A 125,484-nucleotide genomic window follows, 5' to 3' on the forward strand; every position below is an offset into this window, starting at 1 on the left:
TCTTTGCAGATAATTGAAATAAATGTTTCTGAGGGATTGTTTGTGACATTCATTAACAAACTATCCAAATAGCAACTGAGGAATCGTATGGCTTTCTCGACTTAGCTATACAGACCGTATAATTTCAAAGATGGAACGTAATTTTTCTCACCTCTGTTTTCTTCTCGCATACACATATGACTGTGGCTATTGCACTCCTTGTGCTCACCAAATATATGACTAGGAATACTTCAAATGTCCTTCTGAAGTTCTCTAGCTTTGATATGCTGAGGTCCTTTTTCTTGTTTTCGCGCATTGACTGCTAAAACGACAGCTCTACGAATATTTAAAATATTTTTTTTAACGATATTTCGATGCGCAACAAAGCCACGATCTCTGTTCGCTTGCGTTTTTTCCGCAACGTGTCTCAACTTTGTACCTAAATTACGAAGTAAGTGATTGGTATACTCAATTTTTCTAACGGGTACTTTTTGCTCTCGGTAAGGTCTGTTATTCACAATAGTATGATAGACGTTACTATCACCATCGGCAACAACCGTTCTATATATCAAGCCATGCATTTGAATGCTGCATTTGAAACCTTCAGCAATAGCATCACTTCCCATGCTACTAGAACTGGCATAACGATCATAGTTTTTATAACATTTATGATGTTTTGGGGATGTATGCCGATAAACAGAACTTTTCCTGTGCGGAAACCTACAACGGCACCGACACCGAAAAGTGAATTATAATTCGTTCCATACGATCTGTTCATCCAGCTATCATCCGCTATGACAGTTATATATGGGATACCGTCAACGACTTTATTGTTTTCAAAAGCTAATCGTCTTTCTTCTTCACCTGCTTGCCTGCATGGTATGCATTGCGCTTTTCATAAACTCATCTACAAGTTTTTCACGGTACCTCCGGTATGTCGTTTCAGCCATGCAGGACATGTCCAGGGCTGCGCATAATTCTTCTAATTGTGCATAGCCGATTCCGACTGTAACAGTCGCGGTCATCATGGCCTCATTTACATTCATTTTATCTGAACGCATAGGTTCCGACCAAACCGTAGCTTCGTAATTGCATATTTGACACTTGAAGAAAACCTGTGTGAGACGCTCATGCTGGCGACTACCGATCATTTTCCAATCGTGAAAATGACATTCAATACCTCGCGCATGATTGTTGAACTTTCTATATATTTCATTCCAAAAGAACTGAACTTCAACCATGCGGCGGTCATCTGGCACATTTTCCGAAATACGTCCCATATCTACGTCTCCAATGTCTACGACGAGATTGTCGTCACTATCGTCCAGGACGTTTTGCACAGTCGGTCTCACACTTGTAGATTTGCATTGTACAACGACGTTTTTTGATGAAATGCGCCCCACATCTTTATTTTCGCGAAGGGCGTTTTCTGATGAGATGCGCCCCACATCTTTATTTTCACGAAGGACGTTTTGTAATGAGATGCGCCTGACATCTTTAGGATCATTTGGGAGGAATGAAGAATCTTTATTATAAAGTTTACATATTAGTAGGTGGTCAGACATACCTGTCTGACCAACCTCCTTTCCTTTTTTTGATACAAGTTCTCCCGGGAGAGAATTTATTTCGTCGAAAACTGCAGTAGCTTGAATCGTCGTTGCCGACGATTGCCATTCTTTCCGGCGCCTGCAAAGTAGAACGAATGAAGTTAGAAATATTTTTAGGACAATTCACACAAATTACTAAAATGTATAAATTGTGAGCACTTACAGTTTTTTATATGCTTTTTTGAGGGAGAGTCTTCTTCTTACCAGTAATCCGTGACGACTGCTATCTTTTTTTCAGCCAGGGCTTCAGGTCCCCAATCAGCGCGCGCTAGACTCGCGGCTTCTGTCCTGCCCGCCTCCAAGCTCAGCTCAGAGATTTCCCTCCTCTCTTTGGCGGGAAGGTCGATGGGGGGGATTCCGGCGATCGCGAGCACTGCGAGTTCAGATACCGTGCGGTAACAGCTGGCAACCCGCAGCGCCCCTCGACGCTGGACGGAGGCGATGCGCGCTCTGTACTTCCTGACATACATGGCCCCGACCCAGATTTCAGCTCCATAGAGAAGCAACTCCGATTTTTATGAAACTTTGCATAAATATTTATTAGACCTATTTATGAAGATAACTGTTGGAATAATATTATAATCTTTGGATATAAAAACGAATCTCCATGTTGAGGGACACTGACCATTAAACAAAGGCCTAGCTCTGTCACCAGAGTCGATGGGTTTCGAGCCGTACTAAACCTAAGGGTCTGACTTGGTAATAAACACATTGAAAGGCCCGAGGCCGTTATTTTTCTTTCTGAAAGTGGGCGCCAGTTTTCTGCATGCATTTGCAGGAGGTTTCATTCCTTGCTCGTTCACAGAACAGTAAAGACGTTCTTCCAAGCTTTTAAAATAAATATCGAGTTTAATAGAATTGCTGAGTTTTATTAATATTATCCCATATTCCATTAGGGTATGGGCCAAGTTACGTTATAACCTAAGTGACTGTGTATATAGTTTTTTGTGTGATTTAATAGATATTTTTTTTTTGTGTGATTTAGTGAGTAAATATCTAGTTCTTAAACCTTAGTGATTGTAAAAATAGTGTAAGGGTAATTCTAGTGTTATAGTAATCTAAGAGTAACTCGGAGTGCCCCAACCCCCGAAAGGGGCGCGGGGAACCAGGACGACCTCCGGTCGATCCAGGCTGAGCCCCAACCGAGCGCGTCTCCGGGTGGCGGATAGGAGGACGACTGGGTGCGTGAAGTGGACCCCGAGTACCGCAGAACGGCTCGCCTCAGGTGACCGGGACACGGGAAAGGGTGTCCATGGAGTGCCCTGGTCAGCGGGTGCCATAAAGGACCCCTGAGGGCCGAAAAACCCTCGGCGGCGAACAAAATCCCCGTCGCGGACCAGCTCCCCAAGCTAAGGTGTAAGCTATCGTGCCGAGAGCTGGATGGCACCGGGGTAATAGTGTCTCGAACGATGCCCTTGGGGTACCAGGCGCCCCCTCATTGTATCTAGCCTTACCCCTGTAAGCGGGCTCTGCAGGGGCGGACCTTTATTTCCCGACTACTCGTGGGATCTACATGGACGGTAACAAACAAATAACTTTAAAACAAACAGACGGAGACGTAACGGAGACGAAAACGGACTCCAACGAATACGCGCCCGGAAGCGGTGCAACGGAAGGGTTAAGGGGCCCAATTTTGGGAACCACCCCCGAGGTACCGCTGACAAGCGACCTAAGGGAGAGCGAGGTTATCGCCTTGCCGGCCCTGGACTCGCTCACGCTCAATGAAGAGCTCTCTTCTGAGGCAACCGGGGCCGTGCAGGGAGAAATCCCTAATCAGGACCCGGAAGCTTGGAAGAAGGTCAAACGCTGTGGGGCGGCCAAGAAGAAGGCCCGGAGGGAGCGTCAAGCTCGCGAAGGGAACTCCGGCGGGACTGTCCCCACGGACAAGAGATATGAGGCTGGAAAGACCCTAACGACGGTGACTGCGAAGGGAGGCCCGGCAATCGGGCAACCCAACGCAGGAACGTCGAAGACAGACTATAAGGGAGGGGACGGTAAGGGGCTCAAAAGGTCCCGGCCGTCCATATCCCCAAACACCCAGCCTCTAGCGAAACGGCGACAGAAGGTTTTTCCGTCGCCGGTTAGCTATAAGGAGGCGTTGACGACGGAGAGGAGGCTGGCCATAGCGCCGGCCAACTACCCAGAGTCAACACTCTCAGAAGAGCAGGGCTCCAACGTCGAGCGGGCGATCGTGGAGGCGATGTGTGGGATCCCCAAAGGGGACACCATGCCGCGTTTTGACGAGTGCCGGCTGGGCGGGGGCATTCTGCTGGTCACCTGCGCGGATGCCAGCTCGATAGAGTGGCTTAAATCAACTGTCGCCGCAATCAAGCCCTGGGAGGGAGCAAACCAGGTCATTGATAGTCAGCGGCTTCCTAAATTAAGGAGGATGCTAACCGTCATCCCCGGCCCTCCGACAAAAACGGAGGCTATTATGAGGCTTATAGAGGGTTAAAACCCGGGCCTCCGCACCGGGCTCCGGAGGGTCTGGAGCAGTAGGGAGGGGCCGAATTCGGTCACCTTGGTACTGGGTGTTGACCCGGCCTCACATAGCCTCATAGTAAGGCAAGGTTTCGAGGTCCACGTGGGAATGCGGAGGGCCCTCTTCAGAGAAGGACCTGCCGGGCCCGCGGAGGAACCGAAACAGCAAGAGGAAGGCGCTGGTACGGGTGCGGTGGTAACTGCCCCGGGCACTGAAGGCGGAACAGAATGCGAAACGGGAGGAGAGGAGGGGGAACGTGTGGGTTCGCAAGAGACACCCTAGAAAACCCTTCCCACCCACGCCGCAGCCGATCCACCCCTTGAGGTGGTAAGAAAGAGTGAGGAAGCCGGACCCTCGCAGCGACCTAGGGAAACCGGCACAACCGTCCCGCTTGTAGATACATACCCAGGGCTGGGCCGGCGAGGGGAAGGCCGACCTTGGCAGAAGCCACGAAAAAGACCGGGCTGATGGGAGTACAAAGGGGCGTTCAACGCACCCTACCCCACTCCCTGAAGGCTGGTATGAGGGATAAAAGAGGGAGAGGCTCCGGGAGGGGCCCCCCTCAAAGGTAAATTTGATGGGCCCCTCTGGGGAACACAAAATTGCCGTGAGCACTAAGCGAGACCGGACCAGTGCTGACACCAACAGGGTGTCAGACGGCACCAGGTTCTCGCAGATTAATCTGCAACATTGCAAAGCAGCGACGGATACCCTCCATCACCGCCTTGTGACAAGGCAGACAGATATAGCCCTCATACAAGAACCTTGGATCTCCAAGGAACGCGTAGGAGGGCTCGATACGAGGTGCGGCTCACTCTACTACGACGCTACATCTACAAGGCCCAGGGCCTGCATCTTCGTCAAGAAGGAGATAACGGCCCTGAAATTAAATGAATTCTGCACTGCTGATCTTTCAGCGGTTAAGGTCAAACTTAACCTAGGCGGGAATACGTCTGAGCTAGTGATCTGCTCGGCGTACCTCCCATACGGGAGGTTATACGACTCAGATGGCCCTCCACCTATAAGGGAACTCAGAATAGACCACTGTGCAAACAATGGTATGCACCTGGTGATCGGCTGCGACGCCAACTCGCACCACACCGTATGGGGCAGTACCAATACTAATGGAAGAGGCACAGAACTGCTAGAGTACCTCGCCACCACGGGTTTGGAGATCCTTAACAAAGGCTCCGCCCCCACTTTCGTCACCTCACGCAGACAGGAGGTAATCGACCTGACCCTGGGCTCCGCAAAGGTGGACGTCCCAGGACCGTAGGTGAAATCGAGCAAGCGGTGAAGCACTTAAGCTCCGCCGTTACTCAAGCCTACGAAGCTGCCTGCCTTGTCAGAATCGGAAGCAGTAGCAAAAGGGTCCCCTGGTGGAACAAGAAATTGGACCAAGCCAGGAAGGATACCCGAAAACTACTGAATAAAGCCATGAAGGCAGACACGAAGCTAGCCTGGGACAGCAAGCCCCAGCAAGCTTACAAAAAGTTAATAAGAATCAGCAAGAGGACAGCCTGGAAGACCTTCTGCAAAGAAACCGAGGCTCTACCTGTAGTTGCCAGGTTAAGGAAGGTCTTCTCAACAGGCCCCTCACCGAGGTTGGATCGTCTCAGACTCCCAAATGGAAGTCTGACGAACAACCACAGAGAAACATCAGGACACCTTATCCAGACACATTTCCCAGGCTCAGTAGCGGAGGGTCGGGAGCGGCGACGTAGTGATATCGCGCGCACCGACCCCGCTCCAGCGGACTGGGGAACAGCTGAGAAGGTGATAAACACAGACAGGGTGAAGTGGGCCATCGGCTCCTTCAAAAGACTCAAGAGCCCAGGTACTGACGGGATCTTCCCGGCACTCCTTCAGGAGGGCGGAGAGGACCTGTACAGACGCCTGGGCCAGATCTTCAAATCCTGCCTACCGAAGGGCTACGTACCCAAAGCCTGGAGATACTCCAAGGTAGTGTTCATCCCGTAACCAGGGAGGGACAGCTACGACCTTGCTAAGTCATACAGACCTATCAGCCTCACCTCTTTCATGCTTAAAACGCTGGAGAGACTGGTTGACAGGTACATCAGAGACGAGGTTTTGGCCGGCAAACCGCTGCACCCATCTCAACTCGCCTATCAGAACGGCAAATCCACCGAGACGGCACTACATAAACTGGTAGGTTCAATTGAAGGCGCACTGTCGATCGGTGAATCCGCCCTCTGCATTTTCCTAGACATCGAGGGGGCGTTTGACAACACCCCTCATGATGCTATACAGGAAGCCGCGAGGAGGTACGATATAAACGACTCCGTCGTAAGATGGATCCATAATATGCTGACGAACAGGACAGCCATAGCAAGCCTGGGAGAGGAGACGACGAGGGCTGACGTCGTGAGGGGCTGCCCGCCGGGAGGAGTCCTGTCCCCCCTGCTGTGGACCCTCGTGGTTGACGAACTCTTACGCATACTCGCCACGGAAGGCTTTGAAGTTCAGGGATACGCTGACGACCTTTCTATTACGGTCAGAGGCAGACACCCGTTGGATCTAGCGAGGAGATTGCAAAAGGCCATCACACTCGTAGAATCCTGGTGTCGATCACACTCGCTCTCGGTTAACTCGAGCAAAACGGAGTTGGTCCTATTCACAAGAAGACGACGCTTTTACTTTAAGGCTCCTCACCTTTTTGGGACGCAACTACAACTCACAGATGAGGTTAAATATCTAGGTGTAATACTAGACAAAAAACTCACCTGGAAGAACCATGTGAACAGGCAGACCCAGAAAGCAGTTAGCACATACTGGGCCTGCCGCAGAATGTTTGGCCCTACATGGGGACTCAAACCAAGGGTGGTCAGGTGGATATACCAGGCCATCCTTGAACCTATCATAACATACGCCTCGATTGTGTGGTGGACCTCCATGAAGAGGGGAGCACACAGGAAGGCTATAGATAGAATATACCGAATAGCGCTGCTGGGGATAACAGGTGCGCTCCCCACCACGCCCACTATGGCTTTGGGTGCGCTGCTCGACATCAAGCCACCCCACTTAACAGTGATGGCAACGGCTTGGAGAGCGGCCATCCGCCTACACCAAGCTGAAGAATGGTGCTCGGCGAGCGGCGGGCACACCGAAATCCTCAGGGATCTGGGATCGGAGTTAGTTCTGACTCACGGAGGAGACCGCTGCAAGACGGAGTACCTCTTCAGACGAGAATATAATCTAATCCTCCCAGAGAGGGAGAAACGGCTGGAGGACCCAAACGGCATTCTGACTCCGGGGGGGCTGGTCTGGTTCACAGACGGTTCCAAGACCGGATCCGGCACAGGAGTCGGGATTGCGGGAGAGAGCCCGAGGGTTGAAATAACCCACAAGCTGGGCCACCACGTTACGGTCTTCCAAGCAGAAGTGTTTGCCATCTGGGCCTGCGCCAAATACAATTTGGAAAGGGCCCACTCAGGCAAACACATCTACATTTGCAGTGTTAGCCTGGCCGCGCTCAGAGCCCTCCACAAAGTGGAAATTGGGTCGAAGCTAGTCAGGGACTGTACACTGACTTTAAGACAGCTAACTCTGAACAACAGAGTTAAGCTGGTATGGGTACCAGGTCACGCTGGTATCCCAGGCAACGAGAGGGCTAACGAACTGGCATGACTGGAGGCGACAAGCTCCCAGCCATACCATGAGTACCCCATTGGTGTCTCAACCTACGCGTTGAAAGGCCTGGCTAAGGACTGGTTAAATCAGGAATTCACCAGGATCTGGCACAACGCAAACGGCATGAGACACACGAGGGCCCTACTTGAGGGACCGTCACAGAAGCTGGGTGATACCTTAATTCACCTGGACAGGGCGCAACTGCGCATGCTCGTAGGCCTAGTGACAGGACACTGGTATACGAGGAAACACCTCGTGCGCATGGGACTCATTGAGGAGTCGACATGCCCGAGGTGCGAGGAGGAGGACGAAACACCTCTCCACGTACTCCTAAGATGCAGGGAACTAAGGGCTCTAAGAGGATCAATCCTGGGGACTTTGGAACCCTCATCTTTAAGCATCTCGGCTGGCCTGGTGCCGACGCTTCTAAAGCTTGCAACAGACGCCCAGCTGCCAAGGCGCAGCCAGTAATGGAGGCTGCCTAGCGGCCCGGGTACAATGGTCCCCAAGGACTGAGTGCCCGGCTAGCCTCGACTTGGCATAATAATACTAATAATAATCTAAGAGTAATAATTATCTTATTTTATTAGTGACTAGAGACATCACTTTTACAAAATCAAAAACAATGGCTAGTGTATTAACCATGAAAAGGAATATTAAAGCCTTTGATGGTGAAAAATATAGCATCTGGAAATTCAGGATCCGAAGACTCTTAATCGAGATATATACGTGATCGACAATCCGATTCCAGATGAATTAAGTGCGGAGTGGGTTCAAGCCGACAGAATCGCTAGAAACAATATAATCGAGTATTTATCTGACTCATGCCTGAGCTTCGCTCAAACGGACAATAGTGCGCGACAAATTTTAAAAAGTTTAGACGCGATTTATGAGCGGAAAAGTATTGCTACCCAGTTAGCACTAAAGAAAAAATTATTAGGGCTCAAATTACACGGTGACTTAACATTAATAAAACATTTTAAAGTTTTCGATGAGTTAATCACGGAATTAACAGCTGCGGGTGCCAAATTAGAGGAGAGCGATAAAATGGCACATTTGCTATTAACATTACCTTCCTCTTATGACGGGGTAATAACCGCGATCGAAACGCTTACCGAGGACAATTTGACGTTAGCATTCGTGAAAACAAGACTATTAAATCACGAAGTAAAGCTTACAAGTGAAGGTCGCGATACAAACTTGAAAGTGCTGAGTGTCGAAAATAAGAATAAAGAAACAAAGAAGCATAATTCAAAAGCTTCGAAGCAAGGAGGCCAACGATATTATCATAAAAATAAGGGACATTCATCAAAGGTCAGTGGACCATATATCAAAAGGTGCCACCATTGTGGCAAGACAAATCATTTGCAAAAGGACTGCTACTATTACAAAAGGCAGCAGAAGAATTCAATTGCTGAAAATAGAACAGTTCAAACGGATGAAGTTGCACAACCCTCTACGTCTGCTGGCAATTATAATACGTCCAGCTTTGCATTTATGGTGGCAGAATATCAGCAGAAGGAAATTAATCACCAAGACAAGATAATGTTAGTCTTGGATTCTGGTGCATCGGATCATCTGACAAATAGGAAAGATGTAGCAGAAAATTTCCAGGCATTATCCGTACCTGTAAAACTTGCCGTGGCGAAGAGCGGTACATTCATCCAGGCGACAAAGAAAGGAGACCTAAGGATTCTTACAAATATGGGAGTTCTTGAAAACGTTTACTACTGCCCAGATGTTTCATACAATTTGCTGTCTGTCCGATTCAACAGGCAGGAATGACCGTGACATTCGATGACCAAGGGGTAAAGATAAATAGAAACGAACAAACTATAATGACAGGTAAGGTCATAAATAATTTAACTGGCATGGAATTTAGAATAAATTCAAATTTAAAAGATCACGTTGTTCAAGCAGTTAGTGCTGAACAAGGTGACTATGATTTATGGCATCAGCGATTAGGGCATATTGGTAAAAATAAATTTTTAGAATTAAAAAGTAAAGAAATGTTTGTGGAGACAAAACAAATAGAAAATGTAGAAGCAAACAATAATTTATGTGAATCTTGTATTAATGGAAAACAAGCGCGACTACCATTTAGAAAAGCGAAAGATAAAAGTCACGTAAGACGACCACTATTTATAGCGCATACAGATGTTTGTGGTCCAATCACTCCTACTACAATTAATGATAAAAATTACTTTGTACTCTTTGTTGATGAGTACACCCATTATTGCGTAACTTATTTAATTGCCCGTAAATCGGATGTTTTTAATGTCTTCCGAGACTATGTCGCAAAATGCGAAACTCATTTTAATTTAAAATTGGTAAATTTATACTGCGATAATGGTAGGGAGTATTTGTCTAATGAAATGAAAGATTATTGTGTTGAGAAAGGTATAAGCTACCACTTAACAGTTCCACGCACTCCACAACTAAATGGTGTGTCCGAACGTATGGTAAGGACAATAACAGAAAGGGCTCGGGCTATGGTAGCTGGAGCTAGTTTAGAAAAAGTTTTCTGGGGGGAAGCTGTTCTAACAGCTACATATTTAATTAATTTAACCCCAACAAAAGCTTTGAAGAAATCAAAAATACCATTTGAAATGTGGCACAATAAAAAGCCTCAATTGAAATATTTAAGAGTTTTCGGATCAACTGTATATGTTCATAATAAAACCAGAGAATCGAAATTTGAAATTAAATCCTGGAAGGGCATACTAGTTGGATACGAAATGAACGGTTACAAGGTGTGGAATGCTAGAACTGGTAAGTTTGATGTGGTGAGAGACGTAATAACAGATGAAACTAATTTTTTAGTTTCAAGACCAGTTATGGTACGATCTGAAACTGATATATCTAAATCAGTAAGCTCTCAGAAATCTAATAGTAATAAATTAGATACAACCGCATTAAAGGTAATCGAAATTAATGAAAATACTGAATTAAGTTCTGAACTTAATAAATCTGTGATAGAAACAGATACACATGTTACGTTGCGCGACGCGAGGCGAGCGCGCAATGTAAAAGAAGAAAAGATTAAAAGATCTTTCTTTAATTCTGGGCAATGAGAAAGGTATCGCTGCCACCAGTTCTGACCGCGTATGACGCGTTAGCGTCCTCTACGGTAAGAACAAATTAAAAGACGGAAATTTAGATGTTAGTTTATTTCTGTTGGGTTCGTCAGTGTTCTGGATCCCATACGGGTCCCTCCTTGAAACGCTATGTTGGTGTGCGTAGATTTGAAATGATAAAGGTGATTGAAAGAAACGATTAAACTGGTTAGTGTGCAAAAGAAAATAAATTTAATTTGAAGAAACTATTGAAGCTAACACAAAGTGAATTCCAAATGTCTATTGAAATAATATTGATAACTTCTGTTAAATACTGATAAGTACTGTTAAATGAATTCAAATTGGAACAATACTGATTAACAAGGGCAAAGATGCTTAAGGGGCTATACCAGTGTAACACTTTTGAAAAATCGATTTTTTTCTTTTGCATTTTGTGAAAGTCTATACTCCCTAGAATATCATATTAAAATTTTAAGGTCGAATCTCAAATAGTTTAGGAATGGCAACGTTCTAAAGAGTAACTGCTGGCATGTCAGAAACGCACTTACCGCCGATGGATGGCGTTCTTCTCAAAACGGTATTTCTCAAATTTGCTGCAGCTCTAACTCGAATACAAATTATTGCATCGATTCGAAACTTTTTCAGCGTGTTCAGTACATGTTTTGCCATGCCATGAACTAGGATTTTTTTGATTGGATGAAAAATGCCAATTTGGCATTAAAAAAACTACGATCTTTTTAGGCTAAATTCCAAACTTTTCTTCAAAACTTCGCCATTTCGTCAGATTTTGATATTTTTCAAAAATCCTAGTTCATGGTACGGAGAATACCTTCTAGTTTAACAGCGTCTTTGTCATTTTTCATTTTAAGCACACAGACGGCGGCAATCACTGCAGCAGTGGAGCAACTTTTTTTTTTGGAGCCCTGGAAGATAGCGTATAAGTCGCTTGTTATTTATTATTTTTGTACTAAAAAGTTATTATAGATATGCGACTTGTAACTAAATACATCCCTAAAGTTTAAAAACATTTGATGTAATATTTCTTTTAAAAAAAATTCTCGAAAATCACCTAATTTTAGAGCAGTCACACTGGTATAGCCCCTTAACCTACTTTATAAATGTGATTTGATCACAAAAGTATTTTTCCTTTGATTCCCAAGAAGCTTTGCAATATAATTTTAATCGGATTGTAGTTTGAAGTTTTACATTAGACGACTGGCTCGATCAAATAGAAATATGAAAAGTTGGCGGTGTCTATCCGCGAGGAAACGACCTGAATGAAGAGACTCTTACAACCCCCGAAAAGGCTTTACAGGTCGTCCCTGATAAAATCTTAAAATCGAAGCAATCGTCTCACAAAAAACTCGCGATAGTTGAAAACGGAAAAATATGTAAAATGTATAATATACGATTCGGTACCTGAACGTGAAACAAGACGATCTAAAATGAACAGACTCTCATAACCCGTAGGCATAATAGATCGCCCGTTTTCCCTTGTTGAAAATCGATTATAATGCCGTGCTCGACAAATTAGTACTGAACAGGCTTACCGTGAGAATGTAGAGTGCAATATAGGATAAGAATCGCTTTGAGAGTTCGTTGTGAGATCATTAAATATCGCTGTGAGACCTGGAACACCAAGAGAGATGATAGGAATGTTGTTGCACTTCCACTTGTCGCGCGCGCGTTGGCCGATTGTACTGCGATTACCAAGACGTTCACAAAGACGATTACAATATTTGAAAAATTGAATAGTTAAACGCGATGAATTTAGTACGAGAAATTATACGCGATCAAACGGATTAAAAGAAAGAGAAAAGATAGAGGTTTAATAGTATGAAAAGATTTAACGTGCGCGTCTCTGAGTCCTTGCCGTGTATCCGGAATTTCACCCTCGCGACACTCTGCCTATGATTAGGTCTTGCCGCGCAGCTAAATTACACGAAGTACAAATCAGCAACTCTATCTCTAGACGCACGGGCTCCCGTCACGACTTACTCGATTGTTCGACGAAGAGTGATCAGAATCGATCGCGATCCTAGCCAAAAGGGCCCGTCGCGAGGACGATGTCCTGCGTGGGGACATCTCGACAAATCATAGCGCGTGACGACGGCCCGTCGCGTGCGTCGCTATTGGCTAAGGGCGCGTGCTAGCCAAATTCCTCTAGATCATACTTTCTCTCTCTTCTGGTGTTCCATCTCTGTCTAACGGCTTTTCGGTGTTTCTACGCCGTAGAATTTCTGGAATGTTCTATTCTCATCAATAATTTCATTATTAGATATAAAATGATACAATTATCAATCTAATAGTTTAAATCTGAACTATTGAACTATAAATATGTAAATAATTATAAATATGAATTATAATGTTGTACTATTATGCTTGAGTAATGAACCAGCAATCACGAGATTTCCTAATTAACAATTGGCTTTTTCATAATCATTTATATGATGCAATACGAATTGCGCTGGTACACACGTTGTGAGAATTACAATAGCAACCGCTGTTTAAATGCAGTCTTCAGTTATTTAATATTTCCGTAGTCTTTACTTATTAATCGAATATTCGTTGTTACGTTTGTAGCGAAATTCGTTCGAGAACATTCTTGCTATTTGAAATTTACCATTGGGTCTTAGTTTCAGGCAAATTCTCGGAATTCGATACAAAGACTTTTATTGCCCCGTTGGACCCTTCGCCTCTAAACAGTCCTCGAACGCTTGCTAACGCTCGCTTGTGAGGGTTCTCATTCCTCACTTTTTCATTCAAACAAATATTCAAATCGCTAGGTTATCTCGCGCTTTCATTTCAGCATTCAATTTCATACGTACGATCGGGTTAGGGGCCGACTGGCGCCTACGCGTGAAAAAAGAGGAGAGTATTGAATGAAAATCTATAAGATAATTGATCTTTACGCTTTTGCGCAGTTAACCTGAGGAGACCCCTATAATGCGAAGCACTGGCTAACTGCGCAGCGAACGCTGTTTACTATACCTCTCCTTGGTCGAAACCGAGTTTTTCTATCTCGAATTCTGTTACTACGCAGTTGAGCACGACGATAGTTTCAAGGAGGGGTAATAACTAAAGAAAAGAACTGAGAAATGAAAAGAGAATTAAAGGATAGAAAAGACACAAGTAGAATAATTATAAACTCAAACTCTTTCCTGTGCATTTCCCACATGAAGAAGACTCTCACAACCCGAAGGCTTGATGGGAAAGCACAGAGTCGAGAAGAAAATTGAAATAATGTAGAAGTGATTTATCCCCCTCACGCCCCTTACATGAGGAGACCCCTACAACCCGAAGGCTTGATAAGGGAACGTGAGGTGGACAAATTTGTAAAATTTTCCAGACGTGACACACACAATGAATCTTATAATAATAGTAGTAATAACAATAATAATAATGGAAAAAGACAAATGTCTCCCGAATTAAGGAGGAGTGAGAGGATCAAACATCGTCCATCTGTTTCTTACGATGAAAGTGAAATGCCAGATGATTATCTTTTGTCTGCCCAATCCATAGTTTGTGAAATTCCTAAGTCATATCATGAAATTGAAAATAGGGATGATAAAATTAAATGACAACAGGTTATTCTCTTTTGATTAACAGTACATGGACTGTAGTACCAAAGCCTGATAATAAAAATATTGTTGATTGTAAGTGGATGTTTGCACTAAAAAATGATGAATATGAAAATCCATTAAAATATAAAGCTCGTCTTGTTGCACGAGGTTTCAGTCAACAATATCTAATAGACTATAATGAAACATTTGCACCTGTTGCAAGAATTTCAAGCTTTAGATTTATTCTGGCATTTGCTAATCAGTTTGATTTATTAGTACATCATATGGATGTAAAGACAGCCTTTCTAAATGGTACGTTGAAAGAAGAAATTTATATGAGAATTCCTGAAGGAATTAAAAGTAGCAAAAATAAAGTATGTAGATTAAATAAAGCATTGTATGGACTCAAACAAGCAGCAAGTTTGAAGTTTTTGAACAAGCGCTTAAAGAAAAAGGATTTAAAAATTCTTCTGTTGACAGATGCATTTACATGTTAGACAATGGATGTATCTCGAAACATACATGTTGTACTTTATGTAGACGATTTAGTAATAGCTACTGCTGATATTGAAGTAATGAATAGTTTCAAAAATTATATGAAAAGTAAATTTTGCATGAAAGATTTAAAAGATATAAGACTTTTCTTAGGAATTAAAATTGAAAGAAAAGGAAATGAAATATGCATGGATCAAAGCGCATATATTAAAACAATTTTAGAAAAGTTTAATATGTCAGATTGTAAGGCAGTTAGTGCGCCCCTCGAAAATAAATTAGATTATACGGCATTGAATTCCGATGAGGAATATGAGGCTCCTTGCCGAAACCTTATTGGATGTTTGATGTACGTGATGCTGTGCACCAGACCTGATCTGACCACAGCTGTAAATATATTGAGTAGATATCTAACAAAGAATAATAAAGAACTTTGGCAATGTTTAAAGCGGGTACTTAGATATCTTAAAGGATCCATGCATATAAAATTGACCTATATCAGAGGTGATTATAATGATCTTCTATGTGGTTATGTTGATTCTGATTGAGGAGGAAGTGATAGTAATGATAGAAAGAATACCACAGGCTATTTGTTTAAATTATTTGAACGATGTACAATATGCTGGTCTACTAAGAGACAAACATCGGTAGCTGCTTCATCTACGGAAGCTGAGTACAGGGCTCTCTTTGAAGCAGTTAGAGAGGCATTGTGGTTACGCTCATTGGCCAAAACTATTCAAATAAATATTTCCGAACCAATCACAATATATGAGGATAATAATGGATGTATCAGTATTGCAAATAATCCAACAAACCACAAAAGATCAAAACATATTGATATTAAATATCATTTTTCCAGGGAACAAGTGGAAAATAATATAATTAAATTGAAATATGTTCCAACAGGTCACTAACTGGCTGACATGTTAACCAAACCGCTACCGGCCATAAGATTTCTACAGCTCAGCGATGGGATGGGCTTAAAATAAAACTATTATAAAAAATATATAAAAATTTTCTTAGATTTAAATATATATAACCTAGTATTATTAATGGTCTAATCAGGTTTTCCTGGGTTTCCCTGATTCTTTGCAACAAATGTTGGGCCATATGTAGTTCCCAGGGAAAACGAAGAAGGATAGTCTTTATTGTTGTTTAAATACAGCCGATTCATTTTTGAGGAGGCGTGTTGGAATAATATTATAATCTTTGGATACAAAAACAAATCTCTATGTTGAGGGACACTGACCATTAGACAAAGGCCTAGCTCTGTCACCAGAGTCGATGGGTTTCGAGCCGTACTAAACCTAAGGGTCTGACTTGGTAATAAACACATTGAAAGGCCCGAGGCCGTTATTTTTCTTTCTGAAAGTGGGCGCCAGTTTTCTGCATGCATTTGCAGGAGGTTTCATTCCTTGCTCGTTCACAGAACAGTAAAGACGTTCTTCCAAGCTTTTAAAATAAATATCGAGTTTAATAGAATTGCTGAGTTTTATTAATATTATCCTATATTCCATTAATAACTGTAATTCGTTGGTGCCCGTTTTTCACTTTGAGGGAGACATCAACCCTTTTATCCGAACCGCCCTTTCTATATACGTGTTTATAAATCGTAAACAACAAAAGATATAAAAAAATAGTTGAAATAAAAGTTATACCGTTTCTTGAGGTCTATAAAGCTGCGTGTAAGTTTTTTTTTTAAATCATCCTTTTTGCAAAATTGAATTCCTCCTTTCCCCTCCGTTTTGAAAAACTTTACTTTTTTTTCAATGAATAAAAGCGCCTATTTATTATGAATTCAACGATGTATTACAGTGTATAGTTGTTTTAATTATTCCGATGGAATTTTTGATTTAAGTTGTTTGATTTGTCTGTATTGACCGCTAACTCGACTTATAGTACTTGCGACGTTGATAAAACCTATATACGTTTTACAAGATATTTGCGTTTAGATAAAATCGCAATAGCAAGCTATTTATTGTAGGCGTATGATATTTTTTAATAAGATAAACATGTTATTCCCGAAACAGGTTCGAAAATTCGGATTTTACTCTTTCGATGTTTCGTGATGCTCTTGAAAGAGGATCCATAGTCCATGATATTGATATTCGAAAATGGGCGTTAGAAGCAAAAGAACATTGATTTGCCAACATTTAAATCAGGAAAGTGGTGGATATTTAAATTTAAAAAACTGCATGGAATAGTTTCGCGTAAAATAACAAAATTTGTAACTTACCGGGAACGTAAAAATTCTCAAGAAATAGGTACAGTTATCGATAATGTTATTCAAGTTGTGAAACCGAATATTAATAGTTATAGTATAGAAAATGTATTTAATTCGGACGAAAGTGGTTTTAATTTAGATCTTCATTCTAGCCAAACGCTAGCTGCAAAGGGATCAAAAACCATTGAAGCTGTCGTACAGTCCATATCATCAATCACTCATAGTTATACCATACAACCTACTGTATCTGCAAATGGAAAATTGCTTTCACCCCTTTACATAATTTTAAAAGAACCAAGCGGACAGTTCGAACCAAGAGTAAAAGAAAGTTTATTCAATGCTCCAAATGTTCATGTTTCTGCTTCAAAATCTGGCAAATTAACTTCAGTGCACTTTAAAACTTGGCTTACTGAAATATTTTTAACAAACGTGGAATCATAACTTTTATTTCATTTCTTTTTTTATATCTTTTGTTGTTTACTATTTATAAGCACGTATATAGAAAGGGCGGTTCGGATCAAAGGGTTGATATCTCCCTCAAAGTGAAAAACGGTCACCAACGAATTACAGTTATCTTCATAAACAGGTCTAATAAATATTTATGCAAAGTTTCATCAAAATCGGAGTGTATCGGTCCCCGATGTTCCCTTGTAAGTACGTGCCGTCGGGCATTTCGATGCTAAGCAGGCTGTTGTACAAGACGTTCCAGAGATCAGGACCCAGCACGGACCCTTGCACTGCCCCGGCTGAGACCGCGCACTTTCTCGGAACCTTTTCTGTTTCGTACGTAAGCCAGCGATCGCGGAGATAATCGCTGAATATGGCCAACAAATAGCAGGGACCTCGAAAACGCTATTGTTATTGTTATTGTTATTGTTGTTATTGTTGTCGTTGTTACCGTTTACCGTTTACCGTTTACCGTTTACCGTTTACCGTTTACCGTTTACCGTTTACCGTTTACCGTTTACCGTTTACCGTTTACCGTTTACCGTTTACCGTTTACCGTTTACCGTTTACCGTTTACCGTTTACCGTTTACCGTTTACCGTTTACCGTTTACCGTTTACCGTTTACCGTTTACCGTTTACCGTTTACCGTTTACCGTTTACCGTTTACCGTTTACCGTTTACCGTTTACCGTTTACCGTTTACCGTTTACCGTTTACCGTTTACCGTTTACCGTTTACCGTTTACCGTTTACCGTTTACCGTTTACCGTTTACCGTTTACCGTTTACCGTTTACCGTTTACCGTTTACCGTTTACCGTTTACCGTTTACCGTTTACCGTTTACCGTTTACCGTTTACCGTTTACCGTTTACCGTTTACCGTTTACCGTTTACCGTTTACCGTTTACCGTTTACCGTTTACCGTTTACCGTTTACCGTTTACCGTTTACCGTTTACCGTTTACCGTTTACCGTTTACCGTTTACCGTTTACCGTTTACCGTTTACCGTTTACCGTTTACCGTTTACCGTTTACCGTTTACCGTTTACCGTTTACCGTTTACCGTTTACCGTTTACCGTTTACCGTTTACCGTTTACCGTTTACCGTTTACCGTTTACCGTTTACCGTTTACCGTTTACCGTTTACCGTTTACCGTTTACCGTTTACCGTTTACCGTTTACCGTTTACCGTTTACCGTTTACCGTTTACCGTTTACCGTTTACCGTTTACCGTTTACCGTTTACCGTTTACCGTTTACCGTTTACCGTTTACCGTTTACCGTTTACCGTTTACCGTTTACCGTTTACCGTTTACCGTTTACCGTTTACCGTTTACCGTTTACCGTTTACCGTTTACCGTTTACCGTTTACCGTTTACCGTTTACCGTTTACCGTTTACCGTTTACCGTTTACCGTTTACCGTTTACCGTTTACCGTTTACCGTTTACCGTTTACCGTTTACCGTTTACCGTTTACCGTTTACCGTTTACCGTTTACCGTTTACCGTTTACCGTTTACCGTTTACCGTTTACCGTTTACCGTTTACCGTTTACCGTTTACCGTTTACCGTTTACCGTTTACCGTTTACCGTTTACCGTTTACCGTTTACCGTTTACCGTTTACCGTTTACCGTTTACCGTTTACCGTTTACCGTTTACCGTTTACCGTTTACCGTTTACCGTTTACCGTTTACCGTTTACCGTTTACCGTTTACCGTTTACCGTTTACCGTTTACCGTTTACCGTTTACCGTTTACCGTTTACCGTTTACCGTTTACCGTTTACCGTTTACCGTTTACCGTTTACCGTTTACCGTTTACCGTTTACCGTTTACCGTTTACCGTTTACCGTTTACCGTTTACCGTTTACCGTTTACCGTTTACCGTTTACCGTTTACCGTTTACCGTTTACCGTTTACCGTTTACCGTTTACCGTTTACCGTTTACCGTTTACCGTTTACCGTTTACCGTTTACCGTTTACCGTTTACCGTTTACCGTTTACCGTTTACCGTTTACCGTTTACCGTTTACCGTTTACCGTTTACCGTTTACCGTTTACCGTTTACCGTTTACCGTTTACCGTTTACCGTTTACCGTTTACCGTTTACCGTTTACCGTTTACCGTTTACCGTTTACCGTTTACCGTTTACCGTTTACCGTTTACCGTTTACCGTTTACCGTTTACCGTTTACCGTTTACCGTTTACCGTTTACCGTTTACCGTTTACCGTTTACCGTTTACCGTTTACCGTTTACCGTTTACCGTTTACCGTTTACCGTTTACCGTTTACCGTTTACCGTTTACCGTTTACCGTTTACCGTTTACCGTTTACCGTTTACCGTTTACCGTTTACCGTTTACCGTTTACCGTTTACCGTTTACCGTTTACCGTTTACCGTTTACCGTTTACCGTTTACCGTTTACCGTTTACCGTTTACCGTTTACCGTTTACCGTTTACCGTTTACCGTTTACCGTTTACCGTTTACCGTTTACCGTTTACCGTTTACCGTTTACCGTTTACCGTTTACCGTTTACCGTTTACCGTTTACCGTTTACCGTTTACCGTTTACCGTTTACCGTTTACCGTTTACCGTTTACCGTTTACCGTTTACCGTTTACCGTTTACCGTTTACCGTTTACCGTTTACCGTTTACCGTTTACCGTTTACCGTTTACCGTTTACCGTTTACCGTTTACCGTTTACCGTTTACCGTTTACCGTTTACCGTTTACCGTTTACCGTTTACCGTTTACCGTTTACCGTTTACCGTTTACCGTTTACCGTTTACCGTTTACCGTTTACCGTTTACCGTTTACCGTTTACCGTTTACCGTTTACCGTTTACCGTTTACCGTTTACCGTTTACCGTTTACCGTTTACCGTTTACCGTTTACCGTTTACCGTTTACCGTTTACCGTTTACCGTTTACCGTTTACCGTTTACCGTTTACCGTTTACCGTTTACCGTTTACCGTTTACCGTTTACCGTTTACCGTTTACCGTTTACCGTTTACCGTTTACCGTTTACCGTTTACCGTTTACCGTTTACCGTTTACCGTTTACCGTTTACCGTTTACCGTTTACCGTTTACCGTTTACCGTTTACCGTTTACCGTTTACCGTTTACCGTTTACCGTTTACCGTTTACCGTTTACCGTTTACCGTTTACCGTTTACCGTTTACCGTTTACCGTTTACCGTTTACCGTTTACCGTTTACCGTTTACCGTTTATGGCCTTGTCGCAGACCCTGCAAATATGCTCCCAGAAGGGGCCGGTTGCCCAGCATCACCCCCAGGTTCCTCGCAGAGCTGCAGGTCTGTACAGGCTGAGTCCCGACCATCATCGTGATGGAGGTGGGAATTCTTCTCTTCGTGAGAATCACAATCTCCGTCTTGGCAGCAGCCAACTGGAGACCGTGATCTTCCATCCACCCGTTGACCCTGCGCATAATTTGGTTAAGTGTAAGTTGGGCCAACTCGGGATTCCGTGCTGTAATGATGGCGGCGACGTCGTCGGCGAATGCGACGAGGAACACGTTATCGGGCATGTCCAGGCGGAGCAAGCTATCATATATGACATTCCAGAGGTCAGGTCCCAGCACTGACCCCTGTGCCGCTCCGGCGGTGACCTCCTTCATCCTGATGCCCTGTGCTGTCACGTACGACAGCCTGCGGTCCCTCAGATAATCTCTCATCATCGCCGCGAGATGCGCAGGTACCCTGAAGGACCGCTCGAGCATATCGCTCCACCTAGCCGAGTTAAACGCGTTTCTCACGTCAAGGGTCACAAGGAGTACTATGGGCCTAGCCTTATAACAGGCAGTTTCGACCTGGCGTACTGCCCCGATCACCTCGGCGATCGCATCAATCGTGGAGTGCGCTTTTCTGAAGCCGTGCTGCCGGTGGGAGAGACCCCCGGCTTGCTCAATAGCGACCGCCAATCGCGGCTTAATCAAGCGCTCCATCATCTTCCCCGCTGTGTTTAACATGCACAGGGGGCGATAATATGACGGAGAGTCGGAATCGCCTTTACCCTTGGGGATCAAGGCACGGCGTGCCAACTTCCACAGGGCTGGGAAGACTCCTGCTCTCAGGCATCCGTTGTACATACCGAGCAAGAGGCCAGGGCAATTGCGCGCAGCTGCCTTAATCGCCTCTGCCGATATGCCGTCGGGGCCCGGAGCCTTACCGGACTTCACACTGCATTCCGCAATGAGCTCCTCGGCGCAAAACGGCAGGATATCCTTCACCTCACCGGTCAGTCGGAGCCAACAGTGACCGGATGGGTCGGAAAAAGGGCATCCACAACGTTTCGCGCCTTCCTCTCGTCCATGACCTGGGTGGGTGGACGGAGCTTGACCATCACGAGCTTGTAGCCCCTCCCCCAAGGATTCTGGTCCACTTCGTCGCAGAACTGCTTCCAGCTACGTTCCTTGCTCGTCCGGATGGCTTTGCCCAAGGCCTTCTTGGCGGCTTTGTAAGCCATGGCCTTTTCCGCCGCCTCGGTCGGCCAGCGGCGCGTTGTGCCAACCTGCGCAATCCATAGCAAAGCCTCCGGAGCTCGGCGATCTTGTTATTCCACCAGTACGCCTGCGTCCTGCCTTTCCAAGGTCTCTTGCGAGGCATGGACGGATCGCATGCGCGGTGGATGAGCTCCATGATAGCGTCCACTAGAGCGTCCACCGCGCCGACATCATTGGCGTCCTCGGGCACTGGTGGAATGTGCCAGCGCCGTCGAGCAAGGTTGCGACGAATTTTTCACCGTCCAACTTGGCTGCGTTCCAGCCAGATGGTCGGCACGCGCTAGCAGCTGACTGCTTTCGCGTCGCGTCGATGAGCTGGAAGGTGATGTACTGATGATCACTACCGGTGAAGTCATCCATCACCTTCCAACCAACAGCTTTGCGGATCAGGTCCTCCGACACCAGCGTGATATGAGGGATCGAATACCCGAAGTCCGGTCGCCGGTACGTTGGTGTTGTACCGACGTTGAGGACGACAAGGCCGAGTCAGGCAGCCATCTCCAACACCAGTTTACCTCTGCTGTTGGGTTGCGGCATGCCCCACTCTATGCCTCGCGCGTTAAAGTCCCCAGCGACAACAAGTCCGAGATCGTCCTCAAGAGCCTCGAGCTTGTCCCTGAATCTCTGACTACTGTCGTTGGGGGAGAGGTAACAGCTCACGAATGTGGCTTGCTCCGTCGTCACCCACGCGTAGCAGCATCCAGCTCTGCGATTCGCGACCCTTACAAGGGGGTCGATGACCCAAATCGCCGCAGAGCCGGAGCTGTCTACGTGCCAGTTAGCTCTGGTTCGGTAGGGTTCGCTGATGATAGCTACGCTAGCGCGGTGCTCATGAACGAGCTGCGTAAGCAGATCAACAGCGACCCTACTCCTGTTTAGGTTGCCCTGGAGGACGAAGAAGGTCCTTTCCGACCCTTCGCCTTGTCCAGGGCAACCCGGAAGGCCTTGCATGCCCCGGAGCCTGGAATGTGCTCCGGGGGCTGTGCACCTTCTGCTCCATCGGAGCAGAGGAAGCAGCGCGGTTTGGCAGTGCAGGCGACCGCCTTGTGCCCCTGTTAGCCGCACTTCCAACAGAGGCCGCTGCGGTCCGGCCCTTGCACTCCTGCTTCCGGTGCCTGAATCCAAGGCATCGGAAACAGTGCTGCACCTCCGTCCGCTGCCGTACACGGCAACGGATCCAGCCGACGCGCAGCTTACCCTTTTCCAGGAGCTTTCGGGCCGGCATATCGTCGAGCTCGACGACCGCCTCTCACGCGCGTTCGACGCGAAGACGGCGACCTTGAGCTGACCGCTCATGTCGTCGCCGAGTTCGCACCGCACCGCTTTTTCCATTTCCGTGGAAGTGGTGAGGCAGTCCATGTCCAGGACCTTTAGCCAAACACGGCTGGTGAGGATCCTGGCCTCCCCGGACTACCCCACGGCCTCCTGGATCGTCCTTTGGAGGGCGGCCTGATTTCCGCAACGTTCCAGCTCGAGGAGAATTGCTCCCTCCCTCGTTTTCCGGACCGTGTGGATTTCCATCTCGGATTCCTCGGGGCGCACTTTCGTGCGGTTTACCCTGAGGACTTCCGCGTAGCTTTTGCCCTCCGTGGGCTTAACTACCACCGCACTCCTATTGGATCAGAACATTACATATATCCAAGCGAGGTGGCGAAGTTTGACCGGACGTCTTGCATATATCCACGTTTTACTGTACTGTAAATTGTTAGGGAACCGTCTCTTGTGGAAGAAATACATCGTAGAAAGGAAATAGATGAACAGCGATCACCTTTATTATACTATTCATTGTTGGTCATTTATGTCATGTCAATCGCCCTTAACATGTAAAAAGCGGCACAGAATATCCTAGATTTTTAATATTTTTCGATCGGTTCTGTATTCTACATAATATCAAAAATATGTTGAGTTTGCTACAAACTGCTACACACGATTTGTACAGGAGAATGGTGAAAGTCTGATAGTAGTTGTTCTATGCGGATTCTAAGTCACTGGCGTCAGCATTTTTTTTGCTGACTCAGCAGTAATTTGACACCATCAGCAGAAATATGATACCCCCCTCCCCGCCCCCTCTCCCCACCCCATGACCTTGAACTGAAATTTGACACCACCGTCAGCAGAAATATGATACGTCCTCGACAACCCCCACCCCCCTCTCCCCACCCCATGACCTTGAACTGAAATTTGACACCACCGTCAGCAGAAATATGATACGTCCTCGACAACCCCCACCCCATAACCACCCCTCCCCACCTCCCTCTCCCCACCCCATGACCTTGAACTGAAATTTGATACCACCGTCAGCAGAAATATGATACGTCCTCGATAACCCCCACCCCATAACCACCCCTCCCCCCACTCGCACCCACCCCACAACCGGCCCCTCAGACCCACCCCTCCGCCCCACCCCATGGCCTTGAACTAAAATTAGACGCCACCGTCAGCAGAAATATAATACGTCCTGACCTTGAACTGAAATTTGACACCCCACCCCATGACAACCCCCACCCCCACCCCATGACCTTGAACTGAAATTTGACACCACCGTCGGCAGAAATATAACACCCTACCCCCACCCTCCATGACCTTGAACTGTTTGTTCTTATCGGAAGACCACTTTTTTCTACGTCTTGGAAATGAGTTTTTTGTTGACGCAGCAAATCTGACACTGCAATTCGTAACTATAGATATGCGTACGCAAAACCAAATTGACCATCACCGCAAGTGCATCGTTCGCGAGATTGTATTGTGAAAAGTGAAATATGTATTCTCAAAGTTTCAAAGAGTTTTTTTGCCAAAGGAAGCGCCCCGCAAGTTCTACTCAAGAAGAAGAGGCACGCAAAAAAATGACGAAATATCAGAATGACGTGAAGTAAGTGTTCGAAACACATTTCATTTAACGCTGTCGGTATTTGTTCTAATAACATACTTAAACGGTATTTATTTGTTCTAGAATCGCACCACAATTATCATGTAGAATTTTGGGCCGAAAATATCCATTGACGGATTCCTGTACAAAGCATTTGGAAATCGGCATAAATATACTTGGCGACAATTTCTACCCGCAACTCGTATTATCAGACAGCCGAAACAACCACCTGGAGCTGAGCATAGTCACATGGTCGCTGATTGTAGCCGAAGCAGACAACGTATGCAGCTTCTTTGACGATTCAAAAGATACACGCGACAATATTAATTTTAATGATATAAGTGTTGAATTTGAAGTGCTATATAGTGAAAAAGTAATTAAATTGATTAGCAACGATATATGTATGTGCATGATGAAAAAAACATTTGAGAAAATGGTAATTTTAAATGATTGTATAGTTGAAATGCATTGTAAAGTCGCGGAGTTCTCTCTCTCACTGAGTCCTCGGCGTACTTTATGTAATTTGATCTACGTTGTCAGATAGATAGGGGTTCTCACTTACCTTTCGCTGGATGAGTAGAACCTATCTATGGACGGAACCTGTGGTGGTGTGTCGTCCAAGTGTTGGAGCGGTAGGGTAGATGTTCGAGTGAAGATCACGCACTTTCGATCACAATGAATGTTTATTCGTTACTGGTACAGTCTTTCGATTCGTTAGCGTTTTTATAATTGAAGGTTACGGAGCCTTGCTCTGTCGAAGTACTGTGCTTCGTAGCAGAGTTATATAGGTTTAGACTTATTTAATTAATCGAGTTACCGGAATCTTGCTCTGTCGAAGCACTGAGCTTTCGTAGCAGAGTTATATAGGTTTAGACTTATTTAATTAATCGAGTTACCGGAATCTTGCTCTGTCGAAGCACTGAGCTTTCGTAGCAGAGTCGTGTAGATTTTTGAGGATCAAACTCGGAACGGTACTTCGCGGATTATATTCGCGGATTTTAGTACTTGTACTTGAATTGAATTTCGAACTGCGCCTATGAGAACTTCTTACGAGAACTATTGGTAAAATTGACTGCGTGCGGGCGGGCCCGGTCGCGTTATTTTATATTGATAAATGAGGTCGGCATTTGATTTGGCAATTCGGGTGAACCACCTCGTTCGGATCGTCAGCGTTCTCGCCGAACGACGACCCGGCTGAGTTGCTCACTCAGAATTTGCGGAACGATGAATTTGGATGGTGCAATAGAAGTTTAAAGAATTTGGGTGATGAAATAGAAGTTTCAAGAATGCGTCGCAGGACGTGACAATACATATATTGTACTAATTTTAATTGTGAAATCAATCACAAAATTAGGGAAACTTATGTTTATTTATATGTATATAGAATGCGTCACAGGACGTGACAGCATAATGCATTATATGATAAACTGTATTGGGTGGAACAAAAATTTAAAGAATTTGTTGCATTAGTTCGGGGATACGGGGATGTAAAAGTGCTTGCAGAGGTTGTGCGGCATATTAAAGAAACTGATATTTATGATCCAAATTCAATTATTGATTGCGAATTAGTAGCTTTAGGTATTCAGGCAATAATAACAGCTGCATCAGCAGCATCTTAACAGAGAAAAAGGATTATGTTACAAATTATGTTAGAAATTATACTTTAATAAATCATAATGTATTGCATCATTTACAACTTTTCTCTCTACCTATATAAACCCAAACATCCCAGGAAAAAATTTCATTTCCTATACGATAGTCGTACGATGTGCATATGTACATTTGATCTTCGAATTAGCACAAAAAGAATTCGCACCAGATTGGAAAACACTTTTGTCTGCGCGCGTTGCTAGAATATTGTTAGCCAAAGAGTTAGCCAAAGAAGAAAGTAATGGCACCGCGGAAAAGTAACAAGAAGAAGAAGACGAAATTGCGCAAACTTGCAGTTGCAAAACGTGGGGGATTTCTTCCAGCACTTGTACCTATCTTTACAGGCCTTTCAGCTTTGGGCACGGTGGCTGGCGGTGCAGCAGGTATCGCCAAGGCAGTCAACGATGCATCTGCAGCACGGAAAACACTGGAGGAAGTGAAACGGCACAATCGTGTTATGGAAGGACATGGACTTTACCTTGCACCATATAAACGGGGAAAAGGAATTAAAGAAAAAAAAAAAAAAGAAGCGCTTCGGCAAATTGTAACGCTTCCAAAGGACGCAATGACAAATGTACAGTTATATAACTTTGCACGAAAGTTGAACTTTCCATATTTTCGAGGCGTTTTCATGCGTACAAATTTGCCCTCTAAATCGTTCTTAAACGAATGCGGTATCGTGAATTTAGATAAATCGAAAGGTCCTGGTACACACTGAGTAGCTTACGTAAAGCGAGGTAATTGTGTTAAATATTTCGATTCTTTTGTAAATCTGAGGCCACTGACAGAGTTAATAAACTACTTCGGAAACCATGTAACGATTTTATACAATCACGCGCAGTATCAAAAATTCAATACGAGTGTATGCGGACAACTCTGCTTGCATTTTTTTGCTGGAAATGTATAAAATAGTTTCGATGCACATAGTCTTCACAGTTGCAAAGATGTCGTTGACGTTTACGTTAAGCGGAAAAAATTCTGTGCTTAGCACTGATTACTTTCCACCTATATGGAAAGTTCGTATGGTTCGTACGAACTCGAAGCGCTAAATAAATACATGCAAGAGAAAATAATGGACAAGACAAAAATCATTTTATTTCGTACAAATAACAGCACTTTGAAAAGTGAAATATATAGTGATTATACAATCGATTTTACCAAACCAAATAATATAGGATCGCTTCTCGGGTTTTCTACATATCGCATATTACCGCCGCGCCGGGGCAATGGCACGAGTTGGATATACCCGTAAATATTATGAAAGTAAATGTGCTGAGGATCGAATGTAATATTACAACTGGTGCGTATAGCAACGGTCAATGTGTTCATACCATTCATGAGTTTTCACCGCGCGTGCCGCCAGGATATAAAATTTCGGAAAGTCCTACGAACGTCATTTATCTTCCAGTTATCGTGAGAGCCATTGATCACCTTAGTATACGCATTACCGATCAAAACAATAATCTGATAAATTTCCGTGGAGAAGAAGTGACAGTGAGGCTTCATATTAGGCGGTGTAAAAAATAACATGAATATAAACATAATCGATGGCCTGTTGAACGGCTCGAACGGCTCGAACGGCCCGCGAACGGCTCGTTGAACGGCTCAAACGGCTTGCCGTTGCACGGCTCGAACGGCTTGAACGGCTCGAACGGCTTTCCGTTGAACGGCTCGAACGGCCCGTTGAACGGCTTGAACGGCTCGAACGGCTCGTTGAACGGCTCGAACGGCCCGCTGAACGGCTCGAACAGCCCACTGAACGGCTCGAACGGCTCGTTGAACGGCTCGAACGGTTCGAACGGCATGCTGAACATTTTACGGCAGCTGCAGTAAGGATAATGATGTAAAAACGATGACAATTATACAATCATTCAGTAGAGAAAATATATCCAAATCGGACACATCGCAAGAGCACATCGTCGAACGCTCCGACGACGCGGCCGTTTAATATACGTTAAATATCCATTCATTTAATAGCCTTTCAAGAGAACAAGCAGCACTTATGCCAAACATTACTAGAAATAATGCTGTTGTACACAGATGTTAAAACTCAACCGATCAACAATCCGCCGAATGCATTATTGGGCACCCCGTTGAACGAGTTGCTAAAAGGATCGTTAGAAAATGGATGGAACCAGAACTTCAATCACAAACGCACAAATTGTACTTGCAGCAGCAATTACCACGGTTGCAGGAATGATAATCATGTATTAAACGGTGATGACTCTTTACAATCATTTAGTAAGGACAATATCCCCAAACTGAACACATCGCAAGATTTGAGCGACAAAAACGCGCAATTTCTGCAATCGTTGGGTTTTGTGATTAAGAAACGAAAATGATGGATCCATTGAACATTGCCAGTTTACCGATTTCTGATGATCGAATTACAAAGATCGAATTACATAGTTACAGCCCATACGCCAACACAAAGTTCGGAAACAATGATCAAATACGAATTCCCATTCAACAAGATTTGTACACGTTTCCTAGTGAGAGTTATCTTTACGTCGAAGGAAAACTCCTTCTCAACGATGACAATGTTGCAGGAACTTCAGTTGGACTAGACATGAATTGCGCAGCATTTATGTTTGATGAAATTCGATATGAATTAAACGGCGTGGAGATTGATCGTTGTAAAAACGTTGGAATAACAACTATGATAAAAAATGGAGTATCGTTGACAACGACAAGATCAAAAATGCTTAAAAACGCTGGCTGGATAGACATACCCAATACAGGAGGCTACGTTGACTTTTGTGTTCCTCTAAATATGCTGCTTGGTTTCTGCGAAGATTACAAACGAATAGTGATTAATGCGCATCATGAATTGATTCTGATTCGGTCGCGAGACGACAAAAACGCTGTTTTTGGAACAGATGGTGCAAAATACACGCTGCAACTATACAAAGTACAGTGGAGGATGCCACATGTCACGCTCGAAGAAAGGCACAAACTTTCATTGTTGCGCATCCTTGAAAACGGTCAAACGATAATTATGAGTTACCGTTCCTGGGACTTATACGAGTATCCAATGTTACAAGCAACCACTAAACATACATGGAGCATTAAAGCAGCTACGCAATTAGAAAAACCACGATATGTAATATTTGCATTACAAACGAATAAAAAAAATAGGCTCAATAGACATATCACCAAATTTGATGACTGCAAACTCACCAATTTTCGATTGTATTTAAATTCGGATTCATATCCGTATGACAATTTGAATCTTGAATTTAATAAAAATAGATACTCTGTCCTTTACGACATGTATGCAAAATTCAGAAAGTCATATTACGGAGCAATGTGCAGTAATGGTGATGACGGAGCTCTATACGATAAGATACTCTTTTTTGGCTACGGCCCATTTGTTGTCATTGATTGCTCGCATCAGAACGAATCGATAAAAAGCGCTACAATCGATGTAAGAATCGATTTTGAGTGTAGTGAAAACGTTCCTGAAAATACTAGCGCATACTGTTTGATCATTCACGATCGTATCGTGCAGTACAATCCACTGACCAATGTAGTGCGCAAACTCTCTTAAGTGGAAGAAGGTTTATATGAGATCATTCCACAGCAAAACCAGTCATTTTTCGCCACAAATTCAACTAATCAAAATGAACGTACCAACATTCGTGGACATTCAAGGCTTCAAAAGCGATACGAACGAGTTATTCGTAAAGGAACTTGCCATCTTCCAGAATGGGAATCGTGTACAATGTTTCATCTTTGCGCCTCCATTTGCTAAGAGAAAATTGTCGAAAGCAGAATTAAGACAAATAAAATGGTTGACGCAAAATCATTATGGTTTTGAGTGGGACGATGGTACCGTGCCGTATTAACGCCTTCAAGAGTGTGCCGCTTCGTGTTTGAAAGATAGTATTCATGGATCTGTATACGTCAAGGGCATTGAGAAAGAAAAATGGCTGAAGAAACTTTATCCTTCAGTCAGTCCAATCAATATAGAGGTTTTGAACAAAGATGACGATCTACCGAATTTGCCAACCAAGAGCTGGCATATTCAGGATGGATGGATGGATAAACATATGGCATGCATCGCGCACAACGGAGCATGTGCTATGAGAAACGTATCGATATTAAAAGAATGGTGGTTAAAAAAAGGAAGGAGGAAGATGAAGAACTGTGTATGGAACATTATAACCGGCCGGGGGATGACACGCACATAGATGGACCTCCACCGAAAAAGAAAAATTGTTACATTTGTCTTAAAACACGAAACATTTAATATCATTTATTAATTTTGTTCATTACTGTAAAATAATAAAATCTATTTAGTAAAAATATACTTTATGCGTCTTAATGTTGTTTTACCTAGAACGATTGTATGTGTAACGTTTGTGTTTCATATTCCAATGTAGGAGATACAAAGGGATGTTCTTCTATTTCAAAGACACGAGGGAGTAGGGCGAAATCCATGTTTACATGCAGACACGTGTCGATGTGCAATCTGGTACAGATAGAGAGAGCATCGTCGAGACAGACTTTTGGTCACGTTTTGCTTGGATGCCTCTTTAACGGCTTGCTGACACGGTTAACATGAGGGGGGTAGGGTGAAATCCATGTTTACAGGTAGACACGTGTCGATGTGCAATCTGATACAGATTGAGCGAGCATCGTCGAGACAGACTTTCGGTCACGTTGTTGCTTGGATGCGTATTTGATGGCTCGGCCACGAATTGCATTCCGCGTGCCCGCCACCACCACCGCGTGCCCGCCAACGCCGCGCGCCGCCGCTGCCCCGCCGCCGCCGCCGCGGAGAAAAAGGGTTAATCGCGGTTAAAGCGCGTTCACGACGCGGGCAAGCAGCTTTTCCGCAACCTATAAAGAGGCTGAATCATTAAATATATGGTTATTATATAGACGATATGCGTTTCGCAAAGCAGCCCCTGTCTATCCTTATTCTCGATGTAGACGAGAGGACAACACGCATGGACGATCGTCGGCGACGACACGGACCCCTCTTGCCGAATACGATACGTGGTATAATTTGCGGTCCATCGAACTGCGGTAAAACGAACGTCGTAATCAGTCTGATCAAGAGCCCGAACGGTGTAAGATTCAATAACGTATATGTATACTCAAAATCATTGCAACAACCAAAGTACAAATATCTCGAACGAATTTTAACAAACGTTCCTGAAATAGAATACTTTTCATTTTCAAATAATACCGAAGTCGTGCCACCGAACGAGGCGCTGCCCGATTCGGTGTTTATATTCGATGACGTTACATGCGACAAGCAAGACGTGTTAAGAGAATATTTCGCTATGGGCAGGCACTCGCGCGTGGACTGTTTTTATCTCTGTCAGACTTACGCGAGAATACCGAAACACCTAATTCGCGACAATGCCAACATTTTGATCGTGTTCAAACAAGATGGCACGAATCTACGCCACATTTATAATGATCATGTAAATACAGATATGTCGTACGAAAATTTTTGTGAATTGTGCGCACAGTGTTGGGAACAGAAATATGGTTTCGTAATAATCGACAAAGATAGCTCGATGGAACGTGGTCGTTACAGAAATGGATTTAACGAATTTGCCGTTTTCTGAAACATTTAGTCCTTCGATAGAACGCTTAGCGAGTAGACGTCTTCTCTTTGCAATGGATAATAGTAATATTAAAGAATCGAGTAAAGTTGCGAATGCTATAGCTAAAACAAGCGATGCTATACGCAAAAAACGCAGAGCTCTCAAATCGGAGAGCATCGACGAAGAGAGAGTCATCGAAAAACGATTGAGACCCGTGGTAGAACCGCTGGAACGAATTATCGAGAATATGTCCGCGGAATCGCCATATTCAAACACGATCGATATAAAATCCGAGTCGACATTCCCAACTTTGAATATTAAAGAACCGCAAAAATTGACGTCAACTCCTTTTCTTAACCCTCAAAGCACACAAACTGCAAGAGCACGCATTTATGCCGAACCTGGTACATCTTCGAGTGACCGGTCGGTGGATATGACGAAAGATCGCCCCGATTTTCATCGTGAAGAATCGATACATGCCGTTGAAACGTACGGCGACAGCGACGAGAATCTTAATGTTTCTATGCAGCGAATTTTGGACAAGCCTAGCGAAAACATACGTAGCCATTTCACGGAAAATTTGGGGCCGTTGGCAGCTAAATACATTCAATTACTCTTTACCGATCGTGAGAAGAAGATAGATGACGTGTATGGAGTATACGTACAACGCAACAAATTAATGCTTGGAAGTTCAGTTTTCGACGTAAACAAAAACGACGATGTGATTATTAATGGAGTGAGGTACAGAGGAACAACTGGTTTGTACGAATTACTATTTATGAGAATGCCCGATGACACCTTGTTCAACGATGCTGATTTACACAAATACGCGGAAATATTAAAGTCGTCGAACGCTCATAGACGTAGCCATATCTCGTCGGGGCTTGTGAAAAGTAACAAGGGTTACAAGTATAAATATATCATTGCAAAATTGCTTAAGAGCGAGCGGCATGGAGGTAATCTGATACCGTTCGATATGGTGGCTAACGATAACGCGGTGGACTACGTGCACTGGAATGACCCAAATGAACTCGTCGATAGATTACGTCTTTTCGTATCCTCGAAATCCGCAGGACATACGGGGCATGACAACGAGATCGTTTCTATAATCGAAGAACTTCGAGAAGCCGGGTTGATTATAAATTGACACGTTCGTAAAGCATGATGTTAGTGTACAAACATGAAGAAGGTGAAGAGAAATCATATCACGGACGAGAAGATACAGCTGGTCAACGAGTTGCACGCGCCAGCGAGACGTAACTTTAGACGTAGACGAGTCATTGTACGGGGTTACGATGATCTCTGGCAAGCGGATCTTGTAGAGATGCGACGCACGCATTTATTCCGAACCTGGTACATCTTCGAGTGAACAGACGGCGGATGTGACGAAAGATCGTCCCGATTTTCATCGTGAAGAATCGATACATGTCGTTGAAACGTACGGCGGCAGCGACGAGAATCTTAATGTTTCTATGCAGCGAATTTTGGACAAGCCTAGTGAAAAAACGTCGCCAGTTCACGCCAGAAGACATCGAGATGCAGAACCGACCGACCGCCACCCCAACAACGTTGCCCTCAGATCTACAGATAGCAGAGCTACCAGAAGCACAACAAAACGGAACAACGAACCCCGGCTTCAAAACCAAAACAATCCTGTACTACTAAAACTAAAGAACGGGATCAGAAGGCTTAAGAAAAAAATAAAAATAAAAATAAAAACACGCACCACATAGAAGAAGAAAATATATATATGTATATGATTTATTTTTTTGCACAAGTTTTTTGTTCCTTAAAAGAATTTACCTTTATATTATTTATATAAAAAATTTATCCCTCCTCTCGAAATAGAGGCGCAAGGTTCAGGATGTTATCTTCGTCCCACTCCCATAGTTCTTGGAGGGTATGTCGAAAATAAGCCCGGTACCACCGAACGGCCTTCCGGTATGCAAGATTAATGTGCCCCGTGTAAACCACGTGAGTACCATCTTCACGCTGAAAAAGGGCATCACAAGAAAACGGAATAATAAATCAAAAACAAAAAAGAAAAAAGAATGATGTCAGAACTACTCACCCAAGATCTGAATACGTCTTTCTTGAATCGTGATAGATCCATATTACGCGACAAAGTTTCTTTTAAAGTAATCGACCAGTTTATATACCACCAAGCCCCCACCAGGTTTACCAGGAGCATAGCGACGATTAGTTCTACGTCGACAATTTTTCAACGTGGAGAACCGTCTTACCGACGCTGGTCTCAGATTATAACAATAGAAGGCATCGTACGATTAGAATGTGTCCCGTCGACGTAACACCGGAACACGCGGACAAACTCTTATCGTCCGTATATTCTAACATAAAGAATGCAGCTCCAGCCAAGTACAAGGGCGATGATCACGTGCGAGTTGAGAAAACATCTCCCTCCAAACTCTAAGACCTGAGATGAGTAAGAACTCCGGTCTCTCTCTCATGAAATTGCAAGGTTTGCATGAGCTCGAAACCCTACAGGCTTATAAAGATACTTGGAAATTAATAATATTTTACTCGTGGAGCAAAGAATAAATTATGTTTTTAGGAATAATTATTTATTTTATAATGTCCCCAAGGCAACGTTCTTGTGGATTGTGGAATTATGAATCGTTTATCATCGCAAGGACTAAGCACCTTCTTTTCTTCACATATAGAATATACATTGTGCAATTTTGAACGAATACATCTCTGTTCACGATGCACTTCTAAACGATCATACAAGCAACGTATATAATCATCGAAGGAAATAGTTTTCCTAACTACGTTACTTTTGACGCCCTTCACTTTTTTCGTGTCCCGTTTGCCCTCTACGCGCAAAGCATACATTTTCGACCGAAGTCCGACAAACTCAGTCATTATACATCCATTATTTTCATCCTTCATTAATCCTGGTACTTTTTTATTTACTCGTGGCATACTGTAAACATTGTCCTCGGTATAGTCGCTCGTGTCAAACCGATGTATATCGCGTTTCATTACATCGTATATGTCATCACATTCCAGTTCGTATATAAGACTGTCTGTGTCTGTGTATAATATTTTACAAAGATGTTTAAATTTCGGCCAAACATAATCATGATGGAATTCGTACAAACGTGTTTTTGATATATCCAGAATACACATACCAACATAAATGGGTTTTCTAAATTTAATTTCCAACTTTCGCATCTCTATTGCAACCAAATGTTCCGAAAATATTGATCTGCTATGAAAATTTGGTTTTGCTATCAGGGCCTCAGCCCCGTATCTACCTTCCCATTTTGTAACTAATTTAACGTCTACATGATTTCTAACGTTCTCCATAGTTTTACCAAAGACTGCATTATTCATTAATTTAAATAAGTTCTTTTCAAAATCATTTTTAGCTACAGTTCTAAGTTGTGTGTTTAAATTAATGTATTCGCGAAGCCATGGAGATTGTTTAAATTCTAAAACGCGATGAATTACAGAAACTTTTAAGCCATGATTTATGCATTGTTGAAGATTGCCGTAATGGATGATGTAACGTTGCTTATCCTGAACTGTAGCGAGTAGTTTCTCATGTTTGGCATTAGGAGGCTTCTCGCGTATTGGACAAAAAGGTAAATCTGCGTGCTTATCGTGTAATTCTAGCGGGTATTTCAAATCAACTTCCAAAATATATCCAATGTTCGAATTTTCGGATATTGCATGAATGTTAAAACTTTTAGTTTCATTATCGTCTAACCACTTAAACTCGCCGTAAGGTAGATACTGCGACATTGCCCATCCATACAAATTATTAACGTCGAAATATACTAAATATCGCGATGATTCTTCGGAATTGTACGAATCCATGTATTTATTATTGGCCTTTGCGTATCGATTAGAACATTGACTTAAACCGCCGCGTATGCCGCGCTCTATGAAAAGTAGCATATCGATATCTGTCAATAATTCTAATTCGATACGCGTGTGCTTCAGCATTGCATCCCACGTAAAACCAGGTAAAGTATAGTAATATGCAGGATCCAATTTGTAACTTCTCCAACAGCTGCTACGAAAATTTTCAAAAATGTCGGCCAATAATAAAACGTCTGTTTTTAGATATAAATCGCTATATTCGCCAAGTGTTTTTATATTAAAACTGTACCAGACTTTTATCGCGTGGTCATAATCCTGCTGTGAAACGGCACAGTCGCTTAGTTGATTATAAAATTTGTCGCATGTCGGCAATGTCGTCTCGTTCAGTTTCATGTAGTCGGTAACATAATCGTATGGAAAGATGCCTTTTCGTGTAAGCAAATCGAATCTTATCTCGTTCAAAAAATTAAATTGTGACCGTAAAATCGTCATATCGTCTTTCCCGAAATACGAACTCAATTTATCTAAACTAGAATTTAAAAATTTGAATGAATCTATAAATCGAAGCGAAATTTTGTGACGTTTTAAATTCGTTGAAAATGAAATATATTTTTCTTTTGTAATTGGCAAGACTGATGTCGAGCCTACGATAATCGTTACCAATTCTTTTATTACAAAATGGGCATCGTATCCCGATAAGTTATGAAACACTATTGGTATAAAACGTTTATTTTTATAATTTAAATTACATCCCTGATGAGCAGGTCCTCGGTAACGACCAGTGAAATGGCAATGATCTCGAACTTTTGTTTCGTCGATGTCGAACGGTTTTTCGCAAATATAACAATGCGTTGCATTCATATAATTTTCTCTTTCATCACCCGTCAAATTTGTCATGGGCACAATCGTATTAAATAATGGTGCAATTTTTCTTACAAGGTTCTCAAGTTCATTCACGAACCATTCAGCATAGTCAGGACCCCGATACGCGCGATACTCACACACCAATGCGTTGTACGAACAGTGAAAATAATATCCCACACTGTATGCTTCGTGCTGCTGGTATGCATTGCAGTGTCCTTGATTGATGTTACTGTTAATCTTCTTAAGCATGCATTCGAAATCGCCGTACACGATGAATGGATGACGTTCTCGGTGACAAAAATTATCAAACTTTATTATTTTATCTTCACTCGATGGTAGAATGATTGCGCAATCGTTCATCTTCATGCAGTCCTTCGTATGTTTCAATAACTTTTCTTCTGCATAAAAGTAGTGAAGGCATCTGCATATAAACAAAGTAACTGCATTAGTACAAAAAGAACAAACGCATACACTAAAATAGATGGTAATGGCGTGATACAAACCTGTCACAAATATAAGTTTTACTCTTATGTGCACTGAGCTGGTTTGAAACAAGCCGGGAAAGATTTTTAATCCATGCAAAGTGGCGCACATTACGGTTGGGCGTTTCAAGCATCAGCAGGTTAACGTGACGAAATCTTTTGATAGTGGTAAGTTGGAGCGGAGCACACCTTTTCACATTCATGTCCCAGAAATAAACGTTTATCGAAACATCGTTTTGGCGCTCAAATTTTGGTATTTGATTAAGCGTTATTGGAAATGCGATGCCCTCCAAATTTAAAACGGTGTCATAGTTGGGATACGATGATGGTCGATTTGCATTCACATGGGCGGGATATAATGCTGCAACTATCGATCTGACAAAACACGTATCATCGTCAACTGTCACATTTACTACCGCTCTTTTGTCCATGATTGTTTTTGGTATGTCGGTGTAACAACCAACATGCATCGGATTGCATTTATTGATATTTAACATCAAATGCAGAATTTTCGATATTGCCCAACCACTGTCCCGTTCCTGAAATTCTTCCATCAGTGTTAAAGTTGAGTTCACAACGTATTTGTCATACCAATCGTTCAAGTTTGATGTAGAAAATAATTGTTTATTTCTCGCACTGAAACTTTTCACATCAGTATTATTATTAGCGATAAACTCCCCATACAACACCGTATTCACTTTTATGCGTGAATGATTTTGGAAAACTTCCGCTAGACGTTGGAATACTATTTTTCTAGCATCTTCCAAAAAGTTTCGTGGTTCAATATGCTCGGTGTTGATTATAATTCCTGTAGTTATCCGGTTAAGGAAAGCTGATTCTACATCCTCCCAGATAAGAGATGATGATGATGCATGTGATTCAGCATCTGTTCTCCTTTGACCTTCGCCTATTTTTACAGATCCGTGTAACTCTGCTCTTAACGATTTAAATCTCGCTATCCTGGCTGTTAAACTATTTTTCAAACCAGTTGATAAGTCCTTTTCCAGTTGCAATCGCTCTATCATTAAATCAATGCATTGATTGCATTGCACCAGACATGCGTTTCGGTCGTCGTTACTACTTATGGCTGCAATACGTTGTGTCAAAAGTTGTTCTATACAAGCAAGTTCGTTTAGTAATATTGCCTTTTGACCACTAGGATGATCATTGTCACAATACAATATTCTACGCAAGGCGTCGATTCTTTCTTTGTATGCTTCTATGTCTCGCCATGCTTCGACTGATAAATCGTCTCCCATTTGTAATCGTTCGTCTATCAATTCGATGCACTGATCACATCGCATCAAGCAATCGCAACGCTCATCTTCAGTATTGATGTTTATCGCCCGCTGCGCCAATAATTCGGTAATGCGTTCGAGTTCCTGCAGTAACGTGGCCTCCATTTCTCTTTTCCACAAACGCGTTAAGTATCCTTGCACTTCTAATTGTGAAACTACATATGACGCACATTGCCAATTTTCTCCCATTTTATTAAAGTGGGGCTGTCATTGACGAAAGTGTTTAATTGCTGTTCACTCTGCAGCGTCAACAAAAACCGCATTTCCAAGACGTAGAAAAATTCGTTCAAGGTCATGAGCAAAACCTCTACCTTCTATAGTCGCGAATTGCAGCGTCAGATTTGCTGCGCCAACAAAAAATCTCATTTCCACTTGGGGCCTTGTGCCGTCTTCCGATAAGACAAAAATAGTTCAAGGTCATGGGGGTTGGGGGTAAGGTGTTATATTTCTGCCGACGGTGGTGTCAAATTTCAATTCAAGGTCATGGGGTGGGGGGGTTGTCATGGGGTGGGGTGTCAAATTTCAGTTCAAGGTCAGGACGTATCATATTTCTGCTGACGGTGGCGTCTAATTTTAGTTCAAGGTCATGGGGTGGGGTGAAGGGGTGGGGTGGAGGGGTGGGTCTAAGGGGGCGGTCATGGGGTGGGGGGAGGGGTGGTTATGGGATGGGGGTTGTCGAGGACGTATCATATTTCTGCTGACGGTGGTGTCAAATTTCAGTTCAAGGTCATGGGGTGGGGAGAGGGGGCGGGGAGGGGGGTATCATATTTCTGCTGATGGTGTCAAATTACTGCTGACTCAGCAAAAAAAATGCTGACGCCAGTGATTTAGAATCCGCATAGAACAACTACTTCTGATTACTTAAGAAAAGCAGTCCGAAAATAAATCCGTTGCCAGATTTATTAAAATTTTTTTAGACAGATAAGTTACAGGGTGATCCTCTCGTTACGCTACCCAAAGGAAGTGCCGCCACAATAGAATGTAGAAGTCGACATCCCACTTCTGTCATCGCCTACTTGACCCCTGCTGCGACCCCTGTATATAAAACTTAAATATTTTAAAAAATATCAATAAAGGAAGCAGTTCAACTCCTCTTTTTAACTGCTTCCCAAGTTAATGTATTTCATAGTATTAATGTATTAAAAATGTATTTTTATGTATTAAAAAAATGTTAATGCATTAAGAATCGGAACTGAAACCGTAGAATCGGGATTCGAACTGAATCTCCTGGTTTCTCACTTCTACCATAGTGCCATGGACGAAATTATATTATTTTATCGATTCGTCGATGCTGCTGTCACGTGCTTTGGCGGCTTGAGCATCGAGCCGATAACGTAGAAATGACGAGAGCAGCCGAACCCGCAGAGCTTACACGGACACGTGGGACAACACGCTTGTGTTAGATGAAACAACTGAAGTAAGGGAGTCACTGAGACGTCGTGGAGAGGGTAAAAATTTGTCCCACGTCCCACGGTTCTGGCATCACTGACTACGATTCCAAATCGGCAGCCTTTCTACTTAGACGCCACCTTATAACTACTAGCTGAACTAAATTTGTCACGTGACTTGCTCTGTATTATCCAGATAATGGCGGAACTCGTCTGTGGGAATGCAATCACGGGAATCGGTTATTCGTCCTTATATGAGAAGATCTTGAGCTGAATAAGGGCTCATTCGAAAGAGGAAGGTTCAATGCAGGGCGATCAACTCACCGTTTAACTCACAAAACTCTTTTAGTGGCCTAAAAATGCTTCGATTCCGCGACTGCATTTTGTCGATTTTTTCCTCTACTTTGTACACTAATATTATTAAATATTGACACAATCTCGTTGAACCACAAGTTGATCACCCTGCATTGGACCTTCCTCTTTCGAATGAGTCCTCACCCAGCCCCAAGTCTTCTCATATAAGGACAAATAACCGATTCCCGTACTCCCCTTAATAGGCCCATTTTTGCCTGTAATGTCACCTTGCTGCATTACCCGTGTCTACCCCCTTAAGATTAATTTTGTATGATGTAAATGTATTAAAAATTTTATTTAAACAATGATTTTTTCAAACTATTCTAAAATATATGGTTCGAATTTTCATATTTAAATTAAATAAAATAAATTCCAGATTTAATTTAAATTTCTGCTTAATTAATGTATATAAATGAAAAATATATAAAGCACTGCTATGCTATCATAGAATTCATGTAATAATTCATATAATTTTATAAATTTTATTTTTTAACTACTTGAATAACGTCTTCATCGTGCATAATATGCTGTAATCCTACCCGTTGAGGTGAATACTTGGTACTTGTACCCTGAAAAAAAAGAAATAACACATTTTAAATGTTATTCAATATTTTAATTTATTTTTAAAAATTATAGAAAATAAATTAAAACATAAATAAATAAAATAATATAAAAAAAACTAAAAAATTCCAAGATTCGAAAATTTCAAAATTCAAAGTTTGAAAATAATATAATTAATAAAATTTGAAGATTCGCGAATTCTAAAGTCTGAAGACTGTCATAATATATTATACATAATCTCATGTAAATAATTGTATAATTGTAAAAAAAAAGTGAAATTATTTCATGATAATTTGAATTCACTGAAAGTATTTGACAGCCTTTAAAGCAGTTGAAGAAAATATTTATACCCTTTTTTTAAATGAAACTCTACACTTTTAAGTATTTATTAATTAATGAATATTTTATATCTCTAATGGTTTTGAAACTAAAATTTATCTGTTATTTCGCATATTAAACATAATTCTTACCCATACGAGAGCATATTTAAATTGTTGAGCAAGTGTGCGATGAATTGCATGACATACATGTTCCACGGTAACACCTTTCCGTAATATTAAACCATCGTCAAAATCTGGTGGTTGACCAGGTTTCTTTGTATAAACTCTTATTAACGATAAGTATTCCCATAACGTTTCAAGCAGAAAGTCCAAATTTAATTTCATATTACAACTGTAAGAAAGATAGTATGAATCATTTGACAATTATTATATAATTTTTATTTTAAATATGTAAACAATTTTTATAGAAATATTTTGAACAATTACTCATCAACTGTTATCGACAAAAGATACACAGAAAAATTTTACCTAACTACTACACTGTTAGGTTGCCTAGCAATTCTGTCCACCTCTTCTATCGATATTTGATCTATTTTATTGTGAACATATAGACATGGTAAATAAACTCTATTGGCATTAATTACATCGATCAATTCATCCGCACTGCAATCTTCACGAAACAAAACTTCAGCATTAAAAATTTTATATTCGTGTAGAATCATTTGAACTAATTTTTCATCTACTTTTGTCAATGGACACGTGGAATTGAAAGCCAAGCCACCTCCTTTTTTAACTTTAAAATATATGTTTGGCTTCCTTTTATTAAGTCTTATACCAACTGACTCTAATTCCTTTTCTAAAAGTTGTCTTTGTACATCTTGTTTAGTAGCATCTAACATCATAAGAACTAAATCTGCTGTTCTTGCAACAGCTATAACTTGTCTTCCTCTTCCTTTACCCTGAAATATTTATATATAACAAATAGACATTTGATACATTTATTATCACAAACTTATAGTTACCTGTGCAGCACCTTCAATTATACCAGGAAGATCGAGAAGCTGAATGTTAGCTCCTTTATATTCAATAACACCAGGAATGCAAGTTAACGTGGTAAATTCATACGATGCTGCTTCAGATTCTGTATGTGTTAATGTACTTAATAAAGTAGATTTTCCTACAGAAGGAAAACCTATCAATGCTACCCTTGCATCTCCTGATTTTAAAACATCAAAACCTTCTCCTTTTTCAGATTTTTTAGGTGGTTCTAAAAGTTGTGATCTGTATTTTGCAAGTTTTGCTTTTAACAGTCCCAAATGATATTCCGTCGCTAAAAATAAACACATATAATGAATTAAATAATCAATCTTTGTATGAAAATTCTTTGTATATCTTGATGAAACTATGTATGAACGTAAAACTACTTGAAAGTTAGGTTAGAAAAAATGATAAACTTAAAACGACAAACCTTTATTCTTTTGTGTTCGAGCAATTTCTTTTTCAATTTCAGATATCTTTTCTAATATACCCATTTTATATTTAGGACATGTAAAACAAATTTACATTTGCAAACAACACGTACACAGTTACGCGTTGATATATATATATTTAATGATATTTATCATGAACTATGAGATAAAGAGAAACACGATTGAATTGTTCGTTTTCGATTACGCTCCATCTAGCGGTTCAATACTATTGTTAAATATTTTTCTTGTAAAAGTGAATTCTGCCTTATGATATTTCCTGATTTCCTGATCGTATCTATACCATGGTATACCATTTTGTTAAGGTGAAAGGAGTTCGCAGAGTTTTTTGGTTAGTTTGAATTTTATTCAAGATACAAGTTACGCTGACTTTTTCTACGTGAATTCAATTAAATTAACCACCATGTACGAGGATTATAATGAGGTAAATGTTCAATAGGAAATAATATTGTATTGTGTTAGATGTTAGATTAAAATAACAATATGGAATGAATGGTTAGGTTAAGAAAAATTAATATTTACACATTTTTTAGTATGATACATACGACGATTATGGGTCAGCAGATGTTCATAACGATCAATATGATAGATTGAGCTATCGTCAGGTACCAGAAGTTGTAAGAAATTTTCTGGTATTTTTACGAAATTGCATAAATGAAGGAATGATTTTTGATATACAAAATTTATACGAAACTTCATTTCCAAAAATTTCGGAACAGCTATTCGATAAATCTTCCTGGCCGGATGCTCAAACGATTGCGCACATAGTTGATAATGATCCAGTATTCCTTACTTTGTATAAAGAACTGTATTACCGTCACATTTATGCTCGAATGCAAGGACCAACATTGGAGCAACGTATTGGTTCTTTTTATAATTATTGTGACCTGTTTAATTACATTTTACATCCAAATACACCTGTACAACTAGAATTACCTGATCAGTGGTTGTGGGAACTTATCGATGAATTTGTCTACCAATTTCAATCTTTTGCACAATATCGTGCCATCTTATCGAATAAAACGCCAGAAGAAATTGAAAATTTGAATGCTCATAATAAAATATGGGATGTACTTTGTGTTTTAAATGTTTTACATTATTTGGTAGATAAATCAAAAATTAAGAGTCAATTAGAAGTATATGCAAGTGGTGGAGATCCAGATTCTGTAGCTGGCGTATTTGGAAGACATTCTTTATATAAAATGTTGGGATATTTTTCTCTTGTAGGATTATTACGTTTACATTCCCTTTTGGGAGATTATTATCAAGCTATTAAGGTATTAGAAAATGTTGAACTTTATAAAAAAAGTGCATATTCTCATGTTCCTGGCTGCCAAATATCAACAGCATATTATGTTGGTTTTGCTTATATGATGATGCGTAGATATGCAGATGCAATCAGAACATTTTCTGGTATTCTATTATATATTCAGAGAACGAAGCAATTATTTGCAACAAGAAGCTTTCAAAATGATCAAATCAATAAGCAGACTGAACAAATGTATCATTTATTAGCAATTTGTCTTGTTCTTCATCCACAATGTATAGACGAAGGATTGCAACAAGCATTACGAGATAAAAATTATCATGAAAAAATGTATAAAATGCAATATGGAGATCTTGGTGAATTTGAATCGTGCTTTTTATTTGCATGCCCAAAATTTTTATCTCTTACACCACCAAACCCTGACAATCCAAATGAGGATTATGTTCGAGAAGCAATCAAGCATCAAACGCAAGTCTTTATGGATGAAGTTGTACAACAGAAAATGTTACCAACAATTCGTTCATATTTAAAATTGTATACTACTTTACCATTAAGCAAGCTAGCTACCTTTATGTGTAGCAATACCAGGCCTGATGAAAGTTGGGATTTGGATAAAGAAGTCAGTGCATTAACTATTCATTTATTGTGTTTTAAGCATAAGATGAAAAATATTGTCTGGACAAAAGGTGCGTCGGGTTTAGATGGTAAATTTCAATCTGGTTCCGAGGTAATTTACCCTTGTTTAATTTATGCAATTTTATATTAACTGTGAATAAATAATAATAATTTTGTAATGTTTATTGTTACAGTTGGATTTTTATATCGATCATGATATGATTCATATTGCGGATACAAAGGTGGCACATCGTTACGGTGATTTCTTTATTCGAAAAATTTTGAAGTTCGAGGAATTGAATCGTAAATTACATCATATTAAAATTTAATTATCATTTTATAATACATGAAGGAAAATAAAAACATTGATTGATGAAATATACGTACATATATGTATATGTTTTATTTTACATAATTATAAAATTTTAAGGCATATGTAATACAATGTTACATTAATGTTGCACAATATTTCAGAAACAGAACAAAATTGTATCAAATGTTCTGTTTATTGAAATAAGATCAATTTGTTTTAATTATTTACGGTAGCAGCTCGATAATTTTTTGTTAAGAACGCCACATATTTACACGCATTACTTACACATGCAGTTCACCAGAGTCCATAACTGCAAAAAGACCAGTTTTCGTTCTTCGCGTATCTCCAGTGCGCATCTTCGCCCTGATTGGCGATACTCCCAACCGAAGTGGAAAGCGATTGGCGGAGAGCTCGCTGCGTTCCCCCACCATCTTCCAACCTGCGCGTCGCAGTTATGGATTCTGGTGAACTGCGGTATATGTATATTCGTATAGTTGGCAGATGTCAAACGAATTGTGAAAAATGCATACATATCCAATGACATAACTAGGATTTTCAGAATTTTAAAATGTTTGTATCTTAGAATTGTCAGGCAACCAGAGCACGTGCTATTGTTACGTCCGGATTATTTTCAATAATCCGACCGTGGCTAACATCTATTTTCATTTTCTTTCTGATAGTGTTGAATAGTTTAACCGTTTAATATACTGAATTTGTGTACCTCGTCGGCGCGCAGCACTTGGAGATAATCCCAGGCGAGGCACACAAAGGAGGCTATAATTAGTTCTTTTCAAATAATAAGAAGTTAACCTTCCTTGGGACGATTGCCTCGTCGAAACCGCGTAGCAATAAACACATAGAAATTCGAAATCGCTAAGGTTAAGGAGAGGTACTATCAACATCTTTCGCCGAGCGGTTAAGCAGTGCGACGCACTTGGAAGTTTCCCAGCTTAACTGCGCAGAATAAGGGAAATACGATTTTTGTTTTACCTCGCAAACGAAATACCTCTCCTACCTCCAAAGCATGCGTCAGCCAGTCCTTCCACCAAAGAATGAATGCGATTAAGAACGAAAGTGATTGGAATTGAACGGAATGAAACTGTTTGAATGATTACAGAATGCGAAGGTTTGAATACGAACACTTTGACGCGTTCCACGGGGTGCAATGAATTTTTCCTGCAAATTTCACAAAAATTGCCGCAGAGTATAAACTATTCTGCAGAAATTTAAAAAAAATTGAAGTCTCTACGATTTTTTTTGGCGGAGTTATGAGTGTTGCAATTTACCCATGCATTTTACTCAGTTTATGCTTGTTACCGCCAGCATTAGCGTTACCCAATGCACACCACGAGGAGGTTGCTGGCCGGATTTTGTGCATCGTGTGTATGTGTGTGTGCGTGTCCGTGTGTAACATTTAATAGTGTGTGTTCCCATGTGGAATATCACATGTGTGGGATATGATGGGAAGAAGGCTCCAAAATTTAGAGAGACTGCCGACTAGCCTCCGACAATTGGAGTCGGCATTACAACAGATATGGCACAAAATTCCTCAAGATGCAATAAGATCCTGCATCAATATGCAGGAACGTCTTGAGGAAGTTAATCAAAGACGAGGCGGGAACACACACTATTAAATGTTACACACGCACATACAGACGCACACGCACACACACATACACACGATGCACAAAATCCGGCCAGCAACCTCCTCGTGGTGTGCATTGGGTAACGCTAATGCTGGCGGTAACAAGCATAAACTGAGTAAAATGCATGGGTAAATTGCAACACTCATAACTCCGCCAAAAAAAAATCGTAGAGACTTCAATTTTTTTTAAATTTCTGCAGAATAGTTTATACTCTGCGGCAATTTTTGTGAAATTTGCAGGAAAAATTCATTGCACCCCGTGGAACGCGTCAAAGTGTGCAAACTTCTTAAAACAAAACATCACCTCATTTTAAAGGAGATGGCGGGGAGGGGGAAGGAGGAAATCAAAATATGACAAATTCTGTTGAAAGTGGAGACTTCAAGCTTTAAAATAAAAAAAAAATTTATCTAATACGGTCATTTTTCGCGGAGTTATGATCATTTAAAGTTGAGTGAAATTTCGATAAAAATTTATGTTGCGCTATTTTTGTTGCTCAGTGTATATCGTTAATATATAAATATATATCGTTAATAATTAACACGCGAGTCTACTGTTAGATAAATGCAACAAACCATATGCATAGATCCGCGATTTAACGATAACAATAAAATATCGATTGCCTTTACGTAAACCGCCGAAACGCGAATAAAGAACGGAATAATTAACAGTATTCAACTAATAGTCATTCAATACAGTAAATCAAACATCTATTATAAAACATAGACCTTCTTCAATACTGGAAACGTCATTTATAAAAGCCTCTTTGATTAACGAATTCAAATAAAACCAAGTCGTAATACATTTCGAACATTCCAGAAGTATTAGAATTGCGACGCACGAATTTCGCAGAATAGAGGGGTAGAAAGAAATAGACAACGCTAGACAAAGGCAACGTGAAAGGTCAAGAAGGGATGAGAACTCGGGAAACGCGCCTAGACAAACCTATATGCACGGGCCTGCCCCTTCGACACGTATCCTGATTTGCCTAATAATGTCCCTACTTTGGGGTACCGATCGCGGGTCGAACCCTGAGACACGATCGCTTGACTGAGGCAAATCACTCTTCGTCGAAAAATCGCGAGGTACGTGACGGGGAGCCCGTGTTCGCGTCGAGCAATAGTTTTCGCGTGAAAATTGTAGTGATTAGCTGACCGGTAAAGTCCTTGTAAAAGGCAGAGTGCCGGGAGATTGCGATTCTCGTTTTCCGCGTAAAAGACTCTTACGAATACGTTAAATTCTTTTCATACTTTTCAGTTATCTATCTTTTCTCTTTCAATTTTAAATCGTTCGTTAATCAATTATTTCTTTTTCGCGTCGCGTCGTTTAAAATTAGTTTTTCGTATCGTCTCGCAACCGTAACACCGTTTTCTCATCTTTTCTTCGCCTTCCAGATTTCCAGACAACATCAGCGATACTAAGCAAACATATAGATATTTTCTCATATAATATTATAACATCGAGTTCGGTAAATTGTCTATCTCATTCTATTCAATACGACAAATCTGGCTGATTGTGAGGCAAAACGGGCGATCTATGGGACTGCGCGTCCTGGAAATTTCCCACTGGATCGTCCCGTTTAACACCGCGTTTTAAGATATCGAATATATTTATCATTTCTGGTAAAAATTCCGTTTATACTAAAGAGAGACGGCCCACGAGACCGTGGTAGTGGTAGTTTTCCCCCAGGAACCGTTTTCTCTTATTATACAATAATTGTTGCCGAAATCGTCGCTTGAATCACCTCGAATCATACCGTATTATATCGAATTAAGAATCCAAACAAATCAAATAGCTCACTTGTTAACTTCTGTTACAAATTTTGTGTCATATTTTAACTCAATAGATCTCACTTTTATATTTTTCTTGCCATTACATATACTTCATTTGTTCTTTTCATGTATTTCAAACAGCTCATACTTTCTGTTAACTAAACCATTTTTACTGTTATACTTATTTTTCTGAAATTATACTTTTGTTACTCTTAATCAGTTTCTAATTATGGGGGTAGACACGGCACGTGACCGCTCCGATTCGGAACGTCGGTATTACAGCAGTTTTTTCGTTAGGCCTGGTGGAGCCACTTGCGTGTTTTGTTACGAACATGAAAGGTTTAATTCTCAGCTAGCGTGCGCGCAACACGATCTAGGAAGGCAACAAGTATTTTTACAAACACATTCAAACGCTCATCTCGCCAGAGGCATCGCGACGATACGCCTGAAGAACGAAAGCGAAACATTGGCGCGTGTTTAGAGTGAGATGTACAGTGATCGTGCTATCCTTCTTTCAACCCAAATGATAGAATTGTCCCGCTCCGATAAATTCTGAGTGACTGAACGCGTGGATTTTATATAGCGCACCGTAGCACCCCTCGCTTCTGAAGAATATATGCCTACTTAACTTCTTTAAATAAATGTTGTTTAGTTAATAAAAGTATACAGGATACGTCATGCAATTGGGACGGGTTATATCTTGAATTTGGTAAGAGATAGGAAAAAGCTGTTTATGTAAAAATTCAATGGTATGATAATGTTTATTTTACTGTGATTTCATTTTCTTCGTAAATGCAACTATACACTCAAAAAATACAAATCCGCTTTTTATTTAAATGGAATTGCATTTTTTTTTACTTGTGTCAACTCCTTGAAACATTCTGCATAAAAAAGTACTATGGTACTATTAGAACTAATAAATGGAGAGATCTGGCGTCTATATAGTAAGAGCTCAATATATGCAACAGAGATTGGGACTCAGACGTTGCATATATCCAGCCGAGGTGTCGACTCTCGGATTACACGCGACGACCAGCCAAGCGTGAACGTAGAAAGGGACAGACAGTGGAGGAGAGAGATAGGTCCAATGATGAAAGAAAAGAGCTGAAACGTATCGGTGTGACTAATACTAATTCAATTATAAAACTTTTGGTGAACTTGTAGAACTTGATGATTTTTAAATATGTTGTAAAATTCGATATTTTAAGCAACTTTTTTCCTCCAAGCTATATGTCGGACTCGATTACTTTGCGAGATATTCGAAAAAAAACTATGAGTACTATTACATTGAATTTTTTATGCACGTATACGTCCGCGGCTGTGTCGGCAAGCGACACTCGCTTCTCTAGTGTTTCTGTCAATAACACTACATGGCCGAACTACCATTCATATAACGGGTGACCTTAAAACTAAATTTAACTAATTTCAATAATTTGAAATTACTTACCTAAAGGCGGCCGAAATATTAATATAGCCTAACCTAACTTAATCTGGACATGTAAGTAACAGTATTTTATTTTTATTTTACTTATACTTGGAGGTATACCTAATTGGATATGTAAGTAACAGTATTTTATTTTTCTGTTACTTATACGTGTAGGTTAGGTTAGGTTAGGTTAGGTTGAGCAGTCGGGCTGTTTACTTCTGCTCTAGCGCCTGTCAGGTGCTTGGCTGTAAATGGAATATAATTACTTTGAATTGAATTGTTTGAACTATTAAATCACTATTGTAATAAGTATAGTTTAATTTATTAACCCTTGGCGTGTGTGAACTGCTGCGCTTTCTGTTGCATTGTGTTATAAGATGACTTAGGTGTCGCTATTATGTTGTGTTTGATCATATTAATTCATATACATACTATATGTTATAAATTTTACATTTACTTAATTCGCTTTTGCACGATATTGTATGTATTGTTTCGAGTTCTTCGCTACCCATTTTGACATAGTGTAGTAGTTAAAAGTAAGCGAGCGCAGCAATGTTTGTGTTTATATTCTGATAGTAATTGATGTTTGCGCTCTAACGAATTACTCTGTTTTCCTTTTGGCACTCTTGCTCGATTATCGGTTACTTTATTACTTATTTATGTAGTTATTACTCAATGCAGCAGAGCTCAACGCAGTCTTGTGTGGCTGATTTAATTTGGATGTTGATCATGTGTTCTAGTATTTGCTATTATACTCCTCTAACTAACTTTTCTACTCTCGTTGCTACAGTTGCTTGTTTTAATACTCTTTTGCCAACGGCAATTTAACTTTAACTACGATTATTTTATTAACTACTACCTACATGGCGTGTTTGGATTGCAATTAGTCTTGATGGGACCTGGGAGCGGTTTACTTTGACTGGAATACAAGAAGTTAATTTTAACTTTGCGCAGTTCATATTTTAAGTTCCACAACTTCAAATTTAATTTATTTTGATTGCTTTGCTGTAATCGTTCCTTGTTATTGCATTAATACAGCATGGCCCGTCATTCTCTGTTCTGGTTGTGGTCGCTGGAAATCTTCTATCTTTCATTATTATTTTTGTACTTTCAGTATTAAGTTCCTCCAGGGATATGCAAATGGGGTCACGGTAATGCTGTGTTTTGTATGATCTGGTAGCATTTACATGATGCATTGCGCTGTGTCACTTGTTTGGAAATTAAAGATTAAATTCCTTATTCTAATATTGAATATATTAATACTGGGTTGGCGGTATAATAATCTAGGGCGTTATGATGGTTTATGTAAGCTATATTTTGCTCGTTTTCTCTTGTACATGCTACTCCTTGTATTGTGTCGAATTTACACAATTTACACTCGTTTCTTATTGTAGATTATATTTTGTTATCGCTCTTATCTTTAATTTTGGGGTATACAACTAATTGCTCCATGGTAAGTGCTTACAATGGTAATGTCTCGCGACGATGCGTGGCCGCCTATATCTACATAGGATAACGTTTGTGTTTTGAGTTTTGAATTTTGATTTTGACTGGTTTCTCGGCAATTATCGACGGATCACTGATCACTGGGCGTTTCCCCGTTGGGCGCCGTGCGGACTGAGTTTTCCTTTTCCTTTTAGGGAATTTCCTGTAAATATGTTTAGAATTGTTATTCCTGTCTGCTTTTATTATATAGTTAAGATATCTAATATACTGAAGGCATATTTACCTAGTGTTCGTGTTATTTATTGATTATTTTGCGGTTTCCTTGATCTATATTTCTCTTCTCCTCTCTTATTTATTCTGACGGTCGATTTGGCGGCGTGATGACGCCACGTGCTTGGTGTTGGTGGTTGGTATTACTGCTGACGCCTCTTTTGAACAAGTTTACTCGTATTATGCCGGGTTCACATGTGCCTACTTTCTTTCTTTATGGGTAATCTGCACGCCTCCTCTTACTTACTTGGCTAGTTTGGGCATTTGATGCGCTATGCTTGATAGGGGCGGTGTGTGTGTGTGGGGAGTATGTATGGAACAAGACACCGAGGATTGCAGCCTAAAAGACGTGGCACGGCTGACCGGGGGAAGGACTCGCCCCGGGACCTGGCCGTGTTGAAGATAAGACCCGTCCTCGCTTTGCAGGTGGGTGAAGACATGGCGCGATCACCACGTTGAGTGGGATTCCTCCGGTTCCTGATCGTGGCCGAAGAGGAAGCCCTGTCCTCGCATATGGCAGGCAGGTGAAGACATCGCGCGATCACTCGAGAGACAGGGTGTCCCGGTTCCTGATCGTGGCCGAAGAGGAAGCCCTGCCCTCGCAAATGGCAGGCAGGTGAAGACGAGGCGCGACCACCCGTTGAGCAGGGTGCTCCGGTTCCTGGTCGTGGCCGAAGAAGAAGTCCCGTCCTCGCTTTGCAGGTGGGTGAAGACATGGCGCGATCACCCGATGAGTGGGAAAGTCCTCCGGTTCCTGATCGTGGCCGAAGAAAAATTCTGTGCATATGTCGTGCAGGTTGAAATATCCTACCGCTTGATCGGAGGTGTAACGGCGTGGATCCTCAATCCCCTATGGTTGCCTAGCGCATGGCGGATTGAGGGTAGACGAAAGTGCATATGAAAGCTTGGGAGCTAAAGCGCCGTTGCGGCTATCGCCGATACAACTGGGATATCCTCAAAGGATGAAATGGTACCGGCCTACGTCAGGGGAGAGGTTTTTAGTGGGTATTATATCAGGCCGCGGATGCCTCTTCTGGGCGCCGCTGGGTCGCCCCTTCTGGACTGTGACCCCTACCTTTTGTGCCCGCCCTTCAGGGTTGGGCTGCCAGTTTGCCCCTTCTGGGTTGCCTCTTTGGGTTTGCCCCCCACCAAACGGGCGCCAGGCCTCCCTTCAGGGGATATGAGTCCCACACTGTCCGGGCCCCCTCTAGCCGAATAGACGAACAGGGGATAACCCGCGCGTGCGCAAACGCATTTTCCTCTCCTATCAAATCAATAAAAAAAAAAAAAAAGGTTGAGCAGTCGGTCGAACGGAAATGGAGGTGCCAGGCCCGACAAGATGCCCTGGACCGGTGGCGTCGCGAGATAATCGCGAGTGGCGCCGCTGGCCAACGAGCGGTCGGGGCGGTCTTGCCCGTCATCAAAAAATGGCGGGACCGCGGCTTTGGTCGGATCACCTACCGGACCACACAGGTGCTCACCGGGTATGGTTGCTTCGGTGACTTCCTGTGCCGGATTGGTCGCGAGGCGACGGCTATATGCCACCACTACGGGGCGGGGCGGGACTCCACGCAACACACACTGGAGTACTGTCCAGTGTTTGCGCGGGCCTGTCACGCCCTGCAGTGTGAGTTAGGGGTGGATCTCTCGCCGGCGAGCGTTGTGAGAATCATGCTCGCCGGCGAGGATCAGTGGCGGGCAGGGGTCGGAAACTCTCAGTGATTTTGTTGGCTTTTCAGTTTTAGTTCCCTGATGACGGACAGTACGTAGATAGCGCTACTACGACGACAATCAGCGCCGCCTACATTGGCGTTGATTGGCGTTATTTGGCGTGGTTTGGCGTCATAGCGTCATAGCGTCCGTTTTGGTGGAGTCCAAATAATTAATAATTATTAATTTATTTTCGTATCCCTGCAGGTGGCTGCTTTAAATCACAGATTTATGATTTAAAGATAAGAAATCGGCTAAATCATAAATCTCTGATTTTTAGCAGTCACTTTATGATTATCCAGAATTTAGTATTCTATATATATATATATATCAGTCTGAGAAGTACTATATATATCAGAGACATATATAGTATACTAATATATATATATATGTCTACTTTTAGTACACTCGTGACGAATGGTTAGTAGATGGCGCTACAGTCAATGTTAGACTTCTTGTAGAGGGGAGTTTCCAACCCCTTCTACGAGAAGGTCATCGCCCTGAAGGAGGAGACGCTGTCGGGGGAGACCCCCCGACGGCACCGTTAGCTGAGGAGGACGAGGCGGTGGGCCCTGATAACTTTGTCCACCGCCCCCAACAGTGAAGATGTACTGAGGGGAGGCTTCGGTCTCCTCCAGAGTGATAGGACGGGGCGGAGGGGCTTGCCCCTCTACCCCATCGCAGATCGGCGGCTCCTAGGTGGAGCCGCTTGGCCGCAGCTTGCCGAGGCTGAGGTCACGGTTGCCATTGCATGCGGCTCGAGGAATGGCCGACGTCGGCTGGGGTCACGGTTACCATTGCATGCGGCTCGAGGAATGGCCGACGTCGGCTGAGTTGGCACGTAGGAGGAGGGTCAAACGTTAGACCCTCCCCCGAGATGGGGCGCAAACACGCCAAGGGTGGGGGGGTCCCGGCGTATTCAACAGAGGTCCTGGGGCCCTCCCTAACGCCCAGTGCAGGTCACCATGGGGGTTTTAGCCGGTAAAAATCCGCCACTACCCCCAGCCCCTCCTCGGAAGGGCTGGGGGCGTCTTTCGAAGATTTCTCCCACAAAAGAAAGAAGAAAAAAGATCAGGTTAGATAATACTAATATTCCGGCCGCCTTCGGGCGGCCGGCCACGCGAGTCGGATATTATAATTTGATTTTTCAGCTCACCCGTTGTACGATTAGAAGCCGGACCACACGTTGTTGCTTACAGAAACGGTAGGCAAGAGAGCCGGGCACACACATGGACACGGGCGCATACGTATAAGCAGAATTCGCTGTATTAGTAACAATGTACTTTCGCGAATTTCTCGCAAACTAATCGAGTCCGACATATAGCTTAGAGGAGAAAAGTTGCTTAAAATGGCGAATTTTACAACATATTTAAAAATCATCAAAATCGGAGAGGGAGTAGCTCATCTACAAGTTCACCAAACTTTTTTATTTTTGACTTTTTTTTACTGAAACTTTTACTAGCGCATTGGTGACATTTTTCTGATTAAAATGATACCAAACACGATATAGTTTGAATGGGGTGAGGTTTGTTATGGGGCGCTGTGAAAAATCGAGGCGGGCGGCAGTCAAAACTTAGCGAAAATGGACAATCTCAACATTCAGAATGAGAGAAGGACAGCATGACTGTAGTGCGCCTCACTCAGCGTTCGGGCGTTGTTGCCTTTTTCACTTGCCTTCACAGCACAGTTCGAGTGATGTAATCAAGCTAACGCTTGATTCTGGCTATGAATCGGCAGCCTGATGGGACCTGCAGCGGGTGAGAATGAATGTAACGGTTGTTCTGGTTAGAACTATCGTACTTGACTTTATTGCGTGTTAGAATGGCGTTCCCATGGACGCGGTCTTTACAGCTGGACGGTCAGTAACGAACTCCTTGACAGTTCAGCCATGCTGGTCGATCTCTCCACTCCACCGACTGCGAAAAGTGGGAGACGACAAGCCTTTCTACTTAGACGCCACCTTATAACTACTAGCTGAACTAAATTTGTCACGTGACTTGCTCTGTATTATCCAGATAATGGCAGAACTCGTCTGTGGGAATGCAATCGCGATTTTTTGTTTTTTGTCCTTATATGAGAATATTTCAGACTGGGTGAGGGCTCATTCGAAAGAGGAAGGTTCAGTGAAGTGCGCTCTGGTCATCATTTAAGTCATAAAACTCTTTTAGTGACCTAAAAATACCTTGGATTCTGCGGATGTATTTTCTCGATTTTTCCTCTACTTTGGACACTCATATTATTAGATATTAACAAAATCTTGTTGAATCATGACCAGAGCGCGCTGCACTGAACCTTCCTCTTTCGAATGAGCCCTCGCCCAGCCTCAAATATTCTCATATAAGGACGAAAAACGAAAAATCCCGGACTCTAGTATCTACCCCAGACAAAAATGGGCCTATTAAGGGGTTCACAGGAATCGGTTATTTGTCTTTACATGAGAAGATTTGGGGCTGAGTGGGAGCTCATTCGAAAGAGGAAGGTTCAATGCAGGGGGCTCAGGTCATGGTTCAACGAGATTGTATTGATATCTAATAATATGAGTGTCCAAAGTAGAGGAAAAATCGAGAAAATACACCCGCAGAATCCAAGTATTTTTAGGTCACTAAAAGAGTTTTCTGACTCAAACGATGACCTGAACCCCCTGCATTGAACCCCCTGCATTCCTCTTTCGAATGAGCCCTTATTCAGCTCAAAATCTTCTCATACAAGAACGAATAACCGATTCCCGTAATTGCATTCCTACAAACCAGTTCCGCCATTTTGTGGATAATACACAGCAAGTCACGTGACAAATTTAGTTCAGCTAGTAGTTATAAGGTAGCGTCGAACTAAAAAGACTGCCAGAATCAGGCGTTAGCTTAATTACGTCACTCGAACTGTGCTGCAAAGGCAAGTGGAAAAGGCAACAACGCCCGAACGCTAAGTGAGACGTACTACTCATTCTGAATGTTGAAATTGTCCCTTTTCGCTAAGTTTTGACTGACGCCCGCCTGGATTTTTTACAGCGCCCCATAATAAACCTTGCTCAAAGAGGAGGTATAACAAGGGACGAATATACCTCCTCTTTGCAATAATTCTGCAAATGTTTACATAAGTTGTATGTGAGATATTTATTTATTTAAATTATTCGCAGTCACTCAGAATATTGACTAATACTCCTCTGTATTTTTTATTAGTTTCGAAAAATAAAGTTACTATAGGTTTCTAAAAGTACAAGGTGCGTCACACAATTGGGACGAGTTATATCTTGAATTTGGAAAGAGATAGGAAAAAGCTATTAATGTAAAAGTTGAACTTATGAAAAATATGTGATCTCACAAAATATTAATTTTTTAAACATTGTACTGTTAGACATAGGCGCATTAGCGAAATAGAAGAGGGAATAGTAGAGAGGGGAGAGAAGGAGATATATGTACTGTGCGTTGCAGCCAAGTTGCCGAGCACCAACAAACTGAACCGTCAGAGTGGCAAGAGAACTGTGCGTTCGCTCCACCTAATCCCCTCCAGGAGCCCGTAACTTGAGAAGTGAGCGGCCGGATTGCATAGGCGTAAAATTTCCATATTCGCGGAAGATACATTTAACTATATAAACATGCGATTTTTTGGGGGATATTAATGGATTTTTTATAATACTCGTTCTTGACAACAGTTGTTATTATGCAAAATTTATGGAAAATATAAAAACTCTCCTGTTTTCTTAATAATGTAAACCCCGAATCTACCTCTACGCCGATGCATTGAATTCGCCGCTCGCTATCGCTTCATCTCATTCTGTTTCAATGTCTGTCCTTGGCGACGTTCGTCACGCGATAGATTTGTGGATGTAAGGGCCTCAGCCAATAAACATAAAGGTCGATTTATATTATCCGTTCAGACACGGGCCGTTTCCGATCAGTTAGGTTCCGAAAAAAACGATGTAGTATTGGTCGTCTTATATTTGAAACGGAATGCGTCTGAACCAATCCATCACGGTATATATAAACACTCGTATTCAATAACACAGAACAATATTTATCGGAACCTAACTAATCGGAAACGGCCCGTGTCTGAACGGATAATATAAATCGACCTTAATACGTGTGACTGGAGGCAGGTCAACGAATTTGATTGGGCGGCAACTTAGCTGCAACGCACAGTAAACGCGAGCGCGGCGGAACGAAGCGATTTTAGTTATGTCAATTATGTTATGATCACGAGCGATTCTATATTTCTGTGTTTTTTGGGAGAAATAAAAGGTTTTGTGTTAAAGAACTTGGATTTATTAGTTCTAATAGTACCACAGTACTTTTTTATGCAGAATGTTCTAAGGAGTTGATACGAGTAAAAAAAATATGTAATTCTATTTAAATAAAAAGTGCATCTGCATTTTTTGAGTGCATCGTTGAATTGAGTGCGCGAAGAAAATAAAATCATATAAAAATAGACATTATCATAGAGTTAGTTTCCACCGAAGTCTTAAATCCGTTCCTGCTCCGGTGCGCATCGAATTTAATGTACTGTTTCCACTGGCAGTGGAGTAGAAATGAGGAACATTGATATTTCAGTAGAGCCAACTTAAGTTTTGTTTGCTAAATGTACACAAACTCACAAGCGATGTGAAATCTCTTGTTGTCCGTGATCTTCAAAATTTCCTTCTCTTTTAAAATATTAATTAATGTCAAAGTTTCATCTTATGACCATACATCACGTTTATTTTCCATTTTGGTAACTGAATAATAAAAAGTAAAGGTTGGCACTATCTATTTTGAATCTGTTTCAACCGTTTCCACCGATTAAATTTTGTATAAAATCGCTACCACTCCGTCAAAGCTTGTGGATCGAAACGGGAGTGAAATGAACACAGTCAGTCACGTTTCCATCGACTTAAACTTGGTTCTACGCCGCACTAGGTGCGAATTAATGCTTCGATGGAAGTTTAATCATACATTCAACTTTTACATGAACAGCTTTTTCCTATCTTTTGCCAAATTCAAGGTATAACCCGTCCCAATTGCATGACGTACCCTGGTGCAGGTGAGTCCGATCCGCTATTTTCTTGACCGTTAACAGACATAAATATCAATATTTTAGAACTTTTTGACGATTCGGATAATATAAGGACTAGCGTGCCATTCTTTAGGGCCTCCTGAACACGTCCCTCAAATTTTGTTGCATTCTGTTTAGTAATGACGATGTAATTTGTGTTCTATGTACGTTCTAGGGATTTTTCTAGGGACTGTCGGTAAAGTTTTCAACGCTAGTAGTTATAAGGTAGCGTCGAACTAAAAAGACTACCGATTTGGAATCGTAGCCAGAATCAGGCATTAGCTTGATTACGTTTATTTTTTTTTTTCTAAAAAAAATTCTCAGATTGCACGTTCCTTCGGTTCTTTAGTGTAGGCATATATTTCTCAGCAGCGAGGCGTGCTACGGTACGCTATATAAACTCCACGCGTTTGGTCAGTCAAAATTTACCGGAGCGGGACAATTCTATCATTTGGGTTGAAAGAAGGATAGCATGATCACCGTACATCTCACTCTAAACACGCGCCGATGTTTCGCTTTCATTCTTTACGCGAATCGTCCCGATGCCTCTGAAGAGATGAACGTTTTGTAAAAATACTTGAGGCGCTGTTGCCTTCTTAGATCGTGTACAAGAACACGCAAGTGGCTCCACCAGGCCCAACGAAAAAACTGCTGTAATACCGACCTGCCAAATCGGAGAAACTTTTGTTCAATGAATCCTATTATGCTGACGTGGTGCTGATGCACTTGATCACGACCACGGCTTGAACCACCGACGAGATACTGTTAAAGACTGCCATCCTTATGGGAGTTCGCGGCGGCGAAAAAATTCGACGTTTTCTTACGCCCTCTATAATATATTACGGCCGCAGTAAGAAACAGAACCAGAATCAGTGAATTTACCAACGACGAGGTTCGGTACTGAACTGTATCATGAGACATGAGATGATATTTTATCTGGTCGATGCTATTATTATTTCTTCGGTGATTCGAGTTAAGTTCGTTTTACAAACCTTTCGGAGATACTTTTTAAGACGTAAAATATTTTAAAGGAGGTAACTTAATAACCCTCTTTAGTTCATTGGAAATTATTTTTTTTAATAAATGACGAACTCTAGTTCTAAGTTTAGGGTATGTGTGTTTAAGGTAAATAAATATTCATTTAGAAGAAATGATGAATAGAAAAAAAAATTAGAAAGAAATTATTTTCTTCTAATTTCATTTAGAAATCATTTAGAAATGAATAAAAAATATTACATAGGTTCTGTAGGATATAATCAATAATAATAATAATGTAATAATCATAATAATCATAATAATATAATAAGTAACAGGTATCGAAAAGAAGAGAAATGTATTTCAATAAAATCTTTTATTTAATAGTAAGTAAACGCTGGATAAGTGCAACAAAAAGTGGGGATCCCCCTAGGCGAACCGAGATGCTCGACGAGGAAACCGTGTGATATGATCCGACCGTAATATCGGTGTGACTAATACTAATTGAACGATAAAACTTTTTTATTTTTAACTTCTTCTTAATGAAACTTTTACTATCGCATTTGTGAGATTTTTCTGATTAAAATGACACCAAACACGCTATAGTTTGAATTATATTTATTTATTTATTCAGAATATGCTGCGGTAATGCCACGAATGATCGGTAATGAACAAGAGCTGTTATTCCATGTTTGATTGTGAGTCGAGCAACTCACGGTGCGATTGATAGCAAAAATTGTAAAAGTAACTAAGTCGCGGTATTTCCAGTATTAGATTTGTATTCCACGAAAAAATAAGTATCTAAAATTACCACAATAGTATATACAAATTTGTCCACTGCTTGACACATTCTGCGACCTTTCAGAATATTCGGGGTCTATTTTCTGTTATAATGTCTTGCCATAAAACTTTGAAAAAGAAAGGACAGTCAATGATGGGCCATGACGGGGTATGTGCGGGCAATGACGCACTCAGAATTTGTTCTTGGAGGGAGCTAAGTTGAACGAATAAAAATATTTTTAATACAAAAAACAGTGTTATTAATATGTGACAAATAGTAACACTAATTTAATTAGGAACAGATTTTGGAAGATTTTCTGTTGTTCTCTTTCCTTTTTCTTTGGGGGATGCTAGAGCCCCTTAGCCCCCCTTGAATGCGCCAGTGTCAGCGCGGGGTATGCAAGAACGCGAACTTTCATATGTTTGGGACGTTCGACTCTGTTCACCACATGGCAGAATAAGGGAATAAGGGAATATACCACTGGGCCCACTTGGCGTGCCGAACTTTAACACAGGGGTTGGCAGTCTTTAACAATATCTCGTCGGTGCTTGAACTCAGAGCTTACCCAACACTCTCGTGGTTCGGCTCATGCTAAAGGCGTGCTCTGATTGGCCAATGTTTTTCGTTAATCTTTGACGAAGTCTTAAACATTTTAGCAAAGGAAAAAGTTGTTAAGAACGACGTCAGCAATCATCCCTCTTCGATTCCTACCCCAGTTCTGGGACACCCTGTGTATGTCGCGTGCCATTGTCGCCATACTACATTCATCCATTCAAGCGATAGCGTTACAACAAAAAATTGTCATACTCCTCTAATATTCCTCTCAGAGTAGGCTGTGACATCACACTATCAAATATCAGGTCTACCGGCGTTTCCCTGTGTCATCATTTTCCTTGGGAAAGCCAGATTTGATCGCCACACAAGCAAATGAACCAGAAATTCCTATGATCGTTAAAATTTGAAATTTTTGAATCGATTAAATATACTTTTAGATACATTGGAAGTATTTTTTCATTTACAAATAATTTTGACTGTATCAACTAAAAATAATAAAAACAGAGTTTCAAAATTGATATTAAAGGTAAATTATTTTGAAGTTCCCGGGCATTAACATATATACATATTAAGAACTGAAATTCGTGATTAAGATGTCTGATTTTTGCATTTGTTAATATTATAAACTTCATATGCACACGTTTTTATAAAATACAGCTATCAAAACTTAATAATTATTGTTACTGTTCAATATTACGTTTAAAACAAAATTAATTGAAGGAATTCTAAAAAAAAATAGTAAAAAGATTTTATTTACAGAATCATGTTGAAGCCAAAAGCTCTCACTCAAGTACTTAGTCAAGCTAATACAGGCGGCGTTGAAAATACTTTGTAAGTAGAAATGATAAAATTGTTACTTATGATAAAATGCTATTATAAATAAATATATATTTTTCAGATTATTAAACAGAGATGGTGGTTTATTAGCTTATAGTGGTTATGGAGATAAAGATGCAAGAGTAACCGCTGCTATTACAAGCAACATTTGGTCAGCTTACGAAAAAAATGGACGAAATGCATTTAAGGAAGATGAATTACAATTTGTGTTGATGGATTGCGCGGTAATCAATATTTTCTTATTTCTGTTTTTTATTTATTTACAAAAAGTTTTTATAATATGTAGTATTTAACCCTTTGATTGCGAAATACGCATATATACATATACGCCCAGTAAATTTTTCTTAAACAGATTTATTATTTTACTAAATTAATATAGGCACATTGCTGTGTATATAACAGGAACCAATCAAATAATTTGAATATTAAAAACTGTTTCAATAGTTTCTTTTTTTAATAATGCAAAATTCCAGTTTTAAAAATATTTTACTGCAATGGTTTCCTTTTAAAGCACATCACAGTCAAAGAGTTAAATGTAATCCATAAATTATGAATATTGTTCATATACATTCAATAATTTTTTGTAGGATGGAAAAGTTGTAATTACTGAAGTAGCCAATCTATTATTATGTTTATATGCAAAAGAAAATGTGGGATTTGGTTTGTTAAGAGAAAAAGCACAGGCTTTAGCAAGATATCTTGATCAGCCACTGAAAATAATAGCCAACATGCCGTAACAAAAAAGTATATTTACAAATTTATTTTGTTATGACCTTATGCTTTAATATTAATTATTTTTTAATAAAAATCGGTACACAATTCTATCATAGAAATGAAATATTTTTAATTGATGAAAAGTATGTGTAAGAGTTTTTAAATTAAAATCTATAAAATAGTTATAAAGACAACTCTAATATGTGTCACTATTATTGTTAACTTTCTTTTCAATTACATATGTGTCATCAATTAACTGATATTGAGTAGTGTAGCTATTTGTTTATTTAAAATAAAGTACAATTAATACAAGTAATTATTCTTAATATATTATTATAGTTCATATAGTACACTATAGTAAAAATTATTCAAATGGTTTATATAAATGTCTATAATATGTACAATATTAAAAACCTTATGTAACGTGATTGTTTTAATATTTATATTTCATTTAAAAAGTGTTCTCAGTTATATTTTTACCAACTTCATGTTAACAAAATGTTTTGTTAGTATTAATTTATCATAAATGTTATTTTATGAAATTTGTGTTGTATCTTGAGTAATACAATGAAACTATATTTTCAAACAAATACAATGAATTGTATAATCATTCAGTCATACTTAATTTATTGCGAGTTACAAGTAGCAGAACACTTGAATAACCATAAGATTTAATTCTATTGAAAAAAAGTATTAGTAATTACAATCCAAAAAAAAATAACTTTCTGAATAAAATTATCATCAACAACAAGTTGATCGTTCAAAATCATATAATTTAATCTTATAAATCTAATAGATGTAGGAGTTCCATTTTGCCTACTTATTCTTTCTAATAAGAATTCTTTTCATATCAACATATATTACTTCAAATTTACTTCATTACTTCAAGATATTATATTAATCATACATTTTATATGTAACTGTTACCAATAATTCTTCTTTTTATGGTGCATATTACATTTTGTTTTATCATAGGAACTAAAGTGATGTTTCTATTTTTTAAAAATAAATTTGATATAAGAAAAAGTTATCAAATATCAAAGTACTTTTTATATTATACATGTCGAATTTTTACAATATTTATGTTCTTAATATATATATAAACATACAAGCAAGTAATTAAAACAAATAGCATAGGAGACAGTTTTACAGAAAATCTATTTTGAGAAATTATATAATTGAAAGAGCACGCTACAATAAAAATATACAATTTTTAAAATAACTCACAATCAGTGCTTTCCAACAAAAAAACACACACTTTTTCATGGGCAATAGAAAAATCAATAAAACTAGCTTAAATGTAGTTTGATTCAAATAAGTTGTATATAATACAAAAAGTTGCTTTTGTTAACTTATGTTTCAGGTAAAATAATTTTTGAGGAAAAGAGAAAAGGGTAGAAGGTTCTTCCTTTGTTCTATGAGTAACACTTTGAAAATACTGTAATAACTAAATAAGTATTTCTTTAAAAATAGAATTACTTTGTTTTTAAGCTGTAACAGTTTGTATGTTGTAAACTCTGGTCTATATTATCTGTACTTATGCATTATGTATGTACATGTACTTCCTTCCCCGTTTATTTCTGTAGTTAATTTCAAATAATTATTGGTATTAAAATTTATTCATACAAATATTACTTTCTTTTCTAACGATATGAATTAAATAGTTAATAGATGTAGAAATATATCTATGAAAGTACAAATTCTTGTACATATACAGCGAATCATAAAAATATTTATAACTTATTAATTGTTTATTTTTCATGATATATTATTTTTTTAGAAGGAACAATATTGAATTTTCAGTGATAAAAATGTATATTACACTACCTTCAACTAATACACACTTTATTGCAAAATAATAAATGAATATTAAACGGAAAATAATATTGAAAATAAAAATACATTTTATTAAAGTAGACATAGCAATATAGAGAAAACTAAATATGAAATTAATTTGAAAAACTAATGTAATTGGATTCTTTCAATTACATAGAAGTAAAAACTGACAAGATATAAATACTTTTATGACTTACTATAGCTATATATGTATTCCTATATTTAATGTAACAGTAACAAATACTAATAGTAATTATGATACAGAATTAAAATACAATACAGTACCGCTTTTTAATGCAAACAACATTGAATACCATAGAAAATTTCTTATATTGGTCGTAATTTTTCAGTGCGAATAATAATTATTAGCAGCCAATTGATAAATTTTCATTGCATTCTTATAATTATGTTTTTTGTTAAATATATAATTACATTTCTTTTCAATAGTATTTGCTTAGCAACACATAGCGTTTATGTAAAAATATAACTAATTAACGATATGACTGAACTCCTTTGCACCAATATAAAAACAATCTCTTTCTGGGAAACTACTAAATGTATACAAAGTGTTCAGTGTAACGGTCCATACGATTTATGAAATATTTGTGATAACTTGATAAAATTAATTTATTTCAAACTGATATCAAATTCCGTTAAAATAAAAGGCTAAAATTATTTTTCATTTTCTAAATGAAGGTGAATTCAATGAATATCTTGATATATCTGTACATATAAGGACACTTTAGTTAAACAAATGTTCCGAGAAAAATATGTTAAACAATATTAAAGTAAATTCATTTTAATACACAGTATTGCCTTGTTAAATGATTATCATTGTCTCCATCAATTTTTGGAATTGACCTTGCTGAATGAGCTTTGATATTATACATTCATATCTAAAATAAATGAATATTGAGGATAAAATAAACAAATATATGAAGGTCAGTTGTCTTTCTCAGTTGCATTCAATAGAAAAAGAATATTGGCATTACCTAAAACTCCTATCATTGGTGTAATTAGGTAGTGACCAGGATAGACCTCTCTCTGACAAATGTGGACTGACCCCCTTACTATTCTAAAACTATGAAATTCTTAGATTCTAAAATTTCAGAATTTAAAAGTTCCAGAATTTCAAGATTTCAAAATTTTAGAATCCTAAAATTCTAAAATCTTATCTTGATAGAAATATTTTTGCTAAAATGTACTAAAAAGAAAACATAAAATGTTTTTATCACATGAAATTATGAATAAAAAGTAATAAACGTTTGATATTGTTAGTAAAGCTAAGGGATTTGGCCCATTCCAAACAAAAGTCCTAGATAAGCTAATAATTTCTACCTTCCTTTATATCTGGTCAGTTTCAGACTTAAACCATAATCAAATCAACTATCAAAACAATACTATGTACGACGATTATTGGCCTAATTAGAATTTTTATTTATTGGGCTGGACCACCTTTATTTAAAATGTGACGTCTAGTGTTACTTACTTTCAGGTAACAAGAACATTATTGTATGTTTTGTATTGAATTACATTGCACAATGCATACAATTTTTACAAACTAACAAATGTTTCTTTTTACTTATTCCAATAATTTCTGTTATGAGAAAACCAGACTCTGACCTCTAGTTACGCTAATGATTATAATGTATTGAAAATATAATAGTCGTTTACTATTTTTGTTGCTACTTCTAGACCAGTGTTGCTAAAATATTTGCCCTTATAATAATGTTATGCAAGAGAATATTGAAACATAGAGAAATAAAATGTGAAACAGGTAAGGTCTCTATTTTATGTAATATTATATTAAGAATTTGATATTAAACATAAATGAAAATGATGTATTAGTTTATACGTTAAATTTATTTTGACATATTCTACAACATTCTTCAATTATGTACTGTACTATTTAAAAAACCGAATATTTCCAATATAGTTCATTACCTGTTTAAAACAGATAAATTTCTATGCAAAATGATGTTTTATGAAGTTATCCCAAATGCTTTAAAAAATGAATGCTTCACTTTGAACGCTTTGTATATAATATACAATATATTATACATAGTATAATTCTAATAGTACTTATAATATTTTAATGTTACATGTATCTTCTTACTCGCGAATAATGCTTTTAAAATGAGTATATTGTCTACGACATTTGTTTAATAGGCCTTCAGCAATTGACAACCTATATTATTAATATTTGTTTGAAAATTGTATTATTTCTGTAAGTAGAATAACAATTTTATTATAAGTTTTAATACTTATAAAAACAAAGATGGTGCGTATATCATAAAAAAAGTAAACGAAAAAATCTATTGTGATATTCGCATCGTGTTTGAATCAAATATTGGTATAATAAAAGTTACATATATTTAGGAAATTACATTTAAGTAATTGAAAATATGTGACTGTATCTTTTAATGCGATTACTTCGTCATATTCAAATAATATAATTAATTGTTTTTGTTAACAATTATATTTCTTTATGCACACTATCTCATTTGTTAAAATCAATTTAACATACTTGTGATTATAATCTTCATCAGATAACGAAAAATATCATGCTCAAATACCATTTTGTGTTTTATAACGGCAGTGCGAAGGTATGTAATTTAAGTAATGTTATGATGAAGACACGATTAGAAAAAACATACTTTTATACAATTGTTTTTGTTACAAAAAGATAATCTATTTAATGCTAGGGAGTATTAATATTCATTGTAGAAATTTGTATGAAAAAAATTGTCTTTACGAATGCTATTGTCTTTTAAACCGTTTAGCAAAATTAAAATATAATTTCTACAGCTAAATAACAATTTTGTTTCATAGCATATCAATGTTGATGTTTGTACATATATTAATACTTTTATTTTTTAATATACCTTTCTCGAAAGAAAAGCGTCGATAGAAAGTTTTATTTCAGTACAATTTTCATTATTATTTATAAAATATACGACCTCATATGAAATCACTATATTTACTACAATATGTATTATCTTCTTAATGAACAATTAAAAGAAAAAAAAAAAAAAACAAATTCACACGCCTATACGTGATACTTTCAGTTATTAAAGCTTCATATTGTTGTTACGTAATGTAGCTACGTAACTATAGAAGATATATTTGCATTTTTTTGTTCTTTCTGCAATTACCACCATGTAAGAAAGAATGGAGCAATGAAGATTTGTATAAACTTAAATCTTTAAGTGTAAAAATAAAAACAGTCTTCATCTTGTCGCTGCACAGTTGATTTAATGAAACGAAGCAAGAAAAGGAAAGGACGGATTTAAAGATTACATACGAGAACCCTTCTGCTGCAGAACCTAAAATATAATTCAGTGGTTGAAATTCATTAAGATTATATTAGGAATTATAGTTTTGTATTTTATAAATGAAACAAGAAGTACGATTAACTTGTTTGAATTCTTTTTATAACATGTATGAATAATTATTTAGCATTGTTCAGCCTCTGCATTTTGTTGTATAGGTTGAATCTTACAGATTTTATCCAAATAATTTAGTTTCTCAGATATGATTGTTAGTTTTATAAACCATTTAACATTTTATACCTTTGAAATTGTCAAAAGATTGTAATCGAACAATTAGGTTTAACGTTGTTGTAATGATGACAAAAAATAATGCAGTCATGCAATGATGAATCATGCAGGATATAGGGTACAAAGTAATCAAGCCAATAAAAGAGAAAAATCTTTATTTGATGCATAGCATGCGATACAAAAATAATGATATTGTACGTACAACAAATATCAGAGGCAGAACATGCTAATAAAAATTGGCCCCTGTATTAATACATACTAAATAATACTCAAGTAATATGATCGTTACAACAAAATCAATTACCAGCAACACTATACTTTAGTTCAGTTTATATAAACTGCAAATAACAATTTTAATTTTTAAATGAAAATTCTTGAAAATAAACTGCAATATTTTGCATTTAGTGTCTATTACAAGGTATTTTTATATTGTTTGATATTAAAGAAAATAAACAATACTATATAAAAAAATATATAGAAAGTATAACTTAACTAAGATTTAAAAATTTACATATCTTTACAATGATATTTAGTTTCTCATTTTTATTTAGTCCATCTATTTGTAATAAGATCAGTTGTATAAAATTTCAAAATATACACTTATTATAATTTTATATAACTGGCACATCATGTATATTATTATTACACTAAACTGTTATTGTATAATATCTTGTTTTTATTTGTAATATTCATTATTAGAAAAGTTTTTACGTAACATTTCATTTCTTATTACAAATGGATTAATAATCTTTATAAAAATAAATATAATACTGATACAGAAATTCTTTTACTTCGTAAAATTTTATAAATTCCTAATTTATTGATATTGTGATTCTGATAGTTTATCATGAATATAGCCATGTTTGGTTAATTAGAACTTTTAATAATAAAAATATAACACTTATCTATTAATATTAATAATATTCTTTTATATTAAGAAACCATAGGGTAATAAAAAATATAATCAAATCAAAACTATATGAATATAAAAAAATTATGTGTGATTACTTTGGTTGAAGGAATGACATGAAAAACTTGAATACGATAATGGTACCTTAACACGATCCGTTGATTCTTGTTCCTTGCTACCAAGTTGACTGGCCCCATATTCTCGACTAACCACACACAAAAATTCAGCATGATCATCGTTTCCATAATTATACTGAGATCCTATGTTGATTAACTAAAACAATAAAGTATATTCAAATTTTCTAAATCAGTATTACTAACTAAATATCGTTAACCCTTTTAAAAATTTTAATAAAATGTTAATATATGTTTTCATCATAGAAAATAATATATAAATATTCTAACTGTTTAAAGTAAAAAAATAAATACCTGTTCAAATTTCCATCCATCTGACATTGTTGATACCATTTGAGTTAATTCATCTTCGTGACATTGAAGAACTCTATATACATGTGTTTTTGAATCTCGTAATGGTCTGGTATCCCTTAATATAATTCTTTCTTTGACTAGCCGTATTAATTCTGTAATATTATAAAATTCTGCTTCTTCTAAAACACCTTCTTCTATTAAATCTTTGTTAATTACTAATTTTCCATGACGTAGATAATTTAAAATAGGGCTAAAATATGTTGGATCACGATCTATTAAATATGCTCCAGTTTCATCCTACATAATCAAATATAGAGAAGATTATTTATTACATGTTTTTTCTTATAAATGATTTAAGTTTTCACATTAAATTTTATAAACAGTTTGTATGTAAGCTATTTACTATGCAAACATATATTAATAGTGTTCATGCGCGCGTGTGTATATACGTAATATATATAACACGTATGCGTAATCCACACTTACTCGGCATACATACGTACTAAACACATACCTATGTATATATATACAGTTCATCATTTGTTACATAGTAAATACAATTTTTGTATAATCATTAATAATTAATGACATCTTTAAAATTTGTGTCTATTTTAATTACAAAATATTGTGAAAGTATTCGCAAAAACATTTACATAAATATTTATTTTTTGTTTATTTAAAGAAAAGTATGAGTATTATATTACGCACAAGAACGAATTTAATAATGTTTAGCAATAATTTAAAGTTCGCGCTTATTTAAAAAGCAACTAACCCTGTCTGAGATAAGTTCCGAATCTTCTTGACACAATCGATAGAGAAATGAATTAGGATCTCTAGCTAGAGTAGTTTTTGCTGTTAAGAAATATGTACCACCAACATTTAGTCGAACCCACTGATTATTACACCGACTTTGTACGTGATTTTCTGTCATTTTGTGTGAGTTCATATCACTAAAATCCGCCATACTTGCTTGGATACAACATGCATACAACCAACTTTTAGTTCACAGCAGTTTAGAACAGGTCAAATCAATATCTCGATAACGTTCCATTCCGACATATTAATTGAATTAAAATACTTTCTCAAATAACTGATAAATATTGTATTTCAATTATTTTCATATCTCCTTACTGTTCAACATATAATGTCAGTATAAAAACTATAACATTTTTGGCGGGAAAACAGATACAAATAATTATAAAATTGCAAAAATTAAACAATATTTTAAATTCAAAATAAAAACAATGTTTTATACGTTATACTTATAAATTAATGATACAATAATATTAAGAAAATCAGTAAAAAAAATATAAGATTTGATGAAATTAAAGAAAACGAATATTTAAATTATCGGTGAATCGTACAAAACTGTATATCCGGCAAAATGCAACTAGATCTGTACATACATGCATACATACATACTCACATGCATAACAATAGATATAAGTCAATAAAACAAATAAACATGTTATTTTTTATTTTAATAATAGCAAATTATTTTCATATTAAGAAAAATAATCCAAGTAATTTATTTATATAAAAAATAAATTTTTTTCAAAATACTTCTGACATATTCTCTAAATAAAAATAATGTGTACGAACGTGTCTGGATTCGAGGCTACGTATGAATATACGTATGTCCTGAAAATTACCAGCAGTCTTTGCCAGTCTTTGCGAGAGTCTTGGGATGTGAAGATTGATATTTGAGGAGGGCAAATTTTCAAAGCGTTCACTTGAGCCGAGAATGCCGGTGAAAGTTGACGTAGTACCACCACCACCCGCAAATTCAAAGCAGCCGGGTGTCACAAAATCTTTACTTTACAATGGTTCACGGTTTCAAGGTTCTCAGAAGTCTAAGGGTAACAGTTACGACGTAGAAGTAGTTTTGCAGGTTAGTTCTTCATTTCTCTGGAAATTGCGTCACAAATGTTTTAATTTTCTATTACACCATTGACATCTGTTTAATACCCATAACGGTTGATTATATTACGGTTCATATGCTTTTCTGCTTTCAATATTTATAAATGGTCGAATTATCATGAATTGATTATGTTTGCTTGGTTAAATAATTAAAAATGTTAAATAACCTATTAAAAGATTTTACAATTTCTCTTCATCTTCTGTAGCTTATAGATATTTTCATAACGATTTCATTAAGGAAATAAAAAAATAGAATGTTTTTAATAAAAGTTTAAGTAACGGTTATTAATTTAAGTAAAATTATAGCTGACAAATTTTTTATGTATATTGTTTTTATTGTAGCACGTGGACGAAGAAAATAGTTATTTATGTGGATATTTAAAAATTAAGGGCCTTACGGAAGAGTTTCCCACGCTGACCACATTTTTTGATGGTGAAATTATATCTAAGAAATATCCATTTCTAACACGTAAATGGGATGCAGATGAAGATGTTGATAAGAAACATTGGGTTTGTACCATAATATATATTTTATTTTTTGTTAATGTTTATATCATTTGTCGTACTTTTATAATTGCAGAGTAAATTCGAGTCATTTTGTCAATATGCGAAAACATTTAATTCAGATACATTTGATTACGAAGCTCTGAAGGGAACTGATTTTGTTTTTATGAGGTGGAAGGAACATTTTTTGGTTCCTGATCATACTATTAAAGACATCAATGGTGCTTCGTTCGCAGGATTTTATTATATTTGTTTTCAAAAATCTGCTGCCACGATCGAGGGTTTTTATTATCATCGTAGTTCTGAATGGTAATGTTCTTTCTATATTTTATGCACGTTTATTCATTTTATTGCAAAAGAATATTACATAATCTTTCCATGAAATATGTTTTGTATGATAAAAATAGAATTAGTTTTTTGTTACAATGTACAATATTGAGCATGGTAGGTTTCCCTAAAAAAATGATGTGGGGAAGGAGGCTCTATTATTCACTATAATATTCGGGAATTATCAAGAATTACAAATAAATTAAATTTTTAAGATTTAAACATTACAGAACTTTAAAATTCAAATTTCAAGATTCAAAGATCCCAAAATTCAGAAATTCAAAATCTTAAACCTCAGATTACACTGTTTCAAAATTTTTTAAATTCAAATTTAGAAGTTCTAGAAGTCAAATTTCTCAATCTCAGAATACAAAGTTTCAAAAATTAATAATTGTAAACTACATATTGAATAAAATTTTTATCGAATTAACGTTTACACAGCAGTAGCAGAGCCTTCTTTCCCAAGAAAAATGACGCTCTAGAAGGAAATAGCTTATATGTATAGAAGATATGTGACCCTATCATTTACGTGCAGACGTTTACGCGGGAAAATTTAATTTGATATTTATTTCAATATTCTTTATTTTATATTTCCTTAGTTACATATTAAATTTTATAATATTAAATAATCAAGAATTATATTATTTTTGTTTTTAATTAAATTCTTAATATCTTTAAAATTAAGATTTTAAGAATTCGTGCACCCCTTATAGCCCCATTTGCCTTAGAAAAACTTACTTTGCTCAATACTGTATGTGTTTACAATTCTCGAATACCTATTTCGTAAATTTAAATATTTCAATTATAGATAATAATTTGTATCATAAGGAAGAAGTCATATTATTAAATTGAGAAATCATATACTGAAATATAATATTTTATTTATTTTTTTTTTAATTATATCAAACTTCATGCAATATCTTTATTATTCTAGGTATCAATCTTTGAATTTAAAACACGTTCCAGAACATAGCATACAAATCTATGAATTTAGGTGAAATCGATGATTTATTCAATTTCAAACCCATATTTTGCCTATCCTAGCATACAGATCTCATAAAAATCATAATCCTTGAACTAATTTAAATCGATTGATACGGATAACAATTTTTCTAATTGTTTTCAAAGGAAATTATTTGGTACGAAGACTATTTTTAGTTAATTTTTTTTTAATATGCAATGTATATTGAATATTATATACTTTTTATGAACATTAGACACGTTATACAAAGGAAGTCGTATTAGACAGTTGACAAGAATTGCAGTCATTGATACGCTTGATTATAAATTAGTTCTTAATGATTTTCAGTGTAAGATGTTTTATTGAAATAAATTAATCGATGATTTTTGTCTATTAAAACTAATGTTGTTAATTATTTGATATTTTTACATACTATAAGATTGTAATATCATTTATTAGTGTTAAATGTACCCTGTAGTTCACCAAGGGTATTTCTTCTCTTGTTTAATGTTATCGAATCATAAAAATCTTATTTAATTAAATTATATATTAAAAAGAAGGTAGTAATATAATAAAAACTAAAAATGCATTAGTTGTATTAGAATTGCATGTTATAGAGTATAATGTACAAATTTAAATATCGTGAAATTTATTTCTTAAACAGTATACAGATGTTTATGAGATCTGGAATTAATGTGGATGTAGTGAATGGAATCAAACTGGAACATTAAGATAACTTTAACATTATCTTAAGATATTTCTCTCTTGTATCAACGTGATACTAATTCTAATAAATGTTGAATGCTGATTAATCAATCAGTCTGCTTAAACCGAATGCTGCATAAAATAGATTTTTTTGTTCATCGATTTGTCTGGTCTCTGTTTTACACAAGTATTTTAAGAAACTTTACTTTATAATATTACCTTTAAATGACAAAATTATAATGAACTGACAATGAGTAAAGATTTATTAATATAAGGAGTTTGATACAAGTTGGCTATTTATAGAATTTATAGAAATCATACTATAATATCAATGAAGTATATAATGTGTTATAGAAATAGAAAGTTATGATAATTCATTATAACGATTAATATATTTATTTGATAAGTTATTAGGTAACAAAAACTCGTATGAATCTCTTTCTAAAAATATAAAAATTATTTTTAAAAAAATGAAAACCAACATTTTGATGTTATCAAGATAAAATTTCTCTATTAGAGTTTATATTAATCCGTTATGTCCAATGGAAGTACATATTTATTTCAAAAAAGTATGCGAGTAAGTTGTGTTTAAAAAACTTCGAAAGTTTTCTATTGCATCGATCAAAATAATTACATTCTTTTATGTACAAAAATATAAATTTTTTGATACATTACTACTTCACTGTTTATGTAAATTAGATTCATATTATTAATATTTATTTATAAATAGCTACAATTAAAGGAACATTTTGTTCAAGTAAAAATTTGTATGCAATATGTATTTGAAAGTATATAATTTTTTTTTGATTTAACATTTAAATAAGTGAACTAATAGAAATATTTAATACTGATTAAAAAATAAAACTTAAGGAATTTGTATAAATAGTTAATAAAACATTTACATAGTATTAATTATAATTGTCATAATACATATTTATTTTGTGTTTGTGTGTATAGTAGTTATTATAAGGCAAAAATTAATTAATAATAAATTGAGATAAGTGTAGGAAAAAAATATGTAAACTCTTGTTGTATTGTACATTGCTTATTAAATACAATGTCCTTGTAAAAACAATTATTTAGTATTTCTCAGTATAACAATGTGTAATGTATTATGAGACTATGTCAATTTTTCAACATTACTTAACTAAAATTTCATAAAATTATCTGAAAAGCAAAAGAAAATGGTTTTAAGCTTTATTAAACGATGATTTACTATGAAAGATTTTAGCACTTGTATTAAATGTAATGAAAATAATAAAAATTTTTTGTAAAATTATATAAATTATTCGTTTAAGAAACTTATATTATTATTAGAAACAATTAATAACTGCCAGAGAATATTAAATTTAATTAATAAAGTCTTGTGTTTGGGTATTAAATAATAATCGATCATCCATGTTATCAATTAATAGAGTTGATTTCTTCGGATCTCGTTTTTTAAATAATTTGCTAGATCTAGTTAAATATTTAACTTTTCTAACTGTTCGATTTCTTTAGTTGATAGTGGCGTTTCCAAATTGTTTTTAGTAGATGTACTTCTCTAAGGTACACAATTATATTTATCATTTAACTGCATTGTAAGAATATTAATAAAACTTCATTTACCGTTATATTAGACCAATAATGATGATGCATCAGTTGGGGCAGATGTGATTTTATGCAATATAGCTTCGAATCCTAAAAATTTTCTATCAAAATTATCTTTTGCTGAAACTACATCAGTAAATGAATTTTGAACTGTCAATATATCATTAATATAATTTGGAACTTTCCTCGTTTCATTTAGATATTTATTTTTCAATGTAGATAGATGCACTGGTTTCTATATTAACGCCGCTTAACATTTTGCATTGTTGTGCATTACATTGAGTTTGTATATTGTACATATTGTCAGAAGTTAGATTGGATAATTCACCTTGTAAGAGATCTAAGTAATAAATTACGAAAATAGTTCAGTTTAAATTAATACGTGTTTGTCATTATTTAGAGTAAGTTTACTTGCCAATAAAAGTTTTTAAATATTCTGAGAATATTTTATTATAAGTAAGTAAATATTGAAATATTTCATCGAGATGTTTTTCACTAAAATATGTTCTTGCTAATAAGGAATGTTCAGATAAATTGCCTTCGATTGCTTTAGAGTTGAAGATTTTCCACTGTTTATGAGAAATTTTTGCTTGCCATTCCAAAGCGCAATCTTCTAATCTTCTACTAACTGACTTTAATAATTCATTTGCTTCTATTAACTGTTGCGGAATATAAATGTTACTTGTACAGAATGAAGCGAAAGAACTTTTTGTAAATTCTTCATTTTTAGTAGCCATTTCTAATTTTTGTTTCAAATAAACAATAATTATTTGTCTACAAGTTTTTTGATAAAAATTAGAAAATTATGTAAAATAATATAAAAGTACATACGTATTTCAAACAAATTTAGATTACATTAGTCTTCTGTTGAACAGTTGAAAGTTTCAAAAATGAATTCTATTAAAAGATACAAATTTATTATTTTATAATCAAAATTAATTTTAAAATGGCAAAGAATAAACAATTTTTATTTTCATTGTATAAACATACGTACTTAAAATTAAATAAAATACATGTAATGGTTAAACATAAACTTTAAATTAGAATATCATTTAATACACTATTCAAACTTTACATTAAAATATGTTATTTAAGTTTAAGAACGATAAGTATTTGAAATATCTATAAAATAGATCAGTTTTATAATTGTATCATACTACACATACATGAAAACAATAAATATCATAAAATATAGTATCTAATTCTAAAGTAGATAAAATTTAAGAATTTAATTATTATATTTTTTAATTATCACACTTGTATCCAACTATTATAATAGAGTATATTTTTTCTTTATACATTAATAAATCTAATGTAATTTTAGAAACATTTAAGTGGAATATTAAACTATAGTACATTTTAATAGAAAAAAACCTTCATTACTTGAATTCATACTTTTAAAAAGAACTTGTTTCGCTTTGTAGAAATAATTTTATTCATTTACATTATTATTTCAACTAAATTATCAAGACTAAGAATAAATAATTTTCTTTTTAAATCAATGTAAAAAAAAGCACTTTTTAACTTATTCAGGTGGCCCCTTTTCTTAATCCTAATATCTGATAACTAGATATAGGTAATAATGAAACCAATATTCTCTTTTGGATTCTATGTTTCTGTTTGTTAATGAATAACGAAATTTCAATTGTATGTTTATGAAATCATTTTAAAATAATGCTAAAATTATTTTGTAAATATTATGCAGTCTTTGTTTTGAATTTGTTAGTATATTTTTTAGAATCGTCTTGTATACACATGTGGCTGGTTTTTACGTATATATATAATATAAATATATTTTGTATGTATGTATGTATATTAAATTCAGCCTATTGGCCTAGAGTTTGGACTTGGTCTTACATTTTGTTTCGTTTCGTGCTCTCTATTCATTTACACTTTCCTATATTTTGTATGTTTCACTGACAATAAATGATTGTGGAAAGCTCATATACATTATTTCATCAATTTTTTATAATAATAGATTTTTTCAATTTAATAATAATTATTCTGTTTAACATAAATTTTGTTAATAAACATTGTAAAAGAGTATAATATAATTAAGTTTGAAATATTATACTAAAAGATTTTATTAATCCTGTTGCATTGAAATTGATCAAAATATGAGTGTAGTCATAGATGTATCTTTTTATATTTACACGATACATAGTATAATATTACTCCTAATAATACATAAACTTATACTATACAAATAAAACAATATGTAATTATGTTAAATTATTTTAGATACAATCTTTATTATTATAAAAATTAATTTATTTTTATGCAATATATTTTTCGTGAAAACAGAAAAACTAAACATTTAACATGAATTTTGAATTCCTTTCGATAGACACTAAGATCCATCTTTTTAACTAACAGATTAGTTTTCTTTTTGTATGTTATTATGTAAAATCAGAATTATAGTTAAATTTTTTAGGAAATTTAAATACATTTGTAAGTTTATTTAATATTTGATCATTAAGATCTATAACTTACAGTACCTCTAGTCTATACCGTAATCTTTACAGACTTAGTAAAATTGTACTTTCCATTTTAACGTTACATTTTAATATACATTTATTTCAAGAAATACTGTGCTTTGAAATCTATGAAACAATTTTCGGTTATCAACCAAAATAATATTTTGTGTTAATCATTGTATAACTATATTGACATACTGTTTATCTAATAATATTCATAAATCTTTTTCAATAAAAAATTTTGAAAGTATTAAGTGATTTAAAATATTAATAAAACAATTCTTTGGTAGTACCAAATTATTACACAAAGTAAATCCTTCTTAACCCTATTATTGTAATGATCATCAGGTTTTTTTTACATTAAACATAAATGCAATCATAATTGTTCAAAATTAATAATTGTAAATATACCACTTTTTTTCGTTTATTATATCATTAATACTTTATATTATGGCTATGATATTTATGAAAAAAGTTTGAATTATTCAAAAAGATAATGTTATTTAAATAAAATAATCTGACAGTATATGTTAATAAAACAAAAAGAAAAAGAATGTTAACACTGTGTTGTATATTTATAACTATAACCGTAGAGTTATTCTCAAGATATTGTGCAAGAATTCCTACCAACGCAACTGGTACGTGAATCTGTTATACTACCAGGCAAACTACCTGGCGTTGATAGTCCATTGTGACCTACACCAACGAAACGTAATTTTCGATGATAAGAGCCTAGACTTTTACTAGGGTTTAATGATCTATTTCCATTATAACGTAACTGAGATGTAGTTGTCATCGCATACGATTTTAAGTGAGATTTAATGGATTTGGGTAATGGAAGTTGATCAATACCATAAACTGTTGTTCTTGCTACTATTGCACGGCAAGCAAGTTCCTGAAGACTAAGAACTGAAAGATAAGATGATTTTATGTAGTTTTTTTAACAAGATAAGTTTGCCCATCCTTTGTATTAAGATAATGAATATACCTTTATTAGATCTCCACAATCTTTCCATGCCATTACGATGTAGAGCCATTCGAGAAAGTTCAGAAAAACTTTCACGAATATTAAAATCACAAAGAGGCGAAACTTCAAAAAAAGCCATATGATTTTTAGCTGCATATGATTCAGCATCACGTTCTCCTACTTGTCTCTTAAAAGCCAAATGAAGGCGATTGCCAACAAGTACTTTTGGCACTCCAGGAGCATGCTACAATATTTAGAAAAATAATTTATTTCACATAAAATTAGTTTATTATTTTATTACATAGTGAACTTTTACAATTGACTAAATCATGTTTAATATTTTATTTCAATATATAATTATGGTTAAAAATTTTTAAATACCTCTTCGACTTCTTTTAACCATCTGTCAATGCCATCAAAGGACCATTTATTGGTAATATCGTACACTAAAAATATACCTTGAGCTCCACGAGAATAGGATCTAATTATTGTACAAAATCTACCTTGACCCGATGTGTCCCATAATTGTAATTTTACTCTTTTGCCATCCAATAAGATAGTAGTAGTTTTGTATGCTATAATATATAAAGCAATAAATTTAATTATTTTTATGAAACAATGTAACCAGAAGTGAAAATCAATTTCTCATAAAATATCATAATTAAAAGAGTTTATCCCACAAATTTAAAAAATTTAATTTGTAAAAACGATATATAAAGTAAGTATAACATTAAAAAATAAAAAGGTTTGATTAAAATTGAATAAGGATAAAGAATGATTTGAAAAAAGTACCACTGCCGCTACAAAACGGAGATTCAGCAGCACCATCTTCGAGTCCACTCAAGATTTCTTGTTTTCCAACGTCACTATCACCCACTAGTAAAAATTTTAAAAGGTAATCGTACTGTTTTTCTTGTCGGGACTTTGTTGTATTGGCTTCACCTGTAGCCATAATATTATATTGCCAATCCTGAACATACTGTACGTAAGCCTATAAGCACTGATCGTCTCTTTTACGTTTTTCTTATTCAGGATCCGTGGACGGATAAACTTCTTTAACAAATCTTTTTTTGTAAATCACCATACTGCACTTAACACCAAGTCTGTTTATGTGTTGATAACACTTCTTTTTGTATTGTTTTTTTCGTCGACTATTTTATTTTTGAATGAAATGATAACAAAAAAGAATAAACTCCATTCTTTACTTTATTTGTCCTACTATGCTTAATTGTTCGGTAAAGTGCCTGCTGTCAAATTTTTTGAAGGTCAGGTATGTTCAATATCAATCATAGTGTTCGTTCATCTAGTGAAAAAGCACTGAAGGGGAAGGTGCCCCTACCACCTCATGTGAATGAGGGGTCACGCGCGAGCGCGCAGCCATTATGCCTCGTTCACATGAGGTGGTAGGGGCACCTTCTCCTTGGCCGGTATTCACATTTGCAACTCGTAAGCTTTAAGACATCGGCACAGCCGACTCTAGTACTAGCCGTGCTGAAGTAAAAATGGCAACACCGCGAGAGTCCGGTCTGAATATATCAACACCTACCCTACTCTATCTGCCTCCCGGACTCCCACACTCTCAGCCAATCAACGTCGTCAGACTCCCGACACTCTCTGGACTTCACATAACCTCTTTGGTTTCGATCCAATCATTTCGCTTGTTTCAAGGTTTTTATTAACTTATATACACGTTTATCAATTCTTAAATGTTTCAATTTGATCCAAAGATGGTTTCATTTTGCTTCATACCTAAATTTTCTTGAAACCACTGTAAATATTTCAAATATCATGCTTCACAACACCAAACTACTGTGAGAGTACACAAAATATATATCACATTTATAACAATTTTATACTACCACATCACTTCTATTTGCCATAGTTGCAACGTTTATATATTGTTTATACATAATTAACACAAAATAGTGTATATTACTACAGCTTTTAATTAAAAAGGACGTTAATTACAATTCCGAGCACAGGACTCTGTTTTTGAAAATAGGACTCCCGATTGTCACGTGAGCGGTGTTGCCACGTTGTTCAGCATGGCTAGTACTAGAGTCGGCTGTGCTGTGCCCACGTTCTAAGATCCCAAAATTCTCTAACTCACGAAATCCACACGCAACAGTAGTGTTGCGTGTCCGTCGCGGAAAATAGGGATATTCGGGGATTTAGGTGCAGGTGTGACAGTCCGTGGAGCGCAGAGGCGCTCTGCTCTCAAGGCGCGGATGTACAAAATAGTAAACTGTTATTATTGTTTTGAGTACTTTAATATTTTGAATTCAATTTAAAACAGAACTTTGACTTTGTGTTAACAAGGCTTAGAACTTTCTGTGCGAAAACGACTTGTCCGTAACGAGTGACAAAATCATTCTGACAATTCTGCGCTCGGCGGAGGAGATCTTCGCGCGTTGTCGGTCGATGCCCCTTCCTTGGTGGATCCTAGATCCTCCCTCAGGATCATCCCTCGTCCAATGGTGGAGGAGTCCACCCTGTCTCGTGTGGGCCCCTTCTCCTGGCTGTGGTCCACCCTCAAGCGCGTGGAAGTGGAGGCGCTCCGCCAAGACGCTAGAACGTTGCAGCGCACATGTGCTAAGAGAAAGCGTGGGACCCAGAGAAATTAGGAAACGACAAGACCTTGTACTTGCCAAAGCAACTCTTGAGGAAATTTACGACCCTCTTAGAGTGCATGAAAAGACAGGATATCGAAAAAGACTTCGTAACCCTTAAGGACCGTTCGTGACTTGGTCGAAAACAACGAATTAGCTATGGTCTATCATAAATTAGTTTTTAGGAATTTTCCAAGTGAAACTATTCCATTCTCTGGACTTCCGGCCTTCTCTCAGCTCTATCACCCACGTCGAGGGGTTTACAATTTACTCATTGTCTATTTATATAAGGGTATGCTTAGACGATGTTCGAATTTCGCTCTTAATTTATGACCAGCGATACAAAGGTCCTCGAAGAACATTCAAGACATATCGATACAATAGACTATCGATAAATATTCTCATGGCAGTGTCGCCACACTACTCTAAACATATTCACGTGATAACGTTTCACGTTACAGTAGTAAAACAAAACACTTCAATGCTGCCAACAAAAATCCAGAATAAATGGCGGCAAAATATTAAGATTGCGTTACGTACAACCACGTACATATAACATATGTATGTACATGGCAATAGTCTCTGTGTTAATAACTTTTGCATCTTTTTTCTAATTTTCAGTTTTTTGTACATGGTTATGAAGAATGAAAAATATAACGCGATATTTTATGGACACGGTGAAAGCCAGTGATAATATACCACTACAGTCTAACACTGCCAAAAAAAAAGAAACTGAATCAAGGAAACATTTTAAAGAAAAGTATAATTGTTCTGTAGTTGAGATATCTAACACTAATTCAGAAAAAAATATATGCGATACGATAGAAAGCAACAGTGATATTAATTCATTTAAGGAGATCAGTATCCAAACATCCAAGCAGTCTTTTTCTACAAAATTATCATCATCAACAAAATGTAAAAAGCTACAAAACCAACATTTAGACTATTTATCTCTAAAAACCAACGATGTTCTCAACATTAATAGTAAAAGGCAAACTAGGAGCAGTTCATTGAATATTTCAAATGATAAGAAACAGTGTGTAAAAAAGTCAAGAAGTAGAGAAAACAGTAGCAGTAATATACAATTAAATGATACAAAAAATAAAAAAGGTACCAATATTATGAATTTGTTAAATATACATTCCAGTGATGGAAGTAAAAGTAACCACGAAGAATCAAATGCTTTTGAAATTCTTATGAACCGTAATAATTCAATTCAGTACATTATGCCAACAAAACTTTTTAATGAAAATGAGTCACATGTTGAAAAATCTGAAGAACAATTAATTTCGTCAACAGAAAAGTTAATAAATGAGGAAAAAAAATGTTTTAAAAGAAAAATTTCAGAGGTAGAAGGTGAAAAAGTGGAGAATATTATTCAGAATCCTACCAAACTTTTAAAAAAAGATGATTTTGAGGATACTGGAGTTCTGTATCAGAAACAGCCATCAGGCAATTTATTAGATTATTTCAGGTAATAAATAAATAATTTCTTTGTCAAAATATACAACAGTACTGATTAAAAATTATGTTTTGTATTTAATAGTAAAACTCCAGTAAATTTAACGCATACAGATATGGCAGATATATCCACTATTATAGTGAAAGCTGACGTACATATGTCACAAAACACTACTGACCATGATTTATATACTTCAGTTTCGAATAATGCGATACGACCAAAAAAAAAAGGTAAATCCAAAGATTTACAGTTCTCTCAGATGGATGACATTGATGTTATAGAATCTGAAAGCAGTAATATTTCAAATAATGAAAAAGAACGAAAAGATCAACTACAAAATAAACACAGATGGTCATTACGAATTAAATTTCAAACATATGAGGATGAAAATACTTTATTAGGTAAGTTAAAAATAATACTTTTAATACATTGCATAAGAAATTGTATACATGATGAAAAAGAGTGATTGAGTCTCCCAGATATTGATGTTTGGTAGAAGGCAATGAATTTGTGCACTTTGATCACTGATTTGTTAATTTTTCATACTACAATTAAATAAATTAATATGTACACCTACATATTTGTTTCCTACTTTGTATAGGTAATAGCAACGATGAAGAATTTTCACCCAAGAGTAAAGCTAAATTAAATATAGAAGATTCTAAGAAATGTGGAACAAATAAAGGTACATATTCAGAAAATTTATGGATGAAAAATAAAAGTAACAAAATGAGTGAATCTATAAAATTAAAATTACGAAAGTGTGTGCAACCAAAAAATTTAGAGTATAATGTTCCGATACAAAATAATAAATGTCGAAAGGGCAAATTTGAAAATGCCAATGAAATAACGAAGCTTGATAAACAGAAATCAATTTTAGCACAAAATAAAAATTTTAATATTGATTTAATAGGTAACATAGAAAATAAGTCCAATGAGGATTTCTATATAATTGATGAAATTATTAATGAAAAGAAAGCAATTGGCAAACTAGCTCCTATATTTACAAAACAGCGAAAACTACATTCAAAAGTGATACCAACAAAACAGTCGGTTCTGCAAACAGATATAAAAGATAATAACGATAAAACTATAAATCAACAAATACATGTTTGTAGCACATTACCATTTCCACTTATTAGTCATATTACACAATTAACTAATTCAATGTGCAACAAAACAAATAATTTTAATTTTCCCTCAAAAATATGTCACAAGTTGTATATTCCAGATTTAGATAGAAAGCATTATAAACATATAGTAGATTTTTCTGAGACCGAATTAAAGCTATCAAAAAATATCAAAAAACCAAACGTTAAAGAAGTATTAATGGATCTTGAAAAACATTGTTCGGGTGTAAAAAAAATGTGGAATGTTATTTCGCTTATTGTTAAAGGACAACCTAATAAAACAATGTCTCCAAAAACGAAAACTAGAACTAGAAAACAATTGGAAAAAACAGGAACAAGTAATGAAAATAAAATTGAAAACGTTAGTTGGACTTACAAATACAGACCAAAGTCTACTGAAGAAATAGTTGGAAATGAAAATGCAGTTATAAAGTTAAGAGAATGGCTGGTCAGATGGAAAATAAAATTTATAAATGAAAGCGATGATAGTGAAAACGATTTTTATTCGTCTGACACTAGTTATTCAAGGACCAATGGAAATAATCAGGTAGCTGTACTGTTGGGACCGCATGGAAGTGGTAAAACTGCAAGTGTATATGCACTAGCAGAAGAATTTGGTTATACGTTAGTATTAATTTTTAGCCAATAAATAATTTTACATATAATATAATAATTTTAGAAAACTTTTATTTAGGGTATTGGAATTAAACGCGTCGTCTAAAAGAAGCGGGAAGAAACTTTTGAAAGAATTAGAGGAAGCGACAAAATCATACCAGATTAAAAATAAAGAAAGAACATCTGCTTTTTGCAATTTAACCTCGAATGAAATTTTACCAAAGAAAATATCAAAAAATTCCCTCATTCTTATAGAAGATGTTGATATTATATTCGAAGAAGATGAAGGCTTTATTTCTGCTATATATCAGTTAGCATCAAATACGAAATGTCCAATTGTTATGACGTGTAAGGACGTTTGTCTTCACTTAAATAAATTAGCACCTCAACAGAGTAGAATTTATTTTCAAAGTGTTGTTGGTAACAAGGTTTCTGTTTTATTAGAACTAATCTCGTTAGCAGAAACTGGTTACAGGCTTCCTTCTAATTACATTATGGTAAGTATTTATAAATTCATAAATTAATGTAAACAAATTGTTGATATTGCTTCAGGATCACGAAAGTTTCTAAAAAGTAAACTCGAAGTATCTCGATTTCATTGCCATAATATTTTATATTTGTATATTCTATTTATATTATTTTTTTCAAAACATAAACAATAAAAACTTTTTTTATTTATAGGAATTATTGCAAAGTGGCGATTTACGAAAAGCAATATTACAATTACAATATTTATTACTATCTGGTCCACCACAAATGTTAGAACATGCCATCAATTTTAAGAACTCATTGTGGCAAAATATGCAATACTATTTGTATAGACCAGCAATTATAGTAAGTAAAAAACAAAAAAAGAAAAAGGCTGTGAGTAGCAAAGTTATAAATAATAATCGAAATTTATTAAACGATGTGGCAGATAAGTTAGATAGCATAACTTTATTAACATCTTTAATGACCACAGAAGATACCGCGTTAAATTTATGCGAATTAAAAATACAGCCCAGTTTGTCTGTTGTTGAAAATACTGCTTTATATTCAACGTGTAATAATGTATGTTTGGAGATAGCTGAATGGATAGGTAACAAAATTATGTACAAAGATCATGACTATGATGGTATACGGTATCAAAATAATATTACATTAAGAAAACAATTAAATAAAGAAATAAATCTAGCATTATCTCATACTGTATCGTTGTTGCTCGATCATCAAATTATAGCTACAGATTACCTTCCATTTATAAGAACAATATGTAGGGCTGAAGAATATAGAGCTAATAGAAATAATAAAAGAGGAAATCGTTATTTTCATTATCTTCATAATTTAAAATCATCTTCGTTACTCAAGCCTAATATTTTATCAGCGGCATGTAAAATAATGCACGATATTGATATGCGTACAAATTAAAATAACATTAATTTTGCGTAACAATTAGTATATTATAATTTTAAAAACATATTAATACAAATACTTTGTAAAATTCATATACGATCTTTTTAATGTAACCAATTGTTAAGTAATAACTAAGAAAAACAAATTCAGGTATTGTATTAAATTTCTCCTAACAAATCAAACAGCTTTTACATGAAACATTTTTGCACATATAGCAGGTATGCATAATAAGCAGTAAAATTATATTACATTATGATATAGGCACACGAAGTTTTCCGCGAGTATAGTTATAGGCTTCTGGTCACTGGGGCACCCATAGGGTAATTTTGTGTACATGCGTAGTCTATATACTTGAATCGGAAATATTTCGTGTGTTTAAAAAATGATAGAAATGTCGTTAGTATTAATAAGTTTTAAATATTATGTTTCCTTTTATTAAAATAAAGTGAATAAAGTGGATACAGGGTATTTTTTGGTAATTATCGATATCTCGTCAACCCTACCGATTTCGCTCATTTTTTAATATGTTGTTAGGATAATGATTCTAAGCAACTTTTTCCTGTACATATAACCGCCGCTCGGCCTTAGTTTTTGAAATATTTGCAGACAAAAGTTGCTACTATACCAATGAATTCTGCGTATACCTATATACACGTCCGTGGCGGTGTGAGGATCAACACAGGACTCCACCATTTATCTCCTTTTTCTGTAAGCAGATTACGGCGGCCGAAATCTAAGGAGTATAACGGGTGAACTAAAAAATCGAACTTGACTGATCTCAATGATTTTGAAGTTTGGCTTGCGTGGGCTTGAATTTTGGCCGGTCGCCTCACGGCGGCCGGAATATTAATCTAACCTAACCTAACCTAATCTAAAGTTGAACTTTTCTTCGGGGGCCCAAAAATTATGGCTTTTTTTTAAAGGCTGAACTTCGTCTTGGGGGACCAAAAATTTCTGGATGAAAAGTATCAAATCTTATACTTTTTGACCTGAAACATTCGAAAATGCAAGTTAAAAGTCCAGGAAACCAATAGTTTAAAAGATATGAGTACATGAAAATGTGTGTACTTGGCGTACTTTGACAGGTCAGTACGACGCCATTTGGTCCAATGAGTGGAGTCGCCGTCGGTAAAACAGAATTATATAAGTGGTGGCCTAAACCCGGTATACCTAAGGTTAAGTTTTTTTTTTTATAAACAATATCCCCTCGGATTTGATAGGAACTGAAGGTACTCACACCCAACAAATAGAGTCCAAACAAAGGATTGGATGCGGGGAAGAGTCAATATGACATCGTACTGTCCTGTCAAAGTACGCCAAGTACACACATTTTTATATACTCGTATCTTTTAAACTATTGGTTTCCTGGACTTTTAACTTGCATTTTCGGACTTTTCAGGTCAAAAACTACAAGAACACATATTTTGGACTCGTTAATTTTTGGTCCCCTAAGACGAAGTTTAACCTTTTTAAATCTTCTTGAAGTATTTGATGAGAAGAATCTAAAAATCCAAGTTTTAAGGCGCGGAATCCACCGATTCAACATGTGTAAAAATGTTATGTGTAAAAAAGTTATGCATGTGTAAAACTGAGCGTTTTTAGAGTATTTGACAGGTTATTTCGACGCCATATTGACTTCTAGCTGTAATATGATTCGTCCATAGAAATGAGTATTAAAAATACTCTGGACTTCCGTTTACCTTATTTAAAAGCATAGTGCCTTCTGATGGCTTCCATCATTGATTCCATCAAATCAATTTTATTTTTACGGCAGAACCTACACCACAGGTACTCACACAGACGGTCGGAAAAGTCGTCGTCATGAAAACGGGCTCTTCCCCGTATCTAATCCTTTGCTGACCGTCAGTTGGACTCTATTCGTTGGATGTGAGTACCATCAGAGTATCAAATCCGAGGGGCTATTTATACAAAAAAAACTAACCTTAGGTATAACGGGTGTGCTGTACTCCGGTATATTATACTAGTGAATTACACTATTGTAATAGAAATTGAATTAAAGCTAAGTTCTGACTAATTTACCTACGAATTCCACGCTATGGTTTACTGACTACTGACTACACAGCAAGTCCTGTGTAGCTTCTGAAGCAGTCGATATGAATTTCACTACCGGTGGCAACGTTCTCTTTATTTAAGGGAATTGGGGTTGCCGCTTCACGATTTTCGATAAGTATCATTCGGCAGTCAGTAGAAGTATCAACTGTTAGGTCCCACCTTATGGGTGGTTATTCTGCTAATACTAAGATATACTGGTTCTGCCGATTAAAGCGCACCTTGACCTACCTTGTGAATGATATAGGATACAGGATGGGGGTGCAATGATCTGGATATACGTGTATAGATATTCAAATGTATATATTCTAGTTCTCTTACTACATACCCTTCGTTGTCTTCGGGTGTAGCTCGTATATCCTCGTATTACACTCGTCGGTCACTCACACTCTAGGTATTGCTTTTCGCTTACTGTCGCGAATCGCTACGGCGATCGCTACGACTCGACCTGTGAAGATACAAGTAGTTGGTGGTGATCCTGCACAGCACACGGGTGCACTTCTGGAGCTTGTCCAATTATGGGTCTGGTATCTCAGATCACGGCGATACACTCGTGTTGAACCGTCGGCCGAGCACGTCGTTGATGATTTTCCTGGTTTCGAGTAGCCTAAGACGCGGGTCTACTGCAGGTCGCGAACGGACAGCGCTTCGTTTCTGCTTCACGAGTAGGTCACGCTCCTTGCTTGCGAAAACCTGCAAGCAAGGGTTTTTCGCCATCGCATTCCACGAGTTCCCCGATTTCGTATCGCGGCCGTTGCCGAGCGAGAAAACGCTGATGTTTCGCGGATTCCAGAACGAGACCTCATTGGAATAGCGAAAGACGAAAATGGGTTATAACTAGGGACGTAACACAACCATGCCTAAGACTCAATGGTCCTCAACTCTCCGGCCACGGTTAAACTTCTTTTTGCCTTTTGCTTCGTTAATCTTTTAAATGACATAAAAATTGCAGTAATCAAACAGAATAAGAAATCATACAAAAATATAAGTATATCGAATTGTAACATAAAGTACCTGAACGATAATAGGAGACCGCGATTCCGTAATTCCCCCTAATTTTGGTTTTCCCGTTTGAATTTTGGAGAAATGGTCCACTACCATCTCTCGGCAGTAATGAAACTATGCCGCAATTGTTGCAGACGATAACAAAACGGAGTTGTTTCCGATATCGCATAGCTCGTGTACCGCATTCTCATACGAAAAATCACGAGTAAAGCAATAAATCAATCTTAAAAAAATAAGTAATATTAGAAACAATTTGAAGAATGCATTAATTAATCGTTGAAATTACAAAAATCAGTTCAATGTTACTTTATTGCTTTGTCTAACGGCAACTGAATATCTTCAAAAAAAGAATCTATTGTCGCTGCAAATTGTTTGCATTTGTCGCGACCAACGACACATCGAAAGCGACCAATTCCGTGGTCTGACGCGAACAATTTCATCGTCTTCCGATGAATACGGCACATTTTGGTCACCCGCAATAACCCACGTTCGTGATCCCATGCAACAGCATCCTTAACGCTTCCTTCGACTGAGGCAAATTGAAAAAATTTCACTTAATACTTTCCATGATTAAAGAATAGAACGTTAGGAAAAGAATAGAATGTTTCATAAAAAATAACGAACTGCAAGGTACTGGCGGAGAAACAATGCAAGCTACAGGCAGTAAAACAAAAGGCATGAAAAATGTGACAAAAGACATTTGATTCAAATGTCTGTTTTACTGACGGCGACTCCACTCATTGGACGACAACAGGCTACAACTGTCAATATGGTGTCGAAGTGACTTGTATTGCCTCGAAATAAGCAACTCGCTTGGGACCGAATAGCAGGGCCGGCGCGAGGCAGGTTCAGCGCGTTCGTCGGAACCCGGCTCCGCGTTTTGAAAGGTCCGCAATCTATGAAAACTCATCAGACATTTTGCAGGACCTCCCGTATAGTAGATTGAATATTCGGGTGTGTGTGTGTGTGTGGAAAATGCAATTGCGTAATCCACTAATCGATGACAACTTGCTGCACACTGATATGAGTGCAAGATTTTCTCTCTCGTCTTTGCATTGAAATATTTCGTTGCAGCGTGTTGCAGACGTTGACATTAAATGTTGACATGAAACGTTGGTACGTCTGCAACATGGGTGCGGAGGACATTAGATGTTAAGGAAATTACCCAATTACAAAACACCGATTTTGATTAACTTTCTACAGCCGATTTTGATTAACTTTTGAAGGCGTGACAAAAATCATCAAAGTTCAGTGTAACTCCATAAAGTCCTTATATCCTGGAAACTATTTCAGATAAAAAAATCCAAACGCTTTTAGAGAAATGTACTTTTTACGAGAAATTGAACTATATCAATAGTTTTTTGCGAAAGTCATATATAATTACAGATTTTGTACATTCATTGAATGTTTTGCCTCTTGAAAGTGAATTATGGATACGAAAAAATATGACTTGCATTTTTTTAAGGTATCAATATTTTATAGGAATCATAGTATCAATATTTTATAGTATCAATATTTATAGTCAGTAAAATAAAGTCAAGTTGGGTAATGTCCCATGTAAGCGATCGCGATGACCACGGTGCGGCGTCCACAAATAAACTATATTTAATTTGATGATACAATTGTAAACAGCGGATAATCGTAAGGGAAATGAATAATGAGGGTGATCGACAAATAAGCCGAAAGCAGTAAGAGGATTCGGAAGAGCAGTGTCAGTTTCACCGAACCTGTCGCGGTGTGTGACTCTAACGCATATTCACGCCGGAGAACCGATGGGCGAGGGGCTCGTGAAGGAGGGACTGCAGCCAATTGACTGCTGCACAGTGTTCGATTTGGATAAAGTTCCGAATTCGACCGGTTGCCGATCAAGATGAGATTTTGAGGGGGAGGTGGGAGGAGACCCCAAATATAAAGCGGTATCTTCGGCTTCCTATTAGTTTCCGAGATATTAATTAAAAATATAATTTTTCCTATACAGACGCAACTAACACTACCGTCTTCGCTGTAGCAACCGTCATCGTCAAGTGTCGAACAGCCGTTCACAACATAGCGATATCGGCTTCCGTTTTTATAGGGTGACCCATGTAAAATCCATTTTTTTTTTTAACTTTTTGTAACTTTTTCCTTTCCTTGTCGTAAGCTACCCCAAGTTACCATTTATATGTAGGTTAGGTTAGGATAGGTCAGGTTAAATAAATTTCCGGCCGCCGGAAGGCGGCCGGCACGCTGCAACAGTCGTCGTATCTTCAAAGTTTTAAATAGGACACCCTATAGATAGTCAGATTGGAACCCCCGCTTCGTCAACGGCTGTTCGATACTTAACGATGACATTTACTACAGCAAAGACGGTTGTGTTAATTGCGTCTGTATAGGAAATATTCTATGTATTGTATGAAAGTTTTTAATTAATATGTCGGAAACTAATAGAAAGCCGAAGATACCACTTTATATTTGGTGTCCCCTCCCGCCTCCCCCTCCCCCTCAAAATTTCATCTTGATCGGCGACCGGTCGTATTAGGAACTTTATCCAAAAAAAGCAATGACTACTCTATAGGAAATAGGCCGAAAGAATAGAATAAAACCAAAAACTAGGTTAAGATATTTATTCCGCGTTATACAGGGTGATCCTCTCGCTAGGCTACCCGAAAGGAAGTGCCGCCACAATAGAATGTAGTAGTCGACATCTCATTTCTGTCATCGCTTGACCGAGGTGCTTCTGCTCATTACACACATTTTCACGCACACAGCCGTCTTCGTTGCAGGGATCAAGTAAGCGATGACAGAAATGGGATGTCGACTTCTACATTCTATTGTGGCGGCACTTCCTTTCGGGTAGCGTAGCGAGAGGATCACCCTGTAACATGATGTCGTTCCTTCGACTGGCGAAGAACAAGTGCCCACAGCTTCCTCGGAAAATTCGTCGTAGCCCACCAACGAAACCCGAGAGCCTGAGCCTACGCTTAAGTTTCGAGAAACGAATTGATCAAGCCCCTTATCAACTCTTCTTTCAATACCGCTTCAACTACCAACTATTTCATCCTTCGTTCCACCACATTTGGCCTTGCTGACCATGTAGTCGTCCTCGGCTATTTTTATCCGACTTCGAAAAGGAGGAGGATACTCAATTCGATGTGTATGTATTTTTTTTTTTTTATGTATGTTCGCCGATTACTCCGAGATGGATGGACCAATCAGAACGAAACATTTTGCATCTTGTAGAGTATTTCTCCTACTTGGTCCTGTCAAAGAGACATTTTGCATTTTTTCATTGTTAACGATTTTTTTGCAAAAAACGTAATGCTTGATTTATATTTTTCACCGATTACCGCGAGACGGATGGACCAATCGGATCAAAAATTTTGCATCTTGTAGAGTATATTTCCCGATTGGTCTCGCAAAAAAATGTTTGTATTTTTTCATTCCTAACGACTTATGTCGCAAAAAGCGTAATACTTCATTTATGTCTTCTGGCGTTTATGCTGCAGGGAATGTATCGATTGTGATGAAAACTTTCACATTCAGTAGGAGGTATATCCGCGATGATCTCACTTGCAAAAATTTATTGAATTTGTTAATAACTACTATTATAGCAAAAAATCTACGCCTTCATGTTACTCTGCAAGGAATGTATCGTTCGCGATGAAACCTTTCATATTTGGTAGGAATTACAGGGTGTCAGGCGACTACCTCGACAGCCGTAGAGGGATGATTGCTAAGGGGATTCTAAACAACTTTTTCCTTTGCCAAATTGTTGGTTAAGGCTTGGTTTGCGAGTTAATAACAAAAAACACCGACCAATCCGAGCGCGGATAGAGCGCAGTCCCAGGGATTGCAGTGTCGGGTACGAAAACCGGACCTGACGTAGGTCGCGAACGAACGGCTTGGCACCCCGTTGGCATAGCACAATAAAAAAACTGAACTGGTAGAAGTTTAGAATGAATACGGAACCTAATCTCTTATCGCCTGTCATAATGTAAAAAAGGAAATTCTAAGGATTCTAAACAACAAATAAAAATGTTTGAAGTGGTATAATTAATAAACGTTTGAATTGGAGGCTACGCTAATGATGCAAAATTTGAAAACAATTTAAATGAAACTTACCCATTTGTTTCTAAATTAACTTGCTACGCTGAAAGCAAATAATTCCCACTAGGTCACTGTGTCGATTGACGTACTTTGAAACAAATTTTCTCATTCCCCTAAACCAGTAATTTTCCTTTATCTTTTCCAATGTCTTTTCCAGAGCAAAATGGCCTTGATCGTCATGACATAATTTTACCACATTGAATCGGGACATTCGTGGTACCAACCACTTGTTTTCTTTATCGGTTTTACGGAATACCATACCACCCTTCAGCACATATTTATCAAAATATTGTTTAGTATCTAGCTGAATGTTACCTGACTCGAGAATTTTCCGTATGGTTTCAATATCTGAATCCTGGATTTGTGCCGCTCTAACCCACTCCCTTTCGGTGATATCGATCACATTACATTCTATCGGATTGCGGCTCAAATAATCCACATGATCCACTTGAGTACCAGGACGATAGACTATTTCAAAATCAAAATCCTTCATATACACCCACCACCGAGCAACTCGAGGTTGAATATCCTTTTTACTAGCAGTCGCCCTGACAGCGCTACAATCGATCGGTAACTATGGTTAACTTAATACCTATCAAATATACCCTAAACGCCTTTAATGCTACCACTACCGCCAACGTTTCTAAATCATACGAATAATACTTCTGCTCTTCCGCAGACGTTTTTCGGCTGTAATATGCAACTACTCGTTTCGCCTTACCGTCCTTCTATTCCAATATGGCTCCCAGCCCTAATGCACTAGCGTCAGTATGAACTTCAGTCTCACGCGACGGATCATAAAGCATTAACACTGGCCTACCCACCAAAATTTCCTTAAGGTGATGCGAGCGTCGAAAACTTTACTGACAGTCCCTAGAAAAATCCCTGGACGCGAGTTCTCAAAATTAATATCTCTTTTACCGCTGTAATGTGAAACGTATCACGTGAATATGTTTAGAGTAGTAGGGCGACACTGTCATGGGAATATTTATCGATAGTCTGTAGTATCGATATGTCTCAAGTATCAGTCGAGGACCTTTTGTATCGATTGTTATAAATCAAGAGCGAAATTCAAACACCATCTGCGCGTATGTACACTTATATAAATAGACAAAGCCTAAATTGTAAACCCCTCGACGTGGGTGATCGAGCTGAGAGAAGGCCGGAAATCCAGAGAATGGAATAGTTTCACTTAGAAGATTCCTAAAAGACTAATTTATGATAGACCATAGCCAATTCGTTGTTTTCGACCAAGTCACGAACGGTCCTTAAAAGCTACGAAGTCTTTTTCGATATCCTGTCTTTTCATGCACTCTAACATAAATTTCCTCAAGAGTTGCCTTTTGGCAAGTTCAAGGTCTTGTCGTTTCCTATTTTCTCTGGGTCCCACGCTTTCTCGTAGCACATGTGCGCTGCAACGTTCTAGCGTCTTGGCGGAGCGCCTCCACATCCACGCGCTTGAGGGTGGACCACGGGCAGGAGAAGGGGCCCACACAAGAGGGGGTGGACTCCTCCACCATCGGACGAGCGATGATCCTGAGGGAGGATCCAGGATCCACGAAGAAAGGGGCATCGACCGACAACGCGCGAAGATCTCCGCCAAGCGCAGAACGATCAGAACGATTTTGTCAGTTAAAATAGACGGATCTTTCTCACGAGCAATTATAGCGCATTTCACATCAGTCTTCAAAACTATTAATAAAAAGTCGAATTTCAAAACCTAGTCAACAGAGAACAATAGTTTGATTATTTCATTTTCGCGCCTTGCGAGCGGAGCGCCTCCACGCTCCACGGATCACCTTACCTGTGCCTTCAATCCTCAAAAATCCTTATTTTCCGCGAACGGACACACAACAGTAGTATACATGTACATCAGAACTGCTACCAACTTCTGATACAATCGTTACAATTATTGTATAAAATAATTTTTAACAAAAAACAAATTCGACTTCGAAATGCACTAAAAAGTGTAAAATAATTTCTATTTCATTTATACCAATATTCCATAGCTATTAATAATATCTACTTAATCGTTAAATAGAATACCAAATACATTTCAAAGTTTTCGGAGGCGGCGCAAAATTAAAAACTTTTCCTCTACTAAGAAGATCCTAACTCGGACGTCGGCAACCTATGATAAATCACCCATTTGATAATTTCAAGTAAATAATATTCAACGGGAATCAACAAACCCATTGCGAATTAACTATACTGCAGTTCATGAGTGACCGCACTTAACTCGCGCAGCTAGTGACCTACTGTGGTCTAGGGAGATTTTTAATAGTGCGTGTGATTCCCCTTTACAGCTTGCTTCTTACTTTGCGTTCACATCATTTTTTTCTTGCGACAAATAATAGGAATTTCATTGTATCGTGAAACTTTACAATATCATCACCGGTTATCAATTATCGTACGTCATATATTTCTGCCCGCCATTTATATGATCGCAAAGTATAATAAGAAGCAAGCTGTAGAGGGGAATAACACACGTTATTAAAAATCTCTCTAGACCTAGTGAGCGGCGCGAGTTAAGTATGGTCTCTTGTGAACTGCAGTATAGTGCATGTACATCAGGAGGGCTGCTAATTTTTCATACAATCGTTACAATTACAAATGTTTTCAGCCGGACCTATAATTTTTCTCTTACGACTTATTAATTACCAAGTTTGCCATACCGCAATCAAATCGTTATTGGCAGCATCGTTTGTTCGGGTATTTTTAACTCTGCGCCGCCTCCGAAAACTTTGAAATGTATTTGGTATCCTATTTAACGATTAAGTAGATATCATTAATAGCTATGGAATATTGGAATAACTGAAATAGAAATTATTTTACACTTTTTAGTGCACTTCGAAGTCGGATTTGTTTTTTGTTAAAAATTATTTTATTAGATTCCACTCGTTAAATACTTCAAGAAGATAAAAAAAAGGCAATAATTTTTGGGCCCCGGAAGCAAAAGTTCAGCCTAATCCAATTTACTAATTTAATTTGTATTAAATCAGGTTCGGTTAGGTTAGGTTAAATTGCGGAGTCGGGAGTTGACCGACCTCGCCCGCAGGAGGAGACGCCGTCGGGGGTGGCCCCCGGTTAGCTGAGGCGGACGGGGTGGTGGGCCGTGAAGTTGTTACATACCAGGCCCACCGCCCCCAACGGAGCGAAGAGGATGGGGGAGCACCGGCTCCCCCTCCCCCTCCTCCGAAGAGGATCTACGGTGGGGAGGCACCAGCCTCAGAAAAGGAGGACGGGGAGGGGTGTACGCCTCTCTCTCCCACCGCTGGGCTGCAGGCGGCCCGAGGAGATGCCGGCGTCGGCGGAGTTGGCACGCGGGGGAGGGTCAAAGGTTAGACCCTAATCTAATCAAAGGTTAGACGCTAACGCGCCAAGGGTGGGGGTTTCAGCGGGTAAAAATCCCGCACTACCCCTGGCTCCTCCCCAGGGGTGTTAGGAGTGTCTTTTGAAGATTTCCCCCACGTAAAAAAAAAAAAAATGTAGGTTAAATTAATATTGGATTTTTAAGTTCCACCCATTATGTATATTTCTTGGCGAATATATACCATGCTGTGTTTATAAAAACCAACCATCTCATACTGACACACACTGCCACGGATGTGTAGATATACGCAAAATTTACTGCATAGCAGTAACTTTCTTTTGTGAATATCTCGAAAACTAAAGCTGAGTGGCGATTATATGTACAGGAAAAAGTTGCTCAGAATCATCATTCCAACAATATATTAAAAAACGAGCGAAATCGGTGGGGTTGACAAGATATTGATAATTACCCAAGATCGTACTGATAACTTGGTAATTATTTGGAGGGTAGTTTCTAATCTATCAACATAGGATGATTTCAATGACCCTTTAATATGTTGTCGAGGGCATGATTCTGAACAACTTTTTCCTTATGCATAATTAACGGAGAGCATTAGTTTTCAAGATATTCGCGAAAAACTATTGTTACTAATACATTGAATTTCACGTATACCTACGTGGTGTATGGGTCAGCATGTACTCGCCGGTTCTCTACTGTTTCTATACTGGTGTCCAAAAATTAAGCATAATTCGTAAAATGCACATAATTACCAATTATGTTTACCTTTTGGACACCAGTGTATGTATAAACATATTGCTACTGCCGAAAATCAGTATATACAGAGTGTCCCAGAAAGAGTTGATAGCTGGGATGATTCTGAACAACATTTTCCTTTGCGAAAATATGGAGTCTTCTTTAACAACAATCGACTGTAGTTCCGAATGTTCCCGATCGCGGAACGTCATGAAATTTGAAGGTTTGGTTGGGAGCAAGTAGACGACTCCAAATATGAAGTGGTATGTTATGAGCCGGACGGGGCGGCTGCGTAGCTGGGGCTTAATCTCGGTTATGGTATTTGTTAATGGCTTGACCAGTGTTGTTATTAACACTGGGAGCCTAAGGAATTAGACGTAGAGACGAACTTACGTATGGCTAACGTAGGGAGCTCCAGGAGATTGGTTATAGTGGACGAACCTATGTATAGTTAACGTAAGGAGCCTCAGGAGTGTGATATGCGGACGAACCTAAGTATGGCTAACGTAGGAAGCCGCAGGAAATGTTAGTATTAGGTCTCGTAACTTGATTGATGTACCTCGAGCGGTAAAGGTACACCTTAGTGGGTTTCTGGACCAGTCAATATAATTGGACAATAGCAGATAAGTTAAAATAATATGAGTTTATTCTCTATGCCGGGACCTTACAATTGTTGTGTGTAATTGTCACGGTGTTCAATGAATTAAACTCTCAGTTACAAGTTTAAATGAGTTGAATAATAAAAAGTTTAGTTTCGATTCCGCGAAGCAAGAATCTAATCCTTCTCGGTTTTCACGAACGCGAGCAAACGGGGGCGGACTACAACGATCAGAATAATGCTTAACAGCAGACAACATACTGTATAGTTACCGAGTGCTTGAAAGGGACTGGGAAACCCGATCTCGCAGAGTTTCCTCGTTGCAAAGATTATCCGTAAGAGAAACCTACTGACGTGTATCGAACTGATTCTAGACTTCAACTAGACCCGAGGTGCCTTTGCCGCCACCCTTTTTATACCCAAAAATTGGAGTAAAAAGAGTGGTGGGGACGGACTCTACGTGACCCGTAGGACCGCGCCCTTGCTTTGCGTTGGTCTCGAATTTTCCAGAAGAGGGTTGGTGCTGGGTGTGCACATCCGATTCCATATAAGGAAATTTTTGAGAAGGGTTTGTAACACCATATAAGAAAATTTCCGAAACGGATACGTAACACTAAAATGTTGATTAAGGCTTCTTTTTTGAGTTATTAACAAAAAACACTGGCCAATCAAAGCGCGCCTTTAGCGCGGGCCGAACCACGAGAGTGTTGGGTTTGTTCTGCGTTCAAGCCGTGGTCGTGCTCTCGTAGTTCGGTCCGCGCTAAAGGCGCGCTCTGATTGGCCAGTGTTTCTTGATAATAACTCGAAAACGAAGCCTTAATCAACATTTTGGCAAAAGAAAAAGTTGTTTAGAATCACCTTGTCAATCTTCCCTCTTCGGTTGTTGACGTAGTCGTTGGATACCCTGTATATACATATTTAACGGGTGGGCTTAAAAATCAAATTTAACTAATTTTAATGATTTTGAACTTCAGCACGTGTGTCTGGTCGCCGTTAGGCGACCAGAATATTATTTTAGCCTAACCTAACCTAATTCACTGATTAGGTACAGGTTAGGTTAGGTTAGATTAGGTTAGATTATATTGGCGAGCGTTGTGAGAAACATGCTCGCCGGCAAGGATCAGTGGCGGCCGCGGAGCGGGGTCGGAAGCTAGCCGATCCCGCACGCAGGAGGAGACGCCGTCGGGGGAAACCCCCGTTAGCTGAGGAGGACGGGACGGTGGGTCCTGATAACTCTGCCCACCGCTCCCAACAAGATGAGGGGAAGATTATCAGGGGGATTGGACAGGATATCCAAGGTGGAGCTGCTGGGCCGCAGGTAGCCGGGGCTGGGTGGCCGGGGCTGCGTGGCCGGTCGGACGTGACCCCCGGCGTTGGCGGAGTTGGCACGCAGGAAGAGGGTGAAAGGCTAGACCCTCCCCCGAGATGGGGCATGTAAACTCCATGGGGGGGGGAGGGTCCTGGGGTGTTCGTCAGAGGTCCCAGGCCCTCCCTCAATCCCAATGCAGGCCACCGTGGGGGTTTTAGCAGGTAAGAATCCTGCACTACCCCCGGCTCCTCCCCAGCTCGAAAGAAAAAGTTAGGTTATACTGACACTTTGCCGGCCGCACTGTTTTTAAACATTTCTTTGCTTGGTGCCGGCACCACTAACTCTGTTATTTCGCTTGTCGCCGGCTGTTTTTGAGGTTATTGGGAGATGATAAATTTCAAGTTTTTCTAATCTCATCGGTAATTCTCACGAGTTTTCAATCCGCCTCACCTATTTTTATGAAAATGTACATATGTAAATAAATGTAAAACTTTTTTGAATTATATATTTTTTTAATTACATTTTCTTTGGTACTTTCTTAGTATTTCTCTTTTAAATGATACTGTTAGGCGAGAACCTCTGCTAGCTTGACTAGCAGAGATAACACCCTGCATTCCCTATTCCCACGGTACGGCAGCCCAGAAACTGATGACACATAGAAACATAAGAATCCGACGACTGGGCTGCTTCTTCGCGAACGAAACTGCGCAACATATTCATACATATAATAAAAAACCACACCCGGGCGGGCATTCTGCGCCAGGCGACTTCATAGCAAGGGTCACGATCGCTTAGTAGTTAGTTCTCGTGCGAGATTCGAACCATTATCCGAAACTCAGTTATTAATTCAATAAACCTAACGTGTGTGGAAGTGATACCGTGTAGTTTTAATTGCCTTCCTGAGTTGCGACGTAACAGGAACAATTTATTGGCGATCCTGCCAGGATCTCCACATCCTAACTCGATAAGAGGAAGCGCTGAGGCACCTCACCGCGACGAGACCCAACAACAGAAAAGGAAACCACCAATGCTGGAGTATTGCATGTAAGTACGTCTTTGTAAATCAACATGAAGAAGTTTGTCAAGCTTAACGACATCACCGACGAGCCTGGCGGTAGTGCCGATCAAAACTCAATTGAGTTAGGGAAACTCGAATCCCTTATACAAAAACAAAAAGAACTCATAGCGGAGCAGCGTAAAATCAAGGAAGAAATTCGCGCGTTACGCCCTCGTGCCAAACCCGATCTTCACGACGAAGACATCGCACTCACCGAGGATGAGAGCGATAATAGCGTCACAGATAGTTCGATAGGAAGGAGAAGCGCCGAAAAGGACGAGCGGAACACCGATAGGGCCCTGCGACACGTTAGCGAGTTTAATGGACACAATATAACTGTAGAAAGATGGATTCAGGGTATAAAAGCAGGGTTGAGCGTCGCAAGGAATAAGGAAATGTTCCTCCACCACCTCATTATTCACAAAATGAAGGGAGACGCTGAAAAGTTCTTAGGAAATCGCGAGTTCAGAGATGTAGACGAACTGTGCGACGCAGTTATGGAAGAATTCGGTGAAAGACGTTCAAAGGAACTGCTTATAAATGAACGGAACCACTTGCGGCAAGGTAACCGGAAGGTGAAAGACTACGTCAAACATTTTAATAAAATCCATCAAGATATTACCAGGGTCATCAATAACAACAAGGAGTTCACGCCAGAAGAGAAAAGAACATTAGTCAGAGCAGAAGAAGAGGCTGGACTAGCTATTTTTATACGCAATTTGTCACAACCATGGAGAACATCGGTCCGCCAAGCCAGGCCGGGGACGTTAAAGCTCGCACAAAGCATAGCCTACGAGGAAGAGAGAGAGGAAGAACTGTGTCAGGAGTTGTCCAGGTATGTGCATCTGGGAGATAAGAGTCGACCTCGCGGTATAGAGAAACGTAGCGGTGACGCATCGCGACCTAGATACGACGGTCAATGACAGAGCGATAAGAAATCCTCCGGGACAGCTGTCCCTACCTGCTTCAAGTGCAACAAGCAGGGTCACTACTCAAGTAATTGTAGAAATTTTCAAAGGGACCGCGATCAAAAACCCCCCGACATCAAATATATAGAATCGGACCAACACGAAGTCAGCTGCGAGTCAACATCCGAGTCGGAACCGACGCAGACGGAAGACCAATTACCGGACGATTTCTAATCGACACCGGTGCATCGCTCAATTTGATTAAAGGTGGTTTAGTTCAACGCGCTCATATGCCATGGAAAGTGAAACCTAACGAGTTTGCGGGAGTAACCGATGGTAAAGTGAACACAAAATACGCAGCTCTCTTGGAATTAGGAGGAAAGCAACACGAACTGGCAATCGTCAAGAACGAATTCCCGCTGGAAGTTGACGGACTGCTAGGTATGCCGTTCCTTGAAAAGGAGGAGGCAAAGATCAACGTCAAACGTAAAACTATTGAACTAACTCACACCATTCACCGCGTATTCAACCTAACGGTAAGTCAAGAGCGATTAACCAAATTGAAAGAAAACGTCCGTTTAGATCATATAATAGATAACACAGAACGAGAAGAGATCTGGGAGATTTTGAGGCAATTCGAGGATGTGTTCTCACTCCCAGGGGACTCACTGCCGGTAACGAAACTTGTTGAGCATTCGATACCTACATTAGACGAAGTTCCGATCAATTCTAAACAGTACAGGTACCCACCTCACCACCAAAACGAAATTGACCGACAAGTCGCAGACATGAAGGAGAAAGGGATCTTGCGAGAATCCACATCTCCGTACAACTCGCCGATCTGGGTAGTTCCAAAAAGGGCCGACGCCAGTGGCAAGAAGAAGTGGAGGATAGTAATAGACTTCCGAGGCTTAAACGCAAAGACAGTTCAAGACGCTTACCCGATGCCAAACATTGTCGAGATACTCGACCAGTTGGGGAACGCAAAATACTTTTCGTCCTTCGATCTGGCCTCTGGATTTCACCAGATCGCGATGAAGACCGAGGATCGACCGAAAACAGCATTCTCAACATATGATGGGCATTACGAGTTCAATCGGATGCCCTTCGGCTTGAAGAATGCCCCGGCCACATTCCAAAGGATGATGAACCAGGCTTTGCGAGGTCTGAAAGGCAAGATTTGCCTGGTCTTTGTGGATGATATAGTGATTTGGGGAAAAAGTGCCGAAGAACATCGAGAACGACTGAAAACCTTATTAAATCGACTTCGCGAAGTTGGTTTGAAATTGCAGCCGGACAAATGCGAGTTCCTCAGTGAGAGGCTAAAATTCTTGGGGCATATAATCACCCCAGACGGGGTGAAACCCAATCCAGAAACTCTGAAATCTGTCGAAGAATTCCCAGTGCCAAATTCGACTAAAAAGGTAAGAGAATTCGTCGGTTTAGCTAATTATTATAAACGCTTTATCGACAGGTTCTCTCAGATTGCGAAACCGCTGAATTCACTGCTGAAAAAAGATGCGAAATTTGAGTGGACCGAGGTCCATCAAAAGGCATACGAGAAATTAAAGGGGTTGTTGGTGAGTGATAAGGTGCTAATGTACCCAGACTTTAAAAAGGAATTTATTCTAGCAGTCGATGCATCCGGAGACGGTATTGGAGCTGTACTGGCGCAAAAGGATGAAAACGGGAAAGAAAGACCAGTAAGTTTTGCCAGTCGCACCTTCAATAAAGCCGAAGTAAAATACTCCACCAAAGATAAGGAAACGTTAGCCATAGTCTGGAGTGTGAGACACTTTAGACCCTATCTTTATGGAAGGAAGTTTACTATTTTGACAGACCACCAGCCAATTCCCTACATGGACAAAAGCAAACAGCCAGGGGCTATGCAAGAACGCTGGCGGGTATTTCTGATGGAGTATGATTATGAAATTAAATACAAGAAAGGGTGTCTGAATACGAATGCTGACGCGCTCAGCCGTAACCCCATAGATCATCACAACGACGTCGTCCTCGTAGTAAAGTCTGCGAGAAGACCACTCCGAAAACACATTGTGTTCTCAGAAGAAGTAGACGACGACAGCGTAATGGTCGAATTCTACCTGGGTCAACCAAACGTGCAGTTTAACGAACAACATTCCTTCGTAGTAACTTGGCCAGAGTTTACTATGGAAAACCTACAAGCTAGTTTCGAGGCAATTAGAGACACGATAATTGCACAGGAAATAGAACGCATCACTGTCGATTATGCCGGACTGTTGTGCCTGTTACCAGGTAAGGCAAGACAAATACAAGATCTAATTATTAATTTTTTTTCAAGACCCGTCACTCCGCGTGACTTTGCTAACGAAGGATCTGAGGACGCCGGAGACGGAAGCGGAAAAGCTTGAAATAATCAGACAAGCGCACGACACTATGCTTGGAGGACACGCTGGTATCCGTAAAACCATAGCGGCTATACAGAGAAGTTACACATGGATAGGCTTACACCGAGATGTAAGTAAGTACATATCTGAATGCTTAATCTGCCAGGAGAACAAAATCGTTCGAAACCCAACCAAGATGCCTTTACGAATCACTGATACGCCAATGGCCTTCAACGATAAGATCGCGATTGACATCGTTGGACCGTTGGAGCCGGACTCCAAAGGTATGAAATACATATTAACCATGCAAGACCAGTTAGCAAAATACCTCGAAGCCAAGCCCTTAGCGGACCAGAAAACCGAAACAGTAGCGGAAGCTTTACTGAACACTTGGATTCTACGCTATGGCACTCCTAAAGCAGTACTGACGGATCTAGGAACCAATTTTACCAGTAATCTCATGGAAAATCTAGCCGATATGCTTGGATTCGACCTCCAACACACTACAGCTTTTAGACCAGAGTCTAATGGCTCGCTTGAACGCGCTCACGCAGTTATTAAAGACTTCTTGAAGACCCAACTCTCTCGAGAAGAACGCTGCAACGAACATTGGAGCAGGTACCTGCAAGGAGCCGTATTCACATACAATTCAACTACCCATTCATCAACGGGAGTTACACCTTACTCACTTGCGTTTGGCAAAGACCCACCCCTCATGAATCAATTGGAAGAAGAACCGGAAGCCACCTATTTGGATTTGGTAGAACAAATGCGAGTACAACTACGACGAATGCATAAGCAAGCTGCCGAAGCAATTATTGCAAGCAAGGAACGAACCAAGAAACGGTTTGACAAAACGATTAAACCGTTATCACTTGAACCAGGAGACTGGGTATGGTTAAAGAACCAAAACAGAAACCGCCTTGCCGCACTAACGAAACCTTATCTTGGGCCATATCAGGTCAAACAACTCCATGGAGACTTGAACGCTTTACTTAATATAAATGGCAAAGATACATTAGTCCATCTTAACAGACTTAAATATGCTAATCTTTCGTCTATTTTAGATTAAGTTTTCTCCTATGGAAAGGAGGGTTCGCCGAAGGGATGGCCGAGATCGAGAAACTCACGAACCTTCCAAACATCTACTTCGACCCGATGGGAACCACGAGACTCTACCATCACGAATGGAAAACACTAGTCTTCATGGATCTCCGAGACATCAAAGCGGTCGAAACGATAATCCGTGAAGCATTGAATCACCCAATCCACACAGAAGGTAATGGATTCTCGCCATCACTCTACGGACACATGTCGAATCGCTTCCAACGTAGTTTTAATCATAAAAATATTTTACTAACTAGTCTAGGATATAAAAAGGTAGAACGTAAGCGCGTGAAACGCGGTTGGTTAAATCCAATCGGCGACCTAGCTAATATTTTATTCGGCACCCTTAGTCAAAAGGACGCCCAGTATTATAACTCCGAGATAGATAAGCTGTACACAGACAATAAGCATTTGAGCGTCCTTATTCAAAACGAAACCACAATTGTTCGAAGTATTTTGAAAAACAAAGATATATTTGAAGATAAAATTACAACATACGTGAACAAAATCAACAATTATACCAACGCGAACATAGAGCGAATATATGAACGCACGAATACACTCGAACTATTACTAGAATTAAGCGAAATAATCACCGAACATAACGAATTAATTGAAAACCTGCGATCAATTGTAGTTAATGGAGAACAAGGAAAAATAGACCCTTTGTTACTAGAACCTGATCAACTAAGCGAAATTTTACGAACCATCGAGCAAAAATATGGCTCTAGCCGTATGATATTTTCTAACACAAATGAATTTGCTTATAAATTTTTACGAATCGCTAAAGTTAACGTTTTTGTATTAAACTCATACAAGCTCTGCTTTGAGTTAAAAATCCCCATCGTAGAAGAAGAAATTTACGCCTTGTACTCCATGATACCACTCCCACATATAACTGAAGATTACATTTATCTACTACACACCCAAGAACAATATATTTTAGTCGAAAGAGATTCTCGTAGCTACTCTATAATCAGCGATCGAGACATAGATCATTGCATAGAAATTTCCGACCTCCGAATCTGTGCCCGACACTCACCTTCGCTCTCCACAGAATTAACAAATCCATGCATAAAACGTGCCTTACATAACTTACCAGCAGACCATAAAGATTGTCCAGCCAAAATGATTACACATACAAACCCTATTTGGATACAACTATACTCGAATCAAGAATGGATCTCCGCATCTTACTATCTAATTTCTTTCCACGTTTCATGCAAGGATTCTAACCGCGTCATCTCACACCATCTTAACGGAGTAAACAAAATTAAAATCAAAGCAGGTTGTATCGGACATACTGCATCCGTAACGTTATACTCTAGCGAAACTATAAATAATCACAACGAATTGAAATTACAATTAGGCCTCGCCAATATTACAATACCGAAATTAGACGACACCGTTAAAGCTTATGCACGCGTACCAGAACTGCGAAAAGAATTAATAACTAACAACGACTTGAAATTGGCATCTAAATCACTCGACCAAATCATCTCTGAGGCACATTCGATTTCCACACACACACGTAGCATCTCCAGAAACGAAAGCACCTGGATGATCTTACAAACACTAATAGGAGCCTTAGGCATAATGATAGGATTGTACATATTTTCAAAATTTAAATTATGGCGTTTAATATTTTGTCTATTTAAACCCTGTACACGCAATAACTGTCTTAATACCAATTCAAACGGGACCAACCACTACGGGTCAGCGCCCCAATCTGTAGTATACACAGCGAACGCACCAGAAACTTGCAACCTCCAACCCACTCCTCTACCACCCGAAGAAAATAAATTATCACAACCTTCGCGGCGAAAGAAACATCGCGTTTCCTTCACCGTGCCTCCTATTTGATTTCACAAGTAAAATCAAAAATAAGGAAGGGGGTGTTAGGCGAGAACCTCTGCTAGCTTGACTAGCAGAGATAACACCCTGCATTCCCTATTCCCACGGTACGGCAACCCAGAAACTGATGACACATAGAAACATAAGAATCCGACGACTGGGCTGCTTCTTCGCGAACGAAACTGCGCAACATATTCATACATATAATAAAAAACCACACCCGGGCGGGCATTCTGCGCCAGGCGACTTCATAGCAAGGGTCACGATCGCTTAGTAGTTAGTTCTCGTGCGAGATTCGAACCATTATCCGAAACTCAGTTATTAATTCAATAAACCTAACGTGTGTGGAAGTGATACCGTGTAGTTTTAATTGCCTTCCTGAGTTGCGACGTAACAATACGAAGCAAAACAATCTCCAAGATGTAATACAACACCTCACGTCTTGCACATCAGATTTGTTGGCTTTCTTTTCTTTTTTTTGGTACATACATGGCACATTTTTCGTTTTCGTTTATTGGTTTTGGAAATGAGGACTAGCTGGTGTTGCCTCAGGTCACAGGAAAGTCTGTCGATCGCTTTATGATGGGACGCTCGCGATGTAGAAGCGACCTCCAAGTTTTGCTCAGGTGCAGTTACTTGATCTTTTATCCAGGATTCAGACACTTTCAATAGGAAATCATGAAATCGGAGACTTTTGTGTTCTGTATGGAAATGTTGAAATGTCCTGAATGCATTAAACAGGTACATGCAAACCTTTTTTGACCATTTTATCGTTTTTCTGTATATGAGATATTGGTCTGCTCGGTCCACTCTCTTCATGTATTTATTGTAGTCTAATATGCTTTCAGGTTTTTTTATTGGGCAATTGGTTTTCCTGCATTTTTTTTAGTATCAATTAAAGTGGCATTATGTATTGTAGAGACCATCCGTATCATTTTGATTTTCGAAGCTCTCCATAACTGTGCCAGTACATCACCTTCTCGTCGATGGCAGGCTTCAAACACATCGAGTTTTGCGCTATTTAATTTTTCTGGAAATCCTCTATTTTTCCGTATCGTTCCACAAACTCGAACTTTCTTTTGAAGTAAAATTTTTGCAAGTTCTACGCTGTTGTAGTAGTTGTCCATATACAGGTGATGCCACTTTCCATAAGAAGATTTCAATAGTTCCATCACCGTTTTCGCTAAAGGCTGTCCAGCGCCGGAATATATTTGAAATGAGGAAATATATCCCGTATTGGAATCACATAACATCCGAATAAGTATGCCATATTTTGTAATTTTTGATGGGTTGTAAACTTTAAAATTCAGTCGTCCACGCCATGGTATCATTCCTTCGTCAATCGAGATGTTTTGACCAAGGCCAAAATTTTCTTCAAACTTTTTCAAAAAATAATCAATTATCGGTTGCACTTTAAAAAGTCTGCCGGCATTATCCGGTTTATCATTATTATTGGAAAAATGCAGATATGATAATATTTGTCTAAATCTATTGCGGGTCATCGTTTTGCGAAATATGGGAGTTTCTATCAACGGATTCGTTGACCAATAATCATCTATTTTTGCTTTTTTTACAATTCCTATAAGGATAGCAAGCCCAAACCATTTTCTAAGTTCGGTTGCCGTAACGCTGACAAATTTGGCACTTTTTTTACCTATTTTCCTTCTGTGGCAATTTTGATCACAATTGTTGCCTCGCAGACCCTTCAGGTCCCGGCAAACAACCATCAGGTAAAAATTATAGAAAAGGTCATAAAACCGACGCCTGGTCGACTACCCTTGATTGGGGTCGCGTACCGTTAGGCGCTCAGCACTTACAAATTAAGGAATTTCCAAAAATTGTGGAAAAACCCACGGCAACTCATCGACTGCTTCACTTCTACTCTTTCACATCCCCCACCACATTTTCTCCACCAATCAGCAATAGTTCTAGGCATAGATCATTTCCTTTTATACACGCACTCGAAAAAAGCAGAACCAGAACTCTGACAACTTTCACGCTAATAACACCTCGGAAACATACACTCTCATCTTGTGTATCATACAGTCAGTTATTAAAATACAATTCATATTAAACAAATCAACTGTTCCCAATTATTTAACGTAAAACAATTCTCGAATATTAATTTATTCGAGGATAACTGGGACATCTGAGATCGACACAACGCACAGTGTGACGGATCGCCAATCTAGCTGGACAAAATTCGAAATGAACGGAATGTACTTTATTTATCAGTTAATATACTTGGAATCATATCAAATATGAATAGTAATCACACTTTTATAAAAATTATTCTATTTTTGATAATTATACAATATACTTTGAACTATTCATAACTGAGTAATAAAATATTGATCACGGGTGGTTCGTAATGTATGCATGCAATAGTTAATTAAAAGATATTTTTGTTATGTACTTACGATATCATTGTTTATAAACTACTCATTATCCGAAGCATTTGAAACATCTGCTTCCGAGTCACTACTGATTGCCGGTAATGATTCTTTTAAGAGATGTGAGATATCCGATGTTCTATTGCTTGTAAAATATTTCTTTCTATGTTTTGTAACTGCTGGATCTGACGTTATTAATAACATATGGATTAGGTCAGTCATTGTGTTTTCCCGTGAAGATTTCCTGCTGTGGTTACTACGGAATCTTCTGCAATCTTTATGCCTCGCTTCTTGTGCCTCTTCTGAAAGCTGGCCATAGGTAGCAGTGCAGAATTTATAATTTCGGCACCATGTAATAGCAATTTGTGCACTGAGACGGGCATGCAGTACCACGAATAATATTTAATATACAGTTCTGCTGTTTCTTTCGTGTAATCGCTAAATGCACTTATATTAATTTCACATCCGCTTGAAATTGCACGTAAAATAATCGCAAATCTATTTATTAAGTCTTTATTAATTCCTGTTATGTCTGCGGATGTATCTGGATCAGCAAAGAAACGTCTAGCCGTGTTCCCATCATTTGTGTTTCCGCTGCCTTGTTTTGTGCGATCCACGATTAACCCCATACGTATTCGAAATTGTTTTTGAATTTCTGTTTTTCTATTATTAACTATTTCTTTCTCATTCTCATTCCTGATTTGCCATTTCTTAACATCCAGTCGATATGACACATGGAGTAGACACTCGAAGCATCTAATCCATGTATGTAATACAGATAATCCAAATTCATATTTCGAAACATCTGCATTTTCTGATGCTTGTTTCATGTTTATTGCATTCATCATTTTTGGCGTAGCACCACATATGTAGCATCTTTGAGATGCAGTTCCAGTTAAACTGTTGCAGATTTTTGTGTCCACCATTGTAAATAATAAACGATGTTGTATTATAATACGTATTTCTCCGATTTTAATTATTGTTGGGACTAAGTTTTCTATTTGATTGTCAATTTTCATTTTTTCCGTGTTAATTAATTCTACAGATTCTTTTGCGAATATTAATTTTATTGGTCTGCAGTATCGTGTGGATGATGGTTGAGGATTTTTCCAAACGATTTGTATTCCATCTGTTAACTTTAACGGAACCATTGAAACAAGAAATAAATCATTGTCCTCGCGAAAATTGATGTCTGCAGTATTAATTTTTTGCTTGTAGATGCTATGGCCCGAACTACCATCGCATCCCCATTTATAAAATAACGTTAATGTTTCTTCGGTTTCAATGTTATTAAGTATTTCTTGATGTGCTAGAATTAAACGTGTGCATGTATGATCCAAAAGAGCCTGTAATTCTATTTCTGCTGTAGTCTCTGTGATGGTGATTGATTCTTTGCGCGGATAGCAATTTTTTTTAGCTTGTGCTACCTTAAAATAACTAGGATATATCTTTGCGTTTCTTTGCTTTGCTTGCGAATATATTAAACGATATTGATGGGACGTCATTTTTGCATCTACGTATAATGCTAGTGCTTCCTCAGGAGTATATGGTATTATTTCTTTTTGTGGTAAATTGTAATTTTTTTTTACTTTGCTGACTCCTTCTGGAGAAGTCGTAATTTTTTTCAAAATCGTAGCTGCATCTCTTTTTCCTTTTTTACGCAAGCTGATTTCCGCCGCAAAACATAATTCTTCACTAGACGCCATATCTAAAATATTTTGAACTTTTCGTTTTTTACTTTTTTCACTGCTGTCTTCAAAATTTTTTGTAGGACGACCAACAAGTGTTGTAGGTTCTACTGCTGATCCAGACGTGCTTGGTGTATTAACAATTAGATCTGCAAAATTAATATTTCCACGTAACCATTTCTCTTCATTCCTTAAAAATGCATGGTATGTGCGTTTATTTAACTTCCACTTGCTAACTAACTGAGAACACAAGGATTTAACACTTTTCTTGATTAAACCTACACTATTTTGTTCAGATATTTCCCCCAAAACATTTAAAATGTACTTCAAAACATTTTCCCGTCTTTTCGATAAATCTTCCTCGTGTCTCCAAATCTCAAAGAGATCTCTTCGAGAAATAATCCATGCTACAATAGATTAAATAATGATTACTTGATATTTTTGAAATACTATACGACTTTTGGGTATATATTACTACAATACATGATACATTCTACAGTACTGTATATATGTACGATTATATAGAATATACAAAATATAATATAATATGTATAGAATATACATGTGTAAACTTACCGTTGGTACCCATGATATTTATAAAAATAGGATAATAAAAACAAAAAGAAAAAACTTTATAATAATGAAAACGAGAAACCACACAAGAGAATATTATTGCACGCTGTTCACTGCTAGACTGAAAAAATCCGTTAAAAAATATGAACGTAGACTGTATGAAACTTGTCATTGTTTATTTCTTTATATATACAATTGATATTATTGGAATACACATGTATACATATACATTGTCAAACGTGCTCCTATTCCCTAAATGCAAGTGGCGAGCGTTCCGCTGAGGTTCATGTGTTTCACGGAGCAACCACACCGCTTAATAAAAATTGAAATATTTTTACGTACGGCACCTCTCGGCACCTAAAATTGATAAGATCTTGTAGCTAATGAATCATAGAATACATTACTACAACAAATAATACCAACCAGCATCAACCGCATTTTGTAGATCTACGTAAATTCATTTTCTTTTAACGGTATAGAAATTATTTTCATAAAAGTAAGACAGTAAAAAATAAATTTATTGAAAAATAATAAAACATTCTATTATTACATCTGAAAATACAGTCTTTTGTGAATAATATTTGACAAAAAATACAACATTATTCGATTAATAGACTTTAACACACAACATTTCTTGTAATACATAATTTAGGCTTACGTCAGCCTATAAAATAGACCTATAGAATCGGTAACTTTGGATAGGTGTCACGGTCATTATACTTCGTGAAATTAATTTATAAGCGTAATTTTCCTGGTTCTAGGCCTTTTTCAACAACCTCTAGTGAAAATTACAAAATTCTGTGATAGTCACTAAAATGACTTTTGTCCAGCTAGATTGGCGATCCGTGACACTGTGCAACGGTCTCAAGTCGCAGTATTATACAACAATACTTGTTTGTTTCGCTACTGATATATTTGAATAAATCCTTCCCAATAAATAATTCGACGATGTTCTCGACGCTCTGTGCTTCTTCGGGAAAAACGTTTGGGCCCGGAAACCCTTCAAATTCCTCATTGGTCCTCGGTAAATCGGTATCTGAGCACGGTACACTATAGTCTTCTTCTGATTCATCAGAATCACTTGGCAACCTTGCCGTTCGCCGAATTCTTCTTGTAAGAACATCACTGTGTGAAGATTCTGCTTCACTTTCATTTGTAGGATCTGCGATAAATAACAGTGTCTTCTCCTTCGTCTGCCATGATAAATGGGTACAAGTACTCATAAAAAAAACACTCGCTGACATATCTAACTTATTTCACGTAAAGCTGTACAGTTTTATGCTAAAAATACTCTACCTAGAACAAAAGCAACAACAGAACCCCACAGATCATCAAGAGAATGATAAGGATACTAAAGTGTTGTCGTCAGCCACTGGGCGATATCGTGCACACGACATCATTGCAGTGCCACCGGCCGTCAGGCAATACTTTGCGAAGGTCACCACTGTGGTGTCGCTGGACGTCATAGTGTTAAATTCCCGGCTGCCGTCACAGCTACAATACGTTGAAATTATCAATAGAGAAGTACACAAAGTTAATAATCGGTCGCAGTGCTATTGCCTGCAGAAACAGTAGAAAAGCGTCGATCGCATACTAGCGCGTAAGAAGTAACACGGACGCACACGAACAGGCAGAATTTAATGTATTAGTTTCGACAGTTTTTCGAAAATATCTCGAAAACTAAGGCCGAGCGGCGGTTATATGTATAGAAAAAAGTTGTTCAAAATGTTGATTGCTACAACGTATTTAAAAAGCATCGAAATCGGAGTTGCTGTCCGTAATCTAAGTAATTACCGAAGGATTTTTGGCGACTCAAAGACTAAGGCCGGTATTCACAGTCGCAATTTATTTCTAAGCTGGTCTTAAGCATATGCTTAAGACATCGGTTAGATTCACAGTCGCCGAATAAGCAACGTCTTAAGCATCAGCTTAAGCATTTGCTTAGAAAAGTAAATGCTTATTGGTGTAGATTCACAGTCGATGCTTAAGGGGGTAGATACGGCACGTGACCTCTCCGATTTGGGACGTCGGTATTACAGCAGTTTTTTCGTTGGGCCTGGTGGAGCCACTTGCGTGGTCTGGTACGAACTTGAAAGGTTTAATTCTCAACTAGCGTGCGCGCAACACGATCTAGGAAGGCAACAGCGCCTCAAGTATTTTTACAAACATATTCAAACGCTCATCTCGCCAGAGGGATCGCGACTATACGCCTGAAGAACGAAAGCGAAACATTGGCGCGTGGTTAGAGTGAGATGTAGGGTGATCATGCTATCCTGCTTTCAACCTAAATGATAGAATTGTCCCACTCCGGTAAATTCTGACTGACCAAACGCGTGGATTTTATATAGCGCACCGTAGCACCCCTCGCTACTGAAAAATATATGCCTACTCTGAAGAACCGAAGGAACGTGCTATCTGAGAATAATTAGTAGAAAAAGTTATTAACTTCTTTAAATAAATGTTTTTTAATTAATAAAACTATACAGGATACGTCATGCAATTGGGACGGGTTATCTTGAATTTGGTAAGAGATAGGAAAAAGCTGTTCATGTAAAAGTTCAATAGTATGATAATGTTTATTTTTCTATGACTTCATTTTTATTTAAATAGAATTGCATTTCTTTCTTTACTCGTATCAACTCCTTGGAAAATTCTGGATAAAAAAGTAGTATTAGAACCAATAAATGCATGGGCCTCGGCACCTTCTCTCCTTCTCTCCCCTTGCTACTATTCCCTCTCACTATTACCTATCACCTATATCTAACAGTACAATGTTTAAAAAACTACTCATATTTTTCATAAGTACCATTCAACTTTCACATCAATAGCTTTTTTCTGTCTCTTACCAAAATTAAGATATAACTCGTCCCAATTATGCGACGCTTGTATTACCAGAAACCTATAGTACCTTTGTTTTTCGAAACTAATAAAAAATACAAAGGAGTGTTAGTCAATATTCTGAGTGAATACTAATAATTTAAATAAATAAATATCTCATATACAACTTATGTAAACATTTGCAAAATTATTGCAAAGAAGAGGTATATTCTTCTCTTGTTATACCTCCTCTTTGAGCGAGGTTTGTTATGGGGCGCTGTGAAAAATCCAGGCGGGCGTCAGTCAAAACTTAGCGAAAAGGGACGATCTCAACATTCAGAATGAGAGAAGGACAGTATGACTATAGTGCGTCTCACTCAGCGTTCGGGCGTTGTTGCCTTTTTCGCTTGCCTTCGCTGACACAGTCGAGTGACGTAACTTAGCTAACGCCTGATTTTGGCTACGATTCCAAATCAACAGCCTTCTTAGTTAGACGCCATCTTATAACTACTAGCTGAACTGAATTTGTCACGTGACTTGCTCTGTATTATCCACAAAATGGCGGAACTGGTCTGTGGGAATGCTTTTCGGGACTACACTTTTCGTCCTTATTTAGCAACAAATGAAGACAAAGTAGATCTTAATTTGCAGGTAAGGGTTGTGGCTAGACCGCTGCACTCATGATTTCAAACACAGCACTCTTTTAGTGGTCTAAAAATGCTTCGATTCTGCGACTACATTTTGTCAATTTTTTCCTCCACTTTGGACGCTTATATTACTAAACATCAACATAATCCTACTAAAACATGAGTGCAGCGGTGTGCATTGGACCTTCCTCTTTCGAATAAGCCCTCACTGAGCCCCAAATGTTCTCATATAAGGACGAAAAGTGTAGTCCCGTAAACCCCTGTTTAGGCCCATTTTTGCCGGTAATGTCAACGCGCTACTATTACCCGTGTCTACCCCCTTAAGAAAGTCTTAAGCTCTTATGAATTCATAGTCGAATGAGTCCGCCGTATTTGTAGAAAACGAGTTCTTATTTGGCTTCATTGAGGTTATGTTTTTAAGTCGACGATATTGAGGACTTAAGCACGCATTTGAAGGTGGTATTGTGCAGTGTTGAACAATTTATTTTGATTAATTGTGGTTTGATTAAGTACATAAAATAATTTTTAACAAAAAACAAATCCGACTTCGAAATGCACTAAAAAGTGTCAAATAATTTCTATTTCATTTATACCAATATTCCATAGCTATTAATAATATCTACTTAATCGTTAAATAGGATACCAAATACATTTCAAAGTTTTCGGAGGCGGCGCAAAATTAAAAACTTTTCCTCTACTAAGAAGATCCTAACTCGGACGTCGGCAACCTATGATAAATCACCCATTTGATAATTTCAAGTAAATAATATTCAACGGGAATCAACAAACCCATTGCGAATTAACTATACTGCAGTTCACGAGTGACCGCACTTAACTCGCGCAGCTAGTGACCTACTGTGGTCTAGGGAGATTTTTAATAGTACGTGTGATTCCCCTTTACAGCTTGCTTCTTACTTTGCGTTCACATCATTTTTTTCTTGCGACAAATAATAGGAATTTCATTGTATCGTGAAACTTTACAATATCATCACCGGTTATCAATTATCGTATGTCATATATTTCTGCCCGCCATTTATATGGTCGCAAAGTATAATAAGAAGCAAGCTGTAGAGGGGAAAAACACACGTTATTAAAAATCTCTCTAGACCTAGTGAGCGGCGCGAGTTCAGTATGGTCTCTTGTGAACTGCAGTATAGTGCATGTACATCAGGAGGGCTGCTAATTTCTCATACAATCGTTACAATTATAAATGTTTTCAGCCGGACCTATAATTTTTCTCTTACGACTTATTAATTACCAAGTTTGCCATACCGCAATCAAATCGTTATTGGCAGCATCGTTTGTTCGAGTATTTTTAATTTTGCGCCGCCTTCGAAAACTTTGAAATGTATTTAGTATCCTATTTAACGATTAAGTAGATATTATTAATAGCTATGGAATATTGGTATAAATGAAATAGAAATTATTTGACACTTTTTAGTGCATTTCGAAGTTTGATTTGTTTTTTGTTAAAAATGATTTTATATCACACTTTTTAGTGGAACCTGTAATATTTTTAGGATAATGTAAGGTGATTTTGGGTTTCTGTTACTTAGCTAATAACCATAAACCTAAAAAATATTGACCAAATTTAAATGGTTAATAAACAACAAATTCCATAAATTTTTGCAAGTGGGGTCATCGCGGATATACAGAGTGTCACGCGACTACCTCTACAGCCGAAGAGGGATGATTGCTAAGGTGATTCTAAACAACTTTTTCCTTTTCCAAAATGTTGGTTAAGGCTTGTTTTTCTAGTTATTAACAAAAAACACCGACCAATCCGAGCGCGTACAGCGCGCGGGCTCAGGGACTGCAATGTCGGCTATGAAAACCGGACCTGACGTAGGTCGCAAACGAACGGCTCGGTACCCCGTTGGCATAGCACAATAAAAAATTGGACGGGTAGAACATTTTTAGTCGTTGTTTAAAATGAATACGGAACCTAATCTCTTGTCGCCTATCATAATGTAAAAAATGAAATTCTAAGCATTCTAAACAACAAATGAAAATGATTGAAATGGAATAATTAATAAACGTTTGAATTGGAAGCCACGTTAATGATGAAAAATTTGAAAACAATATAAATGAAACTTTCGCATTCGTTCGTAAATTAACCTACTACGCTGAAAGCACATAATTGTCACTGGGAATCGAGGAAACACGTTCGGTAGAACAGCAATTTTCATGATCGGGCCAGTGAACTCCCCTCATTTATTGCACTTAGGTGTGAATAATAGGCGAGGTGTTTGCTCATTGAATGTCCAGAATCAACACAGTGATCTAGTGGGAATTATTTGCTTTCAGCGTACCAAGTTAATTTAGAAACGAATGGATAAGTTTCATTTAAATTGTTTTCAAATTTTACATCATTAGTGTAGCCTTTAATTCAAACGTTTATTAATTATACCACTTCAAACATTTTTATTTGTTGTTTAAAATCCTTAGAATTTCCTTTTTTACATTATGACAGGCAATAAGAGATTAGGTTCCATATTCATTCTAAACAGCGACTAAAAATGTTCTACCAGTTCAATTTTTTTATTGTGCTATGCCAACGGTGTGCCAAGCCGTTCGTTCGCGACCAACGTCAGGCCCGGTTTTCGTACCCGACACTGCAATCCCTGGGACTGCGCTCTATCCGCGCTCGGATTGGTCGGTGTTTTTTGTTATTAACTCGCAAACCAAGCCTTAACCAACAATTTGGCAAAGGAAAAAGTTGTTTAGAATCCCCTTAGCAATCATCCCTCTACGGCTGTCGAGGTAGTCGCCTGACACCCTGTAATTCCTACCAAATATGAAAGGTTTCATCGCGAACGATACATTCCTTGCAGAGTAACATGAAGGCGTAGATTTTTTGCTATAATAGTAGTCATTAACAAATTCAATAAATTTTTGCAAGTGAGATCATCGCGGATATACCTCCTACTGAATGTGAAAGTTTTCATCACAATCGATACATTCCCTGCAGCATAAACGCCAGAAGACATAAATGAAGTATTACGCTTTTTGCGACATAAGTCGTTAGGAATGAAAAAATACAAACATTTTTTTGCGAGACCAATCGGGAGACATACTCTACAAGATGCAAAATGTTTCGTTCCGATTGGTCCATCCATCTTGGAGTAATCGGCGAACATACATTTAGAAGAAATAGTCGTTAGGAATGAAAAAATGCAAAATATTTTTTTTAATGGACCAATGAGGAGTTACACTCTACAGGACGCAAAAAGTTTCGTTCCGATTGGTTCATCCGTCTCTGAGTAATCGGCGAACGTACGTCGCACGTACATGACATAGTACGTTTTTTTGCAATAAAAAGCGTTCGGTTTGAAAAAATGCAAAATGTTTTTTTAACGGGACCAATCGAGAGACATACTCTACCAGATGCAAAAGGTTTCGTTCCGATTGGTCCATCCGTCTCGGCGTAATCGGTGAACATACATAAAAAAAAAAAAAAAAAAAATACATACACATCGAATTGAGTATCCTCCTCCTTTTCGAAGTCGGATAAAAATGGATATCGAGGATATCGATGACATCGAGGACATTGAGGACATTGATAATAATTTGAATGAACATCCAGGAATTTCAAGGTGATGCAGCTGTTAATTTGTTTGCGGTATTATGCTACTGCAAGTTTTCAAGTAAGTCATATAAATTATATCAGTATCACTACTCCTAAAAGAAGTAGAAAAAAATAAAGATTATCTATATATGTACTTTAATTATAGCTTATTCTGGGAGACATTATGAATGTCTCTTAGCCCACAGTCTCCTGCATTGTATTCAGGGTGAGTTTACTAATAGGCAGTCTGATGACAGAGTATATAAAATTTCCCAGGGATCCGGACAATTCCACTCAAAATCGCCAGTTATTCAATAATCTGGGTCAGGGAAACGGAGCTATTGGTTTACCAGGTGTGGATGGCGCTATTTATTGCACCCGCATTAGATTAACAGCATCCAGGTTCAACAACATGGAAGAAATGTACAGAAATAGAAAAGGATATTTTTCATTGAATGTTCAGGTATGTCATTAAGTTATTTATTTTACCCAATATTCATTGAAATGAACCATATTAATATTTTACTCGACTGATTGATGCACAAATTGACATTAAATTATTCGATCGACACAGGTACAATGAAATCCAGATCAGGACCCGACAGATAGTAGAAAGAACGTTCGGTGTTTGGAAGCACCGTTTCCCATGTCTTACAAGGGGTTTAACAACGAAGTTCTTATGTTCCATAACAACGGTAGTTGCATGTGCTGTGTTGCATAATTTAGCCCTAATTTTCAATGACATTCGTGTAGAAGAAGATGAAATTGAAAACCAAAATGCAGATGGAGACGAATTATTAGGAAACGTGGAAAATGTTAATGGCATTGATGGATTTGCTACACGTGAAGCACTCATTGCTTGTATGTTTCATTGAGTAATTGTCTCAAATGAAATGTAATAAGGGGTTTTTTATGCCGCAAGCCTTGTTCCCCTTATTGTGTCTATCGAGCCAATAAATAATCATTATTCTTTCGGCTCAAATTGGTTTAATTTATTGATTAAAATACCCTCATCCTCAGTCATCTCACAACCTATACCTTGATCCACAGGATTTTTGCAATATCTTTTATACACATACATATACATATACTGCTAATTTATTAATGATCTTCAATAATCGATAAGTTTGTTACAACTACTTTTAATTCATTTTTAATGATTTAGAATTCTCAGTTTTATTATAAATATTTAAAAATTTAATTTTATATTTAATATTGTTTAGGATTCATAATCAATACAAAGAATTACATTTAAATTTTTTATTAAAACAATTTCAGTCGTAAGTTTAATTTTGTGTTATTTTGTGTTCATATTTCAGAATGAAACTTTAAATATAAGAGATTTTTTATAACGTATGTGATAATATTAATAATAAAATTGTTACTTTTTTAATTGAATTGATTTTTTCTTAATAAATTTGGCTCTGTCTATCGCGCGCTCAATTATTTGAATTGTTACGTTGCACGTGCGACGGCGCAACGTAAAAGGAAAGATAAAAATTGGAGGATATAGGGTGGTTAAATTTCAATTAATTGGTTGGAATTCAACCCCTAATTCCTGCTTTTCTATTTTAGCGCGATGGTTGGTATCGCTGCCACCAGTCTCGAGCGTGTTAACGCTCTCGACAAATTAAAAGACGAAAGACAAATTGATAAGATGTTAAGAAGTTATAATTATTAGCCTTTCGTTGGGTTCGTTCAACGCTTGGTCCCGTACGGGTGCCTCCTTGAATCTGTATGAGTTGGTAGGCATGTTTGGCTGAAATGTGTGAGGTGTGTTTGAAATAAATTGAAACTGTTTAACTAAATGAAACTGGTTTAATTGTGAATGAAAATCAGATAATTGGTAACTGTGAAATGCCAAAATTGAGAGTGTAATAATTTAGAAATTCCATTAATAGAGAAGATACCAGTTTTGCAAAAATTGTGAACAAATGTAAAGATGCTTAAAATTAATTAACAAAATATGATTGTATAAACGCTCTAATATCACAACTGAAACCGACGAGTATATTACCGGACACGTAAAAATGATTATCACAATTTCCCTTTCCAAATTTAACTATAAAATTGGCGGTTTCCGCCCGCGGTACACCCCAGCCTGAAAAATTCTCGTAACTCTCAAAAGAGCTGGACTAAGGTACCCTTTTGATGACGGGAAAGAGAAATTGGAATTTCGAGATTGTAATAAACGAAAAATTAATACTGAAATCAGTTGATACCTGGTACGGTGGAACGATCTGACCTAAGAAATTCTCGTAACCCCGAAGGGCTGGACCAGATCGCCCGTTTTGCCAATTGATAAACGTCATGATCGAAAAATGTAATTGAAACGACTTACCGTTACGCTGTTTAATACAATACAAGATTATAATTTTCGCTTGCTAAGATTCTGTGTATTCGCTTGATGATCTGGAACACCAAAGAAACGGTAAGATGTCGATCACTGCACTTGTCGCGGCGGAAACGAATTAAAGCGGACGAGTACGTCGACGAGAGACAAACGAATAACAAAAATAATTAATTACGAATATGATCAATATATATAATTTACGCGGAATGAAGTTAATACGAGAACTGCGCGAGCAAAAGATTTAAAATCAGAAAGAAAAGATAGAATTTTAGGTAGAAGGAAGATTTTAACGTGCGCGTCTGTGAGTCCTTATTCAGAATTCCGATTATTTTAACTACCACGGCACTCTGCCTCGCTACGCGGAGGACTTTACTGCAGAGAAAATATCGCGAACTTCCGAATAACTCTGTCTCTCGGACACACGGGCTCCCGATCACGTACTTACGATTGATCGATCAAGAGTGACAAATTTTGTGCGCGATCGATGGTCGAAGGGTCCGTCGCGCGAACATCGTCCTTGGAGGGGACGGTTTGGCGAATCGTAGTCCGTTTTCGGAAGTGTCGCGTGCCCGGTGATTGGCTAAGACGCGCGGGCTAGACGAAGATCTCTCACCCCTTTCTTTGGTGTTCCTTTCTTTTCTACTTCGTCGCCATGATAGTTTCAACGGTTTTCAGAAACTACGCAGTATTTCTCTTTATATGTATAATTAATTAATTGCATTTAATCGAGATATAACTATTGATTTGATTGAATTGTAGAATGAAATTTGAATTTGAAATATTCAGGTTTTGATAAAGGAAACCGTCATCCGTATATCGTGATCAAAATTATTCATTTTCCTGATTTGCAATAAAGATAGTCTGATTTATTATGTTTAAAAGCGGACAATGCGCTTACGGTGGTTGTAATGCCGTGGCGAATTATGCATTTTACAACAATCTATCGCATATTAAAACTATCGCCTTGATGAATTCGGCATTTCGCATTCTATGAATTTTAAACAATTCTAAATCTGGCGAACGTTCCTTCGAGAACGTTCCTTTGTTCAAAATTTGCCGTTATCGCTAGGCAGTTCTTAGAATTTCGATACAATAGTGTTTATTGCTTCGTACGACCCTTGATTTTCGAACGGCGGTCGAACGTTCGCGACGTTCGCTTTCGTAAGGGTTCTCAATTCTTACTTTCATTGTCTAAATTCATTTTCATCCATCCACTCTCTCATACTATAGTTACAATCAGGTAAAGATGGTCCTTGTTGGACCGGCTGACACTTTGTGCAGCAGAGTGAGAAAGAGGTTTCTAACAAAAGAGTTATTACGATTTTCCCGTTTCTACGCAGTTAACAAGGGAAATTCCCGGAATGCGAAGCACTGGCTAACTGCGTAGCTCTGGTGTTATTGCTACGGCTCTCTCTCTCTCTCTCGAGCTAACCAGAGTTTTTGTACGTATTACTGTCTTATGTTACAATGGCTGGCGACGATAGTTTCAAGGAGGGTCACGTAAACTATTGAAAAGTAGAAAATAGAAACGGCCTTTCCTCGTGTACCTCGCATGGGAAATTCTCGTAACCCTCGAAAGAGCTTGACAAGATACACGATTCCTGAGTAGAGCAGGTAAAGAGGAGAAAGCAATAGAGGAAGTCAAAAATAGAAAAGAATTAAACTCAAAGTCTTCCTTGCACATCGCCGCATGAGGAATCCTCGTAACCTCGAAAGGCTTGACAAGAATGTACAAGGTCGAGGAGGAATGGAAAGATTGGCGGAAAACCGAAACACCCGCCTGTGCGCCCCTTACATGAAAAATTCTCGTAACCCAAAAGGGCTTGATAAGGGACGCAAGGCGGATAAATTTCAAATTTTCCGCCGGGACGTAACAGAATTAATTCCAACGATAGCGTTAAAATTCAATTCAAAAAGCGCGTCACTAACAAATAATGCTACATTTTCAAAAATCATTTTGATTGGTTGTTACAGTAGAGAATCGACGGAAATAGCCGAACGTCAAATAAGCACTGCTTAAGCATGGACTTCACTAAGCAAAGCTTAAGCATCGCTTCCTTAACTAAGTCGGTCTTATTCGCCGACTGTGAATACATAGCGACTTAAGCATTGCTTATTCGAATAAGACGATCTTAGTCAAGACCATCTTAAGTCCTTGCTCAAGTTGCGACTCTGAATACGGCCCTAAGACTCAAAATTTTGCGAAAAATGTTTTACCATGTGAGTGTAATTTCCTGCATTACAGACACCGCGTAGAATAAGGTTATGTTATGCGTAGATTCAAACCTCCAGCGGAACCGTCCGCCATATTACTTTTGTTTTTCTATTACGCGACTCCCGCGAGGACTCGCAGCGATTCGCGAGACAAAAGAAGCTCGAACGCGGGCCGATCACGGGTGGACGCATTTTCCTGGTGGATTACGCAAATATGCATGAAATGCCGAGCGCGACCTTCTTTTCACTCCTTAAGGGGGTAGACACGGGTAATAGCAGCACGTTGACATTACCGGCAAAAATGGGCCTATTAATGGATTTACGGGAATCGGTTATTTGTCCTTATATGAGAACACATAGGGCTGGGTGAGGGCACATTCGAAAGAAGAAGCTCCAATGCAGGGCGGTCAACTCATGGTTCAACGAGATTGTGTCGATATTTAATAACATGAGTGTCCAAAGTAGAGGAAAACTCGAGAAAATACACCCGCAGAATCCAAGTAAATTTTAGGTCACTATAAGAGTTTTGTGATTCAAACGATGAGTTGAGCTCCCTGCATTGAACCTTCCTCTTCCGAATGAGCCCTTATTCAGCTCAAAATCTTCTCATATAAGGACGAATAACCGATTCCCGCGAAAGCATTCCCACAGACGAGTTCCGCCATTATCTGGATAATACAGAGCAAGTCACATGACAAATTTAGTTCAGCTAGTAGTTACAAGGTGGCGACAAACTAAAAAGGCTGCCGATCTAGAATCGTAGCCAGAATCAAGCGTCAGCTTGATTACGTCACTCGAACTGTGCTGCGAACACTGATATGTATACTATGGATACGATATTCCTATAAGCCAGCTGTACAGCGGTTGAAGCGAATTGAAGGAGACTTTACTCGCCAACGCCACCACCGTTCGACCGATGTATTAAAGGAAATAGCCAATCAGTAGTAAGATTTTGAGTACCGCCACCGACGAGAAACTGTCGAAAGACGAGACAGTATCTCGACGAGGGTACCGTGGGTGATCGCGGGGTGAGGGGAAGTAAAGTACACCGGTCGAACGATGGTAGCGCATCACACCAAAATCACCTTCAAATCGCTTCAAGCATCTCCAATCCATAGTATATACATATATCAGTGGCTGCGAAGGCAAGCAAAAAAGGCAACAATGCCCGAACGCTGAGTGAGACACTCTACAGTCATGCTGTCCTTCTCTCATTCTGAATGTTGAGATCGTCCCTTTTCGCTAAGTTTTGATTGCCGCCCACCTGGATTTTTCACAGCGCCCCATAACAAACCTCGCCCTATTCAAACTATATCGTGTTTGGTATCATTTTAATCAGAAAAATTTCACCAATGCGCTAGTAAAAGTTTCAGTAAAAAAAAGTCAAAAATAAAAAAGTTTTATAATTGAATTAGTATTAGTCACACCGATACGTTTCGGCTCTTTCCTCTGATCATTGGACCTCTCTCTCACCTCCACTGTCTGTCCCTTTTTACGTTCACGCTTGGCTGGTCGTCGCATCTAATTCGAGATTCGACATCTCGGCTGGATATATGCAACGTCTGGTTCCCTATCTCTGTTCCATATATTCAGCTTTTACTGTATATGTAGACGCGAGGTCCCTCCATTTATTAGTTCTAATAGTACCATAGTACTTTTTTATGCAAAATGTTTCAAGGAGTTGACACAAGTAAATAAAAAAATGCAATTCCATTTAAATAAAAAGTGGATTTGCTTTTTTTAAGTGCATCGTTGCATTCACGAAGAAAATGAAATCACAGAAAAATAGACATTATCATACCATTGAACTTTTACATAAACAGCTTTTTCCTATCACTTACCAAATTCAAGATATAACCCGCCCCAATTGCATGACATATCCTGTATACTTTTATTAATTAAAAAACATTTATTTAAAGAAGTTAATAACTTTTTCTAAAAATAATTCTCAGATTGCACGTTCCTTCGGCTCTTCAGAGTAGGCATATATTTTTCAGCAATGGGGGGTGCTACGGTGTGCTATATAAAATCCACGTGTTTTGTCAGTCAGAATTTATCGGAGCGGGACAATTCTATCATTTGGGTTGAAAGAAGGATAGCATGATCACCGTACATTTCACTCTAAACACGCGCCAATGTTTCGCTTTCGTTCTTCAGGCGTATTATGGCGATGCCTCTGGCGAGATGAGCGTTTGAATGTGTCTGTAAAAATACTTGAGGCGCTGTTGCCTTCCTAGATCGTGTTGCGCGCACGCTAGCTGAGAATTAAACCTTTCAAGTTCGTAACAGCAAGGGAATTGCTCCGTTGGAAGAACGGGTAAAGGCAATCCAGCAATATCAAAAACCGAAAACCATTAACGAGTTACGCCGTTTTTTGGGTGTTATAGGTTTTTATCGTAGATTTCTACACAGAGCAGCGGACTGGTTAGCTCCCCTGAACAAGCACCTCAAGGGTGATAAACAAAAAGACAACAGGCTAGTGGAAAAAGCTTTCGAGGAAACTAAAAGGCAAATATCATTATTATGTCACCCTAGAGAGAACGCGCCTTTGACCTTACGCACGGACGCGTCAGACGTGGCAATCGGGGCCGTTTTAGAGCAGTTTGTTGATGGTACATGGGAGCCGCTTGGTTTTTTCTCTAGGAAGTTAGAAAAGGCTCAATTAAATTATAGCGTGTACGACAGAGAGCTTTTAGCCATCTACAAGCGCCTCAAAATTTTCAGGCATTTTGTGGAGGGCAGGAAATTGCGTATACTAACGGACCATAAGCCGTTGGTATATGCATTTCTGCAAAAAGCTAACAAAGCCAGTCCACGACAGATCAGGCAGCTGGATTACATCGGTCAATTTACCACCCAAATAGTCCATGTAGACAGTGAGGAAAATGTGGTGGCCGATGCTTTTTCCAGGCTGCAAGTAATAGAAATGCCTGTCATTATCTCTACGGAGGAGTTAATACAGGCACAAGCGAAAGACGAAGAACTGGCGAAAATTATATCGGAAAATTCCAGCAGGTGGAACTTAAAAAAAATATTTTTGGAAAGTTCAGATAAATACTTGTATGGAGACATTGTCAAAAATAATATTAGACCTTATGTACCGAAAGATTTGAGAAAAAGAATATTTAATAATGTACACAACCTATCACATCCTAGCGGAAGAACAACTAGGAAGTTGATAGGAAAAAGTTTTGTCTGGCCTCTAATGAATAGGGAAATAGCCGAGTGGTCCCGTACCTGTATCGCGTGTCAGAAAAGTACGATTCATCGCCACAGCAAGCCAATACCTGAGAAAATCGAGGTACCCAAAGGACGTTTTGAACATATCCATGTCGATCTAGTTGGATCATTATCAATAATTAATAATTATAAATACTGTTTAA

General features: G+C 38.1%; 11 protein-coding genes and 1 long non-coding RNA gene across 21 annotated transcripts; 6 read left to right on the top strand and 6 right to left on the bottom strand.

Moving 5' to 3' along the window:
- The first annotated feature begins 4,645 nt into the window (after nt 1-4,645).
- On the top strand, nt 4,646-5,344 carry LOC143305443 (uncharacterized). Its single transcript, XM_076689111.1, has one exon. It carries the CDS (start codon nt 4,646-4,648, stop codon nt 5,342-5,344), a length of 699 nt encoding a protein of 232 aa, XP_076545226.1.
- A 28,571-nt stretch (nt 5,345-33,915) lies between these two features.
- Nucleotides 33,916-39,127, bottom strand: LOC143305433 (uncharacterized). The gene is made up of 2 exons (XM_076689049.1): nt 37,333-39,127; nt 33,916-37,250 (listed from the first exon to the last, which is right to left on the bottom strand). The coding sequence occupies exons 1-2, from the start codon at nt 38,796-38,798 to the stop codon at nt 34,685-34,687; spliced, it is 4,032 nt and encodes a 1,343-aa protein (XP_076545164.1). The 5' UTR covers nt 38,799-39,127; the 3' UTR covers nt 33,916-34,684.
- A 1,563-nt stretch (nt 39,128-40,690) lies between these two features.
- Nucleotides 40,691-42,826, bottom strand: LOC117609717 (developmentally-regulated GTP-binding protein 2). Its single transcript, XM_034336344.2, has 5 exons — nt 42,662-42,826; nt 42,216-42,523; nt 41,722-42,152; nt 41,383-41,584; nt 40,691-40,920 (listed from the first exon to the last, which is right to left on the bottom strand). Exons 1-5 carry the CDS (start codon nt 42,723-42,725, stop codon nt 40,834-40,836), a joined length of 1,092 nt encoding a protein of 363 aa, XP_034192235.1. The 5' UTR covers nt 42,726-42,826; the 3' UTR covers nt 40,691-40,833.
- A 114-nt stretch (nt 42,827-42,940) lies between these two features.
- On the top strand, nt 42,941-44,944 carry eIF3l (eukaryotic translation initiation factor 3 subunit L). The gene is made up of 3 exons (XM_034336343.2): nt 42,941-43,104; nt 43,214-44,674; nt 44,757-44,944. Exons 1-3 carry the CDS (start codon nt 43,084-43,086, stop codon nt 44,889-44,891), a joined length of 1,617 nt encoding a protein of 538 aa, XP_034192234.1. The 5' UTR covers nt 42,941-43,083; the 3' UTR covers nt 44,892-44,944.
- A 3,866-nt stretch (nt 44,945-48,810) lies between these two features.
- LOC117609709 (uncharacterized) lies at nt 48,811-59,025 on the bottom strand. 3 transcript variants are annotated; one of them, XR_013062327.1, is made up of 5 exons: nt 58,832-59,025; nt 52,508-52,696; nt 51,680-52,410; nt 51,446-51,590; nt 48,811-51,364 (listed from the first exon to the last, which is right to left on the bottom strand). It is a non-coding gene; the product is annotated as an uncharacterized LOC117609709 (long non-coding RNA). The 3 variants fall into 3 exon arrangements; XR_013062326.1 differs by having other exon boundaries at nt 51,680-52,696; XR_004582651.2 differs by lacking the exon at nt 52,508-52,696 and having other exon boundaries at nt 48,813-51,364; nt 51,680-52,186.
- A 1,679-nt stretch (nt 59,026-60,704) lies between these two features.
- On the top strand, nt 60,705-66,905 carry Lamtor2 (Late endosomal/lysosomal adaptor, MAPK and MTOR activator 2). 2 transcript variants are annotated; one of them, XM_034336329.2, is made up of 4 exons: nt 60,705-61,004; nt 61,238-61,309; nt 61,377-61,539; nt 61,903-63,322. In XM_034336329.2, exons 2-4 carry the CDS (start codon nt 61,242-61,244, stop codon nt 62,050-62,052), a joined length of 381 nt encoding a protein of 126 aa, XP_034192220.1. In that variant the 5' UTR covers nt 60,705-61,004; nt 61,238-61,241; the 3' UTR covers nt 62,053-63,322. The 2 variants fall into 2 exon arrangements, with proteins under 2 accessions (XP_034192220.1, XP_034192219.1); XM_034336328.2 differs by lacking the exon at nt 60,705-61,004 and adding an exon at nt 63,393-66,905 and having other exon boundaries at nt 61,065-61,309; nt 61,903-62,059.
- inc (BTB/POZ domain-containing protein inc) lies at nt 66,888-69,782 on the bottom strand. Of its 2 annotated transcripts, XM_034336326.2 has the most exons (4): nt 69,536-69,781; nt 68,764-69,060; nt 68,480-68,608; nt 66,888-67,191 (listed from the first exon to the last, which is right to left on the bottom strand). In XM_034336326.2, exons 1-4 carry the CDS (start codon nt 69,725-69,727, stop codon nt 67,162-67,164), a joined length of 648 nt encoding a protein of 215 aa, XP_034192217.1. In that variant the 5' UTR covers nt 69,728-69,781; the 3' UTR covers nt 66,888-67,161. The 2 variants fall into 2 exon arrangements, with proteins under 2 accessions (XP_034192217.1, XP_034192218.1); XM_034336327.2 differs by lacking the exon at nt 66,888-67,191 and having other exon boundaries at nt 68,255-68,608; nt 69,536-69,782.
- Nucleotides 69,783-70,410: 628 nt separating this feature from the next.
- LOC117609728 (glucose-induced degradation protein 4 homolog) lies at nt 70,411-75,111 on the top strand. Its single transcript, XM_034336368.2, has 4 exons — nt 70,411-70,654; nt 71,026-71,193; nt 71,264-71,496; nt 72,449-75,111. Exons 1-4 carry the CDS (start codon nt 70,508-70,510, stop codon nt 72,510-72,512), a joined length of 612 nt encoding a protein of 203 aa, XP_034192259.1. The 5' UTR covers nt 70,411-70,507; the 3' UTR covers nt 72,513-75,111.
- LOC117609729 (uncharacterized) lies at nt 74,796-75,631 on the bottom strand. The gene is given in 3 exon segments (XM_034336370.2): nt 74,796-74,996; nt 74,998-75,110; nt 75,186-75,631. Coding segments are annotated over 3 exon segments (636 nt in total). The 5' UTR covers nt 75,508-75,631.
- Nucleotides 75,632-76,114: 483 nt separating this feature from the next.
- On the bottom strand, nt 76,115-79,896 carry Rab40 (RAS oncogene family member Rab40). The gene is made up of 5 exons (XM_034336325.2): nt 79,761-79,896; nt 79,007-79,461; nt 78,596-78,789; nt 78,236-78,458; nt 76,115-78,156 (listed from the first exon to the last, which is right to left on the bottom strand). Exons 2-5 carry the CDS (start codon nt 79,164-79,166, stop codon nt 77,849-77,851), a joined length of 885 nt encoding a protein of 294 aa, XP_034192216.1. The 5' UTR covers nt 79,167-79,461; nt 79,761-79,896; the 3' UTR covers nt 76,115-77,848.
- Nucleotides 79,748-85,884, top strand: elg1 (enhanced level of genomic instability 1). Of its 6 annotated transcripts, none has more exons than XM_034336320.2 (6): nt 79,748-79,882; nt 81,445-82,297; nt 82,370-82,686; nt 82,887-84,039; nt 84,110-84,527; nt 84,712-85,884. In XM_034336320.2, the coding sequence occupies exons 2-6, from the start codon at nt 81,468-81,470 to the stop codon at nt 85,435-85,437; spliced, it is 3,444 nt and encodes a 1,147-aa protein (XP_034192211.1). In that variant the 5' UTR covers nt 79,748-79,882; nt 81,445-81,467; the 3' UTR covers nt 85,438-85,884. The 6 variants fall into 6 exon arrangements, with proteins under 6 accessions (XP_034192211.1, XP_034192210.1, XP_034192212.1 ...); XM_034336319.2 differs by lacking the exon at nt 79,748-79,882 and adding an exon at nt 81,275-81,384; XM_034336321.2 differs by lacking the exon at nt 79,748-79,882 and having other exon boundaries at nt 81,290-82,297; nt 82,887-82,970; nt 83,199-84,039.
- A 13,228-nt stretch (nt 85,885-99,112) lies between these two features.
- Nucleotides 99,113-104,655, top strand: LOC143305444 (uncharacterized). Its single transcript, XM_076689112.1, has 3 exons — nt 99,113-99,600; nt 103,955-104,492; nt 104,632-104,655. Exons 1-3 carry the CDS (start codon nt 99,584-99,586, stop codon nt 104,653-104,655), a joined length of 579 nt encoding a protein of 192 aa, XP_076545227.1. The 5' UTR covers nt 99,113-99,583.
- The last annotated feature ends 20,829 nt before the right edge of the window (nt 104,656-125,484 follow it).

The sequence above is a fragment of the Osmia lignaria genome, chromosome 7 (genome assembly GCF_051020975.1).
Source record: "Osmia lignaria lignaria isolate PbOS001 chromosome 7, iyOsmLign1, whole genome shotgun sequence".
Lineage (NCBI taxonomy): Eukaryota > Metazoa > Arthropoda > Insecta > Hymenoptera > Megachilidae > Osmia > Osmia lignaria.

Bases quoted from the DNA above. Each gene is read 5' to 3' on its own strand.
- LOC143305443 (XM_076689111.1), top strand. From the start codon at position 4,646: ATGGGCCCCTCTGGGGAACACAAAATTGCCGTGAGCACTAAGCGAGAC.
- LOC143305433 (XM_076689049.1), bottom strand. From the start codon at position 38,798: ATGGGAGAAAATTGGCAATGTGCGTCATATGTAGTTTCACAATTAGAA. The intron at 37,251-37,332 runs GTTTGTATCACG...GTTTATATGCAG, and splicing joins AAAACTTATATTTGTGACAG to ATGCCTTCACTACTTTTATG.
- LOC117609717 (XM_034336344.2), bottom strand. From the start codon at position 42,725: ATGGGTATATTAGAAAAGATATCTGAAATTGAAAAAGAAATTGCTCGA. The intron at 42,153-42,215 runs GTAACTATAAGT...TAAATATTTCAG, and splicing joins TAATTGAAGGTGCTGCACAG to GGTAAAGGAAGAGGAAGACA. The intron at 41,585-41,721 runs GTAAAATTTTTC...TCTTTCTTACAG, and splicing joins CCTAACAGTGTAGTAGTTAG to TTGTAATATGAAATTAAATT.
- eIF3l (XM_034336343.2), top strand. From the start codon at position 43,084: ATGTACGAGGATTATAATGAG. The intron at 43,105-43,213 runs GTAAATGTTCAA...CACATTTTTTAG, and splicing joins TGTACGAGGATTATAATGAG to TATGATACATACGACGATTA. The intron at 44,675-44,756 runs GTAATTTACCCT...TTATTGTTACAG, and splicing joins AATTTCAATCTGGTTCCGAG to TTGGATTTTTATATCGATCA.
- Lamtor2 (XM_034336329.2), top strand. From the start codon at position 61,242: ATGTTGAAGCCAAAAGCTCTCACTCAAGTACTTAGTCAAGCTAATACA. The intron at 61,310-61,376 runs GTAAGTAGAAAT...TATATTTTTCAG, and splicing joins GGCGGCGTTGAAAATACTTT to ATTATTAAACAGAGATGGTG. The intron at 61,540-61,902 runs GTAATCAATATT...AATTTTTTGTAG, and splicing joins TTGTGTTGATGGATTGCGCG to GATGGAAAAGTTGTAATTAC.
- inc (XM_034336327.2), bottom strand. From the start codon at position 69,727: ATGGCGGATTTTAGTGATATGAACTCACACAAAATGACAGAAAATCAC. The intron at 69,061-69,535 runs GTTAGTTGCTTT...TTGATTATGTAG, and splicing joins CGGAACTTATCTCAGACAGG to GATGAAACTGGAGCATATTT. The intron at 68,609-68,763 runs GTATTTATTTTT...TTATTGTTTTAG, and splicing joins ATGGATGGAAATTTGAACAG to TTAATCAACATAGGATCTCA.
- LOC117609728 (XM_034336368.2), top strand. From the start codon at position 70,508: ATGCCGGTGAAAGTTGACGTAGTACCACCACCACCCGCAAATTCAAAG. The intron at 70,655-71,025 runs GTTAGTTCTTCA...TTTTTATTGTAG, and splicing joins ACGTAGAAGTAGTTTTGCAG to CACGTGGACGAAGAAAATAG. The intron at 71,497-72,448 runs GTAATGTTCTTT...TTATTATTCTAG, and splicing joins TATCATCGTAGTTCTGAATG to GTATCAATCTTTGAATTTAA.
- Rab40 (XM_034336325.2), bottom strand. From the start codon at position 79,166: ATGGCTACAGGTGAAGCCAATACAACAAAGTCCCGACAAGAAAAACAG. The intron at 78,790-79,006 runs GTACTTTTTTCA...TATATATTATAG, and splicing joins TCCGTTTTGTAGCGGCAGTG to CATACAAAACTACTACTATC. The intron at 78,157-78,235 runs GTATATTCATTA...CTTATCTTTCAG, and splicing joins ATTGTGGAGATCTAATAAAG to TTCTTAGTCTTCAGGAACTT.
- elg1 (XM_034336320.2), top strand. From the start codon at position 81,468: ATGAAAAATATAACGCGATATTTTATGGACACGGTGAAAGCCAGTGAT. The intron at 82,687-82,886 runs GTAAGTTAAAAA...TACTTTGTATAG, and splicing joins GGATGAAAATACTTTATTAG to GTAATAGCAACGATGAAGAA. The intron at 84,040-84,109 runs GTTAGTATTAAT...ACTTTTATTTAG, and splicing joins GCAGAAGAATTTGGTTATAC to GGTATTGGAATTAAACGCGT.
- LOC143305444 (XM_076689112.1), top strand. The intron at 104,493-104,631 runs GTGAACAAAATC...GATCAATTGTAG, and splicing joins AAGATAAAATTACAACATAC to TTAATGGAGAACAAGGAAAA.